Source organism: Hyposmocoma kahamanoa, unplaced genomic scaffold (genome assembly GCF_003589595.1).
Source record: "Hyposmocoma kahamanoa isolate Upper Pololo Valley unplaced genomic scaffold, ASM358959v1 98263, whole genome shotgun sequence".
NCBI lineage: Eukaryota > Metazoa > Arthropoda > Insecta > Lepidoptera > Cosmopterigidae > Hyposmocoma > Hyposmocoma kahamanoa.
In genome coordinates this window covers 886788-1000195 of record NW_020655550.1, presented here as the reverse complement: position 1 = coordinate 1000195, position 113408 = coordinate 886788, and the positions used below count along the sequence as shown (strand labels likewise).

At 35.2% G+C, this 113408-nt stretch overlaps 1 protein-coding gene across 1 annotated transcript; it reads right to left on the bottom strand.

Annotated features, from left to right (window-relative positions):
- Positions 1–8745: 8745 nt before the first annotated feature.
- On the bottom strand, positions 8746–85915 carry LOC113238804 (neuronal PAS domain-containing protein 4B-like). The gene is made up of 6 exons (XM_026475645.1): positions 85410–85915; positions 72970–73102; positions 40844–41025; positions 12571–12632; positions 11241–11330; positions 8746–8982 (listed from the first exon to the last, which is right to left on the bottom strand). Exons 2-6 carry the CDS (start codon positions 72978–72980, stop codon positions 8746–8748), a joined length of 582 nt encoding a protein of 193 aa, XP_026331430.1. The 5' UTR covers positions 72981–73102; positions 85410–85915.
- Between the last annotated feature and the right edge of the window lie 27493 nt (positions 85916–113408).

The window sequence follows — 113408 nt, the reverse complement described above, 5'->3', positions numbered from 1 at the left end:
TATAACATTAATACAGAGCTCTGCGGTGGGCCCATTGAATTTATCTTTCTATCTTTTGAATTATTTTCCATTGCTTTCACCGCGCGTCGATATTTCGTTATTTTCGATTGATTCCACAGTGCACTATTGTAATCCACCAATAGGTTCACCGTTAGCTTAACATTTAGATTGTCCGATGATACGGCAAATGATTGGTCCAGTTATGTCTGATTGTGAGATTTTTGGATTTGATTTTGCTAGTGACTTAATACATTTGTATTATGGTTCCAATTGTATGGCTACCCATTACGATCTTATGTATGGAATGGTTGAATGTTGGTTTGATATTTCAATTACTAAGTCAGGTTTTTAAAATGTAGTTTTCTTAGCGTAGAATCTTCGCTTGACTATGGTGACGATGACAATGATGATGTACGTGTCAACATGTATTGTTTGTAACATGGAGTTTCGTAGTGGATTACAATTTTTTATCTGTTCGCGTGATGGCGGTGAATCATTATTATTTTGGTAGCATAAAACTATTATGGATGTCGGCATGTCGGTACTTGAAATATCAAGCGCTTATTTTACCGACGCAACATTTTGTTCTCCCATTATTTACACAGAGTGTGATAATGATAAGTCGGTAACAGTAATGCTGGTGCTTACACTGCAGCCCTGTAGGTAAGCGGCTAACAAATGTTAGACAAACAAACGTACAAGCCTCCGGATATGTAGATTAATGACCCGCGAACGAAAGCATGGCCCCTAATTGCGTTACAAATGGACCGTCTTGATTTTGATTGATCGTAGCGTAATTTTTATACTGTACACACTTGGTTTTATGAAGTATTGATCTATATCAACTTGCTTTGATTGTATTGATAGCAACGAAATTACCTTTGGTTAAATTTTATTAAAAATAACATTCTATATCGTTGTGCAATGAGCGAATACGAGTATACTGTGTAATTGCGACAGTTAATGATTATTAAGCAATGAAGTGTAATAGACAATAGAACGAGATTAATCGTAGATTGAAATACAATTTAAAGTGAAACAATCCTTGACATTGACACGCTACGCGATCGGATTTGCGGAGAATGCAAGGATTTAAATACTTGTCCGGCATTCCAATACTATTTAGTCACCTAATAAACAGCTTTTGAAAAAGTACTCGAGTGATTAGCGACAGAAATATCATACAGATTTTTCCATGTACATAACGCCTACTTTCTAAGTAGAAGAGAAATTCTCAACTCGCTCTACTCTCAGCGCGGAACACACACGTAGCGGCAAAGAGTTAGCCCATAAACAATAGAGAACGCACAATTCAATATGCAAACCGAACAATGTAATGATAATGCAATAGACAATGCTCTTTCGTCGCGCTAACCACCGTGCCGATTTATTGATGCTCACTATTAATACCTTTGCAATAAACTCACCCGCTGTACATTGACCCCTGAATTTCATACGAGTACTTCAACAAGAATGTAAGACGTTCTCAGGTTTCGTGGTAAGAAGGATCTTTTTATTCTGGTAAGCTCATGCAAGGTACTGTTCGGCGCGCGCCTATGCCCGTGGCAACGCATATTTATCATTGCTATTGTGTGACTGCGCCCTTTTGCAGCTCTGAAGGAATGTCTGAAATGTCTTTTCACATAAACGTTGTTGTGTCATTATTATTGTTCAGAATGTCAATTGTTAAGAGGTCGGCAACAATACAGCGATAAAAATGTCTCTGCTTTTGGGGTGTACGAAGAGGTTCATATCAAACTGAGGGCGTGGTCATTGCATCAGAGACTGTTTTAATATCGAATAGTTCCATAAATCTCCTGTTCCCGTTTATACTTTTTTCTTGTTACCTGCCTCTGTGGCCTAACGGTTATCATGGTGAACTGCCACGCAAAGGTCGCAAAGGTTCGGTTCCCGGGCCCGGAGAAATATTTGTATGGTGTACATTTATGTCTCTCGTGAGTTTGGGTGATACAGGGTTACCCTAGTAGGCTATGAGTGTGTGCGTTATTATTATTATTGTATAGGTGCTCTTGAAAACTGGTTAGTACCTCGAAATGTGTTGCGAAAAAAATTTTGGACGACTTCATTAATCGAATACATTTGTCAAAAGACAAATGACTTCAGATACATTCCTATTTCAGTTACTCATTGGCGTGACTCATATACGTAACGGTCCTATTGCAAATACCCACTTTATAATTACAAAATGATATCATTCAGAAGTTTAATAACATAATTAAGTGTAATTGTAACAATGCGATCTCGAGAGGATGGTAGGGTGATAATTACTGCGCCGACAAATTTTCAATAAATTACCATATACCTCCTGTGAATACAGTTATTTCTAATAAGACACACCCACGCAACAATTTGCTTTTATAAACGGCATATTAACGAGCCCGGCATTGTTTTTAACTAGATATTTGAATTAAGTACTTATTGCCTCTAAAACGTTATCATTAATCTTAATTGCAGAATAACAATAAAATATTGCCCAGAGGTTGGGGTCAACTCGTTACAACATGAACTTTATCTGTGTAGTAATAAAGGTTTAATGTGGTGTTTTTGTAGATAATAATGGTTTGTATCGATCGTTATACATTACCGGGCTCATAAGAACGGTATCGTGGGAATCCTGGTTGGATCGATGGATGAGTTATGGGTTCCGCCGAGATGGACTTTGGATTAGCGTTATCGAGACTATACATTGTTTGGATTCTAGTTCGATAGTCGTAATGACACATTGCTTTATGAAATTGGGCCAAGAAACGTTATTAATTTCAAAACAATGACTTTCTTCTTTTTTATAGGTTTATTATAACGTAATTTGTACGTCGTCTTCCCATTTCACTTTTCTTTATTAGATATTGGAAGGTCAACATACGATATTTGTTATTTTGAAACGCGTAATATAATAGCCTTGGTGACCAGAAGCTGACTGCTAAATGAAGGTCGCAGGTTCACATCTCATATAAGACAAATAGCTTTTACAAAATTTTGGCTTTCATGACACTTTTTACAGAAAGAACGGTTACCATGCTGGTCCGCCACCAAGAGGTCTCGGGTTCGGTTCCCGGGCTGGGAGAAATATTTAAATGGCCGACATTTATTTCTCTAGTGAGTTTGGGTGTAAGTTGTGGTTGTCTATGTGTGGGTCCATGGCGCCCGCGATACAGGGTTTCCCTAGCGAGGATATGGGTGTGTGCCTTATAAAAAAAAAGATTCGGCGATGGCGCATCATTTATTTTACAACGACGAAGATAGAGTAATAAATGGTTATTAATTTGATCGACTAACGTAATAAATTATATTAGATTTAAAAAAAAGTCAATATAGATTGTTATGAATAGGTATAAACTAGTTCTTTTATTCCTTCTTATTTAACACGGCAGAATAAATCAATCGCGTATGAGACGTATGGTCAAGTACAAAGTAATTGTTTGAATAATATTTAAACTTAATCGAAACTTTTACGGTTATGAAAAAACAAATGCATCTGTCTGGTAAGACCATAGGTAAGGCAAACTATTTTTTCCGTGGGGAAATCCGCCAAGGATACCTCTCCGCCGCGGGGGCAACAGAGAGTTGGACTGTCCAGACTGTGTCGACTTCGGACAAAGTTTGCAAAGATTATTAGAGCTTGTGTTGTAACGGGCATTATCATTTCGGATAACAAATTACAACTTTGTTAACTCTACCTAACTGTTAACCCTAAAAAAAAGGTTTAAACATCGAATATGGAAGTTAGTCGAAAGTTCAAATGTCAAATCGTTTTCATTTTTTAAACACATCACACACAACACAACTCTAAATTTCAATTTTAAAGTTGAAATGACTTTTGGAACTGTGTGTATTTGACATATCACTCTGAACTTAAGACTGGCTTTCAAGATAGACGGCTGATGATGTCATCGCGATGCGATGGGCGGGGGCGATCTTGTCAGTGGCGATAGAGTTTTGTGTGTCAGATTGTGTTTTTACTGCTGGTAACCAACCTCCTACAACTACGTGCTAGTGCTAGGCAGCTAAAGGAAGCTTCTTTTAGAGAGTGTTTCTTGCAATTGTGGATTATTATAATATACTAACTGTCTTGCCAGACTTACCTTGCAATATCATGTAAAAAAATTTCCTTCAATCAGATATTTTAATTCTTTTTTCTTATTTTTATTGTTTCTACACAAAACAACGACAAATTACACCCAACCTCACGAGAAAGAAATAAATGTAGGCCATACAAATATTTCGGCCACGGAGGCAGCACAACAACTGTAACATTTCTAAGTTACAGTAATAATATAATTCTTTTTTCTTTATTTTTTGTAGAGGAAGAAAAGCTGTATGTAAGTATGTTTTCGATTATTATTATTATTCTGGGAGAAACAATTGGTACTATGCGTGGTCCCACCCCGGACACTCCAAACAACGGTCGAAAGTTATTTACCTACTACTAGTATATACAGCAAGGCGCTATCTGCACACGCTCAAATGTGTGGGTGAAGTGGCAGGGTTACCCATCACTTGCTCGTACTATATTACGTTACGTGGTCAGAGCACCGACATCGCGAAAATTATAACGCGAATCTGTTATCTAAAATTTTGTTAATAGAATACTAAAAATTTCGCATGTTTATTAGTTATTTATATCAATATAATATTATATATTTCATTAATTCACTAACTAGAATAATCTTGGAAATGTATTTAAAAATATATTATTAAAAGCACTTAAAGTGTAAAATTTTGGACAGGTACTTTTAAACAAGGTAACCGAGTCGTTTGAAATTGCGTGTCCAAATTTATCAATATCTAGCTAATAATGAGGCATATTGACTTCACTACATAACATTTATCAATTGAAAATTCGAGAACCCTTGTCTACTAGCTCACGAAGTAATGGCGTCTCATTACATTGATATAATATATCAGTATTATATATTACTCTGCACTAAATAAATGAAGAAAACAATAACTGAATGAGTGTCAGACATAAGTTTTTTTACTTACTTCGTTTCATCTTCCGGAAAACGAAAGAAACTGCTCTCTTTATCCCGTTTAGAAGATGATAAACAGCTGTACACAACACAATTCACGACCATTATAAATAGTAACGTACATTGATGTTATATATTAACGTACAAGTTTCGTACTGAATAAATGGAAATTATATTCAAATATCAAAGCCGTCTTATCGCGAAAATTTCTCCTTGACAGCCTTGTTATCGTTCAGTCAATGTGACTGGCTAATATGCGGGGCGTGGTGCGGTATCTAAAACTAGGGAGGGGCGGAGAGTGTCCATTCTTTTTACTTTTTTGTTCTCTGGCGTGGTGTTGACGCGTAGTTGTCAGCATCTCACAAGTGACGCCCTATCCGCATGATTACGTGACAGAGTACTAAAAAAACCGACCACAAAAGTACGTTGTATTACATATAATTACCAAGTTTTATTAAAATCGGTTAGCGGAAAGTGCGCAAACCCAGATTCATTTCCTAGTTCGTCACTATACGGGACTTGACACAGGAGATAATAAAAATCGGTTCTCACTACTCAAAGTATATTGAGATAGAAGAACGCCTAGAATTGGAGAAAAGCAAAGTCAACCATTAAAATAATTGCTCCTTATAATAAAATTTAGGCGCTATTTATAAAAATGAATCTTCATGCGTGGTTGTTCACGCACCCTTAGAAGTCGATGATTTTATTCAAAATTAAATGGAACCATATAGAGGTACCCTCATTCCGACAAAAAAAGAATCATGAATCGGTTCCCAAATACCGGAGTTATTGCGTAATATATATACAAAAAAACATACAGTCAAATTGAGATCTCCTTTTTTTGAAGTCGGTTAAAAATTAATTGCTCTTTATTTGACCATGGCCTTAAAAATGTATTAAAAAAAATGTATGGTCTTAAAAAACTATATTATAATATTTTGCGCCTATGTAATTATGAACTATATAATTTAACGGAAGTCTGACAAACCTTGATTCAAGGAAATAGTTTCTAGTTTTTTTATGATACCAAGTGACAGGAAGAACACGACGTGCGCCTGGTGTTAAGCGACACGTCTGTCCATAGCAGTAGCCGTGCCACTCAGAGACTTAAATCTGCTGCCACACACTGCCACTGCGCCTATCACCCTGAGACGTACATAAGTTGACAAATCCCATGTGCCTGTAATTTTACCAGCCCTTACCCATCAAAACCAAACACAGTAATACATACATTACTGCTTGGCGACAGAAATAGGTAAGGTGGCCGTACTTCCCTGGATGATTTTTTTCACAAGGAGCTCTACCGCTACGATTCGTGTGCGAGTTCGTGTCTACAATTTAATATTTAAAATCAAACTCTGTTCCCATGGACCGCAGTTCTAGGGGCTGTCCTCGTTGTTTGGTTGATATTAAAGTGATTCGGTTTGCTCACAAACTTCTAAGGTCTGGTAAGCTGAATGGTTGAGAGATCAAATGACTTATATCATATAAATGATGCTTTCCTGTCCCTCCTTTTTCAGTTGGAATTACCGCAAAACATGAAAAATAATATTTTTTTGGAAAGTGGAAATCTCTAAATCAGGGTTTCTTGTTCATTCTTAAAAAACCCCTAGGGTTTCTTGTTCATTCTTCTCAGGGGAATCTGCCATACGAATGAGTGGTAGAGTTTAACCATTGTGACGATTTCAAGCGTAGTAATGCTTACCTATGAAATAAAGATTATTTTGAATTAAAATTTGAATTTGAATAATGCTGTATGCATTTTGAATGTTGATTTTGGGTTCCTTTTATATGCTATAGTTAATGTTGCCTTAACTTAAATAGTGTGTTTTTTAAAATAACTTTTTGCTAATTTTCCACTTTTCGAGACACAATTTTGGTGATTTTGGTGATTTATCTGTGTTCACCAAAACTGTATCTTATCATTAGAAAGTAAGTAGTTTTTTCTATCATAATAAGACTGTTGTTGTCTACAAATCAATAACGTTAGAAAACAAATTAAAGTTAATTTAATTTATAAATAAAAAAGTTTTAAAATTTATAATGACGCATAATAACGACTCTTTTTTTATACAAAATGTAAGTTCGCATTTGACTTTCATCTCATGTGGTGGACAGTGACGATGAGGTCGACGATGGAGCATACGCACCTAAATATTGCCTATACACTCTCGTCTTGAAAAGGCCCAAGTTATGGCACTCAGGGAAAAAGTCTGCAGGCAGGGGATTCCATTCCATAGCAGTTTGCCATATATATGTGGAAGCGTAACGCTTCATGCGAATCTTTGGCATATCCGCAACATAGGGGTGGAACCCAAGCCTACGTCGTCGAAGGGGAAGGCGGAATTAAATCGTGTAATTCCATCGCATAATTTATAAGTATATCCTGTTAAATATTCATAAACAGGCAAGTTTACGGCGGTGTTCAAGACTATGCAGCTTCGCATCTACTAATTTCGTGTTACTGGAAGCCTCTTAGCACGCTTGTCGATTGAATCCAAGGTGACCAATTGGTATGTAGGAGAGCCATCCCATAGGTGGGAGCAGTACTTCGTACACGAACGGGCTTGTGCTTGGTACAGTTGACGCAACTGTCCCGGTGCGAAGTAACGCCTTACTCTGGAAAGGATGCCAATCTTCCTGGATGCATTTTTGACCAAGGATTCTGTGTATCTGCCGAAGTTCAAATTGGAGGACAGGTCCATCCTAAGTAGCTAGAGACAGCCGGCTTTACTCTAGTTCCTTTGTGGAAAATAGACACCCCAGTATTTTGATAAGATTAGCATCACCCCAACCACAGACCTTAAGTGTCAAATCCAAACGACTAACCATGAAGTCTCGACAAGACTAGATGTCCTCTCCACTGACCGTTGCATTAGTCAAGTACCTACCTGCAACTGTGCTGTCGTCAGCATATGCAAAGGCACTTGGAATTAATATATATCACTGATATGCAGCAGAAAGAGAGTGGCAGACAGAACGGAACCCTGAGGAACTCTGGCATCAACCGCCCGATGTTCGAAAGAGTAGTGCTAAGTAGTTGTAGTTCTAAGACCACTCGAATCGAAAGTTTCCTCAAGAAATCTGAGATCCAATTGTAAAGGTCAACTGTCAACGGTCAAGGAAACTTGCTTAAAAGGCTTGCGTGTCAGACGCTGCCAAAGGCTTTAGAAATGTCCAAAGACACTGCAAGTGCTTCGCTTTGCTTTTCTATAACCTCGCTCCATATGTGACAGGCATACACAAGATCCCCAGTAGATCGCCCCCGCCGGAATCCGTTTTGGCAATCACTAAGGAGGTCATTGTCTTCAAGGCGCGACAGGAGACGGTTGTTGAGTACAAGTTCCATTTCATTCCAGTCTTGCATAGAATGGAAGTGACTGAGATAAGTCTATAGTTGACAGGGTCAGCTCTGCTTCCTTTTATCGGCACAGATTGCACGTTTGTAAGCTTCCACGACCTGGGCACTACATCAGTCTCTAGTGAGAGGCGATATAGTCGTGTGAGAACAGGAGATACCTCAGGCGCACAATTACGTAGGGCTATTGCTGGAATTCCATCTGGCCCAAGTCTAGACTCCGCAGAGATCTAAGTACCCTTTTTGGCGTATGCGTACTGGTGCCATAGTGCAGTCAGCCGGGGGTAAGGTAGGTGGTAGGTTCCCTGCGCCATCCAGACGCGAACTCCGCAAAGAGTGAGGCAAAAAGATTCGCCTTCCCTTACGCAGTATGGGTCAGCGAGCCGTCCGGCTTCAGCAGGGGTGGTTAGTTTCGGCCGCTTTGGCTAGGGACCAAAAGGAGTTGCTACCTGCTGTATAAGAGGCAAGCTTGGCTCCTATGCAGCGTATGTGGTGACCATTGGGTACGTCAGAGTATGGTGTGTAACACTTCATACACAAACGCAAAACTTCGACTACAGCATCAGTGCAGCTCGACGAGTCTCCTGAAGAAAAGCCAGCCTTCCAGGGATTTTGTCTCAATTTGCCAACCTGTATCACCACACCCGTCTCATACTACTAGGATTCCGATCGGGTGGGAAGTACACGGATACAGTTTTCACTAGACAATGGTCGGAAGTACCCAGTGAGGCATCCTTATCATAGATTATCGCTCTGGATCAGTTGTTAGCAGAAGGTCCAAGCAATTAGCTGTATGAGACTCAACATCTAATATACTGATCTACATGGCTATTAAATATTTTTTGTGTTTTTTCTCCAATGTATTAATTTTGGTCACGATGTCCAAATTTGGTGATCAAACAAAATTTTATTTTCATATTTTGAAGGGCAGGTAAGATATTCTTTTTGGAATGAATTTTTAATATAATACCAACTCATAATATTTACTTAAAACACAAAACTAAAAATTGTCACCAAATTTAGGTAAAAAACCGTACCTGTAGAAAATGCCTGATTTATGAGATTGTACTTCTATGTAATCCCGTTACTGTATTTTGGAATTTTTCGAAGTCACAATTATCAAGTCGCAGTCATTTTTGTCCCATGCAGAAGGAAAATCCCCTTATGTCCAATTAACCGGACTCATTCAAAGAAAAAATCCCGCAAATTCCATAACGGGGCAACATTCACGGGAATAATAGGCTTAGACGTCTACACGTCTCTGACTTGTTGTGCGTGTTTCTGCATGTATAATTGTCCTTCTTATAGTTCGACCATAAGCCTCGTAACAACACGTTTATAAATTAATTACTAATATATACCGAGTATACGTTCTCGCCTAGCCCCACTCCTCCACTAAACATTACCTTTTTATAACCCGGATGTAGTCAACCATGACATTTGGGCCTATCGAAGACATCTAACTCGATCTGACAGACCTCTCGCAGTGACCAATCAAAACAAATTTACTGGGCCGTTTGAGCGGAAACATTGTAAAACAAAAATTGGTAACATACTGGTTTGATAAGATTAAGCTTTTTATGATACCATTATATACAGCTCTCTGATAGATATAGTTTTTATTCCTCGTAAAATATATAAATCTGAAAATAACCAAGTTACCTATCTCTGTTTTTAGTACTGGCATAAGACTTTGTTATGGCGAAGTAATGACGTGTGTTGACAAGAGCACCATGTGTAACCCTCACGCATCCCTTATTGTCAGAGATCAATGTGTTACGGTCGTCGCATAGACCAATTTTGATCGCGGCATTGTGCCAACACTCTTCGAGTGCTATTAATCACAATTTGAATATATTGACTAGCTATCATTATGTGTACATCTGTGGTAGCGCCGTTTCACACGGGCCGGCCGCCAAAATGTTTATATACAGGTTGTTTATTATACAAAAGGCAGCAATTAAATATTCACTGATAGTTGAAGTAATTATAGGCAGCGTCAGGCGGAGTTAGTTGCGAGAAGGTAATGAATTAGCCAGATATAAAAAGCTACGTTTTTTCTTCTAACATCTTGAAATTATTGTCTTGAAAATTCGTTGGACTGTACTTTTGATTGTCAATTGATTTATATCAACGAGATACCAGAAGAATCTTCTATTTAACGCCTAAACGAGATGAACACGACATTTTGTAGCTGATAAAATAATGATGTAATTACTGTTATAAAGTATATATCTACACAAGTTTATGAAGCCTTTCAGCGTGGCGAACAACCTGTATGTGTTGGTACGCGACGAGCGGCGAACAATAAAACATAGTGATTAATTTATCGACGCGGGCGCAGGCTAACGAGCGACTATTCGGGGTCAGCGGTACGGGCGGCCCACCGGCAAGCTTTGTTGTTAAGAGAGAAAAATTGGGCACCCGCTCTTATTGATTTCAACGAGGAAACTTTTTGCAGTAATTCACTAAGATCTCCTTTTAGGATAGTAACTAGATTCTAACAATGATTATAATATAAAACAGAACAGACAGTTCCAAATACTTAATACAACTTTGGTTAATTTTGCGACCAATTCTAATTGGAGTGAAATATTATTGGTTTTTAATAATTATTATAACAAACATTGCAACACTAAGAAAAAATGTATTAGATCCGGCTATATCATGGTAGTAACATCGTGACATTCAATAAACTTAAAAATTTATTTTTAAATTCGTGAAATTGTACAAAAGGTTTCAAAATCCATTACTTGTGTTGTTTGGGACCCCGTTATGGCAATTCGTACTAAGGCAGGTGTGAAGCCTTTGGGTAGATATATCAATGGGTGAATTTATGTATATCTAATTGTACAAGCAAGTTAAAGAATAAATTAAACTTTACTCACCATCGAATGTCCAAGATACTCGGCGGCGTTATCCGATATGTATAGCAGTTTGCCGTTTTGGGTCATCATCATCAGGAATCCGTTGAGTGCCTGCCAATCCCAGAAACAGTTCAGGCAACGTATTATGGTCGTCAGTTCCTATGTATGGTTTCCAATGATATTATCTGACTTGGTTGCAGTGACTGACTTGTGGTAAGATTGAGATAAAAGTGTATTGTCTTAGCTTCACAAAATATTTTCCACAACTAAGTAATCCAAGTCAAACACACAAAAACACGTTCCTGTATATAAATAATGCTTTGTATAATGCAAGGTAATACCTATATTTATTATGTATGAGTTTATGTTACATTCTGCTCTCGATTCTATTATTTGCCAGGGCCGCGATACATCTGAGTTATGTACCGAATAAATTAAATCGCCACACAATCGCCTGCAATCGCACCGCACAGACACAATCGCGTGTTTTGTCACATAAACTACGTGGATACGTTCTCTTATTATTTTCTAAAGGGAAATTAGCCTTAGCTGTTGCTTTTGATATATACAGGACTTTAGTTCTACCTATAAAGAATTGAAATGGAATTGAATTTTTGGCTTTAATTATTACTGATATAAAATGTGTAATCTATTTGAAAATAAACAATACATTTCTACAAAGTATGAGTATTCAAAAGAAGATACGTATTATATATATATATATACATACGGATTTCTTGCCATAGTTCTCGATCAAGTCACATTATATTCGAAGATTGTGTAAGTACCGTAAAGGTAAAAAGCGCAATTTCTATTATCAATATTTCAACTCTTTGACTGATTACATTTAAAAAAATTACCATACATACCCGATCCATTTAAAAATATTAAGCAGCAAACAAATAAAAGACGATAGTAATAAATACTAATATGAAAAATAGCTCCCAACTTATGATTAAAATCCCCAGAATCAAAGTTAATAAGTGGTTGCCACTGGCCACACCCATTAAATATTGAGCTTATGCAGTGGGAATTAGTGTTTTAGGTTAATATTACTTTCGTCCTTTTCTGGAATATAGAATAAAGCCATATGAAAGAAAAGAAAAGGATAAGTTATTTGGTAGGCACTCGGTAGTAAACCGTGGGAAACACAGTATGAGTGCATGTAATTATTTAGAAGTAGTTTGAAGTAAATATCGTGAGGGAACTTGCATGTCTGAGAATATATACAACAGCACGTGAGCTCCTTAGCATTGAGCCAGAGTAACGGACTACGACCTAGTTCGCTCTTTACATGTAGAGAATACCCTTGCCCGGGAGTATGACGCAGCTTATAAAACATACGATGTACCTTAGAAAATCCAAAGTTAGGCGCTGTAGAAGGTTGTTGGCTGATGTCAAAGCGTTTGAAAACTGAAACAAACAAAAATAAACATTTAATTTCATTAAATTCAATGCATATTTTATATTAATCGTTTACTCGACCAAAATGTTAGTATTCACGTTCACGTGACATGAACAGACAACCTGACCGGACATAAATTTAACACGTGACGATGATAGACTACTCGGCAGTGCACTGACCGAATAGCAATGTGCAATACCAGCCTGCTTTTTTCGTTTGATAGTCTAGTTTTTAGAAAGAAAGATCTCTTTGAATCTAGACATCAACGCTGTGTCATTGACGAAACTCTCCTGACTACAGTATCCTCTCACTGCGGCCAAGACCCCTTTAGCCGTAAGCTTATCTGATCAGTCTTGTGAGCCTGTGAGACTGGCGGTGAGAGATTCCACTCCTTGCACCCCTTATCCTTCCTAACTTCTGTCTGTTACCTTAGGTCGCATGGTAACAGGCTTTCACTACTATCTATTTAGGTGTATACAGTAGAGTATAATAATAATAACTAGGGAAACCCTGTATTGCAGGTGCCATGGGTACACACATAGACCACAACATATAACCCACGAGATAAATAAATGTAGGCCATACAAATATTTCTCCCGGCTGGGGAATCGAACCCGGGACCTCTGCGTGGCAGTCCAGCATAGTAACCGTTCGGCCACGGAGGCAGTTGTGTAGCTAGGGCTAGGCTAGGTAGGAACGTAGGGTTGTTTGTGACAGGTTACAGTTTTCCATTCCCATTTCATGTATAGCCAGCTAGCTTAAATTACACATACAAGACGATACTCAACAATAACACTCATATCACACCCAACAAATACGACACAAAGACAGAAATGAAAACAAATTAGTTGGCACTTCGGAACAGATGATTTTTCATTAAATCTTGGGAGTAGTATCTTTAAAAAAAGGGTGTTTTTCGCCAGAACTGTTCATTTTATTAAATATTATTTGCCGACTTGTGAATATGGTTATTCATTAACTTTCTCTGGACGTCATACAAAAACAGAAAATGCCCAACACTGTCTATAAGTATTATAGAGATTGCAATTCTATTAGTGTCCTTACTTAAATTGATCATATCTATTGATATAAATAAATTTTAATAACGATTGTGTATGGTAATGAGTATTACGATCTTATATTGTAAAGGCTACCAAAAATTTGCATTGTAAAGTTCTATAGTTAATGCTCACGCAATACCTGTTAGTCTGATAAACGTACGATAATGGACGCTTTCGAATCGACATAGATTTAAGATTTTTCAAAATGTACTTGTTGCACATACTTTGATTTCAAGGATGAACCCTTAAAATAATATTCTGTTACTTATCGATCGATACAGAGCGTACCGATTGATTAACAATCCTAATACGTAACAATAAGATATAGTAATTTTAGCTGGAGATTACACACCCACATACATATGTACGTCATAAAACAGTTAATACCAACATAATGTGGCTCGGTGCAATCTGATGACAAGAAATCGTCGCGTTATGATACTATGTGAAATGCCGACTGTTAGAGGAATTGTGCACTGAACGAAACCGAATTCTCATTGGCATTGATCACGACCGTAACATCAAATATCTGTATCATTGATAACTGTATAAACTCCATAAATAGAGAAATGTGGAGTGAAGAAAAGCAGAGCTTTGAGCAATCTCGTGAGTTCTTTTATATCTTTTTTCTATGAGTTTTTTTATATAAAAATAAGTGTGAAAAAAATAATCGCCTCGCCTTGAGAAAGCCCAGGTTATAGCGCTCAGGGAATAAGTCTGCAGGCAGGGAATTCCACTCCTTGGCCGTTCACTATAAATGTGGAAGCGAAACTCTTCGTACGAATCCTTGGAATATCCACAACACAGAGGTGAAAACCCAGCCTACGTCTAGTCCTCCGAAGATGGATTTTTGTGAAGGATATTTTTTTTTCTTGCAGTTGGCCGTTGATAGCCTTGACTGCGCCACCGGAAGAGAGGGCGCGCGAGCTGAAGGCTCATAACCCCTAAAATAAAGTAAAAACTAAACTTAAAACTAACCTCGGCTCAGGCCGCTACTGCGGACTTCCGCCATAAGGGCGTGCTATAGGAGATAATTTACCAGTGTACGGGCTGAAATGAGGGGCTCTATGACCTCGCCGGCGAGGACGGTTGGTGCGTGTGGAGATGTCCTAATATGCGATCTGGTTGGCCTTCAAAGTGGCAAGAGTGATAGGGTCATCAGAGTCGTTAAGGGCTTTCCTTGGCCGACGGGTCCGATGATGGAATGGGGAGTGTCTGATTGTATGAAATCATAAAAGGAAAGATAGCTAGAATGTGATACAAGGAAAGACCGAGTATAAGCCCGTAAACCAGATAAAAGTAGGGAGACTGTGCATTCCTAAATTTAGCTTAGGAGATTACATAGAAAAAAGAAGCACGAAGAACGCTACTCTGGCAGGAACAACGTTATTAAAGAAATAATAACGAAAGATTAAAGTCACTACAACGTTTATCTAAAATGTGTTAATGAGAGATAAACCCATAATTATTGTTCCATATTTTATCAATACATAATAAGACCGAGCATTTTAATTTGAAATTATTTTTGACAAAATTTAGATTTAGAATTGAGACTATGTAAAAACTGTCTAAAATCTTTACACAAATTGAGATTGAGACCACCACAGTAGACTTGATAGAGCTACCAATGCACAAGCGTCATAACGACAAATGATAGGCAAAATACGAACAATCGATAATTTGGGCCGGCCTACTCCGCGGCGGGTGATACACATCTCTTTATTGCGTCTCTATGTAGAGTATTGTGTTCTTGCACAATGTACCGATATCTCTCATAACTGCTTGTATGCTGATGTGTACGACTAAGACGATGTGTTTCACATTTTATTACTTGGTTTTGTTTTACATTTGTGTTGTAATTTCTGTGAGGTAATTTCTATTAACTAGTAAAGCTACTTTCGTTGGAAATAATTTGTAATTAAATGTCTTTTACATGTTAAAAGGACTTGTCTGAGATATTTATGAACTTGTATTTTGATTAGCGCAGTAAATGAAAATATTTCTAAAATTAGCATTTCATGATTCAGTGAACAACAATTTTTGTAATATCCAAAGAGAAGAATGAGTACCATATATAACCGCTCACGCGATTCATGCGTCTCTGGAAGCATACCACACCTAGAGGTGCCGGTGATGATACCGATTTATCGGATATCGAAGTGTTTAAGGTAAAAAAACTAATACTAATTGCTATTTCGGTAACTACTCTAGCAAACCATAAAGTTTTTAATGCCTGTGTCTGTCATTTAAAAAAATAAACAACTTCAAAAATACGTCACGACAATCGTGTGTGTTATTGTTTGGTGATGTCGGTGTTTATTTATTGAAAACATACCGTAAGTAGCGTTTGTTAAGTTTACCCTGAATATAAATGCTTATAAACTATACTTTAAGGAGTAATTTCATGGTAAACATTAGAACCACTCAAACGGAATATTATCATATTTACCCAAGTACACCAAAAATTTCATTAGTGCTTTTTAAGTGCAGGATTTGCGGTGTATTGCTGCATTTTATTTGAGATGTTTTTGTTGTAGTACGGAGGGTATTTATTTAGCAATGCAGAATATTAATTTTTATTTTTAAAAACTTGTATTTAAACTGAATCCTTTTCTAATTTGCGAAACCAAATAGCCGCCATTTATCGCTAGGATGAGCGCATCGTGTGAGCGGATAAAGTTCCATAGGGATTACTATTGTAAGATACCAATAAGGCGCTACTTTCACTATTCTATTTATTAAGCCACGAGTTGTTATTTAGCAATCCATATATCAGGTGCGTAGGCAGTTAGTTTTATGAATTACATCATTAAATTTATTTCTAATCTCTAATAAATCATTCAGTTTTTAATCGCATTTCTAGACTACTATGAAAACGAATCACAGCCCACGGCGAAATAGTATTAAAAATCGATGTCATTGCATGCACTTAGGGGACAAACATCGATATAATTAATCGCTTCTACCGATCGGTACTTTCTCGACCGGCGGCCTAGGAAACAACGATAAACAATAACCGAGAGCGGGCGTCCGATTATGTCGATAAGATATCTATAGAATAATTCCCGTTCTCTAATGGGCCCACCATACAGTGTAAGGGATTTACACTTTCTAAACTATCTCCAAAGGGGTTTGGTGGAGGATGGATTAGAATATTGATAAGTTGTGGCAGCAGACAAACTTCTGTAGGCAAGAAAGACTGGTAGCTGAAATGATAAAGGAATTGAGGCCGTATATATTACAAGTAGATGAGCGTTATGAACTGGCACTCCTAGGATTCTGAACGAAATTAAAGATTAATTAAATATTTTAAATTTACTTACATCAGAGATATAATTAATTTTGAATATTTAACATCATTATTGCTTTATAAATTTTTGTTTCACATGAAAAATTGGAGCACACTTTTGTACAAAACTATCTAATTAATTGAAAGCAATAGAGAAAAAAATAAAATATATAATTAGTGCCAACCGTGACCACGGGACCTGTAAAGGGCCCGAAATGTCGGTTTGTTTGAAAAAACAAATAAACGCGATTTAAATCCGGAAAAACAGTTTTATTTCCTATGTGTAACAATCGAGAAAACCTAAGAACTCGATATATAATTATTTTTCTAAAGAGGTTGTTCCTTGACAAACGCAGTGGAGAGATAGGCATCGGTCGCGGAGTGAGTCTGCGTTTAGTCACTGATGGTATTTCTTGCAGCTATTACCTTTAATATTGCATTCTGGCCTGATAACGTGCTGTCTATGGAATTTAGCTTACAGGTTACGATTGCGATTGCACTTTCCCCTATAAGAGTCAAATATAATATGAAAAAGCTTATGTTTTCATAATACGAGATATAGAAGAGACTGACATGACAAAATAACTTTACTAGATATGACATGATAACATCACCCGGGACTATTTCTCTATCTCTGACATTGCAACATTTGCTCGATTGTGAATAAATAATGCATCATCAATAGAATTAGAAAAAAATTTTATTAACAATTGAATGTCGTGGAATGATTTCCTTACCAAAATCTGTCAAATTTTGTCTCTCTGAGGGTCGAATCATGTATAACCTGAGATTCTGTGAATAATAAACAACCTTTGCCATCGACATTCGCCATGTATTATCACTGCAGAGAAATGTAGATCTCCACAGTAACATTTATATATCACACTAGAATTGTCTCCCAGAGCCTGAAAACAACGTTCTTGAATACATTAAAAGAAATTAGTTCTTGGCATGGCGTCTGGTAAGCCTAAAACACTTACACAATAATTGCGTAAGTTTGCTATCATTTTATGTGGTAGGTGATGTTTAATCGCAGTCTTGAACATTTAAATGTATAAAAGTTGTACATTTAATTTCAACGAGTTATATACAAATTGCAAGCATTATCTATGCAACTCGCGCCAACAATAACCTCCTATCCTGGGGTCGTATACTCATAAGCGACTAACAAAATGAGTGTAGCACTTTCAAAGTGAAATAACTGCAAGGATAATCGAGGAATATCTCTCTCACTTAGGGAAAGAGCTATGGACGTACACCGCCAGGTAATGTGCGCGATATCAACGCTGCCACGGTACTGTTTTAGTGCTGCGTGGATGATAACTTACTACTGTGAAGTAATGTCAAGAAGTACAATTAATTTCTACGTCTCAATTTTAGACAGGTAAGATAAAAGTTCTAGCATAAATAGAATGCTTCGTTTTGTGAAAGTTAGACCGATTTTAGCTGAACTTCTTCCTGATTTAATTTGAACTCTAATATCGTCGTTCAACATCAGGTGATATTGTGACATAGCTTCCAAATCAAATAATCTTAAGTATATTTTGTATCGATCTGTAGATCGCAGGCAAACGTACAAATACAGTTTCCATTTGAGCTCTTAATGTAGATCTACCTGAAAAACTTACTTCCATCTCACTAATACAAATATAATAGCGGACCCGCCGGAGGCATTAGTCCCAGTCAGAATAAATAGCTCACGCGAGCACCTAACTGATTCTAATGTGGCGAATATTTGTCTCTACGCCGTAGTATAGTTTTACAAATTAGACCGTTACATTAAATTTAATATTAACACGGAAACCATTATAAAGGTAATTCGACAACCTGGGAAGGAGGTACTTGTTGGAACATGTTCTTGTAATCGGTTTATAAAGTTAATTAAGTAAGTATATAAATTGAGATGTTTTAATTTTATTTAATAGAAGAAACCGTTTTCACTTGACAACAACCGAGATTGATTTAACAATTTGTACTTTTGTAATTATTAAGTTTTTATTGAACTACACGATATTTTTATAAAAATAATTATTTTGAAATTATTGCACTAGTTTGTTGTAATTATTAATACAAAGACAGAACACTAAGAAAAAATCCTACGATCCAGTGGGATTTGAACCAGCGTCTTCAAGCATACCGTGACAGATGCTCTCCCAACTGAGCTACGGAACGAACCAGCAGACCTTACGAATTTTTCTATGTGTTTGTTGCAGATCTTTGTTTTTATTTTTTAACGACTTTCGTGAGAAATCTATATATTAGTTTTGATTTGCATTGGGTCGTATACATTTTAAAGTATCGTCGGTTTCCTTTCACAATTAAACTATTTTTTAAACCTTCAATTGTAATAAGAGCATGACCTACAGGCGCATACAAATTACAGCAACGAGCAATAATCACTACGTTTATTAATTAGCGATGCGGAGGCACAGGCGAGCGTTTCAACGCACGCGCTCTCCGGTTAATCAATTCTAATGTGGCGCCCATTTATCTCTTACCAGAGCAATGAGGATTGACGATTTGATCTCTCAAGAAATTTTCCCATCATCAGACCTTGGGAAACTGATTAGCGCAATTTTTCAAACAAAAATTCCTAGAAAATACGACATCCAAATCCAGCTAAATATTTACTCGTATTAACATTAAATTAAATTAATTAAGGCGGGTTAGTTAGTATAAGAAAGTAAGAGCTTTCTGAGAACCAAATAGCGTTTACTACACCGATAGAATTCTAGCTCGAATATTGAAAAAGAAAATAAAAATACAATGTATGACTATAAAAGAACTCTGAAAAAAAATGCAATAACCTCAAAGGCAATATTTCCAATTACCACGTGGATACGGAATATGTTTAATTACCAGAATATGATTAGCTTGAGTAATAGTGTCGTGAGAATTTAAAAGGTGTGTATGATGTTGAATATTAAACTTTTTGGTATTCAATATTATAATTTGTATCTAACTGTTTATAGTAGGTTCTGTATTTGAAATTTAAATAATGTACTGACAATGTTTTCTCTACTTACCGCTCCTGAAAATTATACAATCTGAATAACACTGCTGTTATATCTTCTTTCACGAGCCTCTATATATCCAACATATAATACGCAATATGGGGGATTTTTCATAAAATTATTTACGAGAATCCACTACTATATTTTCGAACTTAAATATCGTCTGAGTATTACTCTAGTGTTTATATTAATGTCATGGATTGGTATTCCCGCAGCTTTTCAAAAGTCGAAGCTCGATTATAAATAAAGCCTCGTCGCCGCCCTTCTAAGCCGTGCTAATAAAAGCTAGCTATTCTAACGCCAAATTCCATTGAAATGTTAAAGTGAGTTTATTTTAAAGCCACCGAGCCTCAATGCAGGTGGTTAGCTAAATTGAGATGTTCGTTAGCCCTTAATGGTATGTATCTCGTCAATCTGGTGGCCAGTTATTTCTGCCGCCCGCGAAAACTGTTCATGTCGAGCGACATTGGACGCTTGGACAAGGACCGCTCTGGAACTGTATGGGACGTGCTATAATGGATTAAGAATTGTCATACAAATGTAAGAGAGACATTTATTTTATTCTGTACAGGCACTTAATAATAAAGTATTATAAAATAAAAAAAATAGATACTGCATATATTGTAGCAGGACGAGAACGTAAAAAAATGAACAGTTAAAAGCATAACGTTTATACGTACCAAAAAAAGTAAAATCGTTAAATCAAAACGAAAAGTCGAAACGTTCACACATGCTTCCCTTGTTTCGCAATTATAGACCAACCGACTGACAGACAATAGACTTATTTAAGACTTCTAAACCCGAAAAGGCATCGCACGACTTCTGAGATTTAGAGTGCCTACGCTCGTGAGGGAACCTAGAACAATTTCTTTTATAGTAATTGCCAATAGCATTTGCATAAGTAGGGAGTTTCTGCCCAGTTTCATGGATACTGCAATTGATTTTGTTGAATTTAACGAATCTGTGAATATATAAAAAGAAAGTCTGCGATAGTTTCTATTTCTATACTTTGGAACTTGGTGTGTAATTTGTTGAAAGGATTTATTTTACTTTTTTATTGTACGTATAGTTTTTTGCATTGTTCATGTATGTATTTTATATCTATAGAATGAACGCATTTAATTAGGTCTAACATTTTTTAGCAGATTAAAAAAAATCGTATGTATATAATTGCATCATAAAATAGGAAACATGATTTTATGACGTAATATACGGGTAATCCGGTTCTTAGCGGATCGAGTAACACCCGGAAAGCGAAAGATTAAAACATACCATTTAACCTTTGGGCCATTGAATATGCATAAATTTGCCTACTCCAAAAACACGTCATACACACAGACACACTCTACATGAGAAATTACTAAAGTATTTTTAATTAGTCTGTATAAATAGAGGACAGTGTGTACATTAACATACCATTTAAAAATTAAATCCCTTAGAACTACATCCTCTTTCATAAATCCTTAGTCGTCACGTTCACACGTGATTCAGTTGGATGATAACGAGAAAACCACAAATCATCAACTTTACGTCATTAGAGTCTCTAAAGAACTTAGGGCTGTAAACATAGGAACTTAGAATACTCTACCCCTTTCTATTATTCATGTTCTAACGGATTCAATACACCCACTACATACATATAATTTCGTATATACCCCAAAACGTTTCGATTTTCTGAACTGCTGCCGTGGCTCAACGGTTGCCATGCTGCACTTCCACGCAGAGGTCCCGGGTTCGATCATCGAGCCGGGAGAAATATTTGTATGGCCTACATTTATTTCTCTCGTGAGTTTGGGCGTAATTTGTGGTTGTCTGTGTGTATGTCCATGGCACCCGCGCGATACAGGGATACGTTAAGGACTATGAGTATGTGCGTGTTATTATATTCACTATTGTGTATTTTGTTATGGGGTGACAATCTTAATCACATTCAGTGGTCATCGTTATGACATAGAAAATACTTGAGACATGCATAGCTTTGATATGGTGTTCTTGGGGCTTAAAGAATCTTCGACTAGTTCTCTAAAATGAGAATAAATGATTCTCACCTAAATTTAATCTTACGACGATTGCTTGATTCACTATTCAAGTGTGCCTCACCATCAAACTAAAGAACTGACAAACCAGATAATTATTTCTAAGCGTACCCACTTTGGTATGTATAAGTGTCGATGGCATTCGCTATCCAACACTCAGTCCATCAATTTTTAAAAGTTAATTTCCTAAAATGGTGCTACAGAAGCAAAAAATTCATCGAAAATTATTAAGTTTAATAATGTTTGAACCGCATGACACAGTTAATAAAAACTGGAACCTTCATATCCTATAACTTATTAATTGATCTCATTTGCTAATCGATAATGGATGCTGTACATTGAATTTGGGACAATTAATATATATTGGCAAACATACAAGTAATAAAATATGTGATAAAGTAAAATTTCCAATGTAAATAATTAAGGTATTTATGAAGTTAAAATGTTTACGAGATGTTGAACATAAATTAATTCAAATAAATTGGCGATTTTCCTTGACATTTCGCTATCGAACACGAGTGAAGAAGCACATTTTCTAAACAAAATCCAGTAATGATTGCTTTTGTCAAAACAAATCATCAGAGAAGCCGGAAATATTTTGGTGCGTGTTCTTTTAATCGATGCAATATATTTGAATCGATAAATACAGGTCATTCGATTTATAAATCAAGTTCGAAATCGATTTCAACAAGTGGCTATTAATTAAGTTGTAGTTAGATTGGAAATTAGATAGAGTAACCGCTGGGCGGTGATAGTGTCTGATATATGGGATCTGACTCCAGAACGCATTAAATTTATATAAAAGTTATTGCGTTTTGCAATGCCATAAGAGGAGGTGTTAAAAAGTGAAACTTGATGCCTCTAGATAATTTTGGAACGTGTTATTATGTGCGTGAACTGTTTTGGGAAAACTGTGAGAATACACACCATTTGTGAATATTTTAATAACTTAATGTCAGAGAAAATACAAAACTTTATGAAAGTAAGTAAGTAAGTAAGTAAGTAAATAAGTTGCATTAATTAAGAACTTAGAAACAGGAAAGTACGAAAAGCATATTGTGTAGCTAATAATAAAATATTTTATTATAATAAAATATGTCTCTATTTTATTATATTGTATTTTAAATATATATTACACGTGTTTGGTGCATATGGGATATATGTGCCAAGGAGATAAACTTGAAATAAATCATTCGGATACACGTCCAAATTAGCTGTCATCACTAGACAAATAAAAATTGCGAATATACCTACTTGTGAATAAAATATGATATTTGTTTTGATTAGAAGATCTATCAGTAAATATTATAGCAAGTAATGTGTAGATTGAGTCATCAATTTTGATTTTACACTTGCAATTATGTCAATACAAAACTCTGTGTCCAATCTGTCTTATCTTAACTTGGATCTGAAGGCGATATGCGATGTGCGAGCGCAGATGCGAATGCAGCCAATAGAGTACCGTCTGCAAACAATCTTTACTTACAAAATGGTGTCAAAAGTAAATAAGCTTTTATTGATGATACTATTCAGTCTTAAATACTTGTCAAATTACCAATGTAATTTTGATACGGATAATAAGTTAAATTAAAATAATTTTATAGAGATAGTGCGAGAGATGGTTTATATCCAGTAGCAGGAGAGCTCCTTGTGAAAGAGTTTCTCCAGGGAAGCACTGCCACCTTACCTATTTCTGCCGCCAACCAGTAAGAGTAGTAGTAAGTTTAGTAAAAGTAAAAGTAGTTCTACTTCAGAAGGGTAAGGGTGCTGGTGAAATTACAGGCACATGAGATTTATCAACTTATATATCTCAGAGTGACGAGCGCTGTGGCAGTGCCCCCCTAAGATCTTAGCGATTTAAAGCTCTGAGTGGCACTGAAACTGTTATGGATAGGCGTGTCGCTTACCACCAGGCGCACGACTTGGCATTATAAAAAAAAACATATTAAGATTACTGTTTTGGTTCAGCGTGTTGCACCAGCAACTGGCATACTGACATTAGTTGCAAAGCGTACAATGTTCACATTTATTAATGTAACATTATATTATATTAATTAAATTAATTAAAATTAATTAAATAAACATATTAAAAAACAAAACAATAAAATAGAAAAAAGGTTTAATAAAAAGTGACACATGTCAAAATAATTACTAAATAGATAGATATTCGTAGACGGCCGCAGCCTTCAAAATTTAAATGTCAATCTTTTTTAATAATATCAAGCAATGGGACGAACTAGGAGTGTGCGCCTGGTGGTAAGCGACACGCCTATCCATAACAGTTTCAGTGCCACTCAGAGCTTTTAATCGCAAAGATCCTATGGGCACTGCCTCTGTGCCCGTCACCCTGAGACATAAGTCGACAAGTCTCATGTACCTTTAATTTCACTAGCACCTTCGAAACCGGAACGCAGTAATGCTCACATTACTGCTTGGCGGCTGAAATAGGTAAGGTAAGGTGGCAGTATTTCCCTGGAGGAGCTCTTTCACAAGGAGCTCTACTGCCACTAAAATACTTTAATATATGTACAACTATGCATAGTACAGTAGCAATACTCTAGTGTGTACAACATAACTTTATTTAATTATGTGATGCACATCAAAGCTGAAAATGTACAGTCTGTGATTATAGTAAAATTCTTGTTAATTTAATTCAATCGTATTATAGAAACTTCGTAAATTAAGTGTTGACTAATATAATAAAAATCATCAATCACGTAAGAGTACAGAGGTTCATTCTGTATTGATATTACTTTTTCTCCGTGTCAATTGATCACAATGGTCATTGAATCTGAAATTGAAATACTGTTGAATTATAAAAAATTGACAACGAACTTTTTTCGAATCTAAAAACGTATATAATTAAACGCGATTATAAAACCGAAAAATAGTTTTATTTACAACGTACAGCAATAGCGAAAACTTAACAACTCGATATTAAAAATTGCTTAAATAATCTTCTAAACATGAATTAGGTAGTATTTTTTAAGGACAGCAACATTCTTTGTAAAACATTTTTGTAAATGTTTGTTCTGGTATTCATTAAATTTAGTACCTACCTTATTAAGAAATAAATGTGAAGCACTACTGCAAACCGTGTTTATTTAGGATCACATAATTCACGCATTTTCGCACCACCAAGGTTTTTCAACTAAGTTCGTACCTTGTCTTTTATTGATGAAATCTTCCACACTACCGGTCCGAGTGACCTTTCGTTTCGTAACAAATAAAATGTATTTTTTATTAAAACAATTGAAAGTGAGAAGCGAGTACTTTACCTGAGGTCATGTTGAGTGTTGAGGCTATGTCTATGAATGATTACGATTGATGTTTGTTCTTATATGTCGGTAATGTATCGTAATATTTTATTTTATTTACAATCAAATTGGCTTTCAAAAAGCGCCGTTTATAATTTAAGATTAATACGCTTATAGTGCTGTTTCGTAGTTAAAAATAATTAAGTGTGTGTTAAATGTATTTTATAATGTTAAGATAAATACGGATCGCGAAATATTTTTTTTTATTTGATTTTAAAATTGGGGCTTAATCACTTATTATAAACATATTTTACTTCGACGTTTCGGACGTGTTGCAAAGTCCTTAGTCTCGAAGGGACGGAAGTCGCGGGTGTCAACATCATCTGAAATGAAAGTAAAACAGTCTTCCCGGTTGAAATTACTGCTTTTATTTAATTTCAACAAGTTCACGTACAATTCTTCTGTTTTAAGGACGGTTTTACGTTTTCATAGTCGTGATATCCAGTCATTAGCAAATTTAATGTAAACAACATCAAGTGTCGTCCGACAAGTCGCCGAATGTTGTGTTTTTTTAATTTCAACAGCTCCACGTACAATTCTGTTTTGAGGGTAGTTTTAAGCTTTCATCGTCGTAATATACAGTCATCAGCAAATGTAAGCGACATCAACTACCGCTCGACAAGTTGTCGGAAATCGTGAGTGTTGTGTGTTAGTGTAGTGACAACCTTAGGGCACAAGTATTTATGTGGTCTGTGGGCACAAATAAGTACTGGAGATCAAATGGTAGTTAGAAAAACTCGCACGGCTAGAATATGTTGCCACCCGCCTCTTCACTCCCTTCGTGACCATAGAACTTGCAACACGTCCGAAACGTCGAGGTGAAATATGTTTATACACAATTAAGTCCCGATTTTAAAATCAAATAATGCTTGTAAATCGTAGTAGTTTGTAAATGAATTTTCTTTTTTGTTATATACATAATTCTACATTATGGTCAACCGTGACCATGGAACCTGTAAAGGGCCCGAAACGTTGGTTTATTGGAAAAAACAAATATGCGTTATTTAGATCCACAAAAATAGTTTTATTTCATATGTGTCACAATTTCGAAAACTTATGAACACGATATGTATATATTTTGCTTCTACAATAGCCTCTACTGAGCATTTTCGTAATTTTTCATCATATTCTGTTCAATATATAAAATTATTCAGTTATGTTTTGATACACGAGATCAACGAGCGAATCTTAACACCTAATCTCGCGGGTTTCTTGCTATCTAATTCTTTAAAGCGAGAATGAATAGTACGCACTGATGATGTCAATGCTGTAAACAATAAATTATTTCATAGACGCTATCCAAATTGACTTGTCATGGCAACACGTTACGCAGATACACTATGTATTGATAGTGACAGTGGCCTTAGGACGGAGGATTGGCCTTCACCTAGTCGGGTCGTAATTTTTATATAAGTTTATTTAGGTTTCTTACTTTGAAAAATGAGACTGTCTAATTATTTATTTCTAATCTTAATTCCCTTTAATAGTGATTGAATAGGCGTTTTGGGTGTACCGAACAGCAGCGGTCACTGCTACAAATATTTTTTATTATAATTTAAGAGCATTTTGCGGTCATTATCACTAGTTTTTAAAAAGGTACGCGGTAAAAAACCCATTAAGATATGTTAATTGATGTTTTTTTAATTCTTTATATTTTTATCTAGTACAACTTCTCATTTAAATTTAAAATTTAATTGTCCTCTTTTTGGCGCTATCATGACATTCTTTTCTATTAAGATTGTGTTACATTTAATGTTTTTCTTCGTCACCTTTGGGATCTTATTATCAACCTATTTATAAGTCCCACTACTGGCACGGGTTTTCTGACAGGCGAGGGTGTAGGCCATTGCGGCAGGCCCAGTGCGGGTTAGGGACTTCACACGTTTTCAGAGGGTTATGTGCCTGCTTTGACGTGCAGGTTTTCCTTCATCGGATAGCTCGTGATAATTTCAACTTAAATTATATTTCGAACATAAATTCCGAGGAACCAGATTCGAACCCACGGCCTCTGCTTTGAAAGGCGGTAGGTCAATCCATTACGCTACCAAGCCTTTATTGTGATCAACATTGAACAATGCAAAATTAAACATATGTTCTGGATTTGCTTACTTGTAAACGTGCTCTGCTGAGGAAAAAGCTCAAAACTCAACTAACCCGCAAACCGTGTGAGTAGGTACCACGTTCCCACTTCAAATCTTTTCATAGATTCGAATCGGTCTTTGTATCGAATCGTAATCGCGTTTCGTAATCGATTGTATCAATCGATATGAAATAATTATTTCCGACCTTACTCAAGGAGTTAATTGTTGTTAGAATAGGCAACCATTGGACTTACTGACAATTAATTTAATTAAGAATGTTGTAAAGTCGTTAGTCGGTTACATAAAATGTGTGGACTACCGAATAGAGGGAGGTCGTGGCGGCAATAAAATATTGTACTTGCTGTTACCACTTGTAAAATTTGACATGCGGATTGCTAAATATGTTCCTACATACTCTACAATATTATACTGAGCGAAAGGAAGAGACGGCAGGAATTTCGGATGAGTTATTCCCATTTGATCCACCGCCAATGTTAAATCCGACCTAATCCACTTTATATTTTGCAACTCCCATCGGATCACTTCATTGTTTTTGTAAGGTAAGGACAGTCAAGAGAAAAAGAAGTTTTAAAATTAAATAATCAAATTAAACAAAATTGAGCAATTTGATCAAAAGTTATAATTACCACAGATAATAATTTTTTTGTGACACGTCATTAATATTCACACATTGCAAATTACATAAGCAAAAAAATAGTCCTAATTATTATTTAAAATATAAGTTTTTCTGTGAGCTTTTGAATTGATGAACAATGTGTAATAAGGTGTAATTTTGTGCTTAAATTGTATTTCGGTAGTTTTAAGAAAATAACAAGGCGTTAAAGACCTTGACTGTTAAAGTATAGTTAATGTTGTTCATTCGTAATAAACTAAATAAAACACAATACTACCTTCCAATACATTTTCTTGTTGACTGCACCACAATACCTACCAAAAATAAGCTTGTAAGTACCAGGATAACAGGTGGGAATAAAACATTAATATTTATTCATGATTATCTGCATAAAGAATCTGATGGGAATAGAAAAAAATAAACTGATTGGAATAACTCGACAGAGATGATTAGAATGGACAATTCATAGCAATCATTTTTTCATTTTTCAACCGTTATTGTCACACTGGAGGGCCAAGACCTTTTAGTAACAGTAGAGCTCCTTATGAAAGAGTTCGTCTAGGGAAGTAATGCCACCTTACCCATTTCGACCACCAAGCAGTAATGTGAGCATCACTGCGTTCCGGTTTGGAACAGTAAGGGTGCTGGTGAAACTACATGCATATGGGACTTGTCAACTTTGTCTCAGGGTGACGGGCATAGAGGCAGTGCCCCTAAGATCTTTGCGATTAAAAGCTTTGTAGCGCTTTATAGCTCTGACTGGTACTGCAACTGTTATGGATAGCCGTGTCACCACCAGGCTTGTTCTTCCCGTCACGTCACTCCTTCCTCAACTTATCGCGATTTAACGCCGCTACAAGTGAAAATCTCATCTAAGCGTCTAACTCGTCACGCCATGTCCCTTTGGGCCCCTTTCCCCTATGAATTTGTTATATGTATATATATATGTATATAACAAATTCATATATATATATATATATATATATATATATATATATATAATTTGTTATATAGGTATATTGATTTTTCATTTAGTATTTTTACTGTGTTTCACAAATACATTTTAGTTATGTATTAGAAAACTTGATTAAACGATAACTTTAGCTTTTATATTGTGTTTTATTGTGTAAATATGGGACTACATTCCTGAAATAAAAATTATTATTATTATTTTCTCAGTTTCTTAGCTAAAACATTAATTTTGAAATTGTAAATGGGAGAGTTATTGTTATTATTATATATTTTGTTTTATTTAGCCGTTGGTACCACTTTGAGGCGGTATGTGTAGAGGCTACATAACGCTTGCAACTTAGAAGAAATTGATCGCTTTGAAATTCGCTAAGCCTTCGAAAAATTTATCTAACCTTGATCGTACTTACTAGTAACAAAATTAGAAAATTGTAATTTCCGCCTTCAAATTTTACGCTTATAGGAGTGACGCGTTTACTACACTACAATACAAATTTTCATACAATACCTGGTCTGCAGCTGCGTTTCTGAATATTGTATAAAAATTAGTAGCGGCGCAGCTGCAGGGCCGCAGTGGCGCCACTGGAGCGCTTCTATAAGCTTCTAATTTGAAGGTGCCCTTACTCCTGAATCTCGCGTTTAAACAAAACAGTACCGTATTTCAGAGGACACTAGTGTGTGCCCGGTAGTACATCTACATTCTACAAGATATGTCACGAGGATATATCAGGAATTGCACGATTTAATTTCGCCTTCCTGTTTCCATCATCGGCGAACTAGAGGTAGGTTGGGGTTCCACCCCGCATTATCATGTTGTGGATATTCCAAAGATTCTGACGAAGCGTTACGCCCCCAAATTTATGCGAATAGCTATAGGAGTGGAATTTCTTGACTGCAGACTTATTCCCTGGATACTTTTATAACTTGGGACTTTTCAAGGCTAGAGTGATATAGACATTATGTAAGCGTGTATGCTCCAACGTCGATCTCATCGTCACTTTCCATCGGGTAAGATAAGGTCAAATGCGCACTTATTTTATCATAAAAAAATCGAAAGTACATAGGGCGCACTAAAATTTTTCCGGAACTGGCCAATTACATAAACAATATTTAAAAAGTAATTACATTGAAAATGGAACTCTTTGGCTGTAAAATACAGTTTGTTTCGTCTGACTGTCACTTGTTTTTACATTGTGGCGTCATTTTAAAAATTGGTTGTCTACATCACTATGCATTTAACTCGTGAAAATTTTCGTAGTATGATTTTGTACGACTTTAAGTAAAATTTAACAGCTCAGCGGAGCTTCACTCGGCTTCAAACTGCTTTTGGCGACGAAACACCATACAAGACGACTATTTATAGCTAGTTTGCAGAATTCAAACGCGATCGTGTGAATCTCAGTAATGAATGTCGTGATGGTCGCTCCTCCACTGCTGTGAACAACAATAACATCGATGCTGTGCGCCGTATGATCAAAACAGACAGGCATGTGACATACCATGAGATTCAGGCATCTTTAGGCATAGGCATGAGTCAAATACAATCAATACTACACAAACATTTGGGTGTGAAAAAGCTGTTGCTTTGGAGAATCGTTGTACGGTGAATAGTGATTGGTACACGACCATATGTTTGCCGGAAGTTATTGACAAACTCCGTAAAAATAACCGTAAATGCCGTATCATCTTGCACCACGATAATGCCAGTTCTCACACGGCCAGACAGACAAATGAATTTTTGAAAGTGAACAACGTTGACCTTATGAGCCATCCCGCATACAGTCCCGACCTGGCACCTTGTGACTTTTATTTGTTTCCAAAAATTAAGAACCTGTTACGCGGGCATTTTCATCACCTGAAGAGGCTGTCGAAGAGTAAGAAAAATATGTTTTAGAGATTGTCACGGAGGTGTGGCATAAATGTTTTCAAAATTGGTTCATTCGCATGAAAAATTGTATTAACGCTAACGGAGAATATTTTGAGGAACAATAAATTCATTTCTGACCATTGTAGTATTTTTTTCTTATTCTTGCCGAAAACTTATAGTGCGCCACACGTATAATATAAGTATAAAAGACATAGAAATGTGTGGATTGCACTTGTACATTACGTAATATTATAATCTATATATTTATAAGACTAAATACATGTATTGTATAGTGTGAAGTACAATGAAAAAAGAATTGTTATATGTAGCATAACTTTCGTTTACACATAGCATAAAACTGGTGACTACAAAACTACGGCAATACATAACCAATTAGATTTGGGTTTCATAATTGCACACTTTTATTAATTTAAACTAATTGACAACGACTAACTAAATTGTGGTGAAAAATTAAATAATTGAAGCACTTTGGTTATCCTGTTTTTCAGTGTACGTACTAATGAATACGAGTATAAAGGAAAAGCACATGAAGTGTAACTATATATAGCATATTAAATGTAGATAAAAGCAGATGATAGCTAATTTTTCATAAACAGCCCTTTGCCTAAACACTACATTTTATTTTAAATAAATTTAAACCATACACATACAAATCACGATCAAGTATCAGTAGGTAAGTCGAATATCCGGGAGAATCACAAATTGTTCAATTCATTTTAGTCATCTGCAGTTACAACACGCATTCATTCTTGGAAGTAATATTAATAATTTGAATACAACATAAAACATGTTAGGAGGAAAGATGGACTGGTTGTGTATTGATTGTATATTTGCTGTATTTTAACTGCATATTATGGTGGAATATTCAATTGTAAGGTCTCTAATGATAGGCAAACAGTGTAATAAATCTTAACGGGTAGAACTGTGGATAGTCGTATATATAAAACCTCAGCTGCCTTGACCCGAGACTTACATGAAACCTAGAATACTATATGTAGTAATTGTTAGATTACATATTTGCATTACGAAGCTTCGTTAAGTTTTGTTTAATTCCCTTATAAATTTTAATGTAAAATCAATTGTTTTAAATATAATATAACTGCCTCTGCGTGTGACTGCCACGCAGAGGTCCCGGGTTCGATTCCTGTGCCGGGAGAAATATTTGTGTGGCCTACATTTATTTCTCTCCTGAGTTTGGGTGTAATTTGTGGTTGTCTATGTGTGTGTCCATGGCACCCGCGATACCGGGTTTCTCTAGTGCGGGGCTGTGAGCGTGTGCGCGTTATTATTATTATTATTATGTTATGTAGTTATTATAATTAATTTATATGCAATTAAGTTAAGATGAAGCATTTGTTACAAGTAAGGTAAAATGACGAAAAGCAGCTTTAATATGAACAATTTAGGCTGTTTTCTTGTTTGTTCTTTGTTTATTCATGAAAATACAATTGACTAACTAACATCATCTTTGTATATGTCCTTTGTAATATGTGTTTCAAGTATCTTTTCTTTGTGTGGCAAAGAATTTACATTAAAAGCGAAAGTACAAGATTAAGGCTACATTAAGTAGAAGAAACTGGGTTCCCATGGCCCATGTGCAATCCCGTTTAAATGGCTTGACCGATCTTTCTGATAAATTATGGTACTGTACCAATCTAGATCGCTGCACTTCACTATCTTCTAATCACAGTTGTTCTTTAATGAGAATTTTAGACACTGACTCTGGCCACAGAATGTCCACGAAACGGATGAACACCGTACCCAAGGCACCCAAATGCACATGCTAAGGTGGTCAGAAGGCATTATCCTGTTAGATAAAATTAGAAATGAGTTTATTCGAAGGACATTTAAAGTGGCACAAACTAAAAGAAAACCTATTAGGTTGGTATGGCCACGAAATGCGTAGGGATGACAATAAACAAATCAATCACAACAAAACAATCTTGACGTTTGAAAGACGATTTGCCTACACCACAGATCACTTATGGAACCGTCCATTCATGAAATTGCACACGAAGAAAAGAAAAAGTGTAAATAAAAAAATACAATATAGAATAAAGTCAATAAACAAACAACAATAGAATTATCAAAGGTCATTACTTATTCATATTTTTTGTATATAGAAAGAAATAACACGATGTTGCGGTAGGTTACCATTGGGATCGCATTTATCTGCAAAGCACCTGTCGCCAAGTTCTGTGTATCTAGTTACTGAAGTAATTTGCTGCCTGATCTAAAATTTAAATTAATGCTAATGTGACACACCACTATAGTCACTAATTGGATTAACGTTTGTACGCATACGTACATAATTTATACTTATTTAAACGTACGCGCAGAGTGCTAAACTGTTGATAGGTTAAGTGCTAGTTAAAGTTTACTATAAGCATATGTTTTAATGACTTCGTTAGATGGGTATAAATGATTTCTTCTTCAATAAACGGGATGTTTCATGAGATGTATCAACTTGTTAAACAATCCGTAATAATGTAATGTAATTAATAGTAAATTCTGTATAGTTAAAATATCGAGCTCTTAAGTTTTCGCGATTGCTGCGCATTGGAAATAAAACGTCAGTTAGCGAATTTACTCTTTCGGTCACCGATTACATCTGCAAATAGCCCGAAACGTTGGTTTGTTTTATTAAACAAATAAAGTGGTATGTGCGAGGTTTTCGATTCGAAAAAATTGCTTCATTTTCAATGGGATAATATTATTTGATCCTCAAAGAAATAATTGATCTATTGTAATTGTGCACTTTTTAAATAAACGATATATTCTTTTTTTAATATGTATATTAATTATTCCGTCTATATTAGTTGATCTACGGATATAATTAATAATGAACTAGATAATTTTAAATGAATTGTATTCAATGTAACTCTATTATTATGTTTAAGTATACTAAATTAATATTTGGTATTCAAAAATAATATTTGATCCTCTTTTTTTATTAGTCTTTTCTTTTAACGATTGACGACATTTGTAACCAGTATATCTTTTTATATTGATCTCCTAATAAAACTTGGTTGCTTAGTTACGCCATCCATTCTATAGGTTTGGTTAGTACTACTAATGTATATGAAAAAGCAGCACGAGCCGAGCGAGCAACGCGAGTGGTGATACCGCGGCAGCTGCCGGCCAGAAGCCGATTTGCTTGCGTTTCCGAACATGCTTTCAGGTCAAATTAAATTATAATTAATATATTATTAATGTACAAATATAATCAACATTTACTTACTTTTAAAAATAAGTATCTAAATTTTATTTTTAATTCTCATTTGTTCTTAGTTTTGGGGCCCAAAATAAAACTATTAACGTTAATTTATACAAATCAAACATTTTTTGCGTAGCTTAGAACAGATTAAAATATCGTGTGTTACAATTTATTTTATTATTTCCCAGAGAAAGAGGATCAATCATTAAAAAAGATGACCGTTTAGATTTGTTTGCCTGCTGCTTTTGCAAATTTAAAATGATCATTTAAAGACATGCCATTTTTAATATCCGTATATTGATAATATTTAAGAATATGTGTAAGTCGTGAGTCTAATTGTTTAACCTACCGCCTCTCAAGCAGAGGCCGGGGATTCCAATCCTCGCACCTATGAGTTGTCTGAGCTTTTCGGTGAAGGAATAAACCTGCAAGTCGAAGACGCTCGCTAAACGCGTCAAATACCTAACCCGCATTGAGCCAGGGTGGCGTACTATTACCTAAACCTCCGCCTGAGAGGAGACCCGTGCCCACCCGTGTGACGTATAAATATACGGGCACGGGTAATTTTTACAAGTTACATTTTCTTCATCATCATCCCATCCATTGAGAAAGAAACCTATCTTGGACCTAGTGCGCGTCGGTACATGTCAACAAATTTGAAATATTTAGTAAACGTTTCACGGAATATAAACATCTTATATTATTATTATACATGTACAATTGCACACTTGAATATACAGGTTTTATGTGAAAAATCTTTGGCGCCGTAATAGTACTAATTTGTCGGTAAATCTAACCAATTACATGAGCAATAGAAACAAGAAGATTTGCGTGATAATTGCGCAAAGATACCTAGAGTCGGGGTAAAGTGAGGTGATTGTAGGCACATAGAGTAAACATACTATCTTAGTGATGATTGAATAATGGAATAAATGGTTGTTGGTTTCTTGTTTAGACAAAAAGGAAATTATTTCTTTATAAGTTTCTGTGGCGAAGCTCAAATGCTATTCTGTATGTATCAGTAATGTTATATAATAGAAAATAAAATTGCTGATCGATAATTGTGCTTAGGGATCTAAATTATTCGTCTGCGTAGTGTAAGTACTTCGTGTAGCCTACTGTGCTATACTAATTTTAATAGTTTTATTGGTTCTCCATACAAACTTTCATCCTCTATTTTACATATTTATGTTTGTGACAAAAAATAGCGTGTGTCCTTTTCCTAGGTCCCACCTATCTTTATGTTGTCTTTATGTTGTTGTATGTCCTTATGTTGGGTGTTTGCGTTATTATTATCTTTATACCAAAATTCATCAATATTGGTTCTGCAGTTTAGGCGTGAAAACGTAACAGACAGAGTTACTTTCGCATGAATAATATTAGTATAGACTAGTACAGATTTACGAAGGCTTTAAGCCGTAGTTAAGAACTTCACATGTTTTCGAAAAGTTTCTAGCAATAGAAGGGCTGGTAAACAGACTTTTAGCTTATGCTACCCGTGTTAGTGTAATGTACTGAGTATTAAAATAAAATACTATGTCAGTATCACAAACTACGTCAATTACTTACTTTTGTGCGTTAGTCGTTAGAAAAAAACTTTTTATTTAAAAGCAACAAAAAGTAGTTAAATTTTTAAACACACGATATCTAAATTTTGTTCCAATTAGAGACCCTATAATCAAAAGTAAAGTGAGGTCGTCTTCAAGGCTACTATTGAAGATCGAGATGGGTCCGTGAATCACAACAATATCGACACAATGCATGCACATTACGAATCCGCCACTTACAACTTAATTAACCAGTAGAATGAAGCTGCATACGTCCGATAGTTCCCATGGTGGTATGCAAAAATTGTTGAGAAAATACCATACCACACGGTTGTGCGTGCTCGCTAATTCCACTTCGCCCCGCCTGTAATTTCAGCATTTAGACCGATAACATTGGGAATTGCATGGATTGACCGAATGCCGTCCGCAGCATGCAACCCGTCAGACACTCACTGCTCAGTCGACGACTGTCGTTAAATCGATATGCTTGTAATAAAATTATAGAAAATATACATTTACTTCTGTAGTATGTAGGTTTAACTTTATAAACCAACTTTGTATTAAAATTTGATTTATTTGAAATTTTACGAGCAGTAAAACAAATGATAGGCAACCACTAATCTTCAAAATTGTGTCTGCTGCAACTATGATCAGCGTTTGCTTACGGTGTTGTAAAACGTAAAACATTGTGTTGCGTCAGATGAAATTCCTATTTGGTAAAATTGATTCACAGGCATCAATTGTCCGGTAGCTCAAACGTGACAAGTTTATCTGACCCCGGTGGTAATAAAACAACAATGGCTAAGAACTATTGGAAGCTGAAAGAGGCATCATTGAGAGGCAAATGCCTCGGCGAAATCATATGCAAACTGCGTTTCCCACGATCCTTGGACAATCGCGCGTTTATCGAGACAACCCTCTATTCTGTATCGCTGCAACAATGTGGCGCCTGAAATTCGCCTTAAGGAGAAATTGAACATTGCAAAATTGTTTCAAATGGTCACTTTAAGTAATTTTGGTATTAATTTTTTTCTGCTTCACCGGATTTACACGTAAATTCGTATTACTTGAAATAAGATTACAAATGTTTTCAAGGAATATAATACATTGGTTCTTCTTCTCCCTGGGGTTCATCTTCCATCGGAGGTTGGATAAAATAGTTTCAATACTGGCTTTAGAGGCTGGTGCTTTAAAGAGCGAGGTGGTACTGCAGCCGAACCATTCTCTCAAATTCTTTAAGGAGTGCCGCCTTTTACTGTGTTTTTCAGTGATTTTGATGGATGAGAAACTAAAGTAATTTGTACTTGTTGTTTGTCATAACGTGACCGAAGTACGACATCTTGCTACGTTCAACGGTGTTCATAAGCTACACTTTTTTCTTTAGCTTCATTTGTAACCCGTTCACGGCATGAGATTTTCAAAATACAAATAAATAGTAAATCCACACGTCAAAAGTTAAAATTGGAACTAGCCATTTCGATGCGGACTTTGATCTCTTGAGCATGATCTCCACTTTCATTCATCTAAGTTTATTAAATACTTGAACTTATTGATCTTTTCCACTACTTCAGTCCCAACAAATAGCTTTAAGTTGATTGGTGGCTTCTTCGTGATCAACAAGTATTCGGTCTTTGCAATGTTGATGTGTAAACCCTTTATCATGTATCCATGTCATACATTTAATCGACCACATCGAGCAGTTTCTGTGACAATTTCAGATGTTTATTTATTTAGTTATTTTATAAGTGATACAAGCCATTGCTGTGCTATGATGCTGGTTACACATATTTGGTTGAAAAGGTTAAGCAGTATAAAGAGATTATCATCTTTGATGAGTTTAACAACCTCTACCATAACTTTATCAGGTCCCGGCGTTTTACTATTTTTAGAGTTTCAATCTTATAACCAGTACCAATAGATTATTGTGCATTAGGATTCAATTTCTGGCGTTCTTGATTTCAATCTTTATGGTGTCATGCAGTTCTTTGTCCTTGCGATCATTACACATTTCCACTTCCTTCTGTCATCTTACAGATCTAAAATGTCATCCGTCATTCAAGATTTTGTACAAAATGGTGTCCTTTTGAGCTGTTGTGTTGTTGTGTTCCGCCTCCATGACGGAATTTTTGTAGTTTTGGTCACATCCTCTTCGGTGACTTATATAATTTTTTTCAGGAAACTACTGAGTGGGAGATCTTATCATTGCTCTCTTATGGGAATCATTAATTTAGGTCATGTCTAATATTGACCTTAGGGCCTACACACATGGCGTATTTTATACACGCAGACGTTCAAAGCGCGTTTCAAGTACGCGCTTTGATCGTTGACGGCATCGAAGATGTTCGAAAAGCAGATTGTTGCGTTTGTATCGATTCAAACGAGAATCAAACATCGCGTTGCAAGACTGAGGAAAGGAGCAGGGGAGGGGTGCGCACTCACGCCACCGCGCCATATTATTATGGCACCGTAAACGCGCGTCATACGCGCGTATACGCCAGTCTTCTGTGCGTATGCGCGCCGCAGATGCGTTGTAGAGAATCGATTCAAAAGCACGCAAACATCGCATTGCAAGCAAGAAGCTTATGTACTCCACTGGAGTTTATACTTAGAATTTCATGTAGTTGCTTCATTTAAATAATTAATTGAAATTAATAATCAAAACTAAAATTAAATCTATCTTTTATCAAAATGCGCGATACACGTATGAATTTGTGAAAGTGTGCATGGGTTTACTGGCTACGACTGAATCTCGTTTGAATCATATAACACGCGTCATCAGCGCGTCGTCAGCGCGTCCTATGCACGTCGTCTGCGCGTATAAAATACGTCGTGTGCGTAGACCGTTACAGCTTTCTTACAACTTTTTGTTTCAGTTTGACTTCCGCTACGACAGGTTTCTGGTCCAATGCAATATCTGCTCCGGGTTAAGTTTTATGTATAAAATACTGTTTTTAAATCTGCGGTTAACCAAAATATTCAAATAAATATATATAAATTAAATAAAATCAAATAGATATACATAAATATATATCTATTTGATTTTCTATTTTACCATCTTTTCCGTCTTTTGTTATTTTTGTATAGGTAATTAATTCCCATGGACGGGACAAACAAGTCGCTTTCCTATTGGTAAGCGAGATGCGCTTATCCATAACAGTTGCAGTGCCATTTAGAGCTTTAAATCGCAACGTACTTAGGGGCACTACAACTCAAAGTCAATAATTTATTCCATAGGTATAATAAATTACACATAGGTAAAGCAAATTACTGCCACTGCGACTGTGACATAATTTGACAAGTCCCATGTGCTGTAATTTCACCAGCACTCTTATCTTTCCAAATCGGAAAGCAGTAATGCTCATATTACTACTTGGCGGCAGAAATAGGTTAGATGGCAGTACTTTCAAAAACCATTTTTTGGTATTTATTTAAATCTTAATTGAGTTGATAATCAATTATTTTTATGTGAAATTACTGCACTAGTTTGTTATAATGACTATGTTGTATTAATATTTATTTATTTATTGTTAGCTTTATTATTATTTATTATTTACATTAACTGAAGATTGCCTAGTATCAACATTTTCTTGACATCATATGATGAAAGTAACTACATAGATATCTACTATGTAGTTCGTACAGATTTCATGGGTTTCATTTGAGAGTACAGCTTTCGTTGTCTAGAATAAGGACGTTAGTTGAAGGGTATCGTGCGATACGGCGGGTTATTCGGTACTCCGAGGGAATGTTGGCTTAAGCGCATAGGATAGATTCACAAGCCATTATGATTTTATTTACGAATGTTTTTAGTCGCATAATGTTTAAAAAGTGACATAGAAGGTTTTTACATTCTATATATTATACGTTATAGACAACATTTCCGTTTAAATTTTGTTTATTTGTTACCTGAATCAAAAAGTCTTGTCAGTGAAAAGGACGTACAAAATGATATTTAGAAACAAACATTTAAAAATGTGCATATTGTAATAAACGCTGATTAAATGTTATCAATCACTAGGTAGTAAGTATGTTTAATATGAAACGAGTATCTGTCCGTTCAGAAGCGTCATGAGATTGATGGTATTTCCTCATCCATGTGAACCCCCGGCGGAGGATGGCGTGCGATGCGGGCGTGACACAACCCGACTCGGGTTCGATTCCCTGCAGGCACCATTAGGGCCAATAACCATCAGTCGGTAGCCGGAGCTCGGCTCGCTAATTTTCTCTAATTTTCCTATCAAAACCGAAACTCTACAGTTTTTTACGGCCAACAGTAGCGTCATCTACCTAACTGTTGTTAAGATCGTGAGAACATCGATTTTGTTATGTAATTATTGATTTTTGTGGGTGCATTGCTTTCAAGGCGGTAGAGCGTGTGGTTCGCATGCATGCGCGCCTGTGTTCACGTGAAATTCGACCTTGTCGTAATACGCTAAATTGAGCTTGAAGGAAAGAATACTACTAAATGACCGATACTAGACGAATTGGTTAGTAATAAAGGTCAGTGCAAGATTTTTAATATCGAAAGGTTTTTTATGACATAAAACGATCATAAAAATATATTGTTGAAGCGATTATATAAATATAATTAAGTAAATAACTTTGTACCTATGATCCACGTAGTCCAGATGTAGGCATACATGGACTGATGAAAATTATTGTACATATCAATTATAAATATACATAGCGTAGTAGAAATTAAATAAATCAATAATGACTGATTCTGGTTTACTTACTATACGATTTTTTGTGCCTTGAAAATAGTCGGTGTGCCATAGTAGTAGATATGCAAATGGTAGACATCTAATTATCCGACGCTTATCCTATTTAACGCTATGGGCGAGAGGCGTGATGACAGCGCATCCCGCATGCGTATTAGATACATACGCATGAGGTTTGTTAGTGTTATGGACTGGCAGCCGGTGTCAGGGTGCAAGTTGTAATGAATCATAATACGGGTTATGGGTGTGCAGGTATCGTTAATGTAGTTTTAAATAAATATGCTCTCGCTAGAAATATGAAACTATATATTGCAATGGTACCATCAAAGATAAGTTTAATGTCTCACCAGGAAATGAAAGAAATAATCCAGCATGTAGACTCGATATTGATATTGTCTTCGATTCTATGCAAAGTTATGTAACATAAGGGTGTGCAATGACAAACCTTGTTGAAAGTAGTTGGATTTCCTGACGTAGACGCAGACAAGGGCCATGAGCTGCAGTTGCGAGAGTCGCTGGCGGGTGGAGGGCGGCAGGGGCAGCAGGTCCCGCAGGTTGGCGATCTCTGCGTTGATGAGGTCGCGTCGGAGCTTGCTCGCGCCTTTCGTCGATTTGCCTTGGTCGAACCTGATTCGAAAATATTCTGTTAGTTATCACAATCATATCAGATTATATTTTATCTAGCAGCGAAGAATTAGTCAACTTTTGTACTTGCAGATAGGTAAGTTAGTCATAATATATAATCATATATAATAATAGTCATAGCTCTGGCAATAAAAGCGAGTTGTTAGATTACGTTTCTCAAGTCAAGTTCTATTTAAATTGAAAATATGGAAATATAAATTTCCATTTTTTCCAGCATTCTTTAGGGTAAACTGGATTAGAAAAGAACGTTTATTTTCAGATAATATGCGACGATTGATAAAATAAATTATTTCTATTTGTTTAACATCATTTGTATCAAATTGTGTTTTTAGAAGTACTCAGAAAGGTACTATATTATTCGAAAGTTAGCATACAAAAAATCGTCAATGTTAATTAATTTATCAGTTTAAAATGTTCGGCAACGAGTGCATGGCATTGAAGATTATAAATCTTAAAATTCAATGGATAATATTAAGTTATGGTTAAGTTATTCACACTTCATGATTTTCGTGTTAGCGCTTAATCATACTTAATTCGTCATTTTCAATACATTTAAGGAAATATTCGAATGGCGTTTATAGCATTTTGAATATCAATATCGAATAACCATGACTGGTATTTACTACTCGGTATGAAATTATACAAATTGATGTAAGACAGTTTGTATATGTTCAATTGATTGTGACTGCTACATAGTTTTAATGAAATAATAATGGATTAAGTGTGAGTATGATATTCAAATAAATTCATATAATAAATTAGATTATAAACTTCATAAAATTAATATTGCATTACCGCTTTTCGAATGCAAATTATGATTGATGAACTAGTACATAGTTATTAATAAGTATTTATAAAATTAAAACCCTTTGTATATATTAAATACAATGGGTATGGGCAAATAATATAAATTCTTAAAAACAAGATTTTACGTATGATATTAACAGGGAAATTTTTTGAAATTTGATGATTTTGTGAAAATTTAGAAAAAGAGTATAAACGAAAGGAATTAATTATAGAGAGCTTCCGAGAAAATCACCAACAACAAGAAGACGCCTTAGACCGTATCAGTTTTCTTGAAAGACAGGTAATGGAATCAAATGCTGAAGTTCCATCATTACATGAACAAAGCGGAAACTACGACCACCTAACGACCTTTTCACTCCGTGATGAACTAGCCATGGGAGACAGGAATGCAACAGTAAATAATGCAGTACTAAATCGCAAATCCCAAGATTTTCCAAATTAATGAACACGATAAGAAAGAAATTGAACACTAAAGAAACTAAAATCAGCAAAATTAAATTTACACAAGGACAAGGTGAAGACAGTCGAACAAGTGTAAGATCTGGAGTTAGATCTTCAATCGCGAACTAAATACCTATATTCTACGCAGAAACACATAAAAGAACTTTCAGCTGCAACTAATGAGCTTTTAAAGCTGGGTACTGAGTATAGAGAACTGACTTAAGTCCTTCTTCAGGATGAGCTTAGTGAAATCGATGATCCAGTAGAGATAAATCAGACTCCATACCCATCACCTACATCATCAACGCAACCTGTACGGACATCGTATTTCAGTGTTGCTATAGGAAAACGTATCTGCTACACTACAACTGTTGAAGTTTGACACACTCAACAGTCAACCAAGACTATTAGAACTCCTACCAGGCCATCCAATAGAACGGTAGTTTTTTTCTGATAAAATAGGCGTAGGACTAGGTCACCATCTAAGTAACCACTTAAAGCAAAGGGTAGTCAACTATTGCTATCCAGGAGCTACTTTTACTCAAATTATTACACTGTTAAGTGGTTACAACTTTGACAAATATACAACAATCTTACTTATAATAGGAGATAGTAATCACATTAGTAAAAAAGGAATAAATAATAGTATTGACGTTTTCTTGAGAATTCATGAAAAGTGTGGGTGTAAATTCATACTAAGTGCACTCCCTTGTTGCTCTAACCTAGGCATCACTCGTAATAAGTATTTATACAACATAAATTTGCATATTCATAATTTGACATGACGTCATAGTGACGTTATATTTTGTTTTGACATTAATAAGTTCGTAAGGAACTTCAAACTTTTTGATGATAAGTTACTTTTACCCATAAGGTATCCGAGACATGTAGCTAGTTTGCTACCTTTTAATACTATATATGCTGTTACAGTCCCACGACAATGCGCCTATTTTAAGTACCAACAGTATACATATTAGTTACTAACCATAATTTAAGCTGATAAACACGACAACAGAAAAGTCAATCGTTTCCATGTAGTACATCAAAATATTCAAAACTTTTCTGTCAAAACATTAGAAATAATTCTTTTTACACCATATTTCCGTTGACGTGTTTTGTATTACAGAACACTGGTTGAAAGACTACGAAGCAATTAACAACATAGAAAATTATGTAATAGCCAGTTCGTTCATAAGAAACAACATATGTAGAGGCGGATCTATGATTATTATTAAACGTAACTTAAAATTTAAAAAATGTTTCCAACCAAAAAACGTAGTAATATGTGGACATTTCAATGTAAACCTGTTGGAAAACTGTTCTACTTCTGTAAGACTCATTAATTTATTAAAAAGTTTCAACTTGACTAATCTTTTCTTAGAACCAACTCGCATCACTGCTTCCTCTTCTACTTGTATTGATAACATCTTTTGTAACACAGACGCAGTGTCAAAATCAATAATTAATTGCTTAAGATCAGGCCATAGTGACCAAGGCTTCTTTTAATTGTAAAATGAGCAAGAAGGTAGACCAATTTCTCTGCAGACCGATTACCACAGAATGAATCATTAGATTTCAAAATAATATCGGCAATAGTTTAAATTCCCTACTCCATATACCGGAGATTCCAAATACTTTAAAAATGAATTTGATAATGTATTTAAACCGAAAACAATAACTTTCCATAGAGAGACTAAATTCAACGACTGGGCAACAGTAGGTATTCATAAGAGTAGGTCTTGTTTGTATGAGCTATATGCTATGAAAACTTATAATACTAATTCCAATTTTATAGAATATGTTAGAAATTATCCAAAAATATTTTAAAAAGTATGTGTAGGTGCTAAGGTTAAGTTTCACACCGACAAAATTAGACAACCGATAAATAAATCTAAAACTCCTTGGGGCATAATAAATATAGAGTCAGGCAGGGTTAAACAACACGATACAGATATAGTTTTAGAATTAAACGGCAAACTTATAAAATCTAAAGACAAGGTAGCCCAAGCTTTTGAATCCTTCTTTTCGGAAATTGCTGTGAACACTGCAGAATCGTTTAATTCCCCCCCTTTCTCTTGCTATTGATCTCCTAAAGGAAAATGTTAACGTTTGTGGTAGTTGATTTAATTTGCGTCATGTTAATCCACAAGACATCATAAAAACTTTTAAATCAATACATGGTAAAAAACTAAAGGTCTCTGGAGCATATCAACTAAAGTTATAGACTCAGTTATTGATCCAATTTCCCCACATTTAGCTGTTGCTTCAATAGGTGCGTTGACGATGGTGTATTTCCCGATTTAATGAAATACAGCAAGGTTATTCCCATATTCAAAAGCGGTATGAAAGTTGATCCTAGCAACTACAGGCCCATTTCAATTTTACCAGCTTTAAGTAAAATATTCGAGAAGGTTAAGCTGACTCAATTACTGTCCTATTTCGGTAGGAATCATATTTTTCATAGTGAATAATACGGGTTTTAGTAGTGGTAGATCGACTAGCGATGCGGGGATAGCGTTACTAAAACACATCTTTGATGCTTGGGAAAGGTCCCAGAACGCTGTTGGTATTTTATGAGACCTCTCAAAGGCATTTGATTGCATTAACCATATTACTCTTATTAGAAAGCTTCAATATTACGGTGTAAATGGTAAGGCGGCGGAACTTGTCTCGTCATCTCGAAATAGTATTGTTTGCTGACGACACGTCCTTGATTTTTAAAACAGACAGGCATGACATTAACTGTGACCATATGAATGAAACCCTCTCAAAGGTAGTTTATTAGTTTAATGCTAACAATTTATTGCTTAATGCCAAGAAACCAAAATGTGCTAAATTTGGATTACCTAACGTAAAATCGACTAGTCCAAGCATAGAAATAAACGGAGAAAAGTTAGACCTTGTCAATAAAGCAGTCTTCTTGGGAGTGACCTTTGATGGTAAATTTCAATGGTTTCCACATATATCTTCCCTAGCCAGCAGATTAAGCTCCGCTGCATTCGCAGTCCGCAGAATACGTGAGCTTACCGATGTTAGTACCACTAGACTAGTTTACTTTAGTTACTTCCATATGTCCTACAGGATTCTCATGTGGGGTAAAGCGGCAGATATTCAAACCACATTTGTATTGCATAAACGAGCGATTCGTTCTGTGAACCGTCTAGGCCCTCGGGTTTCTCTCAGAGAAAAGTTTATGGAGACTGGTATCATGACTGTGGCATCACAGTACATTTACTCGAATATTTTATATGACTATAAAAATATACATAATTTCAATGAGAAAGAAGATACTTTATTATACGATACTTACCTATTTCTGCCGCCAAGCAGTAATGTTAACATTACTGCATTTCGGTTATGAAGGGTAAGGGTGCTGGTGAAATTACAGGTACATGGGACTTGTCAACTTATGTCTCAGGGTGACGGGATTTGCGATTTGAAGCTCTGAGTGGTGCTGAAACTGTTATGTACAGTTGCAGTCCCGTAACTTGATATTATATAAAAACAAAAGATATCCATAATATTTGATACGAAGTGTATGCCACAGCATTTAAGTTTATTTAAAAAGACCAATCCCTAGAGTTTCTTGCTCGTTCTTCTCAGGGAAGTCAGCGTAGTGAACGAGCAGTAGTTTAAATATGACGTATTCAATTGTAAATTTATTTTACCTATGGAATAAATGATTCTTTGACTTTGACTTTCAAAACCGAACCCTTGAATTCCGCAATTATTTTAAAAACTATTATTATTTTATTTTATTTATAGCCGTTGTACTTGTTACTTATTACATCAAAACAACCAAAATTTTGCCTTAGCACGTCTATTCTGATAATTTGAGCGCAAGACTTTGTTCCTGGATTTTAATGTGCTGTTATCATCGCCGTCGAAACGATGTGCAATCGAAACGAATTCGATGTCATCTAGCTGTAAAATCTTTCAAGTTTCAAATTTTTCTTTGGATTCAGTATTTTCTTCGTATAGTCATTATCACTAGAATTTATTTGGTCTATGTTTGGTCATTAACAAACTGTCGCGAATGTGATGATGCGCAAATGACGTCGGGACGATTTATTTTAAATTTCGAAGTTTTATTACCAGGCAGAATTATTTGGTTGGTGAAATAAAGCTAAGGACCATTTCAAGCAACCAAGCTTTGAAACAAAAAACTGCAAGGAATTCGATAACGTTTTTTCGACAGCTGTAATGTTTCGAATAGACTTACTGAATTGGGGTTTGTAGCATCTGAACCCGGGGTTGGTTTAAAGTTGCAACCGAACCCGAATGAGCCCAAATGTGAACCCGAGACTGGTTTGCTTGTCAAAAATAATTAAATTTGAGTCGCATTAAGTCCCGGGTTCAGTTGCACCTGGAGAGATGACTTTAAATTTATATAGTCTGAACCCGAATTTATTTTCGATAGATGTTGGTACATTTTGTGACGGACAGCAAAGTGCAACTTAGAGCACTTGTTTTTTTGCAGTAGCTCAACAATTCCCAGTTACTGAATCAACACAATCTACATTAATATATAATAGTGTGGAGAAAGACCTTCTGTGCATAGTTCGTCATAGTCAATTATAAGGTTTTGTTCGCTTCATACAGGGCTGCACTAGTAAATTATAGGATGTCAAATTGTGTCTTTTGTACTTTGCCAAAATTAAACCGGGTTTTGATTACTTTGTTACTCCACATAAGTGTAGCAGCTGATCTTGACTTGGCGCTATACGTTCGGCTTACGGTGTACCGTAATATATATGTTACAAAAGCTCTTACAAAATTAGTTCCACATTCATTTCAAACAATTTTCAATGATAGTCATTACTTCAAATCGATCAATAAAAATTTTATTGTATGAGAAATAAAGGTAAAATGGCTATATATCACCTAATATTGTGAATTAACCTTGAGTTTGTCACTGAAGTGTAATGTGTGTAGTGTGTGATTTTTGTACACAGTTTTAATTTTTTTTATAATACCAAGTGACGGGACGAACAAGTCGTGCGCCTGGTAGTAAACCACACGCCTGCGCATAACAGTTGTAGTGTTACTCAGAGCTTTAAATCATAAAGATTTGGCGGCACCGCCACTGCTCCCGTCATCCTGAAACATAAGTTGACAAGTCTTATGTGCCTGTAATTTCAAAACTGTGTTCCACGATAATGTGACCATTACTACTTGGCGGTAGAAATAGGTAAGGCGGCAGTACTTCCCTGGACGACCTCTTTCATAAGGATTCATTACTGCTACTAATAAATTTCATACTTTTGGTAACTTGTTATTGTGTTGATTACTGTTAACAATCTGCATTGTTCAATGCACCATCAGAAGCCGAAAGCTCGTTCGGCTTCTGATGCGAATTATACTGAATTGTAAGCCCAACAAAGATCTTGGACTCCACTCAGTTCCGCTTTAGGCTTCTTGAATGAGTTGTATTTCACTAACTTAATTGTTAAGAAAAAGAAGAAGTTGTCTAATAGACCGTAGTTTACTTCGCTGGCTCTATGCGGGCTACATCCATTTGTGACTACATCCAGTGATTTGATTTTACGTGTGTTATTTTATCAATTACAGAGCACAATTTTATGTCCTATAATTTATTATTTATGTCAAGATAATGCCTGAATAACGCGTTTCTTTCTAAGTAATTTCTTAATTTATACCATTAATATTTTAATTTTAAAATTGTTTTTGATTCTATTTTATAAAATTTGTGTCATTCAACAAACGTAACTATCAATTATTATATATAGTCTTTAGTTTTTATCATTGAGTATATAACCAGAAATAGAGACGAAATGAGGGTCATCCATCCGTGGCAACTCATCAGGTAAACGGACCTTATGTCAACTTTTAAATATCAAAACTCGTTTGTGCTGAAATAACACATTAGAAAACTGAAATAATACAGCGCCAACAGACCTGTGTGTACGTCCCCGTATATTCCAAAAATATTCTGTATTTATTGTAATAAAGATAATATCTCTAACAATGAGGGCTGTTCCATTCGGTGGTGTGGGAAAAACAGCGAAACATCTAATTACAAAACAAGCGGAATCACAATTCATCGGTAATTAAATATTGAATATGTAATTTAGCAATTTTCGTCTATTATAGCAAAGTTCAAGTAAAACTGGTCGATTTGAAGTGAAACAATTGTCGACATCCGTCAATTATTTCGAATTCGGGGTGGCCAATCGGATCGCATTTGTCATCGTAATGATTTGGTAGAATAGTTTTCGAACAAATTAAATTACATTTCGTCTCTATTTCTGGTTATATACTCGATGCTTTTTATAATTCACTAATTTTATAATAAAGGGTCAACGTAAAGTCTTAAAAATGGTGAACAGGTTATTTATCCAAATTGTATTAATATCTATCCACGACATGTAACCTGCTTTTATAATTTTGGCTCTATCCAACTTATTTGGTAGACTCAGAATTAATTCAAAACGGATACTTAATTCTATGTCAAGTAATTAAATGTTCTGTTGTTACCAAATAATTATGTAAATAAATTCCAGTTTCTAAACATTGATGAAGTATAGCATTGAATATTGTTTTTTTTTCGTCTAATAATTTATTAGTTGACAGTGGTTAGTTTTCGATTTGCCTAATTCATCTTTTTTATGTTTGTATAAATTAACACTATAATGCTGTGAATATTTTTTTATTACATGACATTTGGGTGTGTTACAAATGTTTTTTAATAGCTCATGGTTTTTATACAACTGCACTTAATATGGACTTCTTTATTTGTGAAACATTTTTAATAAACCATACTGAGTATAATGATGATTTAAATGTTGAGTGACATATTGTTTTCCGACGGTATTCTTCTTCTTTATAATTTTAATGTTAATAGTAAAACAATTACTTTAAAACGCTGAGTCTTGCGATTTTAATTATCTCCTACGAGATTTTAAGAAAATGTTAAAGAGACCATGTCGGGAAACGTCAGTGTGTAGTCACATCGCAGTGGGTTATTCATAATGTTAATACAAGTCATTGGTCAGGCGCGCGAGGTGCGCCCGCGCATGTACTGTAATCACTACGAGAATTGGCTGTTGTATCAAATTTTATTCAATTCTCGAAAATTCGATAATAAAAATGCCTAAGGTGATTAAATAAAGGGCTCCAGAATTCACTACAGAAAGTAGGAGATAAGTGTTGAAATGAAATAACAGATATTTGAGGCATCTGCGCCTAATATTTCTTAAAATTGCGCCTAAATTTGAAGCCAATTTCATACGGCATCACAAAACACGTTTAACACACATTTAGCGCAGGTTATTTGGTTTGAACCTGTGACCTTACAACCACAAGCCGTCCGTCCGAATGCGCTACGGTCCTTGTTATTTAGCTGACGGGGCAGGTGGGGCAGCTATACTTGCCCTTTGCCCCGCGGTAGTAATCGCTTACTCCATGATAAGATATCTAAGGCGCTTCTTGATCTTTACTGGACATATTTGCTATAAGAATCTGATGGTTTTAAATCCTTACTATATCGTTTTTACAATTTCTGTTCAGATGAAATTTTTGATGAGTTTATGTTCATAATTATCCATTTTTCTGATTTTATTTCTTTTGAATCTACTTCCAATAAAAACTGAGACTTAACAAGAGGGGATCATTACTACAATTTCCATTTATGAGGAATATCAAAACTGGCAGAAATATATTTTTGGCACACAATGTGCTATTCACATTTCGGTAATTCGCGGAAATGGGGAAAGGTACGACTCGTAAATGAGAGCTCCCACGCCAAAAAGAGAGTAAATATGAAATCGCGGCCCTTTGGGTAGCCAAAGGCGTCAATCAGTGGCACAAAAGAGCAGATCAATGCCTGCTTGCGGATCACTTATTAGCTAATATAGCGGCGCACGCGATGTTTTGTGTCTGTGCACGCTGTGCTCACCGAATTTCTTTTCTTCATATTTTAGTGATAAACACTTTATTATTATTTTTTTATTGAATGTCACGATGTTTTGATCACTATTACTTTGGTATAATTATTAATTCAACCGACCGTCCGATTCGAACCGACGTCTTTCATCAAACCGTGCCAGTCGCTATGCCATTAACAACTTATTTGTCATAGCGTCATCTGTGAGAAATCTATTTCTTCACTCAAGCAGGTACCTTTAGAGCTTACAGCAACTGACTAGAGATGTCGCTTTAATAATTGTATTTTTTTAAGTTTTTTAAGCTTAGTTGGCATAGAGTCTGCCACGGTTTGCTGGAAAACGTTGGTTCGAATTCAGCCAGATCGAAGGAATTCATCTTAAATTATTCGAATTTATTTAATTTACTCGAAGTTCAATCTTTGTATTACTAATTCAAACTTTTTAAAGTTAAACAGAAAGTTGTATTTATAACTTAATTTATAATTTGTGTGACATCCTTATATATTATATTAAGTAGTATTACTAGAACATACAGATACTACTTCATATAATATATGTATCGGTGGCATACGCTATAATGCTTGCTATCGTGGTAAAAGGAGCTACCGACAATGATGTTGTTTTTAGTCGTCGCTGATGGAGTTCTTAATTCTCCTTCTTATATATATTTAGATAATTTTCTATATCTACCTATTATATAGCGCACTTCTAGGAACGGATGTCAACTAAGGTGAGTTTAGTGTGTACAGTCTAATTATGAAATAATTAAAAGAATTAAACAAAGCTTTAAAATTTAAACGAAGTCTTCACAGAGCTCAGTAAAACAAAATAATAGTTCTGAAATAAATAAGACAAACAAATGCGCATGTGCATGGGAAAGTGAAGCATTACCGCCTTGGTTTGTAGAATTCTTCCAATTCCTAACTTCTTTATTTATATAAGGGTCTGCACTTCATGTGACTTTCGTGAATCGATAAACTCTAAAAACAAAGCGAATGGTGTGTTAGAATGTCGTTTACATTTGCGTACGAGAGTTGAGTGAACATACTAATTTTTTGGATGTTTCAGCACTACATAACTAAGGAGGGATTCAAGCGTGCAATTCACAAAACAAATCAAACACTCGAAAATAAGACAAGATATGCAAACAAGAAATTATTATAACGACCGTTCTAAAATTTTAACGCGGAAATAGTTAAAACATTATTATCAAAACAAGCTGTGGTAGCACTGTTTGGGTATTATTTCTAGTGAAAACTCTCTTGTTTTCCCACGCTGCGGCCGTTACGGAGGCAGCCAATAATTTAGACAATTTTCCAATATACGGGTTCAGTGTGGTGTAAGCCAAAGGCAAATTGGCTGCTCAAGTTTAGTGTTAAGTAGTGGCTTATAAATGGGTAATTTTCAGGTTAGTATCCTCTACCTAATGTCGGTGGCCATTTTTTATTATTTAAGTGTTCAAGTATATTGTCTTAAACCATTAAATAATATTTCAGGTTAGTACACTCGAGTATTAAAGAATACTACATGATAATATTGTAGAATATTTGAGTAATAAAAATTGCCTCCGATATTAGATAGAGAAAACCACAGACAAACAGAAAACTGACCTGAAAATGATTCAAAACAAAGAACACACTGAACACTTTTTTTAAAGTGTGTTCTATCTACTCAACTTTGCGAGGACGCTAGCTTGCCACCAGACAAAGTTTAAATATGTAATAATTTATTGAAATTACTATTTTATGATTTATAATGTGAATATCTAACTTGTTACCCAGCCACTACGTGCAATATTATGTTTGAGTAACATTGATATTTTTTATAGACTAATTTAATTTGGATTGTACCACATTATACCACGTCTAAGGTTTATGCCTTGGGAATTTCTTTGTAACTGCTTCTGCTTGTTCATATACACGTTCTGTAGAACCGAATAGTGTGTAGGTAGTTGAAAGGTTTCTCATGCCTTAAGGCATTATCGAAGGACTGTTGCATAGAAACCGCAACAGCGTATCGGCTGTATGCTGTACACGGCACTCGCATTACTACGTATGGGGCATTCCTGTATCTTTCTCGTAGCGCGTTCTATAAATTCTAATACCATGTAACCACACCGAAAGCTTTATTACTACTGCATGTTTATGTTATCCTGGTATGTTCTGGTATAGATTTTCATAGATTTACCACACAGCACCGAGTTAGTGAGTGAGCGAAAAGATATGTTCTTCAGAGTATTCGTATGTGCAGTTAAATTATTCAGATATTTTTTGGTCACTATATATATATGTATATATAATATATAAATAAAATAAAATAAATATTATATGATAAACTTCCGTAGCCACTCACATCATATAGGTAAATATTAAATTTGCTCTTTGTTTAATTTCAACAGTGCAAGTAGTTCTAGGGTGAGGGCTGTATGTAACATGCCCCGCTTGTAACAAGTTGATTATGATAGCCAGTACAGTCGGCCGCAATGCTAAACGCGGCCTCGAGGAGCAATTTGCTTCATATCACACCGCGATAGACACAAATTCCTAACAATCACCACCTAGACCTCGTTATGGCAGAGTATGTGAACTTTGACATGAAGTAACACGTACTTATATAACACTTTTTGAAAATTTTCGACTGAATATTGATTAGATGGTCAGGATCTATGAATTTGATATTTTTGAAAAACTTGTACGTCAAACATTGTTCAGTTTTTAACCGACTTCAAAAAAGGGAGAGGTTCTCAATTCGAATGTTTTTTCTTTTTTTTGTATGTATGTTACGCGATAACTCCGGTATTCTTGAACCGATTTTCATGATTCTTTTTTGTTGGAAAGAGGGTACTCCATAGTGGTCCCACTAAATTTTGAAGAAAATCATCCACCTCTAAGTCTGGCTGTTCACGCTTGAAGATTCATTTTTATAAATAGCGCCTAAATTTTATTATAAATAGCAATTATTTTAATGGTTGAATTTGCTATTCTCCAACTTAAGGCGTTTTTATCTCAATATACTTTGAGTAGTGAGAGCCGATTTTTATTATCTCCTGTGTCAAGTTCCATATAGTGGCGAACTAGGGGATGAAACTGGGTTTGCGCACTTTCCCGTAACCGATTTCAATAAAACTTGGTAATTATATGTAATTCCACGTACTTTTGAGGTCGGTTTTTTTAGTACTCTGTACTGTTCTTAAAATATTTGTTCCCACGGATTTCGTGTGTAAGTATGTTTGACAGTTTCTGGAGGCATGGCAGTGCGACGGTGAAAAGAACGCCAGATGTGGTTCTACGTGAAATCGCAATCATCTTACGGCGAAAAACTCGCGAGATATGGTTTTATTTTTTTATAATATAATGTTTTTAAAAAAATCATACTACATTTTGCTAAAATTAGTAGGTATTTCTTTTTTCTTTTTTACATAGGGGGTACGTACCTCGTACAATTATTAGTGTCTATAATAATATCTAGCAGATTACGATTAAAAAAAGAAATTTATGAACTACACTATCTAACGTATCTGAATATTATTCCCACAATTTTTGAAAAATAATGATGCACCCAACAGCTCGGACATAGTGTAGATCGGCGTAAAGTGTCTCCAGTGTCCTGTCGTGTCGCAATAATTAGTGTATGCAAACAGCGTACTAATGAGAGCACTATTGTGTCTCAGAGCGGTGTCGACCAACGACCTCGGTTAGACACTTCTTGCACTTCACCCACAGAGAGAAACATTTTGTTTATTTATTTTAAAAGTCACTCGAGGTACTTTAGAGCGAACTTAACAATGGAATGTTTGAATGGGATTAATTTGCCAAAGTAGATATGCGCAAGAAATACTTAATAAACGTACAGTAATTGATAAAGGTTAAGTATATTAGGTAAATAGATTGGATCAAGACTTTTAGTGTTACGATCTAAACTTAAACCAATTAAAAATAGGAATAAACCTAAAAAGTATCAGGGATTAATAATAATAATAATAAACAAATTAATTTAAGCGACGGATTTGAACTATCGGTAAGAACAACTTTTACTATCTTTAACAAATCATTAGTTGGTATGAAAACACTTTATTGTGTAATAGCTAATTTTGAAATAAAATAACACCCCATATAACCAATAGAAAAACTTGAAACGCAGAGAAAAAAATGTGAACATGAATAAACTTTAGTCTTGGAACAGGTCAAGGCTGACGACTAATGGTTGGGACTATTGTGGCGGGCTCAGTGGCAATCGCGATCATTACTCATAATGCTTAATGGTTTCCTGATCAACATTGTTTGTTCACACGGTTTTTCCTTTCTTTCACTTAAAATTTATTATTACTGGTAGTTAGAAATACAGGGAATCACTTGGAATTGATAGCTATTGCTATCAAGTGTCCCGTAGTGGCGGAGGTCTAGTTTCACATTGCGTAGACTATTGTAGTGTACTTCTAACTAACACTGTTCCAATCAAACCAATACAAATTAAAATTTTCGTGACCCTTTGTGCGTAAGTCTGTCACAGGTAAATTTCAACGACTTTATTCCGCATGTTAGCTCCATTTATGGATTTTTCGTTTTAGGGTGTGTTTTTAAGAAATCGTCTAGCCCTTAAGAGACTATTCCAATCATTGTAATTAAATTAAGGGCTACTATGTGTTGATGTTTTATAAGTATATACTTCTTTATATCATGGGTGTAACTTACTTGGAACACGTTCTAAAAATTTCCTGATTTTTACGTATTGTCTTTGTAGAGAAGATTTATGTTGAACGTTTATTATAAAACAATATTTACAAGTTACCGTGAACGTATTAAAATTAATGTACAGAAATACTATTCTTACTTACTTTTTCTCCGTTCATCCAACCATAGCAAAGCGAAATTCCAATTTCATAATATTGAGCCTGGATTCCATATCATGGCCTGGATTACATTGAGCGGCGATACTAAGAACGTTGTCGATGACTCAATACACCTCATAGGGGAGTTCCGTTCGATCGTCATCGAGACTATTTTTCAAAACGCAAGTTTGTATTATTTTAACATTGTGTATAATGTTAATCTTCTGAACCCCAATATTAAAATGCAGAACACACAGTCGCTAAAATCTTTGAAATATCCGTACGCCTTTCCCAGATAAAACCGTAGGTGGCAGTATTTTAATTTAAGTCATTTATTTATCACCTAATTATGTCAACTCGTCCCCAAATTTAATTACGACTTTTGTTGCTTACTCTGAACATTTGTGTCCTTTCCATGATCAATTTCACCGTTGAAACGTTTTTGCTTCAAACCTCTGTTAAAAGTTACGCTCAGTTATTTACGTGTCAGAAAAAAATATAACGTCTCTAGCCCTTTCTGACTTGGGCACACAGTACGTACAACTTCTTCTTTGCTTTCCGCTGATTTTGCTGATTTACTTGGCCAAGATTAGCAACGCCTGTGTGTCCAATGTCTCGATATCCCGTCATTAACCCACCAACAGAGTTGTAAACTGGATGTCCTTCGGTCTTTACCAGTACCAAGATATAGGCTATCGCAGAAAATGTCTTATTTTTTCCTTCATTTCCTTTCCTTCTATTTTTTATATTATTTTATGGTTATATTGATATTATATTTACCTAGTATTTATTAGTATTATTAATTTGTACCATCATATATCTGCTATGTGACATACCATTGAAAACACAAATGTTTGTAATTCGTCACACATTAAAGTCTCTGTCACATAAGCTGATTACCAACTCAAAGCAAACGTTAGTACCTCTAATGGTGTCTAATTGTGTACTTAATTTCCTAATGTACCTTTACATTAATTTTTTACCCTCGTACGACTAAAAGGCGGTTGCTTCCTCGTCATCACCGCAAGGTCGAGATTAATAGCGCAGTTTTCGTACACTGGCTCATGCGCATCGAAGGCGAAAAATATATGCGTATTTAGTAGATATAGATAAGTAGTAGCAACCATTACTAGTCTCTATTAACCCACATACGTCTGACTGATGGGCACAGGATACATTTAAGGAGAAGAATAAAAAACGATGGAATATGTAGACGTCGTTTAGTCCATAATCCATTGGCACAAAGTTTTTGTGTTTTTACTGTTTACATTGTAACGCTGTTGAACAATTTGTCAGAAGTGGTATTATTGGAATTAGCAATGTAGGAGCACATTTATGAGTCGGTACAGCAGATTTTAATAAACTATCGCTCTCGTGTGGTAGATACTTAATGTATGAATGCATTTATTTAGATTTTTTTTTACAATATCAAGTGATGGGACGAGCAGCAGTTTAGTAGAAATAGAGCTCCTTGTAAAAGAGTTGGTCCAGGGTAGTGCCACCTTACCTATTTCTGCCGCCAAGCAATAATGTTAGCATTACTTCGTTCCGGTTTTGAAGGGTAAGTAAGGGTGCAGGTGAAATCACAGGCTTGTTAACTTATGCCTCAGGGTGACGGGCGCAGGAGCAGTGCCCCTTTGCGATTTCAAACTCTGAGTGGCACTGCAACTGTTATGATCAGGCGTGTAGTATATCACGACTTGTTCGTTTTGTCATTTGATATTATTTGAAATCTATTTATGTCGAATATATGGGATAGATAAAACTGTAATCTTGTTGTACTAGCTACCCAGTCTTAGCAAGTTGTATATATTTTTCACTATATGGCGAGCTCGGTAGTTTTCGATTGTTATCTGAAGAAATTAACGATTAAACTCGCACCTCCATTTTACTATGCCTCCATTGTGCAACGATACACGGTCCGAGCAATCTTTGTTTTGAATGCAACAAGAATTTTTGTTTGTGATTTCCTATTTGAATTATCAAATTCTTATACTGCCCTGATAAGCCGCAAAGCGCTATCTTAATCGGAGTTAGTTTTGAGAAAATCGAGATTTTGTAAATTGTATTTTCGCACCTTCAAAAATATTTTTTTTTGAAGATGTTAAAACTTATTTATACGTATTTTTGAGTAATATATTTATTGATTAAGTAATTTAAGGAAAAATTGAGATATAAAAATACTTATTCGTGGTTTTTTAAATGTTTTAAGTTAAATAGCGCTATTTCTATTATACCATTAGGTGCGAAATTATTCTAGCTATTGAATGGTATAAAAAAAAAGTAAAAGGGCGTATCTCAGTGATAGCTAGCTTTCGGCATAGCAGGGCAGTATATTCATACAAAATGCTTCATTAATAATACCAATCATGTGATTATTATATTCTTTATACACCTCATACACAACTCGGTACACCCATAACAAACACAATTTAGAAAAAAAAATAAAGAGATGTAACGGGAAATTATGTAATTCTGACTATGTTTATTCTATGTAACCCTCAGTGTGTAAGTAAATACGTTAGTTATTACTTATTTTTCCTAATAGCTTCACTTTCAATACCCAAGTGCGGCAGTTAGTATAGCAAAATTAACGCACACAAATATGTCACTACTTTTCTTTGTGCCGTAGTACTTTTATATTTTATGTAATACAAAATGTTCCATGTAAATCGTTAAATTTTGTCAGTACATTGTTAAACAGAAAGCGCTTAGAAATCGTATTGTAAAGTCCGCAGTTGGTTTTTTGAGATCCATGTAGCGAAACGGGGTAACACGTATTATAATATTTTCATATTTCATTTTACGGTAAACGCCGTTACTATCCATGAACGGGTTAACGTCTCTCACCTAAGTAAGTATGAGTGAGTATGAAAGTAACTAACGTCCCTTACCTACACAAGTATGAAAGTAATTAACGCCCCTTACCTGCATAAGTATGAAAGTAATCAATCCCTTACCTACATAAGTATGAGTGAGTATGAAAGTAATTAACGTCCTTTACCTACTTATGTATTAGTGAGTAATTAACGTCCCTTAGCTACGTAAGTATGAGTGAGTATGTACTTTAGAAACATTTTGACAGGTTTAGTTATATAATGTTTCATTGAAGCTTCAAAAATAGATTAAAAGGATAATAAAAGTGGTACAATATTCAAGTTTATCTTCAGATACGTTTCGATGAGCTAATAAAAGACGCATCATGTATGTGTTTGATAACATTTCTGTCAATAGTTGACGAGATAAAAAAAAATTAAACTGAAACATGTTGCGCATGGGAATCAATAAAGCATAAAATAAATAATAAATATTAAACAACAGATTTATTTCAATTACAGCAAATGAGCGTGAAAAACAATTATAATCCAATTGGCAGTATATAACCCTTGCGGCGCCACTACGTTCATTAACTGACAGCTAATTTTAATCTTCGATTAAGGGTTAGACTTCTGTCAGAGTTAACTGGTAATAATGAGCCGCGGATTGTTTATAGACAGGTACAGAGGATAAACATTGAACGTGATGTTAGATTTATGGATGATTTGAACTATCCATACGACGCACCTTATAATTGAGGTTTAAAGATATATGCTTTGACCATTTGTTGAACACACAGTATATAGAATCTGAGCCGGGCAAAGGATAAAGCAAATTCTTAGTGCAACAAAAATATGCAGATAAATTAAATTTACCTCAGACAAGCTAATAATAAATACTGAAATCTTAGAGAATATTTTTTTTATAATAGTTTAGAAATAGAAATCATATTTATTCGCATGCAAACACGATACAAAGATATTATACGTCTCATGAACACGTATTGGGTGTTGTTGTATGCACCAGGTATCAGCACGTATATATTAAAACTAGATTGAATTTAAATATTGTCATAATAATAAAAAGTATGTTGTCAAATAAGCAATGACAAATAAAATAATGAAACAATGAAAATGAAAAGTAATAAGAATAAAATATAAAATAAACAATATCAAAGAAGTATGAACGGCACCAATACAAACAAAATATCAATATCTTTTCTACTAAAAGATTTTAATTTTTTTTTAAACGTTACAAACAGCTTGTATAACTACATAAGTAACAGAAATTGAAACAACAATAGAAAGCAAACAGTTATCTGATGATAGAAATTCAATAAGTAAATAAGTATTGATAACACAGTTAGGTACAAAAGACTACAGAGTTAAGATAAAAACTCGTGCGCGACGTCGCGATACTTTCAGTAATCGTCATCAATAATTATATATATATATATATAATAATTAAATAGGTTAGTGGTATGAGCATGACCTGACATGCTCATACCACTAATCTATTTAAATAATTCATGTAAGATAATATACTTACAAACAACAGAAAAGAAAAACACAAAAATACATCAATCGTATATATAAACAAATTATATAAGAGTGGTGACAGAGACTGTGTCAATAACTATAGACCTATCTCTATTCTACCTACCATTTCTAAGGTAATAGAAAAACTCTTAAATAAGCGCTTGGTCAACTATTTGGAATCTAAATCCCTTCTATCCAGTTCGCAATTCGGTTTTAGGTCTGGCATTTCGACTAATGATGCAGTTCACGAACTGGTCAATGAAATTGTCACTAAACTGGATAGAAGGAAAAAAGTTATAACAATATTTTTGGATCTAGCCAAGGCTTTCGACACGGTCTCTGTACCACTTTTGCTTCAGAAGTTGGAATGTATGGGCGTAAGGGGTAATCAGCTTCGGCTGTTTACCGGTTACTTGACGGATAGGAGGCAGAGGGTTAGGGTCGGGGAGGTAACTAGTGGCGATCTGCCCATAACTTACGGCGTGCCGCAAGGCAGTGTTTTAGGCCCCACACTGTTCCTCGCCTACATTAACGACCTCTGCAATCTCCAGCTCCGAAATAGTAGGATTGTGACGTTTGCCGATGATACGGCCTTAATTTTTCATGGCGATACTTGGCATGAAGTGTACGCCGATACTCAAAGCGGTTTCAACTTAGTCTATTCTTGGCTCAAAAACAATGGGCTAACATTAAATGTAGAAAAAACCAAATATATTCCATTCTCAATTAAAAATATCCCATGGACCACTCATGACGACTACACCATCTTAGCCCATACCTGTCTCGGCGACCCGACGTGCTTCTGTCCCAGTCTTACGTTAGCTTCCCATATCAAATATCTTGGTGTAATGATAGATAACACCTTGAGTTTCAATATGCATATAGACTTACTTTCAGCTAGGACACGTAAACTAATATATATCTTTAAAAATCTTAGGCACATCGCAGATAACCGTGTCATTAATATGGTGTACTTGGCGTTATGCCAATCCGTTCTAACGTACTGCATCACTGCTTGGGGTGGAGTACCTAAATCTTCTTTTATAAAGGTTGAAAGAGCTCAGCGAGCTGTCCTGAAAGTGAGTCGGTCTTTGCCCTTTATGTTCCCTACTTCAGACCTTTATTCCCTTTGTGATGTCTTGTCTGTGCGTCAACTATTTGTCCTGCACACTGTATTAAAACAACACGTTGTTCTGAACTATGATCCTTCGCTCCATAATAACAAATGTTTGAAATATAAAGTATGTCATTCTTCTACTCGCTGGACCACAGCTTTTTCGAATAGATTCTTCGGTTTTCTAGGAGGGTATTTATATAATAAAATAAATAAAACAACTAAAATATACTCGCTCACTAAATTCAACTGTAAAAGAGTTGTCACTAGTTGGCTTAAAAATCTAAGTTATGATGAAACTGAAAATCTCTTAATTGTTCCAACTTAAAATAAAATCTAAATTATGATTAATCTTAAAATCTGTGAATTATCTCAACTTAAAATAAGTAATACTAAATTAATATCGTTATTTCATTATTTTGGTAAGTTGGGTTTTGTATACACCTTGCATAGTCAATCACACTCTCTGTCACACACAGAACACACACACGCACACGCAAATACACATACACATACACACACGCACGCACGCACACACCTTCACACACATACACACACCCTCGCGCCTTAAGTCTATTAATAAAGTCATTTCTTGATGTAACTATCTAAGTATAAGTAAGCTGTACTTGTCTTTGGTCCGGAGTGTGGAGGGGCTGGTGATCTGTAATACAGGTCTCCTAGTACGGATGCCAGTCTCTCACACAGACTTAAATATTGTACTATTTAGATAATTAAGCACTGTTTTTGTATTTATACTAAGACTTTGTGAGAGAAACAATAAAGATTTATTATTATTATTATTATTATTATATTTTCACCTCACTAGCTCGGAAAGGCTTTCTTTCTCATCAGAAATTGCTTGCTTTGCGCAAGTCGAATTGATCTAAATCAAAATTGGTTGATTTTTTTTCTTTTATAGCGTATACTCTCGAGGTACTAAAAGGTTTGGTGGCTCCTTTCTCTGCCGCACGGTTGACAAATGGAACTCCCTTCCGGCACATGTCTTCCCTTCCTCTTATGATATGGGGTCCTTCAAACGAGGCGTGAAGAGGCATATTGTAGGCAGGCAGGGTGGAGGTGGCTAGTGCAGTGAGGGTTTCATCGCTGCACTAGGTTCCTTCGCGTTTGGATACCACTTTCCACTTAACATCAGGTGGAGTGGAGTCATTTGCCTGTCAAGTATAAAAAAAAAAAAAAAAAGGTAGCCCCATGGTCACATAGTAGAATCTGATGAGACGATCCCATGAAAACCGAGGAAAATCCTCAAATTTTATAGGCATGTCTGTGTTGAACAACACAGTCAGTTTGTGAAAGTTGTCACAAATCAAGGTTCGTGGACGTGCAAGATAATCGTCGTCATCTTTACATTTCACGTGATGATATAAAGCGACGAGCAGACCTCGCACCTGATGATGGTATGTGCTAGTAATTGCCGGAAAAGCTTGTAACAAGCCTATTTGGACAAAAATATTTGATTTTGACTTATCGTCAACTCAGCAGTACGAAGTGACAACTCTCAACTCAAACATCCGAATGAAAGATTAAGGCAATTCTCGTAATGCCTTTTCGTCATGGTCGACGATTAAAACAATCGTCTTAATGTTTCCATTTCTCATAACGCCTTTTCGTCATGTGGTTGGATAAGTGATTTATTTAATTCTAAAAAACTTAATTCTAAAAAACAAAGTGTAATATCGTGTAATGTTTAGTATAGGTACTTAATTAAACACTACACTACTTACCTGCCTTCATTTACTAATCATGGAAAAATAAAAAGTTAAAAAGAAAATCTACCGACCTTAAAAACCACAATAAAACACTACACTAAAAAGCGAAAAGTAACAAAATACAGATTTAATCAAAATGACAACAATCCACGTAATATTTTTATTTTATTTTTGGCTTTTCATTTTGTACACAGTTTTATAATTACTTATTAATCAATATATCTTCATTCACGGTTTACTTATACAATTACAAGGTGACAATTCTTTTTGAAATTTTATTGAATTGATATTCAATTATTTTTTGTGAAATTACTCCACTAGTTTGTTATAATTATTAATACAAAGATCGCTTCGATCGAACACTCAGAAAAAATTCCTTCGATCCGGCCGGATTCGAACCGACGTCTTCTAGCATACCGTGCCGGACACTATACCAACTAAGCCACGGAACGAAACAGCGGACCTCACGAATTTTTGTATGTGCTTGTTGTCGTGTCTTTGTATTTGGTTTTTCAACGACTTTGTAGTCGTAGCGCCATTTATGAGAAATCTATGAATGTGACAATTCTTGTCCTTTTTGTCTTGTTGTTGTTGCTATCTTCAGATCGGTTTGAAGTTTTATTTTACCACAAAAAAATATTTATACTTAAATATTTACAATATCTAATTGGTTATTTTTGGAGTTGGTGCCAGGCAAGGAAATAAAAACAAAGAAATACCTTTATGGATTGTAATGCTATACAGTAAGTTCGTATATCTAAGTGAAATCACCTTCGCCATCATGGCCGAGAACTAAGATTGCCTCATAATCGTAACTGCTTGACTTTTAAAAAGAAAATCAGGGATAAGTCCTGGAGATAGGCAGCAGCAAAATTTTTTGTCAAATACAGTACATGCTATTATCAAAATGGTTGCCGTATATCGTAGCGATAGTGGAAAATCTTCCACAATAGACATTGTTTGTCCGGTAATTATCTCAAAGGCTTATGGAGTCGTAGTAAAGTACTTCTTAACCGTTGTAATATAACATTACAGCCACGTTATATTTAAAAATTACAACGTGATCTGTTCATAACACAATATAACGTCTACGTGTGAGTCTCAGGGCTGGGAAGCTCATATGTTAGCTTTTATCATTGAGACTTGTAACGCCTGTCAACACGGGGCTTAAGTTTGATGACACATTTATTCTTTGTCTTGTACACTTGTGCAAGGTTATTATTTGACAACAACAAAATGTTCGCTTACGTACAGCGCATCAAAACAATGTATCAAAATTTTTTGTTAAAAATTGTATCATTCGACATTTACATAGCGTTCAGATTTGCAGTTTAAAAAGTAAGAATTTCTTAATTTGTGGTTTAATGTACACACACTCGCTAATGTATTTTCTATAAAGTAGTTTCAATAATCTTGTATACATTACGTCGGCGCATGAAAAACCGAGTTTTCATTAAAGCAATAAAAACTCGGTTTCAATTGCTTATCAGAATGTCAGAGAGACTACATTATGCAGGGCACCTACCACAACCTCTTAAAAATATTACTTTAACCTTACATTGACTTTTCGTACCATGACGCGCTTAAAGTAAGCTAATTACAATAAATGTTAAAACTATGATGTTTTATTCACTCAGTTCGTACTATGACGCGACTTTAACATTAAAGTAATATTGTTCTTATGTCAAATTTAGCAATCTTGAAATATTTACTCGGACGCAGAGGAAACAATATTATTTTCGAATGTATTGTCTAAATATTGATTTGTAGTGATTAAAAGTTAAGTTGAAGTTATTTATTTACATAAATCTCTTAAATACTTTGTTTATTTTTTTATTTAATAGTACATAGGAAATCATTTCTCCTTATAGAAAAATACGCGATGTTTACTTCGTAAAATTATAACAACTATATCTATATATGCTCCTTGGCCGCACTAACAGTTGACACTAGACTATAATTCCGAATACACAACGTGACTATCAAGACTCAGTTTGTTTTATTTATTTTTTTTAATGAAAATGCGGAAAAAATATTGAAAATAACGTAATTTTAATAGAATTTATTATTACATATTTTTCTTTTTTTAACAGTTCAAATCCTCCGAATGTAAATAACATTAAGTTCTTAAACATTATACTACGATAAGACGATTCGGAACATCAAAAAAGAAAGAGATGGCATTATATAGTTCATATAGCGTCATCATCATATATCATACTTCTTTCCTATTTTTAAGAAAGAGATGGCATTATATAGTTCATATAGCCTCATCATCATATCATACTTCTTTCCTATTTTTAGTAAGGAATAGACAATATTGGGAAATCATTCGTTCTTTCGTTCATTTTTGCAATAATACGTTACTTGGTTGACAGGTTAGTCATGGTACGAATATGAGTTATATTATAATAAGCTTACTTTAAGCTTACATTGAAATAAGATTGTTTTTGGAAAGGTTATGGTAGGCCCCCTGTTTGCCTAGAAAGTCGTGAAATGACCTCAGCGTAAATTTGTTCGCTAGTTTGTTTATTTCACAAGATCATCGTAATGTTTACAAAAGTGAAACTAATTACTCGTCTATAGTAGACATTTTACATAATCAATCGTATATTTCGTAAACATATTACAAATTAAACTTTATAACCGCACTTCATACCTTTCAAAATGACTGACAATGCATTAAGCGATACTTTTCAACTTATTTTTTTTTCTAATTCTAATTTTAAATGACTTGTACGATTAGTTTAAACTAGCCGGAGTGGTGGAAAGGTAAAGGTCAAATGAATGTTCGGTAAAGGTTTACCTATTTCAGAATAGCGAGAGTAACATTTAGTATTTTTGGTATAGCAGCGCATAGTCGATTTTATGGAACTTAAAGCCGCGTGGTATAGGTGGGTTAGGCAGAATCCACTTATTTCACTTGCCATGATCCTGATAGCTTATTTATTTTTTCCTTTTTAGCTTCCGTTTGCATTTTCTTACTTTGTTTTCTGATTTATAAGCGTTAATATTGCTTGAAAATCCGCAATGAGAGTATTATTCATACACTATTACAAAAGATATAAATTTGTTAACTATTTTCATGTTAGTTACTTCAAACTAAATTTTATCATTACTTTTTAGTTTATTATACGCGTAAGTGTTTATAAAATTAAAAAATAAACAGATGACAACAAAAATTATTTCGGTCACAACGAAGTGTTTTTGAAAAAATGCGCCAAACAGAACATTGAATGTTGTAACAAAAAAAGGAAAATAAAAAGGTACGTACGGATTTCAAGTCGATAAAAAGTAACTTATGGGAAGGAAGTTTTAGTTCGTAGGTCATTGGGTGCACTTCCCATTGAAGCCAGGCGTACCATCTGGTCCGGACCTATGGCATCCGTCAGGATTTCCTCCTTTCAACGAAAAATCAATGTTTTTTTGAAATATTTTATGTATGCCGTTTATCATTATAATATTCTAACTGCACCATTATCACGCAGAACGCGAACTAGGTCTCAATAGATATTAGATAAGTGATATTTAATTAATAAAGCGTAGATAGCCATAAGCTATCGCATAATTTACCATACTTCATTACTGGGGCCGAGTTAGATCAGACCTCAGTATATAAAATATGATTCAGGGTTTCAGTTCCGCGTACCGGAACTTGATTTAATATAGTCACTGTTATTGGATCCTGATAATTTATTACCATCTGCAGTCGTGGGAACGACTGCGTACTAGAAAAGGAGGCTGTCTGTTACACTGAAGCGTAATCTTTACTTTTGTACATATGTAGTTTTAGGTAAATTTTGCTCGAACAAATATTTTTAAACAAAACTCATATCTAGAACTTATTTATTATGTAAATTTACTTAGAAATTATTTGTTAATGCTATAAAATGTTAACGTGCCCAATACATATAGCTCCGTCTCATTCTAGATTAACGCATCAAAACGAAGCATGCAAAATTAATTAGATAAGATTTTTAAGAGATAAGAGCATTGCTTTTTTATATTTTTTTATACGTGTCAGACACATGATTCCATCCTCCTGATGTAAAACAGAAAATGGAACCCAAACGGGAAGTAAGTATAGGTATCGCTATTCATGAAAGTCAGTGTAATGTTCCTCGAGTGCCCTGCGAAGAAGCCAAGAGAACAATATAATAAGATCGACTTATCACTTACGTAAAGTAAGGGTTAAAATTCATTTTTGATAATTGCAATTATAATGACTCTACTTGTGCACCACCCCCTTGAAGTACGAATCACTGTTTTTCAAAGACAGTAACAAAATAGCATAAAAAAATAAGCACCTGGGTAAAGGGTACCGTTATTTTGTCACGTACCAATCTCTTTTCCAGAACAAAATGACTAGACACGCAGTAGGGTGACGGACCATAATATAGATTCAAAGAAACTGTGAATTACCTATAGTTTTTTCTGTCGATAACAGGTTATACAAAGTCCTTACTATACCCCATACGTCACGTATGTGAATAGATTCTCGTTCTTTCTAACACGTGAAGCACGATATTACGGTGTGACGGGCGCTGTGTCGTCTTAGTAACTACAACGTTTGAAACGTCATCGCGTTATTAGCAGCTAACAAACTTATGCTGAGTGTTTACGCGGCTTAAGGTTATTCAGTGACAAGCAAACCATATATAATAATTTATATAATTATAAATACTATCTACGTACAAATGTTCGTAAATTTAAATTCACAGTACTAAACTCTTCTAAATCTAGATTCACATTACAAAACAATAAAACAAAGGTCGGCAAATAAAAAAGGACTTCAGTAGTTGATCTGCGAGTAGAGCGCAACTAGAAATGGATCTATCAATTAAGCGTGCGTGTGAGTCGACTTTTTGATTGATGCATCAATAAGTACATAAATCCATTAAGGCATCCCTCCTGTTAATTGTGTGTTTTCTGCGGCTGTCAGACCAACTCGGTGGTTTGGAAACCGCGATGTTTCACGGTTTAATTGTTTAAGAAATAAGTCTCTATAATCTAATACTAATATAGGTGAGGAACTTATGTGCCTATTATTATTTAATTTTGGATATAAAAAGAGATGCTTAATATAGCCCAATATTCAGTAAATGCATAGCAAATATTTAAGCCAATGATGATAATGGAGTATAAGGGAAATACATGTTTTCATTGATGTAGAAAAGCATTTCACCATAATCAAATGGTTAGTGATGAAGCATGCTTAACGGTTCGAAGGCGGCTTGAAGGTCTAAGTTACATTTGTCGGGGAAGCAAAATGCTACGTGTGTATTGGTTGTCTCCACCATCGAACTATTGAAGCCATTACATAGAAAAATAAATGTATGTATCCAGTATTTATTGCATACGTAATGGCTTCATTATATTTTACATAAATAAGCGAAAAGTAGGATTTTTTTCAGAGGACACGTATTAAAAAATGTGTGACAAAGAAAAAGAAAAATTATGTGACTAATTATTTTCTTAAATTAAATAATCCAAAGCAATGCTTGTTACACCTTGTTATTATTAAGGTTTTGTTATAATAAAATCGTTGAAGGAATGCAAAACCATAAACAATAGGCACTAAGATATCAAAGTAAATGAAATAATACCCATGGCTTGAATAGAAACTATCTGAGTCAAGGCTTCAGCGGGTCCGGCTACAGCTATTTTATTTCAAGCCTTCGTTTATGGGTTTAATAAATTGTATTAAAATACTTAATGTTTTGCACTTGTACTTTGTTTAAAATATCATGTAACTCGTTTAGTTGTTTAGATGTCTTTAAATTTAAATTTTGGATCCGTTTGTTGTCATTTAGAGTTAGGCCATTAAATTTTAGTGAGTAGGCCCAGTGAGGTTTTACGTGTCAATTGGTAACCAGGACCCTCCTTGGGTATTTTCGATAATTGCCAGCTGTATTTCGTCCATGTGAACACATAAGTAATCCTTATCAGACAATGCACGAAAATTCCGTCACTCTCTGGTTTTAAGTAAAAAACCATCAAGAAGAATAGAGTAACGTCACTACATTCGTTCATCCAAACTAAGATCATAAATGCGAAAGTAATTCTGTCTGTTACGTTTTCTCGCCTAAATTTTGGTATAGGAATAGATGGGATCTAGGAGAAGGACATAGGCTAATTTTGTCAAAAAATAAATCTTAACGGGACTGAAATTGGAGATGAAAGTTTGTATGGAAAACCAATAAAAATGTGAAAATTAGTATAATATACTCAAATTAATTCTTCTACTCAAATGAAATCGCGGGCACCAGCTATAATATAGAAAGTCACAAAATAATGAAAATGACCGAAAATTACCACTAAAATACCAAAATTTGTCATTGACTGTCATATTCTGTTAGACAACAAAAATAAATTTATTACAATTTCACAACATGAAACTCTTAATAGATTTATCGCACATCTATAATTAAAGGCGAAGTAACGTTCCATTACACCTAATGAGTTTAGGCTAATACAATAGGTTAATTAGACCACGCTTCATTATCGTACGATTGTCAAAACACCCCGCTGGCTGAGATGTCAGCCGCATGTCAAAGATGTCACCAGACTTTGTTTACTTGTCAAAGTATAGTCGTAGACTAAAGGTTTGGTGTATGTATTTGAGACACAATGATGTAGTTGAATTTCCTTAAAATCACGGTATAAGGTAAGCTGAATGACACACTGATTTCAAAGGCAATCCCAGAAAGTTGAAATAGATTGCATAGACATAATTATATGTGAGTTGACATATTATGAGAGTTGCGTGCACCTATTTTTATGATACTAAGCGGCGAGACAAAAAAGTTGTGTGTCTGGTGCTAAGCGCCATGCCTGTCCATAACAGTTGCAGTGTCACTCAGAGCTGTAAATCATGAGGTAGTGGCTAGTGCGCCCGTCACTTTGAAATATAAGTTGACAAGTCCATCAAGTGTGTCTGTAATTTCACCAGCACCCTTATCCACCGAAACCGAAACGCAGTAATACTCACATTATTGCTTGGCGGCAGAAAGAGATAAGGTGGCAATACTTCCCTGGATGAAGTGTTTCACAGCACTTGAAAGATGCTGTAGGACAGCCTAAGGGACTGGTTTGACATTGCTAAGTTAAAGTAGCTGTGAAATTCAAGTGGACAGTCCTTTTCCACACAAAAAAAACCGAAAGTTATATCCTACAATCCTACTTCATTTAAGTTACATTGGCTTATAAATATTAAAATCAAAACTGCAGTAAAAAAAGTAACGAAAATGGTAATATAAAATTAAATTTTTAAGCATTTTAGTCATCGAATACACTTATGTATTAAACCTGCGCTGACTGATCGGCTTACGTCTCTCACTATCAAGTGGAACATCGAGTATCCACGTGCTCGGATTAAATACAGCATGACATCTGATTGTATACTTATTTGTACCAATGGTGTATGATTAATGAACTAGTGATGCAACGATCAACGGGACATAGACATAAAAATATTATATTTTATGTTAGACTATTTTGTTTGCAACTGTACCTTGTAAAGAAAAAATACAAAACTTTTTTTATACAAGGAAAATAAGACATATAAGACAAACGTTTTGCGTCCATCAATTTTTTCCACCACTTTCTGTAATGGATGTCGTCCAATATAATTACGGAATACTACATAAAATGCGTTGGCTTTTTAACCAACTGTGGCAAAAAGAGCAAGTCATCTCTGGTCTAATATAAATGGCTCACATTAAACCTAAGCGATGGTTGAGTACACTCCTGGTCACATTATCTAGTTTTGTATTTTTTTGGAACTTGTATTGTATAACATGGAGTCTTCACTGACTACAAAGGTATTTAAATGAGCACTTTGTAGTTGGCTTGAAAGCATTTCGGTAAATAATATTTTTTAAACTTTGTTGAATTTTTTAAGCCGAATTAAATAAATGGCTAATTTGAATTGATAAAACACCAAATGGAATAAAAAATCACTTAACCGCCTGTTTAACGTACTTATAGAGTAAAGAGCATGAATTTAATTAGTATGAAAATTGATGGTATCTAATCGACTGTAGACAAATTTATCCAACACAGAAAACACACAACACTTTACCAATTGTAAAAACACATCGATTTGTATACTCAGCCAAAACTAAGTTTTTTTTATAATAACGTTAATAATAATAAGTTATAGAAACTATAACTTTTTAAAATGGCTTAAACGCTAATGAAATAACGTAAAATACAACGTTCAACCATTGACCTACCAAGTTCAACAATGAATTTTGACTCTTTGTATAGCTCTATCAGTGTTTCTCCGTAATACTCGTATGTAGCAAGCCGTGTACAACTTACCTGTAATTCCGTAATGGTCTTACGCGCATTACATTTTGAGTGACTTGCGGTGTAGAAAAAAATCAGGGCCCATTTGAATGATCTATGTATGAGAAATGTTGTCTCCAAAATCATTGTTCATAACAATTTACCTCTTACTGCTACTGCAGTACTTTTCTTGCGCATGGAGGAGATAGACATGTTTGTGTTTAGTATGTATTTAAAAAAATAGGATAGAGAAAAGAAGAATCTTGGCAGATCTAGAAGTAGCCTCCAAAAGTGTATATGTGAGAAACACAATAAATATCTAGTTATGAAGATAATCCCAGTTTATATTTATAAAGCACTTGAGCTACGCGACCTGAGCTACGTCACTAGGCTACTCTACTTTGAATCTTAAAATAAGCAATTGTGATGTTCTATTATTCAGTGTTCATACATTTCGTTGTTGAAACAACTCTAAACAGGACCAGCCTTGGCCAGTCTAGAAGTCGTTAAGCAGACTTCGAGCGCAAGTTGGGTCATCATCATCAGCTTACACGCATCCACTGCTAATCATAATCCTCCCCTTAATGACGCCGACTCGGTCGGTCTTGTGCCGCCCGCATCCAACCGCTGCCGGCCATCTTTCTCAGGTCGTCCGTCCATCTTGCAGCATATTATGTCACCATTGCTCTAGTTGCGTTCCAAGTTTTATATTTGGTGTACAACCAGGCAGTCAAATTAACTGACATGGATGGCAGATCTGGTTTCCAATCCTCGTGCGCTGGCACTTCCACATAAATCCTTTCTAAAGCCAACATTGGCAGTCTCGGGAGTCGTCGACTCGCTAAGAAGAAGAATGTGTCAGTCTTTTTGTTAGTGTAGAATGACCAAGTGACTACTGATCGACGTAGAAATCACATGGGTATACCACATTGAGTTTATAATGGAAATAATATATAATACTTATATGACGTTAACAAAGTGTCAAATAGACAGTAAATTATGATAGAATGACGCGTCATAAGCGTCATATGCGAACGTTGCGAACTTGTGAAATGTTCTAATAAATTGCGTAAAGTTGAAGTGAGACAATTTTAGAACCTACGAAATTACACTAATTTTTGAAATCGACATTCTTTTGTGACGTTGAAGTGATGAAGCAACGGCATGACTATTCATATTCTTTATACAGATGTACATCGTTTTATAGATACTGTCACGTTTGATTACCATTGGGGTTGTAAGAGATTGTGGATCTCTAAATGAAGAACTTTGATTCTGGCACATTTTATTTAGCATTAATGCGGTATTTTTTAATCTGGCCCTTTTTAAAGACGTCGTCGACAGTTTAGTTTATGTATTTGAATCTTGCTTAGAGGATGGGAAAAAATAAAGGAATAGTCTAAGGAATCTCGATACTTCAGGTAGAGTTATTCCCACACCTTTCACATTTGGCGCAGTTGTCAAGGACAATAGAGATTCGTCATATTGTAGACAAACACAAAGACAAAAAAAGGCAGTGAAGATTTCTTACATTTATGTACTTCACGTGCCGGTTGGAGATTGTATTATAGTAGTAAATTTATAATTGAATGATATTGGTTCGCTGTTCCCCATTTGTTGCACAAAATTGTTCCTTATATTTTTAATAAATAATAATAATGTGACGTTACGGGAAAATGCTTGAAATCCTGTTACACTGCTAATGTAGAATTTCTGACTCTACTATAAATTGTTACAACATGCTTAAACGTATTACAAATATTTGCACAGCACCGTACGAGTAGTAGGTAGGTATATTTAGGAAAATTAATTGTGTTGTAACTTTGACAATGGTAAAAAAATGATGCTAATTATGTATCGAAATCATACAATTTGTTTGAATTTACACTATATTGTTTGCAAGGTCCTCTGTAAGGACATGAAAATCACGATTGAAACTGTTTGTACGGTATTTTGGTGGCGATGTCATGTGTTATTTTATTTGGTTTTTTACTCGTGTGTTTTAAATATTAAATATTATTAGCAAAGTCAAAAATTACTGTAAGATCAATTCATCGACCTAACATTTAACTACCCATAGAATACAGCAGGTGGTTTCACTAATATTGAAAAATAAAACACACTTGTGTGTTGGTTAGAATTTGTTAGACAAAAAAGCTTGCAAATTATACCTAGTGACACAAGGTTCTGATGAAAGATAAAATTACTATGCGAAATGAGTTGAAGCCTGAAGCCCAGTACAGAGATGGATGAACATTGTAGTGGCCACATCCACTAATGAATGTCCAACATTCATGTCACATTTTTGCTACTTCACGAATCAGGTGACTTTTTAATGCGGGGGCAGACATGACAGTGGCGTTGTCTCAGTGGAGCCACATGACTCTAACCGTGCGCATTTTATGTTCAATCTAGCTGCAGTAGTTAATAGCTTTTAAATGTCATATTTTGTTACCTGGTGAACATGGTGGCTTGTATGAGGGGGTAGGTGTGACAGTGGCGCGCTGTCGCTGGCGTCCGGCGCCCCGATCGTTCGCATCATTAGCACGGCGCCGTGTCTACCGTCCTGGCCGGTGTCGCGATTACGCCTGCGTATACAAAACATATAAAAATTGTTACCACTGTTGTGACAATGCTGTAATGGGGTTATAGAAACTAAACAAGAAAAATCATCACAGGACAAGTTTAGACTATACAACTTAAAAAATGTATGCTTGTTAACTCCGTCATTACGTCACGATACCGTTTTAAAACTAAAATTTTTACACATTCGTGTCTATAATCCAGAATTTTCTACTAATATACCAATGTTGTACATTACTCCATAATGCTTATGTAATGGGTTTCAAGATTTAAATGTGTCTTTAAATCATTTAAGGCATTTTTTAAGGTTTCCATTAGAAAATTTCATGTATGATCTCAATAACTTTTGTAAAAAAAGGACCGCGCCATACACTTTAGTGTCATCTGTACTTGGATGTATTCAACATACCCTTTTTTACGGTATTGGTGAACTAAAAATGGTATGCTAAAACATCTTCATTAGCATTCCCAATTACGTATATACCATTCGCTGACGGGTATTTCATAAAACACCAAATATAGGCATGGGTGGAGCGTAGTTACTGCTACGAGTACATCTCAGTGAGTATCGGGGACTAAGTATGAAACCAAAACATATAAATGTACGCACATATAACTAAACTACGTATAAATACGTTTTTAGTAGTAGCTTCGCTAACCATTTTCGTTGTCGTTTGTCAAATCAGAATTTAGTAGGCATACTGATTTCGGATGATACAATCTGACTGGCAGGCATGTAAGTACACTTTGGTGCAACACAACTTCATTGGTAGGTCAAATTCGAAGAGCTATTGGATATAAAATGCTAAGCACTAATATACTTATTACCTAAAGTAGTATCTCAAATGGTTAATTTGAACTTCAAAATCTCTTTAATGTATTTAATTTATAATAAAATATCTTGTGGAGCGGTGGTAGCTTAGTAGGAGAACGATTGCTTTTCAATTCCGAGGTTGACGGTTATGATTCCTGGGCAGGTACCAATGATTTTAAGATTAGTGCATTCATATATCGAGTTCTCGGATTTCCGCGATTGTTACATATTGGAAATAAAACTTTTCGTATCTACATCGCGTATATTATATTATGTATATTTGTTTATTAAACAAACCAACGTTTACTGCCCTCTACGGGTCCCATGGTCACGGCGGACTAGCTGGCAAACGTTGGTTTGTTTCAAAAAACAGACAGAACAGACTTCGATTTAAGTTAGACGAAAAAATAATGTAATTCCCAATGCATTTGTAAATGTTCGATAGTAATGCTTTTGGCTTACGGTAAAGGAAAACAAGAAAAAAGAACGTTCACAACTCTTGGATAACGTGCAAAATCGTCAAACCGCATTGATCAAGCGCGGCGGACTAAAACCTAAACCCTCTTTTTAAAGGATACCCGTACCCAGAGGTGGAGTCGTATAATGGTCGACGATCGTCAATAAGAATGACATGACTGCAGCATAATTTCAGTAACATAATAAAGTTTATAAGGTATAACAAGTTTCACATCACGACAGGACCTTTTACTCTTCTTTTCAAGTCTAAGAACGGCGTCTACAGTCATTTTAAGAACGAAAGGGGGTAACCTTAGAGGATGGAAAATTTGTTGTTAGGCGCACGTCTTGCTCGTAACGTCACTAGGTGTTATAAAAAAATCCATAAATTAAGGGGTAGACATGTACGTTCTTAAAGCTTTCAACTACCACTTGCTAGTCAAACCGTGGTCATAGAGAGTGTAACCGCTCTGATATAGATTTGAAGATGAAAAAGACGTGTAGTGGTAAGAAAAAAGGTTTTGGTAGCATTATAGCTCCTCATGAAAGAATTCGTACAGGGAAGTACTGCCACCGCACTTATTTCTGCTGCCAAGCAGTAATGTGAGGGTTACTGCCTCCGTGGCCGAACGGATCCAGGTCCCAGGTTCATTACCGTGCCGGGAGAAATTTGTATGGCCTACATTTATTTCTCTCGTGAGTTTGAATGTAATTTGTGGTTGTCCATGTGTGTGTGTCCATGTGATTTTGATAGGATTTCCCTAGGCTATGAGTGTGTGCGCGTTATTACTGCGTTTCAGTTTTGAAGGATAAAAGGGTGCTGGTGAAATTACAGGCACATGAGACTTGTCAACTTGTGTCTCAAGGTGACGAGCACAGTGTTCCTCAGAACTTTATCGACAGGCGCGTTGCTCAGCACTAGGTGTACGAGTTGTTCGTCCCGTCACTTGGTAACATAAAAAAGTAAATAATATAAACGTTCTGTGAAAAAGCACAAATTTTAAAAATGTTTAGATAAAGTTTAATATATTGTTGTTTACTCACAACTGAGTGATGAAATCTAGTACTTAGTATCTAAGCGGATACAATTATGGTGCTGTGACGTATGGAATACGTCACATCATATCACAATTTTATTGTTATTGAAGCAAATATTGAATCGTCGTTGTATGTAATTTAGAGTTATATCGATTGAATTTGTAGCGCTTACGTTTGTTTGTATAATTTTCATTCCTTTCTGGTGTGACACCATTTTTTAGTCAAAATTGTGATTGTGAAATTGTGACGATATTTTCGTTCCTCCTTTGTTATTGGAAATGATTTTTTCATCGAAATATAATAGTAGTATATAGTGTCCCCAATGAATATACAGAGAGAACGTATTGTTGTTGGAAAACTATGCCTGAGATTCTGCACTACGAACAACAATTGAAATTTACTAATGGTAAATAGAAATAGGATGAAAATAAATCCTGTCAACTCCCATCTCGATATGTAAAACAACATAAATCATCAACCCTTTTATACGTCCCATTGCCGGCACTGATCTCATTTTAGGCGAGGGTTTAGGCCTTAGTTCGAACTGGTGGCTCAAATCAGGTTGGGGACTTCATACGTTTTCCAGAGGGTTGTGAACCTTCTTCGACATGCAGGTTTCGTCTCGTTGTTTTCCTTCACCGAAATAAATTTTTAATTAAATTTCGCTCATAAATTCCGATAAACTCAGAGGTGCGAGCGCGGTTTCGAACACACGGCCCTCTGTTTGAGAGGCAGTAGGTCAAACCATTAGGCTACAACGGATTTTGAAAAAAACTTTATAAAACAACATAAATTTAATAACAATTCTATTATATTACACTCAATCGACAACGTTATCCAACTTTATGTTACGACCGAACATTTTGAGTACATACACAAATTACTATTTTTAACGCTTCAATAATTTTGGTCCCTAGTTGCACTAAGGACGTGTATTAAAGTGATTACGTCCACGTTCGATCGGTCGGTGATTGGACACAATTTTGTTTTTTGTGCTATTATTGATAAAAGCAATGTAATTGCTATGAGTTAAAGCCCTTGTTATGAGGCTCGATATCTTTGCTGTTTAGCTTATTACGAGAGTAAACTGTAGGGTATTAAGATAGTGCAGTCTGTATGAGATGTATAATGATCAGAACAGACATTTCTTTTAATTATATAATTTGTTGGAAATATTTTTAAGCGAGACATAGAGATTTTTTTATTGTACTAAGGGACGGGACGAACAAGTTGTGCGCCTGGTGGTGAGCGACACGCCTGTCCATATCAGTTGTAGTGCCACTTGGAACTTTAAATCGCAAATATCTGAGGGATATTGCTACTGCGCTCATCACCCTGATACATTAGTCGGATGCATAGGCGTGTCGCTTACCACCAGGCGCATGACTTATTATAAAAAAGTCGACAAATCTCAAGTGCCTATAATTTCACCAGCACCCTTACACTTCAAAACCGAAGCGCAGTAATGCGGCAGAAATAGGTAAGGTAGCAATATTTCCCTAGACAAACGTACACATGGAGCTCTAGTGCTCCGAAATTATATATTGAAATATATTTATTTATTGAAAAGATACTCCAAGTATTGTTATCACGATATTCTCAATCAAAGCTTGAAAATATCAACGTCCTCATCTGTCAAAAAGTAAGTATTCCCACGTTACTACCAAAACTTTATCATGAAATACCTTTAGTAATCCCGTGGGAAACTATAAGCAAGGAACAAAAAATGACGCGTCTACACGCTACTAAAGAAACAATATGAGAAACTGCAGTAGATACTGAATCGTAGCCACTTACAAATCGAATAAAACAAACAAACCGATATTCTATTATGGTAATCTTCTATCTTTTTCCCACTTCGTGTATTGGAAAAGGAGGGAGCGGTTGAAATGTCGTAGGTCATTAGGTCCTAACCATGTAGGGTTCGCAATATGCCAATATGGAAGCAACCGTGGCTTTTATATAAGTAGCGAGTACAGTCGAACAATAGGTTATTGGTGCTTAGGATTTAAGCTAAATGCGTAGATGACCTGTGACTTGATGACTTTGATAACAGAGGACAACGCTGCTGTAGAATTGATTGTTTGAGGGGGAAAGTCTTTGGACTCCCAACCTGTGTGCTTCTGACGCGATTACACTATGATGCGGCACCTATTATGTTAGATGATCTTTGTATCTTTGTAATTGTTTAACGTATAAACCATTTCGTTGTGTATATACTTAACTTATGTTATAAATTGAATACAATTTTTAGGAACTCTTATTGTAAGGAAATCGTCATCCACAGTCACTTGTAAGTTGTTAACGTTTCTAATGTACAAAAAAGAAATTAGTGTTATAGAATGTTATAGAAATATAAGTTACATTGTCTTAGTTAAGAAATCCTAGACAGCCTTTTGAGTAAACCAGTGACCGTTTAATGAGCACAATGATATTCATGGTACAGCTATGCTAGAAATTAATAACCGTATAAGAAAACACTGGTTTGTCATACAAAAGTCATCCAAAACGTCGATTCAAATTATGATAAGACCGCATGCATTAGTTCTGGTAGGATGTAATGGACTACGATTAGATTGTGTGGATACGGTACTGTGGAAATAGTACTTCTGATGTGGTACTTCAGGTTTGAATGTCGATGGCCCATTAATCTCGAATTGACCGATTACATATATGACACAAATCGATCGATGAAAAAACACCATTATACCTGCATTGATATAAAATGTTATTATAATTGTTCGCATGTGATTGTATAAAACTTGTATAATTACAAGTCAAGTATTGTTTCTACAATATTTGATTGATCTATCTAGTCTTTTATCTTAGATTTCTCCGAGATTCGTTTATATTAGACAACAGGAATATTTTGATTCGGAGTTAATTTCTACTTAATCTAATTTAAAAAACTTTATATATGTGACGATATAATTTATACTCCGTCGTCGCATTGTCTATTTCTATACTATAATAATAGAGGTAGCACTGATATTGTCTTCACTTGTCTTTTGTATTATAGTTAAGCTACAAAAGTACACACCTATGATTTCATGGAAAAAATAAACTACCATATTTTAAATTTTTGCCTTATCCACCAAAGGTTTTCGTTTCGAAATTAATGTACATAAGTATTCATAGCATCTCTATGAATGATGCCTTTCATTGTATCTTAGCCCGAAATAAGGCAATCGGCTTTTTAAAGTTTCTGTTTGGTATATATTGGTATACTTTGTTTAAAGCAGTGGTAGGCAGTTTACCAGTTCAGTGTCAAATTTTTCCATCTATTAAATAATGAAGATACCTACATGTAATTTACAGTACGATTTTTTAAATTGTACTACAATATGGTTACTAGTTCAATAGGGTCACGACTAAACACGCAGAAACATGAAGATGCGTGATATAACACTTAGAATATTTCCTACCTGAAGTGTGTTTTTGAAGTATCGTCCTTACAATAATGACGTAACTACAAATTTAGTGAAAATGAATGGTACACTAAGACATAGAACATAAAGTTCGGAATCAAGCCATTCGGACGATGTGTTTAACATAATTAACCCCAAAAGTACGTAAGTAAGTAACTGTCTTATTGATTGTAATGAATATTATTGTGTTTTACCACCACGATATTAATTTTTTTTTTAATTGCTCCACTACTTTGTTTTAATTTTATTAATACAAAGATAGAACACAAAGAAAAATTCCGTCGATCTGACACGACGAACTTACTTCTGTGCCATGTCAGGGTGACCGCTCTAACAACATTTTAACTAATTTAGTAGAGCTCCTTGTGAAAGAGTTTGTCCAGAGCAGTACTGCTACTTTACATATTTCTGCCGCCAAGAAGTAATGTGAATATTATTGGGTTACGGTTTTGAAGGGTAAGGGTGCTGTTGAAATTACAGGCACATAGGACTTGTTAACTTATGTCTCACACGGAGACGGGCGCAGTGGCAGTGCTCCTCGGGTCTTTGTGATTTAAAACACTGAGTGCACTGCAACTGTTATGGACAGGCGTGTCGCGTACCACCAGGTGCACGACTTTCTCGTGCCATTACTTGGTATGACAAAAAAGCAGGTGTAGTCAACAGAGCTTACGAATTTTTCTATGCGTTTGTGACAGATCTTCGTAGGAATTCTATGAAAAAGTCGTTTTGGTGTGGTACAGAAGCAGGTTCGACTCCTGTCAGGTGACTGTCTGTTTTAGAGACAAAGCAACAACTATTATTCTTTCGTTATATAATAATAGCGAATAACTGTTGTCGAATGACCCACACCTCACTTGCTGGCAGTAGTTTACAAAGGCTCTTGGAGATGGCTCTCCTTCGTCGCATGACATCACCCACGTGACGAGATTGGCACTGTAAAAATAATTAATTTTATATTTTGTAAACGACTGCTTCTCAATTAATTATATATTAAAATGACTTAAATGTCTAAATTACGTACATTTGTGAATGTTAGTAGCAATAAAAAGGTTAGCTAAAAGAAATGTTTTTTGGGATAAACTCGCCTTTGTACACTAACATTGTTTCTCAAAATCTGTAATTTGTTTAGTGGTACAATATAGTGTTTACGTAATAAAAACAACGTGATGAAAGCTGCACTTGAAGAAGAGTCGCAAACCTTAGAAAACGTGTGAACTCCTTGGCCTAAACCATTATACCATTGCCTATACTATTATAGGTGATGATTATTGAGTAAATATTATTTCTTTGTTATTGTATCGTAATTTTACTAAGAAAATTACATTTTGTCTTCTACGTATGTTGTAATATAAATAACCTAAAACTTTAAATGAAGTGGTATAAACCCTATCCTTAGAATAGACCCCTGACGGCTATACGTTTTTTTTTATAATATCGAGTGACGGGACGAACAAGTCGTGCGCCTGGTGGTAAGCGACACGCCTGCTCATAACGCCTGTTGCAGTGCCCATTAGAGCTATAAGCTCACGAAGATCTTAGGGGCACTGCCACTGTGCCCGTCACCCTGAGTCATAAGTTGACAAGTCCCATGCGCCTGTAATTTCACTAGCACTCGTACCCTTCCAAACCAGAACGTAGTAATGTTCACACTGCTCGGCGGTCGAAATGGGTAAGGTGGCAGTACTTCCCTGGAAGAACTCTTTCACATGGAGCTCTATGGCTACTAAAGTTAGTGAACCGAACGACGATTGATAGAGATGTATAATAATACTATTTTATACCTTTGAATGTGTCAAACTAAAGGTATAACCATAATCACGTACTTAAAACATCACACTTTTTGGTCTGTTTAAAATCCGTGGTCGCTTAAACAAAAGACCACCTGCACCCTGTAAGTGACCGCTAAATGGTGGTGTTAATTCGACCTACCCCGTTGGGCCTTCGCGACCCGCGCGCTAATGCGGTTAAAAATACGAAGTAAATATTTACAACCATTACCATTTGTTTTTGAAACTCAGTTGTTGAAAGGTTAATTTTTGAACAAGGAAATATCATTATTGCTTCGAGTATGCCACTCGCACTTGGTGGAATTTTTATTTATTTTTTGTTTTTTGTAAAGCGAATGTCGTATACTGTGTATTTATTACGTGTACATTTATAACTTGTAGATAAAAATAATAATATATAAATAATTTATGTATCTATACATTCAATTAATTATTCCTAATTACAGGTGAATTAATGATCGTAGGGTCAGCACAAACGATCGCTATCATTTGTTTTTGATTCCAATATGTTTTTGGTTAGAATTATTTGAATTTTACCATTAGTCATTGGTAAGATGAGTAAGCAAACAACTTGATCGAATCCTGGATCTTTGCGTAATCATTTTCCCATGTTTATATCTTTAAGATAAAAGAAACGATGATCTAATCTGTTCTAAGATCGTTTAGCTAATACGAAAAGATAATTGCAATCGTTGAGAGATAAATAAGTAATAATGATACTGTACAATTGCGTATAAGATAATTAATAATTGTGTTCTTTAGTTTTATATGTTGTTGATTTTCTAATTATTGTTACCGTCCTTGTTATCTAAGACCCAAAAGAAAAGTATGCTTATTATCGTGTCGAAAATAGCTACTGACTTTCGATAGACCGTCTCATTGTGATGCATCTGGGAAACGAAATCACATGGATGCAAGGTAAAAAGCAAAAAAAAATTAAAAATAAACGAGATGCGCCCGCGACCGCGTACGCCAAGATCTCGGTCAGGCGGGAGCCGACTTCTTTTGTTTCCAACCTCGAATCAGCCAGTGTTTCGAATCTAGATGCTGTTTTCGAATTGTTTTTTCTTTTTCCCCTATGGCTTTTTCTTTATTGTCTCAGTGCGGCCACTACAGCTTAAAAAAATAAAAACCCGGTGGCTTATGGCTCCCCATTGATATGCGACGTTCGAATTGAAATTTAAATATTTGCTTGCACGTATACTCGATGGGCTTCATCTTGAGTATTTCGTTTTAAGTTCCTGTGTTTCGGTCTCTTCATATTTTATTGTTGTATTATATATGATACGAATCGAGTATGCATTAAAATGAAAAATACTACATAAGCGTGTCTGTTTTGTTAAATATCGAAAATATATGTAGTTAGAAAATCAAATATGGCTAATTTATCTCTTCTAAATCGCGTAAATGAAGCTCGATAAAACGAAAACGGAACCTGTTCGTTAAAAAAAGGCAAGTGCAAGTATTTAGACCAAAGAAATTTAATTGCGTTTCACGGAACAGGAGGTCAGGGGTCGATATCGGATATTTGTAACCGTTCCGATGAGTGCCCACGACTGGTTTTTTAATTGAACGAAGACGAAATAGCAGACTTCGAAAACGCGTAGTTGAGTAGAGTTGCACCACTGCCGGAAGAGTCATAAGAATTTTTTAAATACTTGCAAGAATTTACTTTTAACCTAGAGATATTTAATAGCATTAGAACATTTTGAAGACTGATGAGTTTTTATAATAAAATGCATAATAGTAATACCTAATCCCGTTTCTATTTTCAAACTTTTGGGGATTGTGATCAGGTATTGTATTGATAAGATTATTCTTGTATTGTTATCTCTTACAGTATAAAACTTACATAACCAGTTAGTTATATATACTACGTCTATGGATCTACGAGTATACGCATGAGTTGCGTTTAGAATCTCATAGTTATTTCAACCTGATATTTGGAATTTGCCAAATTTGTGTCATATCTTTGTGATCTGTCATACATTTTGTACCTCGTGTATTATTCTATAGCCCGCAATAATAGTGCTTCTGCATTAAAACTAAAATGCACACATCACATGTCAAAATAATATGAAATGGCTTAAGAAAATTGATATCATACAATTTATTACAGCACAGTATTCATTAACTTAAAACCTTTGAAAAAAATCTGAAATATGGACAAAGACAAAATATATATTTAAATACAATACATTACGTTCAGTATACTGTACAAGGTATATTATACTGTATGCAGAAAATCGAAGTGTAGAAAGGAGTGGTACTCTCGTGTAGTTTGACTTATTTCAAAATAGAAATCCCTGTTTGAGCTCCATGAAGATATTTCTAGAGAGGTTAATAATGAAAATTGCACAATATTATGTTTTGACGATTACTTTTGCCATGGTCGTAAAACGTAGTATAGTGGCCATTACTTATAATTATTAATCAAAAGACAAATGTACCACTTGACGAAAAACATTCAGTAACTTGTACATCCAAAAACGAGTGTTTCTTCATTATCATTATGGCGAGAAAATAAAGAAAATAAAGGTAAATAAAAACATCTTCATAATAAAAATATAAATTCGACATAGGATTTTGAATCCTAGCTTGTGTAAATGAATTTAAAAAGTTTATGTAAGTATTACCGGGTGTACCAACTCTTATAAGTTTTAGTGTTGGGGACAGGTGTCTTCTCTAAGTAAGAGTCTAGAGTTTAATCTTTTGGCTATGTTACTTTATTTGTTACTATGGCTATATGCGCAGCACTCAAGGCACACCAATGGCGTGCTACAAGTCTCGGTCCTGGGCAAACTGAATATTACAATAATATCATAAGTAGCAATTTTCTTGTTCTGTGTTATTTTTTTTAATAACCACCACTAACCTAGTGTTTGAAATAAATCGTTATTAGTATTATTCAAGTTGTAAAGTTGTTGTAGAAATATCACTATATTTCGAGTACTAAACTTTAGTACCATTCAAAAAGCGTATAATATTTTTTGCTGTGCGTTTTTTTTTTCAAAAGTTTTTCTGACCACATAAGTTCTGCCTAAGTTGTATATACACAGTAATAATGCTATCGTAGCGTCGTTGTATGACTTAGGCAAAAAAATCGTAAAAAGCTGTAGAGGGTCTTTGTTATAAATAGGTGTTATCAATTTCGCCTCTCTTGCCAAAACGACAAAATATTATATATCAACAGTATATTCATATGTAGACTGAGGCTTTAAAATTGTATTTTAGTGCATGAGAGTCTTTAGTACTAGCATGCAATTTCGTGAAAATCGAGCTTTGATACTGTCCTTGTAAACAATTGTTTCAGCGAATTACTCATACATTGAATGCAAACGTTCTTAAAAGGACCCCTAAATCAGTTTGACTACAGATGCGTCATAAACTTGACCTATTAAGCAGAACGTTCACAAAAACTACTCCAATGAAAATATGTACTGATGTGGTTTTTATGCCAATTGTACGGACTGTTTTAGTTTATAGGTACTTTAAATCATTAGGCAAAAATATTTAAACTTAATTATCTTGACTTATTGAATGTGTTTAAAAAAATGTGATATTTCGCTAAATTATTGTTATTAATTAACTGCCTCCGTGACTGAAAGGGTACATGATGGACTGCCACACAGAGGTCCTGGCTTCGGCTCCCAGGCCGGGAGAAATATTTGTATGGCCTGCATTTATTTCTTTCGAGAATTTGGATGTCATTTGTGGTTGTCTACGTGTGTGTCCATGATACCCGCGATACAGGGTTTCGTGTGTGTGTGAGTGTGTGTGTTATTATTAAATTATTGTTAATTTGACAGAATTGTGTTAGTTTGACATTTATTATTATATCTTTAAATGTTTACTTTTTTTCCGTAGCTTGTCTTTAAGATTTGGTAATAATACGTAGTTTTTTTCATTATTACTTATTAACATTACGTATTGAGTTACAATATTGACGATCTTGGTGGCACAACGGATTGCACAGTGGGTTGGATCAAGAGGTCCCGGTAAGACCAATTTGCGAAACAACCTTTTCTGAATTGAAACTGGTCTGGATATTCTGGGTAGTGGTCCGGATTTTTTTTGCTTAGATAGTGCAGGAAATTTTCTAGTTTGAGATCAAGTGATTGGAAAGGTTGTCTGACACATTGAACAATTTTATAATATTTACAATAAATAACAAAAATTTCAAAATAAATTTAATTCCTTTTTCATTTCAATACTCGCGCCTGAAATGCAATCCAAAATGCAATCCAAACCTTCTAAGAAATAACTTAAGTATATGACAAGTCTTAAGCGAATGTGTCAAAATCGTCACTATAATATACATAAGGTTTTTGGAAAAGAGACCCAAGAAGTTTAATTGTATGTATATGCGTTATGTCAACAAAAAAAAAATGGGATTCTGATGACAAATAATTAATTATTCTTGATTTAGAGTAACGCCGTAATGTATTCAAAATTTTGAATAATAAATCCGTTGAAAGATAGATTGTAGTTTTATGTTCAAAAGCGTCGAAGGGACAACTGTAATGCAGCGTTTGTAGAATATGCATATTTGCTTTCAGCACCTCTTGCGCACCTGTTTGTATAACAAAAAAGCGACACACAAAGTCTTTCGCTAATGCATTGCTACAATCGCTTTCGCAAAAACCAAGCTCGCGTGTAAACCTGAAATAGAGTACCAATGTCCATTATGAAATAAAACCATATATCTTACCTTACTCACGTAGAAAAAGGGTTAGGTTAATATCTTATTTCGAAAAACGAATATAATAATAATAAATATCCTTACCTGTAATCTTGAAGCAGATCAATCCTTTTTCCCAGACTTCCTTTTTCCAGACTTTATAAAAGTAGTTTTCAGTAGAGCCGCACTATTTTGAGCAAATTCAACTGTTCACACCTTTTCAGTTCACACTTCTAACCAGTCAAATTCACGCCCTTGTAACCACTAAACAAAATTAAGCAGACCTAGAAAACGTTTAGCACTGTATTCGGAACACTAGAACACATGCGTTATTTTCTTGTCTACGAAGATAATGTCACTTCATTCTCCTGAATATAGTTTCTGTATACAGCCTAATACGTCGTTCAGTATAATATACTAAATAAATCACGCGAAGTTAGGTCAAGTCAACAAGAAAGCGATTTAAAATCATTCCTTCCATTTTAGTAGAATCAGCTGATTTGAACGGGAGGCGCGAAGCGGCCCGAATTCAAATTCGGCGTAGCGTGGCACGGTGTGAGAGGTCGCGTGCGCCGCTCGGATCGTGTGAGCGTGCTGTGCGCACGAGCATCGGCGCTACACTGCCTTCGCGCGCTTTTCGACCCATGAAACCTTCTCGCAGCCTCCAGCTCTCCGTATAGGATGTATTAGACCAGTCGATGATTCTAAGATTTTCTCACGGAAAGGACTAACGTGGACGATATATAGATGAGGCTGTTCTGTCGACGGTGTAACGGTTACAAGCATCTTCTTTGACTGATGTTGATGACTCGGCTTACGAGTTTTGTTTTGATTTTGACGGGTGTTAGGAACATTCGAAGTGGTTCGTTTATTTTTGAAACGGGATTAACTATTGGATTATGAATGCTCGAGTTTTATGGACCGTGGTGGATCGTGGATGGCTTTTTGTGTGTTCGTAAGTAGATCTGTCAATAAGAAAAGTATTAACTGACTTGAGGGCATTGAAACCTATTACATTAGTATTATTGTCTTAGTGAGACTTAATAATGTATGCATGATAGAAAGAAGAGTTGAGCGTCATGTTTGGGCTTGGATATCGACACAAGCATATTAAATCCAATTTAATTATATAGGAAAATAGGTAGAACTAATTTTGGAAAAAAATAATAGGTATATTAAGTTATATAATATAATAAAATTCAAATGTTTTTTTGTCTCCTTTGTGGGTAATACTAACTACTAATAATGGTTGACAAACTAACTAATAAAGTTAAACAACTTTTATTCACAACTAGCTCTTTTTTTAGTTATTATTATAATATACTTAAATAAGACAATTATAAAATAGAATTTCGTCTTATGAGAAGTAAGTCACATGAATTGCAAAAAAACCATGACGTCATCGTCAAAGTGTGTATATTGAACCAAACAAAATGTAAATTGGAATTATTCTTAACACCATAAAGCACATAGTTAGCAAATCAATTAACTGTTTTTATTCGAATAAAATGTACAAACTTCTACTAAAATCCAAAGATATCCATTTGATGTGTTCACCTAACACCTACTTTTATATTATCACTTAAGCTATAAGTAAAATAAACTCTATTTAAAAGGCATACGAATGTATACACATTGTGAACCAGAACTCGAACATAAAGCATGTGGGCCATTACGATCGCCGAATGTATTACTCGCGTGTGACAAAACGAAAGATATCAACGCACGCATCATTGTATTCATGTAAATTTATTTTATTTTTCATTTCCTATACGAATTTTGTGTGAGTAATTCCACACTTATTAGTTACTAAATCAGTATTCTGAATGAAGATTTAATTTTTCTAAGCAATTTTATTTAGTATGCAGATGTAAAACTGTGTGACATACACATAATGCTTTTAAACTACTTATGGTTTCGTGATAAGGATGAAGGAAGGCTTTGTTGATATCACAATACACTTCCAGTTGCATCATCGACTGTCATTGTGCAAAAAAAGTGCGAGCGAGACCACACGAAAGTCGTCATTTCTCACCACGATCGTCATTCCGTCTTCAAACTGAACGGACGTCACGGATCACTGCGAAAGCCTGCCCACTACGAAGCCTCACTAACAAACTGTACCCGTCTCTTTCCACCTCGCGCAATATTTATGACAATTTCGGGCAGAATAGGACGGTTGGACTAAGTTTTTTGGACCAATTGTTAAGTTTTTGTTAAATATAGATCAACTTTGTAATAATAATGTCGTTGACCCTATGGTTCCGGTAAGTGGTAGCAGTTTGCAGAATTGTATTATTTCAATAGAGTTTCTCCTTTGTTTTTTATAAAAGTTTAACAATATTTAAATTGAGTTGTTAAGTATTACATTTTTACTAGATTGCGAGTGCGCAACAGCTTTATCGTTCATTTTTTATTTTTATAATATCAAGTGACGGGACTGACAAGTCGTGCGCCTGATGGTAAGCTACACGCCTGTGCTTAAAAGTTGCAGTGCCACTCTGAGTTTTAAGTCGCAAAGATCTGATGGGCACTGCCACTGCGCCCGTCACCCTGAGACATAAATTGACAAGACCCATGTGCCTACAGGTACCTTATTTAACCTTAATTTCACCAGCACCCTTATTTCCCTTCAAACCGGAAAGCAGAAATGCCCGTATTACTGCTTGGTGGTAGAAATAGTTAAGGTGGCAGTACTTCCCTGGACGAACTCTATCACAAGGAGTTCTGCTGTTATTGAGACGCATTACGCTACTAGTAGCTAGTACTAGTGGACTACGACAAACTCAAAGGCTGCATTCTTTTACACCTGACTGCAGAAGTGCGTGCAAGTTTCAAGTTTGTTTAATTATCACTGTGATCAATTTTGGACGTGTTCCTACTGTAGTCTAGGCTCTCTACTCTATGAGTAGAATTACTGGCTGAATGAACATAGGTTTGTATTTCGAATAATGTTTTATAAAATAAGATGTAAAAATAGAACATCTCGGTTGTTCTAGACGAAGCTTCGATCAGTAAAGATGAAATAACTATTAATTCACGGAAATATCCCAGTTTTATGTTCAAAAGTACCTCTACGCAAGCCCAAGCTACGTTCCCATGCTATTCACAAACAACCACAACAGGACATTCCTCAGTATCTTTCCCTGTTATGGGCTATTCCGTTTAACCGGTGACATATCACGCTTAATATCTGATGTCATATTTCTACTCTCAAGAGTAGAAATGGGGCAGGCAACTGATGGACGGATTATTCAATTCTGAACGTTGGGCGCTCGGGCGGCAGGATAACAATGGGTGCGAAAAGTTCAACATACCTTTATTACCTATATTGGGTGGCAACTTAAAGAAAAAAAAAATAACAGAAAATTTACAAAACTAGGAATAACTAAAGTGTCTTCAAAGGCTATATTCTCACGGTCAACGGCAACCGATAGATGCTCCAATATCGCGGCAATATTGAGCGTAATTTGTAGCTTCGTGGAGCCAGCAGATTTACTGCACTCGAGATATTCCCCTTTTATTAAGGAAACAGAGATGCAAAAGATTTTATTTGTGTTATTTTTACTTGGCTATGTTGCTAGAAACTACTGTGAATAATGGAATTTGATATATTTAGGAGACTATACTTCATTATTGGTCTTTGGTTAATTATATTATAATTATTGTATCAATAAGCGGTAATTGTATCGCTTAAACGGAATTACGTACACAGATAAATACTAGCATTTAAAATGTATTAAAAGAAAACAATATTTAGGTAACATTCAAATTTATTATTTTGTTATTTATTTAGTTAAAAATAAACAAAAAGTTAGATTAACGTAATTCTCATTGGTGTAGCAGTGTTGTATCGTACTGTAGTTGGTTTCATATACTGTACTTACGTGTAATGGGTAGGAACACCATTTGCCCTGTTCGACGCACTCTCCTAAAAAAATTAAATATCATCTATCTTATTCAATATTGAAACAGTCAAGTAAAGCCGTTAACATTAAAAGGATAAACTCAATTAAAAAAGCCATTCGAAAAACCCTTTACCCGTAAAATTAATTATGGACTTCTAAACGTTAAAAAATAACAACTTACATTTTTGAACGTCTGTCGAGTGTGACCAAGACATACTTTGAACGCCTGTCATACCAGCCACTGCATAGAAAAAAATGAATTGGAGTAACATTTTTATTGAAGACCTTAATTTATTAATAACAATACGTCAAAAAGATGTAAGGTAGTCTTGAAAGACAACAATGTCCATATAAAATTCTTTGAAGGAAAAAATTATTTACATAAATGACAGCCAAGTATTATTTTTATTGAATCATCTGTTTCATGAATTTCTATGAGAAATTAAAATAATTGCATGTCTTTTAAACTTAGATTACTTTTTTATTTCACTACCAAGCTCGATTTTTTTTTAGAAGAGTGAAATATTGATCACAGCACAGGACAGTTCTTATTTAAGCCAGGTGAGCGTTCCTAATTCGGCCGAATAGTCCATAGTTACGGGTCACTGGAGCCTATCCATTCTCCGATATCAGATACACTTCCGAAATGCTTCACATACCGATGCGTTCTTTATCAAATCGATGCGATCTGGTCAGTACGCATCATCACCGACCAGTAAAAGCAGATCCGTCAAGCTGCTATACACACTCATGCAACTATACCAAAGGGAGGTTCCATACAAAATAGCCATGTTTACCCAGAAAAAGGACGTCCTTTTGTGTCTGAGTAAATGCCTAATCAGAGGCGAAGAAAATTGTGTACAAAAAAGACATTTTTAGAATAACTTTACAAAATTGGGAATTCGTTTCAAGCATTTTTTGTACTTTATAAAGTCCTCATAAAAATGTTCATTCTTCTTATTTGAATTACGTAGGTAAACACTTACTTTTAAATTATCTGTAATACCTTATATCCTAAGTATTTTCGTAATGTGAACATATGTATATATAAAATTGGTGTAGGCAATTCAACATGGTTACACGCTTCGACTCATTTTCTGTTATTATTTTCCAGTTACTATAAAGGACATCTTCAAAAAAATACAGTGTGATGTTAGTCGATATTGTTAACCGCCAGGCACCGTATATTAGAAGTATATGTAAAACGATAAAAGGAATATAAAGTACATTATTGAATCTAATCTCATCTCGTAGTAAAGTAATTGGTAATAACCAACCATATTGCGCGAAGCAGGCACGTGCACACTCGATTGTTTTCTCCCGCGCCGAAGCATTCGACGCACACTGCTCGATGCACAACCAAATAAAACATATGGGATACACTAGGGATGGGTTAAATGTTATCGATAGTGTTCAACCATGCATTGTTTTTTGGAAAAAATCCCTTTTTTTGGCCATAACACTAACGTGTTATAAGTAGGTGTGGTAGTCTTTGATGTTATCCTATCAAGTTCGGAACTTAATACTATACGTAAATTAATACTAAAATTAATATAATTAGATTGACTATGTACTACCGACTATATTGCCATAAAAGCCATATGACCAAAATATCTTGTCGCTGGAAACTGAGACCGCCAAAAGAAGACGAGGCATACCTTTGACCACTTAAGTTGAAACAGTCAAGAGACATGAAAACGGTGGGTGTAAACAAGGAGTGGAGCACGCAGACTAGGACAGCCAACCCCGAAAGAAATGGGACATAAAGCAGGACTATGAATGAAATTATAAAAACAATGTATAAAAGGTATAAAAGCGGGAAGAATCCCGTTCCGCAAGAATTTTGTTGAATCAAGCGTAAAATTTCAAGTAAACCATTTAATGTTTAATTACCGATATCCACATGAATCATGTCTGCTAAAACACTAGCTTGGAGAATCGCAGCGCATAGCGGCGCGTACGCAGGAATCTCGCGTTACGCAGACTATCCCACTTTCCATTTCCTCACTACATTACAATAGCTTTTTATACCTCAACTTATACAGAAAACAATGTGCCTCCAAGGGAGCGCCAGACGTTAGGGAATTTTATCATTTCGTTACATTTTTATATTTTATTTCATCTGCATTCAGATAGTAATTGTGATTTGAATATATTATTGATAATAGAAAATATAACGATTTGTTATGAGGTAAATTATTAATGTACCTGTAAGAAAACAGTCCTATATTCCAAGATGTTATTTTAAGTATAAGTTTGCAGTAGAAACAATATTCATTTTTATTCAAAAAAAAGAAAGGCAACGCTTAAATTACAATTATTTCGAATAAGACTTTCAAGTTAAAGTTTTAAATGAGCAAACTGTACATACGAAGCATAGCAATGCATGGACAAAATATGAAGATATACGATACAAGTATGGTGGATGTCTGGATTCCTCAACCCGTATTATAGGAACAAAGGTATTGTTCCGATTGTTTATTGATCGTGCGCAACCGTGAAATACGCAGTAGGCAAATAAAATCTTCGGTGGACACAATAAATATGACGTCCTTTTGTTTTCGTCCTTAGTGTAGAACCGTCTTAATCTGGAAATTTCTTACAAGAAAGAATAAATGTGTTTTGAAATACGTTAAGTTAATTAGAGAACTTACTTATATTTTAAATATTATTACTTGGTATGATAAGAAATAATATAATAATAATAAATTTAGACAGGACAGTAAACTAGGATCAAATTAACTTTAATGAACAAGATCCATGCCTATTTAAACTGAGAGAGACATTTGAAGAAATTCACATTTTGAGTTCTTTGGATTTCGATTCTTATACATAGGAAATGAAAATATTTTTCCGGATTGAAATCGAGTTTACTTGTTTTTTCAAACAAACCAACGTTTTAGTATTCCGGTTGGTATTCAAAATATGCCATTTACGAATTTTAAAGCTATATTGCAATGTGTAATTTTTTTTTGTTTTTAAAAAGCAACCTTTAGGGTGCATTTATTCGACACGAATTTCAGCGCGTTCACCCCGCGCGGCTACCGCGCGGTTGAAGAGCGCAGTCCGCGTTGCCGCGTGCGTCTAACTGTCATGCCAAAATACGCTCTATATGTTTAGCTTTTACGTTTGATCTTAAATGGGCACGCAGGCAAGCCTGGCTTGAAATTGATCTACGCGGCGGCTCGCGCGGCGACCGCGGCGGCTGGGGGGCAGCCGGGCAATTGTATTATTCAGAGAAATTTAAATGACGTTGCCTAGTAAATAAAATTCAGATTCGCCATTAATGTACATAAAGGCGTGGTAACTGGGCGGTCGACGCGCGGCGCCCGCGCGAAAACTTTCCCATCGTGTAACTGGGCGCGTAGAGTTTCTTACTCATTCTTCTCTGGAGAAACTTTCTTACACATGAGTAGTGCAATTTAATCAATGTGACTTCGAGTATCATTAAAGATAAATTTGGTGTTTACGATTCTCGACTGATTTGTTACTTTCTAAAATGCAGTATACATTTGATATTTTTTTATTATTTATTGACCGAATACATAAATAGGAAGAATTTTTACATAACTAATGATATCATAATTATTAATACAAAGAGCGAACACTAAGAAAATTTCCTTTAAACTGATCGCCATCGGCCTGGGATGCTGAAGACGCTGGTTCAAATCCAGCCGGATAGAAAGAATTTTTCTTTATTTTGTAGAGAATATGTTTTATAGTATATTGCTTTTTATAAAGTGCGCCCGCAGCAGCTCGCTGCAGCCCGCTATAGTTTTCTGTACTTCGTTTTAATTTTTTTGTTTAATGAAATGTTGCCTTATTTTGTAGAGGATAAAGTTTATGTTGCATTGCACGATATAATGCAGCGCCGCGCCCCGCCGCGTTACTCAGCGAAAACGAGGCGATCCTTAGTGTTCGATCTTTGTATTAATAATTATAACAAGCTATAACAAACCAGTGGAGTAATGTCACAAAAAATAATTGAATATCATGGTAGTAAAACAACGTGATATTCAATAAACTTCATATTACAATTACATGTCATAAATTACATTTCATAATTTAGTGCCAAAAAATTATGTTTGCACAGTTTGATTGCAGGATAAAATGAATGAACTGCTGAATAGACACTTAAAATGACTATACAGCCTTATATTTTGACAACCTCAGTGATTCAAGGGTTTGCATTGCGGGCTTGATTCCAGATACGACCCATTGGGAATTTAATTTTTCTAAATTGTTTCTGATTTGGCTGGTCTAAGAGAGTGAATTTCGTTGCTCTGGTACTAATAGTACAGGAAATTCGTTCGTTTGAGACCAGTTTGGTGCGGTTGACCCGCACATTAAACATAAATATTTTATAAAATAATAAATAACGCACACACTCATAGCCTCTGACTAGCGGACCCTCGTGACGCCTCGTGCCATGGACACGTAATAAATGTAGGTCTTACAAAAATTTCACTCGGCCCGGAAATTAAACGTCACCACTACGTGGTAGATCAGCAGGGTAACCGTTCGGCTACGGAGGCAGTAATAGTGTATCTATGATTAATATACTCACTTCTATCAAAAACGTGTGAAAAGTTAATTAACGTTATAAGAGTTTTTGAATGTTTTAAGAATTTATGTTAACTTAATTCTTTACCAAAGGCATCTGTTAAAATTCGAAAAAGCTTAGAAAACAGCTAGACGAAGCCTTAATTCACTAAGTGAATATAAAACAGTACGTTTAGCCAACATGTTATCTTGGGCATCGTAATTTTATTTATCACGAGCGCCTATCCGCCCCCATTTTCTCTCCTGCAACGAGTTGATAAGATGAAATTACTGATATTATTGAAGGTAAGAACCACCTACGAATGAGCGTGGCCGGTCGTGGTCAGAGACACACGGATACAAAGGCAGACGATTTCTTACCAACAAACATAGACTTTGTTTTAATTATTAGGTACCTAATAATTAAAACAAAGTCTCGTTTATAGTAATGGACGTGATTAAACTCGGTTGCGGCGGCCATTACTGTTTACTAGTGATAGTAGACATTAGTTTGTTACAACTGGCACTGACAACAAAAAAAAAAAACAACTTAAACGCAATACAAAGGTCTGTAAAAAGAGAAATTCATAAGATCTGCTGACTCGAAATGTAGCTCAGATAGTAAGAGCGGTAGGCCTGAAGTTTCAGGGGACGCTAGTTCAAGTCGTCATATCGAAGGAATTTTTCCTGAGTTAGAACAACTTGAATATCTTTGTCTTAATAATAATAACAAATTAGTGAGTAATTTTCACCAATAATCATAACTTTTTTATAAAAAAAAACGACGTCAAAAGTTAAGTAAAAAAAGTATTTGCCAAGTTTTATTGAGACTGAGATTATTGAGATCGGTTACCGGAAAGTGCACGTAATCCGATTTATACCCTCATTTTCCACAGTTAGATGTGGAATATTTTCTTCAAATTTAAATGGGACCAATACTGAGGTGCCATCTTTCCAAACAAAAACAAAATAGGTTAATAAATGCCGAGTAATCGCGTAATATACACAAAAAAAAGTGGAATTCATAACCTCCTCCTTTTTTTGAAGTATCTATGTGTTAATAATAATAACAAATTAGTAGCGATTTTCACCAAAAATATAATGATGTTCAATAAAATAAATATTGTTGGTAGTAAATAATTAAACATTCCTATATATTTTTAAAATAATGTGTCAAACAACCACACCAATTGCCTGATCTCAAACTAGGGAATTCCCTGTACTGGTCAGAACATCCATACCAGAAGCATTTTAGAAAAGTTAATTTACCAATTTGGTCCTACCGGAAATCTCCTCATCTAGCGTCTACAGTATAAACCGTTAGGCCACTGAGGTAGTCAAACAAAGCCAATTTTTGCCAATCCGATACAGAAAAAAAAACAAACTTTTTGTAAATGATTGGTTGTTTCTGTTCGGTACTGAAAGTATACCTATCATGACTGCCTAATTGGGTACATTTATGTTTTGATGGCGATATAACGATGAAATATTTTTCTAATATTCTAGCATACAAGTTCGCCTTTCTTACGAGTTGTATGCTCCCACAGGTGGACACACGGTGTTAAGACAACGCTAACATTGTTTAGCCTTAAATAACACGGCTATTGAAATTTAGAAATAAACGTCGCTCTTTATGCCAACTTACTTAAGTGAATAGGCGTTAAAATACTTAACAGCTAAGTTAGCACACCTTTTCCTAAGACGCTTTGCATGTTCTACATATATTTGTAGAAAATAAACGCTAAAGAGAATCTTCACGCCGACGCTAAAATATTCATTCATGTGTTTTACGAAAAATAGCTTCAACATTAACCTCCTTTTAGGCGAGGGTTTAGGCCATAGTCCGAAACGCTGTGTCAATACGGATTGGGACTTCACACGTTTTCCAAGGGTTGTGAACCTTCTTCGACGTGCAGGTTTCATCACGATGTTTTCCTTCACGGAAAACATAGTAAATTTCAAATTAATTTCGAATATAAATTCCGAAAAACTCTGGCTCTCTCTCAATTCAAAAATTCGAAACCACGGCATATGCTTGAGAGGCGTACGTAAAACCATTAGATTACCACGATTTATTGTAACTTCATTTCTCTTATATAAGCAGTTTAAAATTTATCGAGTTCTTAGGTTTTCGCGATTGTTACACATAGGAAATGAAAGTATTTTTTGAGGTGGTACAGTTTTCAACCAGTTATATCTAATATTGATACTAGGGTGGTTTGCATCACTATTAGACATAACTGGTTGAAGACTGTACCAACTCAGTCAACCGTGACCATGGGTCCTGTAAATGGCCCGAAACTTCGATTTGTTTGAAAAAACAAATATACTCGATTTAAATCTCGAAAAATAGTTTCATTTCCTAGTTTAAAATTTGATAGTTTTTAACAATTACCCATTGAATTGACTGAGTGTATCTGTAATAATGCACCCGATTCACAAAATGTTGGATTTCTATTTTCAGCGCATTCTTGCGTAAGTAGGGTAGGCTAATTAACAACAGAATTGACTCGAGTTGTTCCTCATTTCAACGCGAGCCTAGATTTTAGGTGAGATGTGGGGAACCGCCACTCGCGCTGATAATTAATATGAATAAAATAAGAAGAGGAATAGGAAAAAATTGACACAGATCCGACGTCGGCAAGCGCCCGATAGTGACTGACCGGGCGGCACGGCGTGACGTTAAACCGCCGGGCAATTTTCAAATTTTGGGATAATCATGAATTTAATAACTACAGGGCTTCAGTTGAAAAAGAAAATTTAGCAGGTTCTCTGTAAAGAGAAATAAATGCCTCCATATAAAAATTATGTGAAAGTTAGATATTTTATTCTTAAATAATTCGTTTTCGACTTTTATTTTAGCCTATTTCCAGGATTTTATATGTTCGGGTGAAGTAAATTCTATAATAACGTTTAACAAATTTACACATTCTTTAGACAATACGTGTTGTGGCGCACTATAAGTTTCGGAATAAATAACAAAAAATGGTCAGAAATGAAGAAAAAAATACTATAAATGGTCAGAAATTGTGTCTCAAAATATTCTCAGTTAGCCTTAATGCACTTTTTCATACAAATGAACCAATTTTGAAAACATTGATTCCATTTCTCCGTGACAACCTCTGAAACATATTTTTCATACTCTTCGACAGCCTCTTCAGGTGATGAAAATCGTTGACCGCGTAACTGGTTCTTAATCTTTGGAAATAAATAAAAGTCACAAGGTGCCAGGACGGGACTGTACGCGGGATGGCTAAAAAGGTCAACGTTGTTCACCTTCAAAAATTCATTTGTCCGTCTGGCCGTGTGAGAACTGGCATTATCGTGGTGCAAGATGATACGGCGTTTACGGTTATTTTTACGGAGTTTGTTAATAACTTCCGGCAAACAAATGGTCGTGTACCAATCACTATTCACGGTACAATGATTCCCCAAAGCAACAGTAGCCACGTGTCCAGTTTTATTAAAAAAAAGAAGCAATCATCCGCTTAAAGGCACTTTGAACGCGCGCCACTTTGGTTGGTTTAGCTCATCTCGAAAGACCCATACGCTCGATTGCTGCTTTGTTTTGGGATCGTAACTATAAATCCATGTTTCGTCACCTGTTACAATGTCCCACACCAAATTTGACGTCTCTTCATTGAATCTGGTAAGCATGGCATTGTTTTTTGAGCATCAATCAAATTGTGTGGGATCCACCGAGAGCATAGTTTTTTCACACCCAAATATTTGTGTAGTACCTATTGACTGTATTTGACTCCTGCCTATGCCTACAGATGCTCGAATCTCATGGTATGTCACATGCTAATTTTGATCATACGGCGCACACTAACGATGTTTTTGTTGTTCACAGGACGGGCGACCATCATGAAAAGCAGTTTGAAGCCGAACGAAGCTCCGCTGAGCTGTTAAATTACACTTAAAGTCGTAGAAAATCACACTACGAAAATTTTCACGAAATCCATGGTAATGTAGACAAGCAATATCTAAAATGACGCCACAACGAAAAAACAAGTGACAGTCAGATGAAACAAATTGTATTCTACAGCCAAAGAGTTCCATTTTCAAATGTTGTAATTACTTTTTAAATATTGTTTATGTAAGTGGCCAATTCCGGAAAGTTATAGTGCGCCCTATGCGTCATTAGGTATGTCATATACATATATTTTGTAAGACTGCTATTTAATAGGAATTACCTAAACCATTTGATCCACCAAAACAATTTTCTCGCTTCTCCTTCTGTGACTCGCCTTAATGTTGGTTTGTTTTGCATTTAATTCGGATTGTAGTTTTAATTCTGTATACGTAAGTATATGAAAAGAATCCGTTCCAATTTGGCAGCCCACATGTGGCCAGAGGTTTTGTGTCAAGCAGCTACTCGTTACCTCCTAATGAGTGAGCGCGGCACTTCATTAGTGGCACAAAAACAACACCGACCCTTGCGCATCGCATCGCCTCTATGCATCTTGTATGAGACACCCGGCGGGCGATCGGGAGATTCTGAATTTTGCCGACGCAGTTCGAACAGCTTAAATTGAAACTGTCATTTTTTGAATTGTGTACAAAAAGAATTAGTGTACATTAAAGTGCTGAAACTGTAGTGTGTAAAATCCATTTTTATTAATCATAGAGTTTAGTGAAGGAATAACAAAATGGTAAAATTACAGGCACACGGGATTTGTGAACTTACGTCTCAGGGTGACTGGCACAGTGGCAGTGCCCTTCAGAAATTTGTGATTAAAAGCACTGAGGGACACTGCAATTGTTATGGACAGGCGTGTCACTTACCACCAGGTGGGCGACTTGTTTGTCCAGTCACTTGGTCTCATAAAAAAAATTAAACTGAACAAACAAACTTTTGATTTTACGCTACATATAGTAATAAATACACTGGAAATAGTGTACTTATTATTATGATAATACATAATTATTTTATAATATAAAGTAAAATAACAACTTGAGTGTTATTTTTCTACATGAACAGAATATTCCTTCATTCTGGGTGAGCCTGTTAGTTCGCTGAGGATGTATAGCGTATTGTGAAGTACAAATTGATTGGATGCGTCACAGAAGACGCCGCCTTTGCGCCTGTCACCTCGTCACTCCATAAGCGTAAAACTGCCACCAACTTACGCTTGCCACCAACGAATGCATTTTTCCAATCACACTGTAAGAATATTGGCAAGGGTCTAATGCAAATATAATTTTGCTAAAAAACAACTGGTACTTATCAAGATACGCTTGGATTCAAGTGCTAAAGTGAAGATAGTATCGTGTTCAAATTTCGATTGAAAAAGGAGACACGTTAGGACATAGTCAATAACGACATGGTTGTTGTAGTAGAGTACCGGATGTTGAAATTAAATAAAACTTCACATTACTTGTATAACTCTACTTATACGTTTATATTATCAAGTAATTCACATTAAATATTTATGACATATGGTATTAGCTAAACTACCACCACCATGTCATTATTAATGTCTCAGAAAAACTGTAGTACAGTGTCACAATTCTGCATCGATTATCTTCTTTGAGCTTATATGTATATTGTACACCAATAGTCCTTATCACCAACATAGTAAAATGTACAACTTTACTGTGGCATGACTTCAAACAAAATAGTATGAGTGTTAATGCAATAAGCGTTTCGTTGGCATTGGAGTAAGTTGTACTTGCCTTGTTGAAAATACATAAAATTTGTAGTGGTTCCGTTAATAAGTACGTTTGTTTTTTGAATTTTATAATTATCTGAGCCTTAATTGAACTATAATTTTAATTAAATATGATATTTATTATAATGAACCTTTATACCACAGACAAGGCTTCAATTCATAACATATCGTTAATTTATATATTCATATATCACACCATAACTAAAATTTTTAAAGGCTTTGAGTACTTTGCGTTTTAAGAAAATTGTCAAAAAGAGGCTACACAATGACCTACAAAATAAACTTGTTCTAAATTTCGTTTTCCGAGTTAAATATAAAAAAGTTGAACAAGACAAAAAAGTCTCAGACCCTTTATTTTTAAGGTAAGGTAGGTAAGGTAAGGTATGCAGCTAATAAAAAAAATTGTGAAGATATTGGTGACATCTTGTAAGAGAGTGATAATATAATATAACGAATAATTTACCAATTATTATTATTAAGAAAACACCAAAAGATGGTCATTAGTAAAAAATACTTCTATTTAAATTTTACGTAGTTATGTTACAAAATTACGTCGATTGTGACTTGATCTGTAAAAGAGAATAAATAATACGAACAAGTTTAGTAACCAATAACAATGGTAGCGAGTGCATCCAATAAATACTGCTGAAAGGACATACTCGGACTAAAATCAGCGGTATTATTGTAGACGGCGATATTTATGCGGCGCATGGGATCGAACCCGCGACCCCGGGCTACCGTGCCGGCTCTGGTGGTCTCTTCATGTATTCACGTGCCTATTCGGATTGATTTTTAGTTGTATGATTCATATCTTTTGCGATCATATTATTTGGTTTTGACGTAGTCGGTTAAAGTTGACAGAGATACCTAACTTTTTAGAACGTTATTTATGTATAATACAAATACAATATAATATGATTATAAGCACCGGTCTCGAAGGAGAGGGTTTACGCTACAGTCTATTACATTGATTCAATTTGAGTTGGGAACTTCCTATGCTTTCTTCTTCGTGGTAATAGGATTTGCCATAGGTGTAACGAAGTCACCGATTATTTACATGCCTTCGCAAAGCCTTTTTGATCTTGACATGCAAATTTGTTTACTTTCCTTATATGTTTTTCCATTATGGTAAACAAGTAATAACAATTAGTCATCGTTTTAAATGAGAGTACACTTAAGTATTTTTCGTTCTTTTTCATTGATATGAAGTGATGGGACGAATAAGTCGTGCGCCTGGTAGTAAGCGACACTCCTGTTCAGTGTCGCTCAGAGCTTTAAATCGCAAAGATGTGAGGGGCAGTGCCACTGCGCCCGTCACCCTGCGTCTTAATTTGATAAGTTCCATGTGGCTGTTATTTCATCACCTTACCCTTCAAAACCAAAGTGCAGTAATGTAAGCATTACTGCTTTGCGGGAAAAATAGGTAAAGTGGCAGTACTTCCCCGGAAGCACTTCTTCTAAAGGAGCTCTATTGCTTCTAACGTATAGGTACGTATAGGTACTAACCTAAATGTAATTAATGTAAATGTAAATGTAGTAATAATAAAAAATAATTTATATATGATTTGATGATGAACGTTTTTTAGAGAAATTCAACCAGGTGAATTAATTCAAATACGTGACGGGAGGAGAGAACCATAGTAAAATAATGCGTAAATCCAGTATTTGTACTTGCTATTCCGTACATTGCAAATATCAATATAGTGTTTATAACAGATGCATTAGTAATTATTTACGTTCAGAATCCCCCGGGAGGGATGTGTGCGATACGCATGCCGCTGGTTAATCTAATCTATCTAATGGTAAACTGAGAGCTGCTATAAATATGCACTAAGTTACGCTACGCCGCCAGCGCAGCCTTGGATGTGTAGATATTGGACCCGGATGCAGTGATTGGATGGAATATCTATTTGTAATTGTTAATTAAATTTCATAATCTGCGTTTAAGATTTCATATTTTTCCTAAGATTCGTGAGTAACACAGGAAGGTACGCTAAAAGGTACGAAATGTCACCGAACTATAAATTATGTAGTGAAGATGTAAACTGACAACAACAGACTAACTGAAACATTCTTGTGTCAATACAACAAATAGGCCAAACATTTTTTTATCTTTTTTTGCCGTCGTATTTTTTTCATGTGTGAAACAACATTCGTAATGAATACAATATTACTGCCTTAGAAGATTTTTTTCCACATTGTTCTTCGTTTACACAGATACCTACCGAAGTTATCATAAATGTAAACTATATCTAATTATATTGCCTTTAGTCGCCTTGCTTTCTCAAACACGTGTCTTAAAGCACAAAGTTACCAAATGCAAAAAATGGATTGTATACACCATTGACTTACAATTATATGGACGTCGAGTCCGCGCTAAAAAGTGTCCGAACTTATAGGGCGTTAAAATCGTATACAGAGCGTCATTCACGCTTTAGTCTTCGTTTGTTCGACTGACAGCGAAGCAAGCAAAATTAGACAGTACTGCGATGACATTACAATTTAAATTCAACGTTTTAGCTTTTTCATATTCCTTTACATGTCACTACGTTTAAATAGGTTGACTTGGGACATTTTTTTCGTGGATTTTGTATTAGACCCGTCGTCCATTTATTTGTAAGTCAATGGTATATACATATTTTGCAAGCTGATTTCACATCACATTTTCTTCATATTCACACATTGGCTTTTACATATTCTTAAAGTAATGCATCCAAATTAACACTCTTGATAAGAAATTTAAAATATCATATCATCATATCTTTAGGCATGTCAGGAATAAACTATCACCGAATCAGCACGGATTTATTACGAAGCGATCTACCGACACAAATCTATCCCAGTACATAGAAGATGTAGCATTGGCAGTCGATACTTCAAGACAAGTAGATGCAATATATACGACTTCTCCAAGGCTTTCGCTAAAGTTAATCATCGTAGATTGATAAATAAATTAGCTCACTTCGGGATTAGGGACTCCCTACTTCAGTGGTGTCAATCATATTTGAATAACAGGTGTTCTAGAGTTGTAATTGATGGATATAGTTCAAATCCTTTTATTTCATGCTCTGGAGTACCGCAAGGTTCAAACCTTGGGCCATTGTTCTTCATTATATTTATTGATGAAGATATTATTAACTGCTTCCGTGGCCGAACGGTTACCATCCCGGACTGCCATGCAGAGGTCCCAGGTTCGATTCCCGGGCCGGGAGAAATATTTGTATGGCCTACATTTATTTGTCTCATGAGTTTGGGTGTAATTTGTAATTGTCTATTTGTGTGTCCATGGCACCCGCGACACAGGGTTTCCCTAGTACGGGGCTATGTCGAGTGTGTGCGTTGTTATTACTATTAGTTAAAAAAATATAACCGATTAATTAAAAAAAAATGACATTGAAAGGCTGTTTAAGAACTTGATCTGCTATTTGTTTGCTGATGATCTTAAAATAATGCGTGTTATTAAAAGTCTCAATGATGCTGATTTGTTGCAGGCTGATATTGACAGACTCATTATTTGGTATCACATGAGTAAAATGTATCTGAATTCATGTACGTGCTTCCATATTAAGTTCACATTAAAACGTAAACCTCTCAGTACCCAGTACAATACCTCAGGTGAAACTCTTAAAGAAGTTTCTAAGATACGAGACTTGGGTGTAGTGGTGGACTCCAAGCTTAAATTTTCTATTCACATTGACAAAAGATTGAAAAAGAGATTGAAATCACTAGGATTTACTTTTAGAAATGGAAAGGAGTTCAGGAAGGTTTCCACTACGTTATTACTATTTAATGCCTATGTCAAAAGTAAGCTTGAGTACTGTAGCGTCGTGCGGTCCCCGACATATCGAGTCCATGTTAAGAGAATTGAAAGTGTCAAAAGAAGGTTTCAACGACACCTGGCGTACCGCTTCACACCGCCTCATGACGTAAACTGTTACAGTGCCTGTCTTGAGCACTTTTTCATGAAAACTTTGAATGGAATACTTTAGGCTTATGTTTCTTACATAAAATTATGAACGGCATGATAGACTGCCCGTCTATTCTCAATAAATTTGGTTTTCGAGTACCCCCACGTCCGCCTCGACAGCCGCGTCCTTTATTTCATGTCCGTTTGTGTAGAACGAATGTAGGAAAGCATTCGCCAGTCCCCCGCCTATCTAGTTTACATAATCGAGTGTCCGGTGAAGATGAAACTGTTGATATATTTTGTGATACATTATATAAATTTGAGGAAAGAACAATGTTGTAGCTTTAGCTTAAGTTTAATTAATTTTTTTATTGGATTTAAATTATTATTATTATTATTGTTAATTTTAATTTCATTTTATCGGTACAGATTTTCTTTTTGTACATTTAAATATACATTTAAGTGCATGCTGTGGTTGCCTATAATTGAAGTTGCAACTGTACATTAATTAATTTGTATTTATTGTTTTGTATACGTTAAGTTGTAAACTTTGTTGACAAGCCTTAATAAATAAATAAATAAAATAAATGGAAAGTTTTGCCATCATCTAAATACACACATATGTTTAAACCACTAAGACAGTGGCTTTACTAAAATATATTTTTGGATATAAATAGGTTGCAATCACACAGAAGCGCTGAGTACATTTTCTCTGTATAGTACGTACCTATTTACTGGGTTCTCTATGCACGACAGGGTATAGATTAACTTACGCCACAGCGCAGTGATCTGCCCTATCTATTTCTACAGCAAAGTAGAACTGCCGTTTTCCAGATTAAGGTCAGTGTTCTTTCTACCAGCTAAATTAGCCTTCAAATTAAAAAAAAATACTTTTAGTAGATCAGTCTTGCCGGAGCTATAGCGCCACGGACAGATAGAACGAAAGTGACCCAAGATAAAATTTATTTCTTTTTAGAACACGCAAAATAAGGTTTCGAAGTTGTGCCATTTTCACATTATTTAATTTATTACCTTGAAGTACTAAAGGTAAAAATAATGATAAAATATTCAATTCCATTACCTCAAAATTTCTTTCTGATTATTGGATCTGTTTATTTACAACCTTATTGATTATGGTTTTTAAAGTCGTTCTAAATATTTTTTTTCAGTTAGGCCCCGTTATCTAAATTTGCGATACATAGATGTGACGATGTGACCTTCTTACATCGTCATCCCTCCTTTTTATCGACTTTTTTCGGTTCCTGGCCACTCGTTTTTTACATTTTGAATCCTTATTTAATTCCTTTGCCTCGCCATTCTAATTTTCGTTCCATCGTCACTCCCTGCTCGATCGCGGTAGCGTACAGTGCTGTTAAGTTAAGTTAATTTCAATTGCGTCTCTTTTTGATTCCTTTACCAGTTTTAATACCGATTTGTAAAAGTTACTACAAATCATGAGCCAGTTTTGATAACAAATTATAATAACTGCTGCTAATCATGTGCCAATTTTAATACCCATCTGTAATACCGCATTACTTGGCCCTTTTGGGCCCTTTTCTTTTATTTACCATCAGCTTACGATGAGTTCTGTGGACCTGAAGGTTTCTTATTTTGTTACCGTGCAGGTTCACGGCCTATTAGGGTTACAAAATTTTCATAGACAGGCACATATACATATCAACATAGGCTTCTAATTTATAACTCCCATGCGTCGGGAGTTAGAGAGTTTTTGACGACACCTGAACTACACGGCAAGATCACACACGACACATTATCCTATTGGTTCTCATGATTTATTGATTCGCTCTCCGCCTACATTGATAAACCTAGCGTTTACGTCAATGCATCGCTCCATTAGGTCACGGTGTATCCTTGATTGGGTTCTAATAGCAGCTGGATAAACTGGACTTATAATTATTCACTGCGATAGTGATCTATTCGTAGATATCTGCGCACGCATCTATTGTACTGTTCTATTAGCATTTTCGAGATATTATTGAATATTTCCTATCATTGGTAACAAGGAACGGATTATCCAGCATCGTTGGTATCTGATGGCGCTCAGAAATGAATCTTTGTTCGCTTTGTTTTACAAAAACAAAATCTACCTTTGTAACGATATTCATATAAATGTAAAAGTTTTAAGTTTAAAGTTGAAAATTTATGCAAATGTATACAGTTCTGTTTTTGTTTTTTGACGGTAAGTTTTTCGACACTATTTCCCAAATTGTACAGTGTATGTATTTTCAGTATACATATACAGTGACATAAGTATTTTGATGTTCTATTCCGTTTGCTTGTTTCGTGTGAAAATAAGTTGGTTTATTTGTTTTCGTATGTCTAAATTCCTAGATTAAAATTTTATGACGTACCAACCAAAAACGATGCAGTTTGACGATTTTTACTATAAAAAATCGTATGTTTACAGATTACCTTGTGCGAAGCGTACAATGTCATGCAAAAGTGGCAGAAAGGCGCGTGTCGGTAAAACCATTAAAGTCATCGAGTGAGGGCAGTCGTGTAACTTGGTGATTTATTGATCGCTGCCTTCGGAATCGCTAATTAATGCCCCATAGCTTATCTGCCATTGGCTCTGCAAATATGGCTACAGTAACACTCGATTGACCTCAACAACAATATATCTAAGCATTATACATTGTTGAGTGCTACATAGTAACAATGTGTAATATGGCCTTAGGTACCGTGTGACCATTTAATCTAGTCCTCGCCTTAGGTAGAGAGAGCAAGGAGCGGGTGCAATGAATTAATTAAATATTTTTTGTTGCATATTGAAGATTACAATGACAAAATAGAGTTATAAAATAGGTTAATGTACAAAAAAGGAGTTATTGCTAAGTAGCCAACATCTTTTACAAACATAGGGTTTATGCTTGAGGTTTCTCTGATGGACCGAATCCCTAATGAAGTCATATATCAGAGAACTTAAATGACCAACTGATCTGCAGGCAGGGAATTCGAGTCCTTGGAATTTCCCCTTTTAAATTAAAAGCGAAACGCTTCCTGCGAATCCTTGGAATATCCACAACATAGGGTTGGAACCCCTAAGGAAGGCTGGGGCCTACGTCTAGTCCCTCGATGATGGAAAGGGGAAGGAAGAAAATAAGTCATGCAATTCCATCGCACACTCTCTATGGATTATATGTATCTGTCGAAGTTCAAATGGACGACAGGTCCATTCCAAGTAGTTGCAGAAGGTTGGTTATCGATATGGATATACCTTTTGGACTCCATTTTGTGGAGAATAGACACGCCTGCGGTTTGGTGGTGAAATTGGTGTCGCCACAATCGGAGATTGCCTTAAGTGTCAAATCGAAAGGACTGCATAACATGGCCAATACTAGTCAGGGTAAAAATATTTGGAAATCCCAAGAAAATTTTACACAGAATGTAATTAATATAGGTTAGTATGAAAAAATACCAAAATTGTGAGAAAAACCACATAACTATCCATGATCTTTACCTTATCTTGTCATATGATCAGAATATTCGTAGAAGATTCTTAATGATACGGAAAACCATATATAGATTTTGCAATACAATACAATTTTATGTATAATAAATAAAGGTACGTCAGCAGATTAAATCATACACAGATTCCGGTAAACAGTGGTTCAGCTTTTTAAAGAAAAGTAATTTAAAATAAACTTTTTCTGGTAAATATTCAATACTCTTAACTTGTTAATTAATGAAATGATTATGTAATTGACGACAACACAGCAGACAGACTCAACAAGAAGTGTTACTATTGGTCAGTTATTTTTTCACTATTAAATCTATTATCCTTAGAGTATAATAGAAATATCGTTTATTGCAAACTCGGTATAAATACTGTTGTTACAAGTAAAAGTAAAGTAAAGTAAAATACGTGAGGCGCATTATACATTTCCGGAATGAATAAGAAAAAAATACGTATACGTATAGTAATAAGTGGTCAGAAATGAATTTATTTTTCTCAAAATATTCTCCGTTAGCGTTAATGCACTTTTTCATACGAATAAACCAATTTTAAAAACATTTATGCCACTCCACCGTGACAATCTCTGAAACATATTTTTCATACTCTTCGACAGCCTCTTCAGGTGATGAAAATCGTTGACCGCGTAACTGGTTCTTAATTTTTGGAAATAAATAAAAGTCACAAGGTGGCAGGTCGGAACTGTACGCGGGATGGCTAATAAGGTCAACGTTGTTCACCTTCAAAAATTCATTTGTCCGTCTAGCCGTGTGAGAACTGGCATTATCGTGGTGCAAGATGATACGGCGTTTAAGGTTATTTTTACGGAGTTTGGCAAACAAACGGTCGTGTACCAATCACTATTCACGGTACAATGATTCCCCAAAGCAACAGTAGCCACATGTCCAGTTTTATTAAAAAAAAAGAAGCAATCATCCGCTTAAAGGCACTTTGCACGCGCGCCAATTTAGTTGGTTGGTTGGTTTAGCTCATCTTGAAAGACCTATATGCTCGATTGCTGCTTTGTTTTGGGATCGTAACTATAAATCCATGTTTTGTCACCTGTTACTATGTCCTAAACCAAATTTGACGCCCCTTCGTTGAATCTGGTAAGCATGGCATTGCACCAAGTGACGCGATCCGTTTTTTGCGCCTCAGTCAAATTGTGTGGGATCCACTAAGAGCACAGCTTATTCACACCCAAATGTTTGTGTAGGACCTATTGATTGTATTTGACTCATGCCTATGCCTAAAGATGCCCGAATTTCATGGTATGTCACATGCCTGCCTACTTTGATCATATGGCGCACAGCATTGATGTTTTTATTGTTTTTCACTGAGATTCACACGACCGCGTTTGAATTCTGCAAACCAGCTATAAATAGTCATGTTGTATGGAGCTTCATCGCCAAAAGCAGTTTGCTGTGTGCAAAAACTGTTAAATTACACTTAAAATCGTAGAAAATCATACGAAAATTTTCACGAGTTAAATTCATGGTGATTTAGGCAACCACAGACCACATAATTTTTTCTTCCGTGTAGACAACCAATTTCTAAAATGACGCCACTGGTAACACCAGATATAGTTTGTCTGAGCTCGCACCTCCTTACCTTTCCCGTCCTAATCCGTGCTACGCCATAGCCACGTAAATCGCCAGTGAAATTAAAAAATAAGTGTGTGACGTTACACTCGAACTGAAAAATCCGCATCCGCGACATCGAATTATTGTATTAAATTAAATATCCCGCTTCTCCGCCCGGCATTGAGCCGCGTACGCAATATTTTACATGGTGGCGTTATTAGTGATTGGCCGCAAGTGATGTGTGTAAAAGAAGACGAGCTCTACGACGTTTCGGACATAAAGGTTGGTGGTAGCACGGCTTCCATTCCCTTTACTTGCGAGCTCATCTATCCCGCAGCTCCCCACGAGCTATCGAAGTTTCTTTTAATTTTTTTATTATAGCGTCATCAGCCACAATGTAAAAGCAAGTGACAGTCAGATGAAACAAACTGTATTCTACAGCCAAAGAGTTCCATTTTCAAATGTTGTAATTACTTTTTAAGTACTGTTTATGTAAGTGGCCAGTTCCGGAAACTTATAGTGCGCCCTATGTTATACTTTCACATGGACTCTGATAGGGTATAGTAAATTGTACTTAATCTAGTTTGTATGGTTATGAATAAAAAAAAATTAATTTCCGACATAGAATAATGTATGTTTAAATTAGGTACTAAATATAAAATATAGGCTATATAACGAGAACAATTTATTAGAGATAACTATTCTGCACCAAAATTGAGACTGCTAATAATATGCTTTATTTTTACAAAATTGTCTTGGTTTGGTAGTAGATTAATTGTTTTAGTTATATTCTTATATCGTTAAATAAATTTTAATGGATTTGTTATATGGATTTGTTATATGGATCTTTTTCAAACAATCGCTTCTGGGAGGATTAGTCTCCTAGGTAATACACTAATTGTAACAATTAAACAAATGTAAAAAGGTAAATATGAAGTAGAGAACAATCTGCGAAGATCGCCCATATTGAAACGTTCGACTATAAATTCACCAAGTGCCTTTAAAGGCTTTCAAAACATAAAAACACCGCTTGAGGCAATAAATTATAAGTACATAAACACCCAATATCGGACCGTAGCCGAGTTCGCAAAAACAAAACCATTGAACACTTAAAACAAGTAATGACTAACAAAACTACACCATAAATTTAAACTTAAAGAGGTGTTATAATTAATGTGAGGAACATAAAAGGATGACCGTAAAGGGTCGGTTAATTTTTTATCCCTTTGTGCGGCCACAATGTCATAATTTGTATGAAATAAATATAATTTTGTGCACTCAAACAACCGTGGGCGACTTGCCGACTTTTTTTAAATGGTTTGGTTGCTGTTATTGACACGTTTCGCTTGTCACATGATTATTGTACTTCTCATATAAAACTGTATATGCAATGTGTCTCCACTAGTGACAAATGTGAAATAAAAGTATTTATCTACACACGTATCCTAAGTGCCTAATTATGTACAGTTACATACACTGCTTTATCTACGCACATATTATAAGCTCTGTGTGATGTATTCAGGAACCGCATGTTAACACTGGCGAAATGGCGGCAAATAAAAACTTTTCTCTCGCATGTCATACAACCGTAGTTTTTATTTTTAAATCATAGACAAACTAGAATCGGCCCCAACTATCATATCGTTCGATATCAAGTAACGTGTGCAATTGTCAAAATTGTTTGCTATTGACATTTTGATTTCGAATAAAACTTCATCTCGACTTATATTAGACTGAGGTCCAATGAAACTGGTTTGTTTTTCAGTGTTCGAAGTTTAAATGAAATAATAACATTCGATGTTAGTATGACGCAATAATAACATTTTCCTTTATGCTATGTTTATGCTGGTCATAAGTTACGGTTTTTTAACACATTATAGAGAGTTTATGATATGTGTGTAAATAAAATCCTGTACACAGTACTTTAATGAGTATTATAGTACACATACCTATAATGAGTTTCAAAAAAGAACGTAATTGTGCTAATTAAAATATCAAACATGACGCTACTTAAACGCTCTACTGCCACCTGATTTAGTTAAATTGGTCTAAATATCTTGCAACTGGGCCATAAACCTTTATAAAAAAATTATTGGTTAAAATATAAGCGATACTTGGCCTCTTCTATCCTATCTCTTTGGTTTTTGTTTTGTAGCGTTTGTTTTGGCTGTCGTCAAAATATATGAAGAGGCTGTATAGTGGCACCTTTTCCTACCCTAATAAATGGATGAAAATTTATTTAAATAAAAATTGGGTTTGTTATTGTTATCAAGGATTGAACTAAATATAGATTGGTTGTCTAAGATTGGTTGTATTTCATTATTTTATTTACTCGTAGAAAAAGTATTGTATGCAATCATTACATAATTAAATTTTACAATCTCGTACCTACTAATATTTTATAATATCATCAATATCTATTGGTAACGTATATGCAATGGGTTCATAAAAACCAAAGTTAATTGCTTTTAAGTAAATATATCAATGTAGTTTTGTTAATGAACTGAACTAATTATTTTCTAAACTTTTGAAGCATTGTGTATAGTATATATGAATATAGTTACTAGAGCAGTTTCGTGACAAATCTTCTTTTTCAGACTTAAAGGGGTGCAAACGTGCTTATACTTCCTTATACACTCAATTAAGGAAACAAATGCTTACATATACATACAAATACGCCACAGAAAATAAAAATTCAAAATATCTACAAAGTTAAAAAACTGATTCGCATTTAATAATTGTTCCAAGTTTTTCATTGGTTTCCAATCAATACCTACTGTATCTATTGCTTTAATTATTGTAATAGACGTTGACATTAAGCCTGAATTAATACCAGAGTATCGACAGCAAGTCTTTCGATACAGTCATTGATAAACTCCAATTTATGGGTTTTAATCGTTTCTATGACAAACTCTAGACGGGCCATTCGCAATTGCTTGTTGTTAAATATATCACAAACATTGAAGTACAAATTGGAAGAAGATACTAAAGAGGAATACTAAGCTAAATTAATCAGATACAATGAAAGTTCAAAATGACTGGAAAAAAGGTTAAGTTCTCAAGTAACTATTTCACAATAACTACTTTAAACAACTAAAACTGTAATCGCTCTTGAAAATCAAATGAATTTGGAATATGTAGCAAATATTATATGTATCCAGGAGTTATGTCTTGGGTTGACTAACACTTAGGCTGAGCTTTCCACCACGTATATTATATTGTAATAAATTATAAAAAACTCTATATTATGGTATTTATTTCATATTATGTATTTACAAGGCAGTTAAATAAAAATATAATACTAAACAAAACTTACAAAAATTTAAATACTGGAAGAAAGTTTTTATAAGTAGAAAATTTCCTCGAGGGCCATAACCTAGGGTATCGTGCCCAAACGGCTGACAATATTTCCTCTTTGAATCGCCAAACTTATTCTTTGGCGGAAATAACTGCCAGGCTTATGGTCATCGGAGGCTTCTACGAGGCGATCTGATCTCTATGATCTCGTTCGCTAGAAGTTTCGCCTGTGGTCCCCAGAGACCCAGGGCTTAAAACGCAAAATGCACAAAGCTTGTAGTACCGAGCAAGGTTGGCGTATTTGAGCTTTTGCGGTTCTCGACCACTCTGGCGATAGAGTCAGCTACACCCATAACAGGACATGGGAAGGGGCTACAGTGTCCACACAGCTTGCGTCCCAATCTATATATATAACGTTTTCTCCTTTTCGCGTTTATTATTTTCAATTTCTTAACGAACTGAGAATAACCCGTAATAGTTACAACAGAATGGCTAATTAAGTCCTACACCTGGCTAAATTAATCAACGACTATTGTTTTTCGAGGTACTATGTATAGTAAACGTCATAGTTACTAATTTTACGGTGTCCAATTGGATTTATTAAAACTGAATTACTACTGTGGGAGGAATGCAAGGACTTGGAATTTATTTACGACTATTTCCTTCTCCATTTCTGTAGGTAACGGCTAAAATGATTAAGTAATAACTATTATCTTTGTTAGTTTGAATTACTTACATGAAAATGGAGATTCGTTATATGAGTTTGAGAATTAACCATAATGGTCCTCAAATGTCAATTTATTATCACTGTATTAAAGACGTGCCAGTATCATTGAATTTACACACTTTGGCTTCTTTCGCGAGTTAAACAATTATTGAGAACGTATGAATACCGGGGTATCGTATGACGATTATTTGTTCGCTTGCCGAATTTAAAGTTCGCAAAGCGATGTCAACGAATGCCTGCATTCTAAAAAAACAACAAACTGATTATTCCTGAAATAATATATTTCGACACCACTGTAGTCAAAGAAATTACGTTCATCTAGGAAATTAACAGTAGGAATTTATAATATGAATTATCAAAGGAATTCAAAGCGAGCCGTTGTAATAACTCAGTAAGAGAGAAATAAAGTACGGCACGTAGCAGGTTTGTAGTGTTACAAGGAAACGCTAAAAGTCTTATCGTAAATTCAAAGTAGTGCACTAAGTGTAACGGTCGGTTGATTAACAATTTCAACACTTATCTATCTAAACACGATTGGATGAAATAATATCTTTTAATCCCGAATAGTTTGTCACAATTGATCTGACTTAGATTTAGACTAGGGACTTCCTATAGCCTGTCACTTCACATCGTTTAATTCCTATTTATTTAATAGCATAATAGGCGTGACGTCACTTATTGCATTATGTTTTTATAATGGGTCCGGCTAGAACCTAAGAAATCTAGGTAAACCAGTAACAGCATGATTTTTATTTTAAAAATATTGAATGATAAATATTTTTTTTTAAAGTTGTATCAGTTTATCTGTCTCAATTTCCGTTTGTTTAATTCCACAAAAAAAACTTAATATATTTAAAAGATAATTGTGAGAATATAAATCCAAAAAATATATTTTTTTAAAATATCTATTTATATAATAATATGCCAAAGAATATAAATGATACTTAGAAGGCGAGTAAATAAAAATGTTTGGTTAGCCTATAGGATTAA

What these genes read in the sequence shown, in the direction of transcription:
- LOC113238804 (XM_026475645.1), bottom strand. An exon ending in CTAACTTTGGATTTTCTAAG is followed by an intron (nt 11,331 to 12,570) that starts GTACATCGTATG and finishes TGGGATTGGCAG; the next exon opens with GCACTCAACGGATTCCTGAT. An exon ending in AGTATCTTGGACATTCGATG is followed by an intron (nt 8,983 to 11,240) that starts GTGAGTAAAGTT and finishes GTGGTGATACAG; the next exon opens with GTTGGCAAATTGAGACAAAA.